This window comes from Suncus etruscus, chromosome 3 (assembly GCF_024139225.1).
Source record: "Suncus etruscus isolate mSunEtr1 chromosome 3, mSunEtr1.pri.cur, whole genome shotgun sequence".
Taxonomy (NCBI): domain Eukaryota; kingdom Metazoa; phylum Chordata; class Mammalia; order Eulipotyphla; family Soricidae; genus Suncus; species Suncus etruscus.
Window position 1 is genome coordinate 6242194 of NC_064850.1, and position 144179 is coordinate 6386372.

Below are 144179 nucleotides of genomic sequence, written 5' to 3' on the forward strand. Positions count from 1 at the left end.
TGTGTGAGATAGAGAGTGTATGGCAGAGAGAGATTGTGTGTGTGTGTGTGTGTGTGTGTGTGTGTGTGTGTGTGTGTGTGTCAGAGAGAGAGACAGAGAAGAAAAATATTTGCCCCAGTGGCAGGCAGGGAAGATTGCAAGGGGCAGGGAGGAAGGAATCTGGGGACATTGGTGTCAGGAAATGTGCCCTGGTGAAGGGTGTTGTGTATTGTATGGCTGAAACTCAATCATGAACAACTTTGTAACTGTGTGTCTCCTGGTGATTCAATTAAAGAATTTAAAAGTTAAAAATTAAAGATAAGGGCCGGGCGGTGGCGCTAAAGGTAAGGTGCCTGCCTTGCCTGCGCTAACCTTGGACGGACCGCGGTTCGATCCCCCGGTGTCCCATATGGTCCCCCAAGCCAGGAGCAAACTTCTGAGCACATAGCCAGGAGTAACCCCTGAGCGTTACCGGGTGTGGCCCAAAAACCAAAAAAAAAAAAAAAAATTAAAGATAAAACCAAAATCAGGCAAGTTCTAGAATTTTCTGCCTTAAAGTATCTAAGCAACAGTTTTCCTGGAACAGCTTAAATACTGGTCATATTTTCTTTTTCTCCATAAGAATAAAGTCTGTATTTCACAATAAATGAATTAGCATTCCACACACTAACAAACAAGATGTTTAAACTCATATTCATACTCATAAAAGGTTTCAGGATGACAAGTCAAGGAAAGTACATCTCATAAAGAACACAGAAGATAGTAAAGTATATGTAGATACTGAAAAACATGACGAAGTATTGTCGGTAAGTGTTTTGTGTGAAGAATTTTTACTGTTGTTGTTGCTAATTGGTTTTGTTTTGTTTTTCACTTACAATATTTCAGTACTTACCATTAAAATATACTTACCAAGTATGTCAGACATATGAGCAGAATGAAAGTCCTTTCCAAATTTAAGAACCTTTCTGAGGAATTTTGCCTCTGTAGAGACAGTTTGCAAATAGTCAAGTTGGAGACAAGATATCATGGTAAAGGTATGTTGGGATGCATAGGTCTCCTATGCAGACCTAACTACTGCTCTGATCAGCATTTACTTATGAGGCTGAAAGTGAGCTCTTCAGCCAACACAGTTGAATTTGGAACCCTCTGTCCTCTGAAGTAATGTGATTGAACATGCTAAGATCTTGGGATGGCATAAATGACTAATCCTTGCGGAGTCATGCTGAACTTGTTGGGCAGGTAACATTTATACTTTAATTAAAGTGCCCTTAGGGACGTTTGGAAGCAGTGACCCACCCTTTCTATTCTTTGCTTTGGTGTGTCAGTGACAAAGAACAGAGTTCTATACTGGGACTGATTTCTATGAGACTGTTTTGAATAGATTAGTATTCCAGTTAAAAGAGAACTCTAACCACTTAGAATCCATTTGACCCAGGAGATGACATTTTCCTAGTTTCTCTCTGTATGCAAAATGGCATACTGTGAGAGAATACAGGACAAAAACTTTTGTACATTTACTCCCTCACCCACCCCCCTAGGTGTGAGGAAGTAAGAAATTCTTGCCTTCAGTGAGTTTCTACAGATGCTCAAGTATAGTAAAATGTAAATAACTAAAAACATTTCACCCCTTGAACAGATGTTAGAGTTTTCCAAATAGTTTCATATGAAAATTTGTATTTGTATTTCACAGTTGCCCATGAAATGTCAGAATTGTTATGTTTATATGAGCCTATATATACACACATGTACATATAAATATAAACTTTGAATGGACTATAACATTTGCTATACAAGTGATTTTCATTGTCTCCTACAAGCATGTTTTATAATAGAAATCACTGTCTACCCCTATAAGTACACACCCCACCCTACCCCAGAATAGATGCCTTTCAAGAGAAAGGGATTGTTCACACCTTATTTTCTGAAACAGGAAGCAAGCGTTACAGTAAGGGGAAAGGGGAAGTTTACTTCTCCTTTCATTTTCTCTGAAGTTCTGATGCAAAGTAATGATGCAAAATATTTAAACCTCAATAAACATATAAAAAACAGATCTTTTGTTGAGGGGGTCATACTCAGCAGTGCTCAGGGGTTACCCCTGGCTCTCTGCTCAGAAATCGCTCCTGGCAGGCACGGGGGACCATATGGGATGCCGGGATTTGAACCACTGTCCTTCTGCATGCAAGGCAAACGCCTTTACCTCCATGCTATCTCTCCAGCCCCAAGAAAACAGAATTTAAAGTATCAGAGACAAGCATGTTTTTTATTTTTTAAAAAAACTTTTTTAATAAAATACACAAAATGTAAATTGATTAATTTAGTGAGATACAATAAAATTTCTTGGGTTTTTGTTTTTGCTTTTGTTTCGGGGTTTTTAAGAGTTCAATTTAAATGTACCGTGATGATCAAAATAAGTTTCCTGCGGTTTCATTTCACAGAATTATTTTTTTATTCATCTAATGATATGTTATCACTTGAATAGTACAAATTCTAAAATCCTTTTTTGGCAGTCAACACAAAATTTTTTGAATCATTTGATAATTATTGTATTCTTTTTCTTTATTTGTTCTAGTTTCATTTATTCTTGACATTTTCCTGACTCATGCTGCTGTTTGCTTCTGTCTTATCCATCCATAGTTCTATGCATTATCATTTCATTTTATACTCCCTCCATTAAGTTATATACCAACTTCAGTGATTTATAAATCCTTCTCTCCTTGGGGATTCTTTTAGACCCTATATTTCCTTCTTCTCATAGTCTGCTCTAAAATATCTTTGTACAAGCATATGAAGATTTACCTTCAGGGCTGAAGTGATAGTGTAGCAGGAAGGGTATTGCCTTACATGAAACCTAACTGTGTTTGTTCCCTAACACGAGTTCCCCCAACCCTGCCAAAATTGAGTCCTGAGTTCAGACACAGGAGTAAGGCTGGAATGTCACTGAATGTGGCCCAGAAAAAAAAAAAAAAAAAAAAAAAAACAACTTAGAATCACTTACTAAGCATTCACATGTGTAGGCAATTGTGAAAAACTAGAGCTGCTTCAAATGTCTTGTGATTAACGTATGAAAAATTTATAAAATGTGATAAATGATACACAACTATCAGTGCTTCAGTAATTTGTTAACATGGAAAATATTGACTTTTTTGTGCATGAAAAAGTGGTTTCCAGAAGATTTTGAATTGACACTTCTATTTTTTACTCTTGTTCTTAGCTTAACATCTCTATATGTATATTGAATTCACTACATTCCGCCAAGTTCCAAGTGCCGCCAAAAGACCCCTCTCTCTGTTCCTCCCACCCACCACCATCATGTTTACAGAGTCTAGTAGTAGTTTTGTTTTTACTGTTTCATATTCTACATATGAGTGAAACTGTATGGAAATTGTCTTCACTTCGTTACTTTTTTCACTTAGTATAGTCACCTCAAATTCCATCCATTTTGTACTAAAAGGCATCATTTCATCTTTTTTTTTTAAATTGTACAGTAATAATTCCATTCAGTGTATATATCACATATATAAAGGATGTAAATATTTCTTAATTCCGTTATCTGTTGTACAACAGATGGTGCAGGTTGATTTCAAATTTTTTTGAGAATTGAGAATATTTGAGAAATGTTCCTAGAGTAATTCTAGGAACATAGGAGCTTAAAATATTTTTTTAACATTGTGTTTTCATCCCTATATATCTGTTCATGTGGCATTCCCTTTGGGGGATGTATACTATTTTCCATAGAAGCCTCATTCTTTATTCATATCAACAGAAAAGAAGATTTAATTTTTCCATACCCCTACTGACATTTGTAGGTCAGTATGAGGTAATATCCCATTGTGAGATGTGAAGCCACTAGTATAACAACAGAATATTATAGACGGTGATTGTTGTTAGCAACATTTATTTCTCACAATACAGTTCTGAAAGACAGAAAAACTCACATCACAAGGCCCTTGTCTGGTGAAGTCTTCCTTCCTGGTTAATAGCAGATATCCTCTCACTGTGTGTTGTGTGTAAGAAAGGGAGAGGAACAATCTGGTATCTTATCTGTCATGGTGATAAACCCATTCATAATTACACGTCAAGATGTAGTCACTTTACAAATCCCTAACTCCAAATACCACCAGCACATTGGCATTTGGAAGTAGGACTTCACCATAAATTTGAGATACGTAAACATTCAGTCTATTGAAATTTATATTGCAACAAACAAAATAATTTATTTTAAATCATCAGATGTTATTTTCTTGACATAGAATTAAGAGTAATTTAATTTGTATATGTATTTTTTAGTTTTTAGTAATTTTTTGTAACAAAATAAAAAACACAAGTGTATCCCTATCCTCTCTGATGGTGATACGATGTACATCACCCATCCATCCCCTCTACTCAAGGTATGCTCATAAGGACTCTCAGCCCTTAGCTGCTCTCTGCATTGTCTTTTATTTTTTTAATGTAGGAAATAGAAGGAAATATTATTTTTCTTTTTTTTTGGGGAGGGGGGTCAGACTTGAGAGCGCTCAGGGGTTCCTCCTGGCTCTACACTCAGAAATCGCTCCTGGCAGGCTCAGGAGACCATATGGGATGCCAGGGTTTGAACCACCATCCTTCTACATGCAAGGCAAACGTCCTACTTCCATGCTATCTCTCCGGTCCCAGAAGGAAATATTCTTTTTTTTTTTTTTTTTTTGGTTTTTGGGCCACACCCGGCAGTGCTCAGGGGTTACTCCTGGCTGTCTGCTCAGAAATAGCTCCTGGCAGGCATGGGGAACCATATGGGACACCGGGATTCGAAACAACCACCTTTGGTCCTGGATCGGCTGCTTGCAAGGCAGAAGAACAACTGAAACTGTGACTGACCTCATTTTTTCCCTCCTACTCACAACTTCTGCAGCACCCAACTTATGCAAAGTCCCTGCAGTCCAACAAGACCTTTCCAACCGGCAACAGAAACAAAGTCTAAGATTCATGACTCTCAGGGACAGACCTTGACTCTCTTTTGGCCAAAGACAACACAGATAGACATGTAAGGCCTTGTTTGTAACATCTAATGTATTCAGCCACTGTTCAGAGTTGGTAACATGATTGAGGTCATTTGTAAGGAACTTGTTAGTAGGGAGGTTTAGAAAAATGTTTCTTTTTACCAATGTAAAAATGTATATCTTTAGTATATTTAAATATATTCAATATAGTAATTATTAAATCAAATAATATAATCTATTTAATTTTAATGATTTAATTAAATAATTAAATTAATGATAATAATTGAATATAATATATTTAAATATCTTTAGTATATTTAAATTTTTCTTTTTACCAATGTAAAAATGTATATCTTTCACGTATTTAACTTTATTTTAAATTTATTTTTGGTGATTTTCATCTGTTTCTTTTGTGTCTGTTTCCTTGTTTTGTTTAGGGGCCACACCAATGATGCTCAGGGATTATTCCTGGTTTTGCACTTAGAATTGTTTCTGGCTGTGCCCTGGAGGTCCATCTGGGATGCCTGGTGACCATGTAAGGCAATTGCCTTAGCCACTGTGCTGACACTCCAATCTGTAATTATATATACAGTTGTCTTCACAACTGCCATGTTTTCTAATTTTTTTAGTCACTTAGTGAATGACTGACTTAGCAACTGTTTTTCATTTCCTTCTATTACAATAATCCTGAGGGAAATAAAGTTGCATACACTAACAAGAATTTCCAGTGAACCAAATTTCTTATTATTAGTCACTCCCAGGTCAGCTGAGTTCAATTTTATTATAAAAGCATATCTCCAACAAATAATGTCACCTAAATTAATAGGCAGGACTCATACATTTATTGCTGCATTCAATAAACAAGCATTATTGAGTTTGTTTTCTAAACCTGGTATAGAGTTGGCCCTAGAAATAGGGACAGAGGTAAAATGGAAGTTAAAAATCTCAGGCTCTAACATGTAAAGACATAAATGCCCTCCAGGGAAGTAAGTACTGAGAGAGAAACTCCCATTCCCTGTGCATTGGTGCTTGTTTGACTGTAATGCTCTTTCACAAAATAAACTGCTTTTTGGAGATCTCCACTTGAATATTTCTCAGAAAAATATTTCTCAGAAAAGGAGAAATAACCTTGACAAGTAGAAGCACAGAAAGATTAATATTACACAGAAATGAGCTAAGGGTGAAGCAAGAGACCATGAGTGACCCTAAATATGGCAATAACACGAAGTACCCCTAGACTAAAGGGGGCAAATATTAGAGGAAAGGGTTAAAGAGAAAATCAAGACAGTCACAAGAAAACTGGGGCCACAGAACAGATGTAGCTACTGCTTGTTACTGTCTGAGGCAAAAGAGAAGAAAAACAGCATTCTGGTGTTTACCTCCTCTTGTTCTCTAATATCTTACCAGTATCTCCTATTACCCAGACCAAGACTGAAGCCAATATGGGAGCTTGAGAACTGTAACCAATAAATGGGCTCTTAGTGATATATCATAGAGTAATGGACAAGCAAGGAAAATGATCTCCTGGCAAACAGTAAAAGCTCACATTCACTCAAAATGTTTACAACTTAACTTCCTCTCCTTCAACCCCAGCCTCATAACCCCCTTCGTTCTTCTCCATTGTGTACCTTAATCACTGCTGCCGACAATTGTCCAAGAATCAAACATAAATATCACCCTTGATTTTTTTTTTCTCATCCTTATTCTGAAAATTGACCACCAAGTCAATTTAGTTCCTCAAAAACAGTCACAATCCTTTTCATTCCAGCTGCACATATTTCATTTGGGCACTTTGGTGGCTAATCTCAATAAGCACACAGCTTCCTAATTAATATTTTTCTATTTTTTTCTCTAATTGATATTTTGCTGCTAGACTTGCTTCTTTTCTCCTTCCAATTAAGTTTACCTAATAAATTCAATTTTACTTAAAATCCAAATAACTTCACCTTTTGCTTAGAACTTTTCTACTATGGAGTACCATTAAGATATACAAGTTACTCAAGCTCTTAAAAATCTTCCTTCTGTGGATTACCAGTAGGTATTGTTTTTTATCATCTTCTAGTCTGGCCCCCTCTTCAATCTTATTCATTTGTTAAATCATTTGCTCAGTAACTGTTCTTTGAATGTTAGATCTCCATCAAGTATAAGTGACCATGCTCTGGAGACACTAAACCAAACAAAACAGGTTCTCACTAAACAAGGTTTTTTGTCTTCTTCCTCTCCTCCAGAAACTCCCAATTCCTTTTCCCTAACTTATTCCTATTCTTTCAGTTTTTGGATCACACCCAGCAGTGATTAAGGGTTACTCCTGGCTCTGTGCTCAGAAATCACTCCTGGCAGGCTTGGAGATCATATGGTATGCCATTGTTCTTCTGCATGGAAGACAAATGCCCTACCTTCATGCTGTCTCTCTGGCCCCTTATTCCTATTCTTTATTCATCACCTAGATGAATCTTTCTTCAGTCAACTAGCCTGCATCCTCTAAGTCCAAACTTATGCTCCTTCTCAGTATCCCAAGATTGCCTTGTACAAATTTCTTTCTTTCATGAACTCATAAATAAAACATGGTCAGGATTGTCTCTTTACAAATCTAAATCTGGAACTGTTGTGTAGATTCTTTCAGAGCACGAGCTCTGTTGTATTCCCATAACCTAACATAGTGCCAAGTACATGATAGGCTTTTGAATTTTTATGACACAAAATTAGCTAATATACGTAAAGTATTATAGCAGGGTACTCCTATATCCTGAATCCATTATCATATAAAAATTTCTGATTTACTATAGGACTCAGAAATATTCTGAGCTACATATATAGAATAGGAGTTGGAATGGGAATGAGAATATAAAGTGAGAGAAAGTTAAGATAGATAGATGTTCACTGCACAATTCTTCCAAGTTTTCTCTAACTTGAATTTTTCATAATAAAAAGCTGAGAGGGAGAAAATAAAACAAGGTTGAAGTAAAGAATGGGGTAAAATAGAATATTCTAGAATATGTAAAATTCTGGGATTAATCACTAGCATTTCTTCCCTACAATTAAAAAATAGAACAGGAAACAAAACAAAGTAATGAAACAACTTAAGAGACAGATAAAAAAGCATCAAATGATAGTAATTTTAGAAATCAAGGGAAATGTATCAAGGAAGTGGTATTAAAGTGTCAAGTTTTGCAGATCAGTAAAATGAGATAAGAATCTCCTTTTAAGATCAAGAGATAGAATAGGGTATATGATAAATGCCTTGTATGTGGATAACCCTGGTGTAATCCCAGCCCCACATGGTCACCCAAAGATCATCAGGTTCAGTGCTGGACAATCCCAGGACCACCACGATGGAAGTGAGCAACATCCATGAAGCACAACATGGAACCTCCAGACCCATTTGGCCAACATAGCAACTTCACCCTGTGTTGCCAGAACACTCACTGCTTGGAAGCCCCCTTCTCCTTCCACTCGCCCAAAGAATTCTGAATCATCTATTGAACTAATCGATTTATGCAGTTTCCTATAGTGCATAGAAGAGAAAACAGAATCAAAAGTGACCCGGAAGTGAAAAGCAGAGAACATCTCTCTAGTTGTAAAGGAAAAACAATCCAAGCTAGAGGGGACTAGCTTAGTAATAATTCAAATATTTCAAACAATGCTTTTTAACAGAGGACAGCTGAGCCTGTTTTGAGTGAGAGAGAAAAAGAACGATGTGAGGTTGAAGACAGCAGGTGAGAGAGGAGACAAATATTTCTAGTTCCCTGAAGAAATCTGGCAGGTGATGAAATCCAAACACAAGAGCAAAGGTGAGTTACTGCTTGGCAGAAGGAGACAAATCTCTTCCTAGAGGCTGTGATAAGAATAGAAGTGGATACAGGAAAAAAAATGTCAAAAATGGAAGAACTAGAGTGAACAACTGTAAAATCACCTCCCATTTCTCTTTAGTACATTGGCACAGACGGTTGCGGTTAGAGATGGGAACAGACACACAAAAAAGCAAAGAAAATAGATATCCTCTTAGTAGCTTTTTCCTTATGAACTGGACCATTTCATTATATAGGATAATATGTAATTAATCCTATACTTAACTAACCTCCCCTCAATTTATCTGAATTTTTCTTAACGGTTTTCTGTGCTTGAGGATTTTTTTTTTTTACAAATATCCATTATAATTGTCTCTAATTGTGCAATATGCCTGAAGAAATGCTGGTTGATAAAAATAAACTCCCTGTGCTGATGCTTATCTATTAACCAAAGCAGAGGAGCTCTACGAGATGAGTGTCAGTTCCTATGGGTGATGTGTATGATGTATGTGAGGGGAAGGCTTCCAGAACATTTCAGCTACATGCTAGATAACTTGTCCCAGGACAGTGTTTTGGATGGTGTAGATGTTTTCTTAAGAGGGAGTCAAGAATTTCTTGAATTAACATGGTGACCACAAAAACATGCCATAAGGCTCTCCTGGGCTAAGAATGTCTCATAATGTTTGTGACTGTCAGTAATTTCTCAAACTGCAGAGAATTGACTTGAAGCCAGGGGGGGATTTGGGTCAATATTTAAAATAAATTTATATATATACATACTATGGTAATTATGAGGTTAAAAAGTTGAAAAGTTTATTTTGCAAGAATGAATAATTAACTTGTACATTTTAATGTTTGGGGTGGGTGGGGGGAATTGTGCCTCACCTTGTGGTTCTCAGGGCTTACTCCTGGCTTTATGCTCATGGATCTTATCTGGTGGGTCTTGAGGGACCATATTTGGTGCCAGAAATTGAAGTGAAGTTGTCTGCGTGCAAGACAAGATCCCTATCTATTTACTATCTCTCTGGCCCACATCTTACATATTTAAAATAGCAGATATTTTTATAATAATAATTTTTGACCAAAGTTGATTACATATCTTTCACAGTAATATTTTAGGTACATATTAACATTGAATCAGGGAAATTCCCATCACCAAAGTTGTCCTCCCACCACCCCTGTTCCCAGCTTGCATCCCATATCCCCCCTCCCTTATTCCCCAGGCTGCTAAGTGGTTCCCTCTGTGTCTAGCTTGTTGTAGGTTGGGTATCGATTCTGATGTTGTTGGCTTTGGATTTGGTGTTTAAGTCCAATCATTTTTGTTACTACTTAGTGCTCATACAACTATTTGGTCTTGGTACCCTCCATTATTTCCCCCTCAATTTGAGAGGCGGAACTAGATGGTTCAAGTTATGTGGTTCTGTTTGAAGAAAAGAAAAGGAATACAATGGGGTAAAAATCAAACAAGCTGAAAATGGGCAGAGTCCTTAGAGGCTCTCAACATCAGTTTGAGAGAAGAAAGGGAAAAGGGAAGAGAAACACCACACAATACAAGAAGAAAAATCAAACCAAAAATACAATGAGCACTATTATAATATATAATATAACAAGCACCATATAATAACCATGGTCCTGAAATAAAAACAAAACAGAGCGCAAAAAAAAAATGAGAACAACAAGAACAATAACAAAACCAAAAAAATAAGTAAATAAATAAAAAAAGATTATTTTGTGCTGCCTTTTTTTTTCCTGTGTAGGCACAATACTGGGGAAATTAGAAAGGAAATTCCCTTGGCCTAAAAGATACAGGGTTTCTCCTCCCTTGAAGTATACTGTCATGGGGATAACTACAGACTCCTTGCATGTTCATTTACTCTCCTCTATGTCCTTTTGTGGTGTATGGAAGACTTCTGCCCTGTCATGGGTGATAAAATCAGACCTCTGTATCTAAAGATCTTGGTATCTGCACAGGTCAAGGAACGGAGCTTATGATGAAGTCTTTCTTTATAGTTCTAGAAGTTTTGTTCCTTCCGTGTCGTTTTAATCCATCTTCTGTAGTTGGTGGTCTTGGTCATTGCGCTGGTCCTAGGATAAAGCCTGGGATAGAGTCTTCCGTTATGTTTCCAGAAGACCCGTTCAGTTGTGATTGTCTCAGTCAGACCTCTGGAATAGAGATCTTGGTTGTTGTACAGATTGTAGGCCAAAACCAAGGCTAGGCTTTTTTTATTGGTCTCAGGATACGTTCTGTCCAGTCATGGTTGTCACAGTCAGTCATCTGTAGATAGCGATCTTGAAAATAGCAGATATTTTTATATTTTTATTTATATTTAAATCTTAAGACAAAAGCATTATCCTAAAAATACCATAAATTGAGGAGATCTCTCTTCTTTTTGTTTTTGGGCCACAACTGGTGGCTCTCAGGGGTTACTCCTTACTTTGCACGCAAAGAATCGCTCCTTTGGGGGCTGAAGAAAGTACAGGAAATAGGGTTTTTGCCTTGCAGATGACCAACCTGGGTTCAATCCACAACCTCTCAGTCCCCTGAGCCTGCCAGGAGTGATTCCTGAATGCAGAGCCAGGAGAAAGCCCTAAACACAGCTGTGGATGAAAATAAATTAAAAAAATTTTTTTGCCATTTTTCTACAAATTTCCGCTTCTCTTTTGTGGGGGCACACCCTGCGGTGCTCAGGGTTTCTTCCTGACTCTCACTCAGAAATTGCCCCTAGCTTGGGGAATTATAAGGAACTCAGGGGATCGAACCTGCATCCGTCCTGGGTCAGCTGCGTGCAAGGCAAATGCCCTACCACTGTGCTACCACTCCAGCCCCAATACTTCTGCTTCTTCAAGAAACTACATCTTTAAAAAAATTTTTTTGGAAGTGGGAGCCAGGGCGGAGGCAGGAAAAAAAATTTTTTTTTGAGCCAGAGAGATAGTACAGGATTTAAGGTGCTTACTTTCTACACTGCTGCATCCCCAAAAGCACCCCCAGCAACAATACGATCTGTCAATCATCTCTAGGAGTGATCTCTGAGCACAGATAAAGAAAGCAAATGTGTCCCCCAAAATGAAAAATTAAAACATTAATGTATTTATCAACATTTGTTGTATCTGATAATCCACACTAATAAGCAAAGTTTTAGATTTTGACTACTTGCTCTTAGTTTATTGTCACCAAGTTTTTTATTGCTACAGGTTATTAGTCAGAAACATTATTTTTGTTTTTGTTTATTTTGCATAGGAGAGGATAATGTGGGGGGAAACCCTGGACCTCCAACATACAGGTCTCTACCAATCTTGTCAAAAGTTTTGGCTACAGTTGAGGATAGTAACTGTGACTGGGTTTTCTAAAACTATATTGTGAAACAAAATATTATATTTATGCTGAAGACTTTTTAGAGAAAACTCTAAGACCACGCATTCACAAAGAAGAGAGGACTACAAAACTGGGCAGAAGCAGTCCACAATGCATTTCACCTAGAATTTCAGCTAATCCGACAGTGAGCTCAAGCTCTGGAGCTGGGGTGGCCTTTCTTTTCTTTTCTTTTCTTTTTTTTTTTAATTTTTATTGTGATCAAAGTGCATTACAAAACTTTCACTACATCATTTATAGTACATAGTGACAATGAATGAGGGGCTTTCCCACCACCAGTGCTGTCCTCCCTCCGCCCCTGTTCCCAGTATGCATCCCATATCTCCCTCCTTTACCCCCCAGAATGCTAGTGCAACTGGTCTCCACTTTACAGCTTGTTGTAGATTGAGCATCCATTCCACCATCATTGGAGATAAAAAGAATAAGAAAAAAGGGAGAAAAAAATTTGGTGACAACTACCAAAAATGAAAGAAGAGAGAGAAAAAAAAAAGAAAAGAAAAATGGAAGAAAAAAAAATGGACCCAGCAAATAAAAATAAAAATAAATCTCTAAATAATAACCATAAGAGTGAAAAAGAAAGAAAAGTGGAAGAAAAAAAGAGGAGGAAAATTAAGTAAAAAACTAACAAATCAAAACAAAACAAGAAAAAGTATGGGAGCTGGAGTGGCAGGGTTTGGCGTTCCCCCCACTTTTTTTTTTTTTTTTTTTTTTTTTTGCATAGGCACAGTAAGCATTGGGGAAGAAAGGGAATTCCCGTGGCCTAAGAGATTCAGGGTTTCTCCATCCTTGAAGCATACCATCATGGGTTCAACCCCTGGCTCCATATATACTCGTTACCCCATCCCAAAGGCTTTTTTGTGATGCCAGGAAAGTTTCCTCTCGGTTGTATGTGAGAAAATCAAGCCACTGTAGCTAGCTATCTTGGTATTTGCGCGGGTTATAGGTCAGGGTCTAGGATAGAGTCTCTAGGTTCTAGAGAGGTTCCTATCCATCATTGTATGTTCAGTCTTCTGTAACACTTGCTCCCTATTTTCGTTCAGTCCCTAAACTGAAGCCTAGGATATTATGGATCCAAAGGTTCTGCTCAGTTTCTGTTGTCCAGGTTGGGCCACTGCAATAAGACATCTTGTTGTTGTTGTTTATGTGTCCTGGGCTACAGCCTAGGGTAGGGTTTTCCTTATTAGTACCAAGGGTAGGCTCTGTTCAGTCACGGTTGTCAAAGTCAGTTTTCTGTTGTTGGTGCTCTTATTTTCCACAGTTCAAAGGACGATATCTCTTCTGATTTCCATTTAATGTTAGGTGATGTGATAGGACAGCCTGGTCTTAGGTCAAGTTTTCCTTTTCTCATTGTCATATCAAAACTTCACAAGTTGGTGTCAGAGCAGTGTTATAAATCTCCCAATGGAGCTTAGTTCCTGGTGGTGTTGCCCGGAGCTGTATCATTTCTACGTCAGAATGGGTTTTTTTGTTTGTTTGTTTGTTTGTTTTGATTGTTTTGCTTACTTAGTCTGTTCTGTTGGATTTGGGGCCATACCAATTTGCCCTTACTACGGGTTCTATGTTCGAGGATCACTTCTGCCTCTACTCACAAGATCATATGTAGTACTAGGTATTGAACAAAGGCCAGCATTTAGCAAAGCAATGCAGTACCCTCTGTACTTTTATCTCTCTGTCCTTGTGGGTTGTTTTTGCTTTTGTACCCAGACATGAGCCAGACATGCAAAAGGCTTGCCACAGGAAACAAAACAACATATATAAAGTTAGTCTCAGTTGCGGTCAGCACTTGCTAAGAAATACCACCTCAAGTTGGTAGCTTGTAAAATAAAAATATAAATCCACAAGTTGGGTGAGACTGCCCCAGGCACCCAGGAGTTTCAAACTCAATTTACCTGGGGGCCGCTGGAGGCAAAGTTGGGGTGATCCTTGAGTGCAAAGTCAATAGTAAGCCTTGAACATTGGGGAGTGTGACCCAAACAACTAAAACAAAACAAAACAAAACAAAATAAAGATTCCTCTAGGGCAGGGCCACAAAATGTTGTACGGAGTTTGAGACCCTTGTAGCAGGGTAGCTGAGAAGAAATAATACCAAGCAATCAGAAAAGGAATTCATTGTCAGCTCTCTCTGCCATATGCTTTCTCTGCTGATCTCTCTCTCTCTGCTGATTTCTCTCTCTGCTGATCTCTCTCTGCCTCTCTCTCTCTCTCTCTCTCTCTCTCTCTCTCTCTCTCTCTCTCTCTCTCTCTCTCTTTCTCTCACTCTTTCTCCCTCCCAAAACCAGACTCCTTTCTTTATTCAAATAAACTCCCTAAACCCCAGAAGGTGGGCTTTTACGTGTCAAAAAGAGAGGCTACCAGGAAGAGGTGTGGGGGAACACTTTTATTTGGGGTTGATAACTGGGTATTATCTCGTAGTAGCTGATATTCCTAACAATACAAGTCAGATGTACCAACTCTGAAGAGAAGACCTTGAATGAAATGCCACAAAATCCACTGAACCTCACCTTTGTACATGCTATGCACTTAGGATATTTGGTTTGGATTTTGCTGTGGTTTTAGTTTGAGAGCCATACCCAGTGGTGCTCAGGGGTTGCTCCTAGCAGGGCTAGAGAAACATGTACCAGAGATCAGATCCTGAGTGTAGATTATGTGTTCTAATGCTTTATGCATCTCACTGATGGTTTACTGTTGTGTATGTAAACATTTCAATGGGATTATTATGTTACTGACCCTACCCTGATCGGTGATTGTGCCATACCCTAGGGTCTGACCTGGAATTCTGCTCCCACCCTAGGGTGGTACCTGATTCTGCTCCCACCTTTGGGTGGTACCTGATCCCAGCATTGGGTGGTACCTGATTCTGGGGGATAAAAGCAAGAGTCTGTGGAAGGCCAGGGGCTTTTTGGCTGGAACTGATGCTGAGGTTTTGGGCTTCAGTCTTGTCCTCTGAATAAAGCTGATATTTTGACAAGATATTTTGCTAGCCTTTTACCCGCCACTTAGCCTCAGAAGCATCGGCTGAACAGGGTGGCAGACGCGTGCTCTGAGCTGGAGGGGAAAGACCTCATCCTCCATCCCTCCATCAGTCAACTCCATCAAGGGCTGACTTGCAACAGTTCATTATTGACTAGTTTCTTACAAGTTTGCTCTAAGAATACCTTCTTTGGGGGGCCAGAACACTAGCACAGTGAGTAGGGTGTTTGCCTTTGCACTCAGTTGACCAGGTTTGATACCTGGCATCCCATGTGGTCCCCCGAACACATCCAGGAATGACCCCTGAACACAGAATAACCACTGAGCACTGCTAGGTGTGGCCCCCAAACAAACAAAAAATACCTTCTTCAGAGTTTGGTTGAGAAATTCCATGTTTTCTGCGCAATTTTAAAAAGTTTGTGGAATTGATCTTAGAGTGCTAACTAATCGTAATTATGCTCTTCCACCATCCACTCATTGAGCACTTCTACTAAGCTAGCAGTTTTCTATCTCTGGGGTTGTTGAACTCTAGTTACCGCTGAGCAGCCATATCAGATATTAGCTGCTAGTAGTGTCCTCTGGACAGTGAGCCATAGAAAATCAAGAGAAGCTCCAGTAGATTATTTGAGTATCAAACATATTCTTCCTGATCCTTCTCATAGCACCGTACCCTACTTCCTCCTGATGACTGGAGAAATTACCCTTCCAGGCCAAAGATTCCTTTTCTCGCCCACTAGTTCAGTGACCCAGTGAAAGTGTAATCATATGATGCAATGAGGCTCTGGTAACAGGTCCTTTCAGACCCACAGTGCCTCAAACAGAGAAGGAAAGTATCATTTCTCAATTAGGTCACTGGGGGTGACAATGTAAAAGACAAGTCCCATTCCATGCTAGATTTCAAAAATACTTGCATTTTACTTAGAAGAGATACCTAAGTACCACAAAATATTTTCTCTTATTGGATTTTTATTGCCTTCTGGGAAATGGTGCCAAACTTACAAAGTATAATTGCCAAGACAGAGTCTTAGATGCATCTTAAGAAAGTATTCTATTATCTTGAGCCCGGAGAGATAGCACAGCGGTGTTTGCCTTGCAAGCAGCCGATCCAGGACCAAAGGTGGTTGGTTTGAATCCCGGTGTCCCATATGATCCCCCGTGCCTGCCAGGAGCTATTTCTGAGCAGACAGCCAGGAGTAACCCCTGAGCAATGCTGGGTGTGGCCCAAACCCCCCCCCCAAAAAGGAAGTATTCTATTATCCTATCAACTCAATGGTTTCTGGAGGATACCAAAAATTAGGATCTATGGACCTCAGGGGCATCTGCTATTATTACATCTATTTGCTATGTAGTGAATACATTTGAAGAAATTTAGCTCATGATTAATGGTTCTTATCAAATATCTATTTGATGTCTCAGAATAAGTGAGTGTACCATAAATAACTGAGATGCTTTTTGAAGAATTAATAGTACTTTACAGCATAAGGTAGAGGTCTTTGTTGTGAATTTTTTTTCAGGACTTGCAATAAACAAAACTGATGCCTATTACAGTTGTTATTAGTATATCCATTTTGAAGAGGGGCAATATTTGTAATAGGAGACTAATTGATTCTTAGGTATAAATAACTCTTAGGCATTATAATGAGTTGCATTTGTTCAGTGCAGAACCCTACCTAACACAATTGTATTCCCTAGTATTTTATTTATCTTATCAAATTTTCTTGAGTATCACATGAACAGTATTGAAATTAATTTTATGAAAACACAAAAAGATGGTGTCTCCAGACCATGGTAATTATTGACAATTTTTAAAATATATTGGCACTATCTTAAAGTTATATATAGCAAGAGTCAACTGACTACGTATGCTTATTGGCTACAATGAGCTATCTTGAGGAGGTTTCCTTCTTTTGGGGGGGGGTTTGGGGCCACACCTGATGAAACTCAGGGGTTACCTCTGGCTATGCAATCAGACTCAGAAATTGCTTCTGGCTTGGGGGACTATATGGGACATTGGGGATCAAACCATGGTTTTGTCCTAGGTCAACCATGTACAAGGCAAACATCCTACCACTGCACCACCACTCTGGCCCCATTGTGGAGGTTTCATAATGATGAAATATGTGACATGAATTTTGAGAATTAAGTAAAAGTTACTTTTAATTTAATTCTATGAGGGTTCTTTAATGCATAGTTTTAAATTAAGATAACATTGTTTACATTAGTATTAATGTTTATATTTTAGGTATTTAATGTCCCCACATCATACTTTCCAACAAAGAGCCATTATCTCTCCACTATTTTCCCTAGATCCTTTCTTTTTCTTTTATACCATAATTCCTTCTTCCCACTTCTTGCTTGATAAACTTAGCTCTGTCAGTCTTTTTTTTTTTTTTTTTTTTTGGTTTTTGGGCCACACCCGTTTGACGCTCAGGGGTTACTCCTAGCTATGCGCTCAGAAATCGCCCCTGGCTTGGGGGGACCATATGGGACGCCGGGGGATCGAACCACGGTCCGTCCTACGCTAGCGCTTGCAAGGCAGACACCTTACCTCTAGCGCCACCTTCCCGGCCCGGCTCTGTCAGTCTTAGGTACTGTTTTTATTGGCCATGACCTATTCCCTTGTTTTGTTTCTTTAAAAACCACCTAGGAATCAGATAGTTCAGTATTTGTCTGACTTATTTTCATGCTTCACATGAAATCACTTAGTTCTATTATGTTGTAGCAAGATAAAGTATTTAGTCTTTTTTATAGCTGGGTAATATTCTATTGTGTATTCATACCAAAATTTCTTTACCTGTTGTTGGGAACCTGGATTGCTTCCAGATCTTGGTTATTATAAACAGTGCCACAATGAATATAGGTATACTTATGTTTTTCAAATTAGTGGTTTTATTTTCCAGTGATAGATGCCAAAGAACAGAGTTACTGAATCATGCGGTAATTCTATTTTAATTTTTTTGAAAAGTCTCTATACTTCTTTCCAAAGAGGCTGTATTAGATTACATCTTTACCAACTGTGAATTCGGCTTCCTATTTCACCTCATCCTCACAGAGAACTAGTTGCCTAAACCCATAATTAATCAAGTTATCAGATAAAAAAGATGTTGTTAGGCAGGGATATAGCTCAGTAGTAAGGCAAATATCTTGCAGATGTGAGATCCTGGATTCAATTTTCCCCATAGGGAAAAAATGTTGACATTATTTTACTGAGTATCAGCTTAAAGTTTTTGTTTTTCATTTTTTAAACTTTATTATTATTTACCAATGGGGCAGATGCAATTTATTTATACCAGCAGCCAAAGGGGCAAAGTTAGAAGGAATCTGTAGAGGATGGACTACTTATGCAAAATTAAATCTCAAAAACAAAGGAGAGTGGTGAGTTTTACTATATATTCCCCAATGATCCCAACATGCGATAATGCAATAATGCCAAGCAATGGCCCCTAGGCATATAGTGGTGGAAACTAATGTACAGAACAAGCTACAAAGCACTGAAATTATAAAGACCTCCCCTTACATACACACACACACACACACACACTCACACACACACACACACACACACACACACACACACTCAAATGCATAAAGGAATTACAGGGCTATCAATACTCTTAATAGAGGAGGGAAGGAATGCAATTCTGCTGTTGAGAGAAGAAAGGGAAAAGGGTAGCTCTGAACCACTGTTAATTATGTGGTAGGGAGCATTCTCTCCCCAAAGAGAAAGGAGCTAAGTTGTCCTGCTCAGGGCATCTGATAGACTTAGTCCTCTTCATACTCATCCAGGGGAAGAGAGTATAGTTCTATTAATGGGGATCAGGATAATAAAAGCACAAAAACAAAATACCAAGAGGAGAGGCAATGTCAATCAATCAGCCATTACACAAAATAACTTCCTCCATTAACTTAAAAGGCCAGAAAGGAAATAGTAATGTCACAATATGTACCTCTTCTGTGAAGAGCAGTGCATCCTTTGCTTATTTCCCAGACATGAAAGTAGGCCAGAAACTCACTTAGATCTTTCTTTTCCTATGTGAATGTGTGTCCAAAAAATGAAAGGCAGATACCCCAAATTTAAGTTTTTAACTAAGTTGACTTTCTAAAATGTTATTATAATCCTTGAATGTGCAATCAGGTCACAGCAGCCTTTATATGATATGATATCATATGATATATGATATGGTGTCTTTAACTCTCTAGGAACTGTAACTCACTTTTGACAATATAATCCAAATAGTTCAAATCCAAACAGCAAGGATTAGAGAAACTGGATCAAGACCAATCAATCCCTGTGTCATCCAGCCTTAAGTTATCTGTTTGGGTCATAAGTGGCAATATGTAAGTGGGAGGTGGGAAGATATATCACCTCATGATGTAATAGGACACAGAAGGAAGGCAAACAAGTCAGGAAGTCTAAGAGGAGAGATACTTCAATATTTTCCAATATGAAAAAATATCTTCCAATTCTATGAAAATAGAATTAGGGGGCCATAGTATCTTCTGAATCTCTCACCAAAAATCAAGAAAACAAAAACACTTCAAAGAAAGCAACAAAAACTAAAACTAAAAGGCAGCTTCAAAATCAGGAACATCAAGAGATGAATGGAAACTGGTCAACATGAAGGGTGACTGGTAGCACCTAGGGTCAAGAGCTATTAAATGTAGTGGGGTCACAGATATGGAGCCAACCAGAGATAGGAGGCTAGACCCCTAATGGGCCACAATGAGGTAAGGAGACATTTCAAATAAAGCAGCAACATTACCACTCAAGTTAGGCTCCCACCCAACTACACTACAATTTATTAACTTCTCAATCAAAAAAATAAGAGAATATCCCAATTTTAATATGAATCACACAATTTCACATCCTTCCTTTTCTCACTCAGTGAAACCAGGGATCATTAGCTCCTTTTGTCAATAAGGCCCTAAAAGGCCACTCGAAAAGGACAGGGGGCAGAGACTGTGATAGTAAAAATATTCATCATAGCAGAGTTCTGTAAGCCACCAACCCCCAAGATAAGGCATTCAATGAGACGACCCAACCCTATTTAGCTTGTCTAGCACTAACCATTTGTATTATTAACAGCAGCTGGGAGTTTCTAGGCTTAGCATTCAATTTGCTGATCCCAATAGCCATGATGCTCTTCAATCTCATCCCCTGGGTAAGAAGCAGGCAGTGACCTAACATGACAAGGAAGGGAAATGACTGTTCCACTAAACTAAACTGTACACAAAATTATAGATCCAGAGAGGAAATCTTGCAATTTGAGAGCTTGTGCTTACGTAGTTACCGGTTCCCCTACTACCTCCCCTAGATCATAGCTAACTCCTCAGCCTGTCTGGATAAACAAGTTGTTCATCTACGCCACAAAGTGGGGAACAAGAAAGAGGGCTCTATTCAGCAAAAGGCAAGCCCTTGTCCCCATGTCCCCTGAAGTCACTCCAAATGATCTCTCTTTGAGAAACGAGGGCCTGTTCATGTCTTTTTATTGGGAGTCAAGTCCACCAAGTTTCCCCTACCAGATTCAGTTGATCATTCTTCTTTTCTTTTTGACCCAAACTAGAATTATTATTAGCCAGTTCATACACCTAATCATTATTTGTCTTGGCTCAGCCCACGGAGAGGCTCAGTGTTCAGAGCAGTTCCACTGAGGTCCAGTGTTTAAGACCAGACCTTCAGAAATGTCCTAATGGTTAATCACAGAGGCAGAAAGATTAGGAACCCAAGGATCTGCATACAGCTGCTCACCTGTGCACATCACATATGTATAGAAACCACTGCACATGGCACAACATGCCCATGAGGGACAGCAGCCTTTCCTGCCCAGATTTTCCAAAACTGGACCCATGTAATACACTAATTAAATATATATATTTTACATATATATTTTTTCAGATTCCTAAACTTTTACATTGAGTTATTATAAAGGGTAGAATAATCAATGGAAATGGGGATTTTTGTCTGATTTTTGTTGCTGCTTTTTCTACATAGCTACCTAACCGCTTCAAACCACAGGACTAGCCTGTTACCTAACCCTAACCCTAACTTTTCTGGAGGCTCTCTCGAGATGCAGCTACTGGAATTCTGGAGGAGAACATTGCAGCAGTTGATCAAGCCTGTTTCCAGAACCTCCAGGCAGGGAGCAGACAGGAGGAAGCACACTCGTTCATCTGCTGAAGGCCCAAATCCTCGATACCCATCTAGGCGAACTCCAAGTAGAGTTGACTTGACTGCCCGGTGCTCCTCAAAGCAGAAGCCCAAGCAAGAATCCTACGACATCTACGTATAATGTCCTGCATGGTGGCTTCTAGCTTGCTAGTATCCAGGCTGGCCGAGGACATCTTCTCCATTGTAACTGGCAAAGGGTTGTGCCAAGGGCGCTCTCAGTACTCATAGCAGCACTGGCAGCAGCAAGTCGGACTTGGCTGGCAGTGCCCAGGCCTGGAGTCCTCTCAAGGCTGCATCTCCTGAGGGGAGTCTGAGGTGCCCAAAGCTGTAACAATAGCACCCGTCAGGTGCTGCTCCAGACCCCCAGGGCCTTCAGGTCTTTTGGTGACTCCCAGGATCGAAGCTCTGGGCTCGAGGTTGGCCTGCACTCACTGCCACACAGGGAGTAGTGTTTCACTCAGCAGCAGCAGCAAGAGCTTCTTCAGCTCCCCAGGGCCGGCTGGCCTCAGCTTTTAGTTTTATTGAAAGTTTTATGTAATGCGAAACAGTCCGTGAGCCTGATAGCAAACCTAATGTTTTGGATTGTGAGCGTTGATTCTTCGGCCACGCGAGAAAACAGCGAGGGTGGAGAGAGGGTGAAAGGGAAAGACAAGTGTGCTGACCCACTTCTGGTTCTGGAGCTGACTGGAGAGTCAGTCCAGTCCCTTTTTGAGCCCATCCTCACTGGAGGCACAGGTGGCCTAAATGTGCCAGTTTCTGCGGCACAGGGAATGCAGGACCAAATTGTATGTGATCTCAGCCACATTCATGAGGAGGGCCTGCTTGTTACCAAGCACAAGCAGGACTGCTGCATCCCTGAGCTGGTCTTCAGCCAAAATCCTCATGAGCTATTCACGGGCCTCATTCACACCCTCTCTGTCATTACTGTCAACACAAAGATCAGACCTTGTGTGTTTTGGAAGTAGTGACACCACAGAGGCTGGATCTGGTGCTGGCCACTCACATCCTACACAGTAAAGCTGAGATTCTTGTACTCCACTGTTTCCATGTTGAAACCTTTATAGTAGGAATGGTGGTCACAATATTACCCAGCTTTGTTTGTACAGTCTGGTAGGCTTCCAGGCCCATCATGAGAATGCACTTTTTTATTTCTTTGCCAAAAAAGGCCTCTGAAGAGGTTGGCAAAGGTACTTCCTACACTTGTAGACTTCTGGGAGCGACATTGGCCAGAAAAAAAACAAAGAACAACAACAACAACAACAAAAAAAAAAAACCCTGCCTCACCTAGAGCGACCTCCACACTGCTGTTGCTCAGAGCCAGGCATTGGTTTTGCGTCCACCTTGTATTAGTTTTTAAAGACATTTCCTTAATGTTTTTCTTTAAAGACTGAAGTAGATGACATTTCCACTACCAGCATTTTCACTGGAAGCCCCACCAAAGGAAGTGAGGTTTCCTTTTTTTCACCACATCCCTAACAGTAATGATTGTTTCACTTACATTTTTGTTATATATATAAACTGTTCTCACTGGTGTCTCTAGTTGTTATTTTTATTTGCATTTCCCTTATAAATGACAACGAACTCTTCTTTGTATGCCTTCAGACTGCCAATTGTTCTCTTTAGGAAGGACCTTGTCATCTGAGGTTTCCGGTCTTTTTTTTTTTTTTTTTGGTTTTTGGGTCACACCCGGCGGTGCTCAGGGGTTACTCCTGGCTGTCTGCTCAGAAATAGCTCCTGGCAGGCACGGGGGGGGGGGGGGCGGGGGGGGCGAGGGGGGAGGGGACGACCATATGGGACACCGGGATTCAAAACAACCACCTTTGGTCCTGGATCGGCTACTTGCAAGGCAAATGCCGCTGTGCTATCTCTCCGGGCCGGTTTCCGATCTTTTTTAAAATTTATTTTTAATTTATTTTTGGGCCACACCAGGTGATGCTCAGGGGTAACTTCTGGCTATGTGCTCAGAAATCGCTCCTGGCTTGGGGGACCATATGGGACGCTGGGGATCGAACCACAATCCATCCTGGGTCAGCACTATGCAAGGCAACTGCCCTACAGCTGCGCCATTCCTCTGGCCCCTCCAGTCTTTTTATTTATTTATTTTTAATTAAATCACTGTGAGATAGTTAAAAGTTGTTGATGAGTTTCAATCATACCAACACCCATCCCTTCATCAGTGCACATTTTCTACAATAGTCCAGTTTCTCTCCTCATTGGGCAGTTTGCCTTTATGCACCCATTTTTGGTGGGGTTACTGTTTTTTGTTGTTGTTGTTACTGAGGCTTATGAGTGCTTTATTTATCCTTGACATTAGTTATTTATATGTGTATTTCACTCTTTGTATAATCGTGATCTTCTTCTGGCTATATTGCCCTCCTACACACCCCGAACCCATGGCAGTCCTACAGTTTCTCCTTTAATTTCATGTCTCCCATTTATGAAATTTTCACCAGTGGCACCCTTGGAATATCCTGGGGACCCAGAGTTGAAAATTGCTACTTTACCTGACATAAAGATGTTCAACAAATCAAAGGCTGTCTTCCTTGTGTGCCTCACAATCCCAGTGTACAAAATGTAGAGAGTACTGTCAAAACTTAAAGGTATTGGTTGAAGTAATCATGTCTGCAATTTCTGATATACCCCAAAGCTTCGACACATAGTACATATTTCATATAATGACCCACTGTAGTAAGACATGGATGTGAAACTGGCTTATTTGGTATTGCATGTGATTTTTTTTTTTACTTACAGGAGAGCAGCTAACCTGTCTTTGCAAGTCCTGGTATAAAATGAATCAACTTCTTTGACTGCCTTTAGTTCTTCATAGGCAAGTTCTAACACTTAACCATAGGAACCTTTATAAGTTTCCCAATGTAAGAGCCAAACAGTGAGTGCTTCTGCATTGCCTACAGGAAAATCAAAGGGAGAACATTATCCACCCAAATTCTGGAAAATATGTATTATTAGCATCTGAGTGTATATGGAAAGAAAACCATAAGATAAATATTGAACAATAGGAGAAAAACTTTAAATATTCGCTTTAATTCTATCATACTTTTTCATGTGAAAGGTTATTTCTTAAAAATAAAATTCCTGCATTAAAGATCCAACATGTAGTGAAAATGAACAACTAGAGGAAATGTCTCTTTTTAATAGTCTCTACTTGGTTTATTGTTCTGGTAGAGATTTCTTCCTGATAGAATTTAAAGATGTTTTGGAAAGAATGACTATATCATATAAACAACCTTTAAATGTAACTACTTCTGCCCCAAGCCATTGCTTACTTGAATCTCCATAAGATACAGAGTCAAAAATTGTTGATGTTTCAGTTTCAGTCATACAATGTTCCAACAACCATCTCTTCACCAGCAATACATTTTCTGTCACCAATGTCCTCAGTTTCCAGCCCCCCCCCCTGCCATACCCACATACTGCTTCTGTAGCAGATACATTTTCACTCTCTTTTATTCCCCCCTTCATTCTCCCCTTTAGACACTGTGTCTTGCAATACTGTCACTGAAAGGGTATCATGAATGTCACTTCACCTCCTCTCACCATCCAGTTCTTGGCCAGAGTGATCACTTCCAATTATCATTGTCATAGTGAGTGGTCCCTTCTCTGCCCTAACTGCACTCCCCCTTGCCCACCCCTTTGTGACAGGCCTCCTGCTGTGACCAGTTCTCTGAGACCTCATTTATATTGTCTTTTGTTATTAATTTTTTGTACCATGCAAATGGGTGTGTTTCTTCCTCTACCTCTGACTCATTTCACTCAGCATGATACTTTCCATGCTTATAAGCAAATTTCATGACTATATTTTTACTTAATGATTGCAGAGTACTCCATTGTGTTGATGTGCTATAATTTTTTTTCCACTTATCTGTTCTCAGGTACTTGGGTTGTTTCCAAGTTATAGCTATTGATAATAGGGCTGTAAAGAACATCGGAGTACAGATGCCTTGTGTTTTTGGGTTCTTAGGATATATTCCCAGGAGCGGTATTTCTGGGTCATATGGGAGCTCAACTTCTAGTTTTTTTGAAGAATGTCCTTTTGTTTTCCAGAAAGGTTGGACTTGTCAACATTTCTACCAGCAATGAATGAGAGTGTCTTTGTCCCTGCATCCATGTCAGCAAATGGCTGTTCTTGTTCTTTTTGATACGTGCCAGCTAAGACTTAGGTTGAGATTCTCTTACTTACCTTTATTATCTGACTGCCTATATACTTTTATGACAATATTTTTTTCTTGAAGTTTTGAAACTACGTTGAATGGAGAGGTCAGTAAGTCTTAAAAGGTTTTAAAGGTCAGCAAGAGTTTATTGGTAAGCACTGTTTGGGCATTAGTAATTTTGGCAAAACTACAACAAACTGTGCATAGACTTGAAGATGTTTCTTTACCAGTAATATGTGATCTAATCTGGATTTTGTCAGAAATAATGAAAATGTAAAAACATTAATTCGTAATATAACATGAATTCCTAGACTTTATATTATAGATTTCTTAGATTCATCGTATACTTTTCAGTATTCACATTTATGAAAATCAGCTGAAACTAAGCTGACTTTTACTTGATTTTGAAAATGTTATTTACAATAATGTGGTTTTTAATTTCTCAAGCTTAAAAGAAATAATGTATGACATACAAAATTGAGTTAGAAATAGTAAGAACAAAGTGGGAAAAGCATTTTAATTGAGTAGAATGGTGAATACAGATAGAAAACAATGATCAGTATTTGCAATTAACTTAGCTTTCCCAGACCAGGAATCGAGCTGCTATGGAACTGGAGATATAATACAATAGGTAGGGTGCTTGCACTGCACATAGGTGACCAGGTTCAGTCCTGGCATCCACATATGGTTCCTGGAACCCACGAACTGTGGTCCCTGAGGGCAGAACCAGCCCTGAACACAAACAGGTAGGTGGCCCCAAAACAAACAAAAATGTTAGTTTTTGTAGCTGCTGCCTCTTTTCTAACTTGTTCACAGAAAAACTGATTTTATTTAAAATCAAGTTTAAAAGTTCTTGATTTTTAAAATCTCCATTTTAAAAAGATGTAACAAAAATTGTTGTAAATATTAATATTGTATATATTAAAAATCATCTCTAAGTATGCTATTAGGTGAAATAAATTGAGCTAATAGACAAGTACACATTTGTACAAAAAGGAAAGGACACAAAACAGATCTTTAGAAAATCTAATTGAATATATCTGGACAGATACACAAACAATTGGTAACAGCATTCCCTCAGAATAAAAAGGCAAGGGAGATCAGGAGAACTTTTCTGAATCTGTTCATTGGCTATGTTTAATATTTTCAAAGTACATAATTTACTGACAATCACACACAGGTAGTCATATTACTCAACTTTCCATTTTAGCAAAATTGACACACCTGGAAGCTTGTCCTCCCCTCCCCCATCTTTCCTAGCTTTGGGCATGAACTGACTAAAGTATGACAGTTTGAATAACACAAGGGAGTGGCATGGCCCATAATCCTGGGTTGCTGCTTCTGAGTCTATTGGCTTTGTATTTTTATCTCTTTGAGCATTGATTTACTGATTCATCATATGATCATCACCATTGCTGCCTCTTCGGGTTGCTATGGTGCTTCGATGAAAGAACATACCTAAAATATTTAGCACAGTGATTAAGAATGTGAAGGAAGAGGGAGCAAGTATTGTCTTCAGCTGACAAGAGTCTTCCTAATTCAGCAGCTCCAGATATAAAAGTGTTCCTGCTCACAAGTTCACATAGCATGAGGGCACACAATCTTCAGAGTAGACAAAAATTAGGTATTGAATTCCTAATAAAATATAGTATACATTAAATCACTAAATGAGACATTGCTCAACTCTTTGCTAATACATTGGAGTCATCTGGGTGAAAATGGGCAAGGCAAAGTCTTAATAAATATCTTTTTTCAGTTTATTAATGTATAACTGAGATACAGATGAAAAAAAGAGATCCTGCATGTGTCTAAATCATAAGACAATATTATCATTAACTTCCAAGGATATATCCAAAACGACCCAAAATATATACATTTTTTCACTTTGAGAAAATGTATAAAGCTGTGGTTTTTGAGAACTTCCCAACTAGTCTTTCCAAATTGGCTCAATGTTGGAAAAATACCTAAGGACTATAACTTTCCTTCATAGACTAAATATAGATAAGGGCTATTTAATCAAGTGTCAGTCTTACTGATGTTAGCTTTTCACTTCATTCAAGGGGATAAGAAACCAACTTTGAGTGAATGTCTTTTATTACCTTTTAATTGATAGATGGTATTCTTTAGTTTTAGGTGCAGATAAAAATTAAACAGTAAATGTAGAACTTTCCCATATACTCTCATCTGACCTTCCCAAACCTACTTTCCCTAATTATTGACTTATTGCATTGATTTGACATTTGTTCCAGTTGGTAATCCACTGTTATTCAATTAAGTCCAAAATTTACATTAGGAGTCATAGTTTGTGTAGTATATGGCACTTCCCAATGCTTAATGCCATCTATCTCCAATTAGGGAATCATAACATTGTTCATGGTCCTAAAAATCTCTAGTACTTCACCTCCCTGTTCTCCCCCCTTCTTCTACTCAATCCCTGCCACATACTGGTTTATATAATGTTTCGTTATCTTTCATTCTCAAAATGACATATAGTTAGAGTCATATAATTTGAAGTCTTTCCAGATTGGCTATATACATTTAAATCTCTTGGGGTTGGAGAAAGTGTACAATGGCTAAGACACTTTCCTTGCATATGTCTGACTGGGAATTGATTCCCCAATACTACATGTGGTACTCTAAGCTTCTCAAGGAGTGATACTTGAGCAGAGAGCCAAAACTAAGCCCTGAGCATCTCCAGGTATGGTCCTCCCAAAAAGCTTACTTTGTGTCCTTTCGTAACTTGATAACTCATTTCTCTTTACTGCTATATAGTATTCCATCAATGTGCTACAGTTTAACTATCCACTCATCTATTGGTCAATCTTTACTGCTTCGAATACGTATATATTATGAATAAAGTTGTAAATTTTTGTGTGAACATAAACGTTCAGTTCATCTTGGTAAATACCTGGAAACACAATTATAGTCTACGGTAAAAGTATATTTAGCTCCATAATAAATTAACTGTTTTTCAGAGTGCTTCTACCATTTTTTCATTCATGCCAACAATAAATGTCTTATTATTGTTAATCAGCATTTGGTGTTGTCAATGTTTTTTATATTATTTTATTTGTTTTTCACCCTCCCTTCCCTTCCTTGTTCATGTTGTGATGAAGACCAAGGACCACACAGTTGGTTGAGTTGCATATATTTGATGCTTCCTGGGGATTGTAGACATTTAGTTGTAATATTTTCACATACGCTTATCTGGGGTTACGGTCATTCAGCTAGAGTGCTCATGAACATTCTAGTTGTAATGCTCCCTAGAGGTCACAGTGGTACTCATTATATGTTAACCAGAATTTATACTCCTCAGCAGAGTGTTTGAGCATCTCCTAGTTGCAGTAGTTGGTGGGGGTTGTACTTTAATTGAAATACTTGCACATACATCGAACTGTGCACTAGAGATCACATATTCTGTTGCAATATTGGGGTCCCAAACAGCAGACGTACTGAGACTGTGAGAATGCATGTAGGCAGCACCACGGACTGAACTAATGTTCTCACATTTGCAAAGAAGTCTTTTAGTCACTGAGCTATCCCTGGCACTAGTGTTTTGAATTTTAGTCATTTTATGTATAAATTGTATTTATTGTATATTGTATTTATTTTTGTATTTTAAAATATTTGTTGCATTTATTACATATTGCATTTCAATTTTGATTAAATTTGCTATTTCCAAATGACACATATTGAATACCATTTTATAGTCTTAGTTGTCATCTGTATATACGTCTGTATACATATTTGAATATGTCATCTGTATATATCCTTTAGTGAGAACATATACATATGTATTTCTGTTCAAGTTTTTGTATACTTTTAAATTAGGCTTTCTATTTTTTAATTGTTAAGTTTTCAAGAGCTCTTAGTATATTTTAAATATAAGTCCTCCAGCAATGTGCTCGGCAAATGTGTTGTCCAAATGTGACTTGTCTTTTTATTTCCGTAGCTTTATATTTTGTAGAAGAAAATTTGTAGAACTTGATGGAATCTAATTTTAGCAAAACTTTCTTTCATGAAGACTCTTAGACTTCATCCTAGAATCTGTGCAAAAACTAAGATCTCTAATTATAGAGGACTGCCTTTGACAACCACAACGGAGCAGAACATTTTCTGGCACCATAAAGAAAGACCATGGGTTCGACAGTGAACATGTCCAGAGCCTGTAGTTAGTCTCATGACCGTCTGCTTTAAGGGTGGAGACACCCTGTATCTCTTAGGCCAAGGGAATTGCCTTTCTAATTTCTCTAGTACTTAGTATGTCTATGCAAACAAAACAAAACAAAACAAAAACACCAAAAATTCCCCCCAAAACAAAAAACAGCCAACACACACACACACACACACACACAAAACCCTTGCCACACCAGTCCTCCTTTTTTTTTTAATTTTAAATTTATAGTTATAGCTTCTAGACAGGGTATCCTGTCCACTTTTTTTTTTAAACAGAACCATAGGACATAAATAATCTTGTTTTGCCTCATATTTCTATGTCTTCCTACAAACTGAGAAAAAAAACGTGGATGGTACCAGGGGCAAAGCGGTCTCATGAGCATGGAATGGAAGTAAAAAATGATCAGACCTAAATACCCAACCCAATGTCAACAACAGTAGAATAAGAGACCCAAACTACAAGCTAGAGACAAAAGGGACCTGCTACACTAGCAGCCCAGAGACAAAAGGGACCTGCTACACTAGCAGCCCAGGGGGATAAGGGTAGAAGTATGGGATGCATCCTGGGAATAGTGGTGGAGGGAGGTCAACACTGGTGGCGGGAATGGCCCTAATTCACTGTCACTGTGTACCTTAAATATAACTGTGAAAAACTTGTAATTCACATGAGTCTCAATAAAAATTATAAAACTTTCTTTCATGGATCATGGTTTTGATGTCGTAGTTTAAAACTACAATACTTGACATAAATCTATTGTATTTATATATATATATATATGTATACATGAGTTAGAGAAAAGGGAAATTAAGGAGAAAATTCCTTTTATAAGTACATAGAAAAAAATTAAATACATAAGAGCAAACCAAACAAATAAGGTGAACAACCTATATGCTGAAAACTATTAGACATTGCTAAAAGTAATAAAACAGACAGAAATGGGGCCAGAGAGATAGTGTGGAGTAGGGTGTTTGCCTTGCATGCAGAAAGACAGTGGTTTGAATCCTGGCATCCCATATGGTCCCCCGAGCCTGCCAGGAGCAATTTCTAAGCAGAGAGCCAGGAGTAACCCCTGAGCGCTGCCGGGTGTGACCCAAAAAACAAACAAACAAACAAAAACAAAAACAAAGTCAGAAATATCTTACCAGATGCCAAGTATTGTTCTAAACATTTTACATGTATATCTTATAATTCTGTGGCATTGATATAATGAATAAGTTGGGACACAAAGAGATTAAGAGATAAGGCACATATCTTGCTAGCTTGAGACTCCATGTTGGAACTCAAGTGATATCTTTGGGGATTTAACCCAACAACCAGGGACATTTTTTTAAAAAATAAAGACACAGGACTGAATCAGACTAGAATCTGTATTTCTAAAAAACTATTATTAAAACAAAATGACATTTTATAAATGGAAGAAAATATGTCATAATTCAATTCGATAACCATGATAAAGATAACAAAACTCAATAATAATTAAATAGGTAATTGTGCAAAAAAGTGAGCCGACGAGCTCTAGAGAGCAGCTCAATGGACTTGAACATAAACTTTGCATGCTGGAGGTTTGGCACCAACTGTTCTGAGAACTGCCAGGAAGGAGACCACGAGCACTAAACCAGGAGCATGCCCTGAGCAATACTAAGTGGGGCCAATTTTTAAGTTAAGTGGACTGGAGGCAAGGGAATAAGCTCAGAGCACTGAAATGCATCCTTGACACAGTTGAGTCCCATTTCTTTTTTTTTTTTTTTTTTTTTTTTTGGTTTTTGGGTCACACCCAGCAGCGCTCAGGGTTTACTCCTGGCTTTACGCTCAGAAATCACTGGATTTGAACCACCATCCTTTTGCATGCAAGGCAAATGCCCCATCCCCAAGTTATCTCTCCAGCCCTGAGTCCCATCTTTGATCTTTGAAACCACGTGGTTCCTCAAGGGAATGTACCAAAAAAACCCCTTGGGTATCTGCCAAAAAAAAAAAAAAAACTAAATGAGCAGAGAGGCAAGTAGATTGTTTTAGGGGAGGAAACACAATGGCAAAGAGACTTGAAGACAATGCTCTTACAGGTCAAAGAGAATACAGTAGGTAAGGAATTTGCTTTGCCTGTGCCCTATTCAGGTTTGATCCCTGGCACAATAAATGATCCCCTGAATTTTTTTGTTTGTTTGTTTTTGGGCCACACCGGTGATGCTCAGGGGTTACTCCTGGCTATGCGCTCAGAAGTCGCTCCTGGCTTGAGGGACCATATGGGACACCGGAGGATAGAACCGCGGTCCGTCCAAGGCTAGCGCAGGCAAGGCAGGCACTTTACCTCTAGCGCCACTGCCCGGCCCCGATCCCCTGAATTTTGTCAGAAGTGATCCCACTACCAGGAGTAAACCCTTAACAATTCTGGGTTGGACCCCAAAGCAAAGTAAGTTGAAGAAAAGGAAAAAGAAAAAAAAATGCTTCTCTTATTACCAGGAAAAGGCAAAACAAAACTAGAATCATCTGTAACATCTCACACTTATGAAAATGGTCTCTGTGAAATAGACCATAAGGAGAAGTTGCTTGTAGAGTGCAGAGAAAAATCACACCCTTGTACACTGTTAGTGAATATGTAAACTGCCAAATATCTATAGAAAAATGTAGGTATTTCACAAAATAATAAAAACATATCTACTCTATGACCCCCAAAATCTAAAGAATACAAAGTCACTAATCCCAAAAGATAAGTGTACCCCCATACTCATTGTAGGGCTCTTTACAATAGCCAAAACATGGAAAAAGCCTAGGTATCCAATGATGCATGAGTGAATAAAGGAGGTCTGGTAGATTCAGACAAAAAAGGAATAGACCATCTATTAAAAAAAGACCAAATCTTTCATGTTCAGTTATGTGAATAGTATTACAGCAGGTCAAGTTAAGGAAAAAATAAGTCAAAAGAATGCCAAGAAATAGCAAGTCAAAACAAAAACAAAACCTTAGTTAGGGGTCTCAAACTCGCAGCTTGCGGGCCCTTTGCAGCCCTCCATACAACATTTTGTGGCCCTGCCCTAGAGGAATCTTTTTTGTTTTGTTTTGTTTTAGTTGTTTGGGTCACACCCCCCAATGTTCAAGGCTTACTACTGACTTTGCACTCAAGGATCACCCCGACTTTGCCTCCTGCGGCCCCCAGGTAAATTGAGTTTGAGACCCCTGCAGATCATGACCAAGAACTGAGGGTAAATTACCAGAGGGAGAATAAGAAAAGCACAGAGGACTTCAGTGGACAGTGGTGAAGGAATTAATAGTAATGCATTTATAGTGGGCATTTTGTGAGGTATGAAACCATACTCTTAAAATAGATACGAAAAACAAAACAAACCAAAATCAAACCAACCAAAAACAACCTCCTGCCTACTAGATGCCTTACCTTCTTAACTGTAAATGTTGAGCATCAGTTTTTCTTTGCTGGAAGAATGAGAAAGTGTATGTAAAACGTTTATTGTACACGATAGATAGAACAGCGGCGTTTGCCTTGCAAGCAGCCGATCCAGGACCAAAGGTGGTTGGTTCGAATCCCGGTGTCCCATAGGGTCCCCCGTGCCTGCCAGGAGCTATTTCTGAGCAGACAGCCAGGAGGAACCCCTGAGCAACACCGGGTGTGGCCCAAAAACCAAAAAAAAAAAAAAAAAAAGTTTATTGTACACTGGTTCTTTGAGATTGAGATAAAATGTAATTTAATGCTGAAAAAACAGTGCTTTATAAATTGTTTGTTCCTATCAGCGTTTAGTGCTGTAATAGGGCTGGAGAGATAGTACAGCAGATATGCAAAAGACCTGATTAGATCTCCAGCACCACATAAAGTCCATGAACACCACTGGGTGTGATGTGTAAAAGCACAGATCCCGGATTAAAGCTCTCACCAAGTGGGTGTGGCATAAAAGGAAAGAAAAATATAAGATGAAAAACAGGGTTTAGTGATGTTTTATACAATCTTTAACAAAGTAACATAGTTGAAATCCACTACAGATATCCACATTCATATACAATCCAAAGCTACGTTGCAACCAATGGAACTCAGGAATGTGAGAAACGAAAGAATCCAGTGTCCAGTGAGGGTATTTGTGCAATATTTATTTGTTGAGCTCAAAATAAAATGGGTTGAGACGGAAGCTGCCTGAAAATGCTTCTAAAAGCAAAATACGTCTTCCTCCGTAGCTTGGAAATTCCAGTTGACAGGCCGTCCTGAGCCCTCTTTAGTGACCCATGCTCAGGAATCCTGTCTGCTCCAGTCTCAGTGGGGGGCTCGGGGAGAATCCTCTTTAGGGCTTCTAGGTAAACTCAATTGGAGATAGTCTCAGACCTTGTCAGATCCCCAGTCCCCCCCCCCCTTACTTTTCCAAATTCCTATTAAGATTATCTTTGGCTTCACCCCTCCTCCCCCCAAGCAATAAGAAAGGAAAAGAAAAGTCTGCCTAAAGCCATTTTTCCTACACTTTCCCCAAAGATCAGGTTTTATGCTTTTATGTGTGATTCTTACCTTTTAAATGCTAAAGGAAAAACTTAAACTTAGGGGCCACAATGATTGAACAGCCGGTAGGCCTTTGCCCTACCAGTGTTTGGTCCCCATAGGACACCCCATAGGACCCTCCATAGGACACCACAGAATCCCCATAGGATGCCCTATAGCACACTCCATAGGATCCCCATAGGACACCCCACAGAACCCCCATAGAGCCCCCCATAGGATCCACAGAGCCCACCAGGAGTGCAGAGCCATGAGTAACCAGGACTGAACATCTCCAGTGTAGACTCCCAAACAAACCAAAACAACCTTTGAGATTTCAAAAGCTTTCCCTGCAACCTTTATTTCTTCCCTGGAGAAGTTTGCAGTCAAAGGAGTATTTTAATTAGTTTTAAATGTTATCAGCAAGAGAACCATGGGGTGGGGGAACAAACTATGGACAAGAAGCCTATAATTCAGTTCCATGTTGCAAAGAAGAATATAGTCGGTGCTGACTGACTAACCCTCCTTGGGCAGCCTGGCAAGAAAGGCCTCGTGCTGCTGACAAGCCCATGAAGCTCCACCAAGGACAATGGGTTGAAGGCTTGCTTTATCAGCTCAGTGAAAAATCTGCACCGAAAGCAAGAAATAAATAAGTGAGGCAAGCCTGAGGGCCTCCCCCCAAAAGGAAAGATCCTCTCAGCAATGCCTCCCAAAGCCACCATCCCATTGCCGGCCAGCCCTGCCTAGGAGGAGAAGGAGAAGGTGCAGCGGCTCCTCCTGCTCCTCCTCTTTCTCCTCCTCCTCCTTTTCCTTCTCTTCCTCTTCTTCCTCTTCCTCCTCCTCTTCCTCTTCCTCCTTCTCCTCCTCTTCCTTCTCCTTTTCCTCCTCCTTTCCTTCTCCTTTTCCTCCTCCTTTCCTTCTCCTTTTCCTCCTCCTTTCCTTCTCCTCTTCCTCCTCCTCTCCTTTCTCTTCTCCCTCCTCCTTTATCTCCTTCTCATCTTCCTCTTTCTCTTCTTCCTCCTCTCCCTCTTTCTTCTCCTCTTCTTCCTTCTCCTTTTCATTTTCCCCCTCCTCCTCCTTTTCCTTCTCCTCTCCCTCCTGTTCTTCTCCTCTTTTTCCTCCTCCTCCTCCTTTTCTTCTTCCTCCTCTCCTTCCTCTTCTCCCTTCTCCTTTATCTCCTCTCCTCCTCCTTTCTTCTTCCTCCTCCCCTCTGCTTCCTTCTCCTTTTCATTTTCCTCCTCTTCCTCCTTTTCCTTCTCCTCCTCTCCCTCCTCCTCCTCTTTTTCCTTCTCCTCTCCCTCCTGCTCTTCTTTTTCCTCCTCCTCCTTTTCGCCTTCCTCCTCCTCTCCCTCCTCTTCCTCTTCTCCCTCCTCCTTTATCTCCTTTCTCCCTCTTCTTTCTCTTCTTCCTCCTCCCCATCTTTCTTCTCCTCTTCTTCCTTCTCCTTTTCATTTTCCTCCTTTTCTTCTTGTCCTCTTCTTCCTCCTCCCCTCTGCTTCCTTCTCCTTTTCATTCTCCTCTTCCTCCTCTTCTTCCTTCTCCTTTTCATTTTCCTCCTCTTTTTCCTTCTCCTCCTCTCCTTCCTCCTCTTTTTCCTTTTCCTCCTCTCCCTCCTGCTCTTTTCCTTTTCCTCCTCTTTTTCCTCCTCCTCCTCCTCCTCCTCCTCCTCCTCCTCCGCCAGCCCCACCAGCAGCAGCTCCTCTCTCCGTCACCCCCAGCCTGGCCGGCGGCCACGTGAGGCGTCCGGCCAGCTGAGCCTCAGCTGAGCGCCGCCTGATTGGCCGAGGGCGCGGGGGCGGGGCGCGCAGGGGGCGGGGCCTAGCCCTCGGCGCGGCTCGCCATTGGCCGCGCGCGCACACGCCTCCCCCTCAGGTGAGCGAGCGACTCGCGCGCGGCCCCGCCGTCCGCTCCCTCCCTCCCTTTCTCCCTCCCTCCCTCCCGTCCGCCGGGGCCCCGCCCTCGCGCCCGCCCGCGCGTGCCCGGATGAGCCCGCGAGCGCGCCTGCGCGCTTCCGCCCCGCCGGCCCGACCCGACCCGCCGCGCCGTCCGGTGCCGCCCGTCAGTTCCTCTCAGAGCCGCCTGGGCCGCGGCCGCGCGAGCATCGGCCGCCATCCTCTCGCCCCGCGCCGCCTCGCCGGAGGGAAAGACGCCGGAGGAGGAGGAGGCGCCGCCGCACACGCGCGCGGAGCATCCCGCTCGCCATGGAGGGCGCGCCGGGCGCCCACGACAAGAAGAAGTAAAGAGCGTCGTCGGGGCCTGGGGGAGCGGCCGGGGCGTGCTTGCTCGGGGGTCGCCGGCCGGCGGCGCCTTTCTCCGCGGAGCCGCGGCTGCTCGCGGCGCCTCGCCGCCATCTTGGCGGGGGCCGAGGGAGCCGGACGCGGCCCGTCCTGCCTGCTGCCGCCTTCGGGGCTCCCCGCGCCGCCCCGCGCTCGCGAAGAAAGAAACACAGACAGAGAGAAAGCAAGCAAGCAAGCGAGAAAGCAAGCGCCGCCTCCTCTCGCGCCCCTTCCCGACACCCCAAAATCGCATCACCCCTCCGTGCTTTGGGGGGCCCCAGCGTCCGCCCGCCTCTGCGCCCCAGGCCTGCACGCAGCTCTTGGCTCCCTCCTGCAGCAGCAGCAGCATCATTCGCCCCCACAGCTCATCTGCTCCCTGGGGGGGTCCCCCATTTTTTCTTTGCAAACACCCAAGGGCCCCCCCCGGCGCCCCACGCCTGCGGGATTTCATGTGACGCTTTGCAAACCCTCCAGCCCAGCGCTCCGTGCCTCCTTGCATGCGCCCTTCTTTCTGCCTGCCCCAGCAGCCCAGGCGGGCCTCGAACCCTCCTCCTTTTCCTCCTTTTCCTCCTCCTGCTCTTCTTCTTCCACCTCCTCCCAAGGTTTCTCTGGGGCCTCAGCGCGCCTGCTGCCTTTTGTGCCACCCGCCTCCCCCCAGACCCCACATGCCAACTCTGCGCTGCTTTGGGGCTCTGGGGTGTGTGTCTGTGTTGGATCCAAAGCGGCCCCCCGGGGGGCAAAATCTGCCCCCGTGGCACAGTAGGCTTCGGGGTACTGTAGGGCCATTGAGGGGAACTGCAGGCTGTGTTGGGGGAAGAGGGTCCATCGCACGCCTGTCAGGAGGGCGATCTTGGTGTGTAAGTGTCTGCGTGCGATGGCAGTGTGTTGGTCCCGTTCTGGAGGTGTCAGGGATCCTTGTGGCCACAGCAGGGTGGATTTCGCCACCAGCCACGTTCTGTGAGGTGGAGATCCATCGGGGTGTAAGTAGTCGCACCATGGGGTTCCTGATGGCAAACTGTATTGAAAGGAAACCTTAGCTCTGCATGGAAGTTTGGGGAAAGACCTGAAGGTCGCAGTGCAGAAGGTACGCGCGATTGCTTGGGTGGCCATCCCCCCGCGATTTGGTTCCTTTGAGTCTTTGGATACTTGGAAGAAATTAGTTTGAAGAAAGGGAGGATTTAGCGTAGGAATCGTGGTGAAGGAGGCTACCTTTGCTGTTAAGTCTGTTCACACTACGGGGACTGATTGACTTCCCTAATAGTATCAGTGCAAGATGAATTTCGGTGAGTTCTTGTTACTCTGGAGCGCCTTTTGGGTTCCTGATCTATTCGTATAGAATACATACACACACTTATACACACACACATTAGAGAAAGCACTAACATTTGAAAAGAGTTGCCAAGGAAACAATTCCGGACTTCGTTACTGATTCCAGGAGTTTTCCAGGAATTAATGGCGATTAATATTTGTAGAAGTGACTACAGTGTTGTTAATGAAATATTGTAAATCTAAAGGTTACCCTCAATGTGGTGCCACTTTGAATAGTATGTGCTGAATCATACGTAAGACTACATAAAATGATTCAACAGCCACTTCCTCTTAGATGCAATAGTACGGTCATTTCTTGTTGCAATTTATCAGTTGAGAGTATCAAAACCAGCTTTACTGTAAATCAAATAATTAGCTGTTGTGCAATACTCCTGTTTTCCAGTTGTAAACTGGAGATTGGGTTTTCCTCGATCCCATCCATTTTCAAGAAATTTCGTTTGAAAAATTTGCAGCTCTGAATGCAAAGGGAATCATTTCTTAATATAGAAACTTAAAACTGAAAATTTAAGGTGGGCTCAACTTTTAAATATCACACATGCCTGCTTTCTAGGCTTAAGTTGATAATTTTCAAACATTCTGAAAAGATAATTGGGTGATTGTGAGGCAGGGCTTTTCTTTTCACAATTTTCTATTTTAAATGAGCTTCCAGAATCTAGGTAGAAAGATGCATTTGTGCTTTTCAAAGAAGGTCCAAGAGCCTATCAAAGGGAATGGTTGAGAGAAATCAGAATACAGAATGTTTACAATAGATGTAACATAGCATGTCATATTAGTTTCTCTGTGGTAGAAGGTAGACTTAGCCACTTTAATGTTGACTTTTTTAGGTCTCAAATGAATTTCAAGAGGTTCCTTGTTCTGCTTCAAGCCAGATTTTCCCCAAAATGTTACTGAATAATTTAACTAAGGAGTTTGAGAATAGGTATTTCTTAACCCTCCTCTTTAACTTTGGTTATTAGAAATCAATAAGCCCCTTCATTTATTATAAACTTTAATTAGTTTATTTTCATTTTTCTCTTGTTTGAAGAAAAGCATACCTAGCATAGACTCTAGAGCCAGAAACCTCTAAAGACTATCAATACTTTAGAGTGTTCGTCTTTTCCCTTATTTTATATATGTGTGGGAAGTTGGTGAGTGCTTCTAAATCTGTATGTCCCTCCTTTTGTGGTGATAACAGTGACCTTTTTTAGCGGTTGTCTGAAGATTAAATACAATGATCCCCAGTGAGTAACTTAATAGTCTTGAAAATAGACACGACTAAATTACAGTTTAAACCTATATATACAATATTTACGAAATTGTCTTTCCAGGTCATTCATTTTAGTTTCCCTTGCCGCCTTCTTAGGAGATTTTTCTCCTAAAAATAAAAAGACTAACATTGGTTTTAGACCTTTTTAAATGAATGTCTTGGTTATTTTGGCATTCGGCCTTCATTATTCTTGAACATCTACTCTAAACCCTCTTTGCAATTCCTTATTCCTTTTTTGTGTTCTCCCCAGTACAGTCTAGTTTTCCTTGTACCTTGCTCAAACAAGACTACTTTAAATGTACACGTATATAGTTACATAGTTAGTAGCTATGTAACTATAGTTATCTGGATATACTTAGAAGAAATTACTTTTAAGAAAGAGAATATGCCGGAGAGATAGCATGGAGGTTAGTCGTTTGCCTTTCATGCAGAAGGACGGTGGTTCAAATCCCGGCATCCCATATGGTCCCCTGTGCCTGCCAGGGGCAATTTCTGAGCATAGAGCCAGGAGTAACCGCTGAGCGCTGCCGGGTGTGACCCAAAAATGAAAAAAACAAAACAAAGAATATTTATCATAGAATTGTGGTGAAGTAGGCTACATCACAACGCAGCAGGATATTTTTTGGGAAGGCACTAATCTTAAGACTGAGAATAACTTAAAATATTTTTGTCGTAATAGTTTAAAGAAGACAATTTGTAATTATTTGCTAAATAAAGCGAGTTGGTGAAATGCTCTCTCATTAAGGCAGATGAACCCTTAGATAGAAATAATGTCCTTTACTTAGGAATTTCTCTGGAGCTAATACCACTGATTGATTCACAAAGCAAGGCTTCAAGCATTTATGATCATCATGGGCTGATGCATGTAAAATTTGTGTCCCTGACTCCACATTATTGAATTGTTATGAAGTTTTAAGCTGGTAGAGTCTGGCAGTTTATTTCATAAGGATCTACTGCACAGCTCTACTTTGCACTGTGGAAACCATCCATCCCGTCTTTCTACCTGCTGTTAACTTTATAACACTGAGGGTTACAAAAGGTTTGAGTTCAAGTTGAAGATTTTGTAGTGGTACTTTGTGTCCTGTGCTAACAATGGTGTGTAGGTGGCAGAGCACTGGCCTCTGGACAGGAGTGTTTTTTTTTTCCCCTCAGAAGGATCATAACAGTTTTTTCTCTGGTGGGAAAAGGAAGACATTAAGGATTTGTAGTAGATTATTCTGCTTGTAGCTCAAGCTTGCCTTGCAGATGGCCAACCTGCAGTCAATCCTTGTTCAGTCCCTGTTCAATCCCTGGTATCCCATGTGGCCTCGACCCTACGGCACGTGTGCGAGCAGTGGCACGCGAAGGCCTTGCAGCTGGCACGTGGGAAGGTCCGCAATTGATAAATATATAAATCTTACGGAGTTTTTAGATACTGAAATCTTGTTATTAAGGTTTAATTGACTTGGCACTTTGAGGAAATGCTTTGGTTTTGTGCGGCAGCTTGAGCACTCGGGTTCAAAAAGGTTAGCCATCTCTGTATATGGTCTCCTGCACCCAATCAGGAGTGATTCCTGAGCTCAGAGCCAGGTGTAATTCCTGAGCACTACCGGGTGTGCCCCCCCCAACTTAGATACTTAGAAGATTTTATTTTTTAATGTCTATTTTTATGGGTCCCATGCCCCTTCCGTGCTAGAGTGAGGGGCATTAGTTCCTATGGATGGGAGGGAGAACCCAAAGCCACAAATATAAAAGGCATGAGCTTTAACGTTTGAGCCACATTACTAGCCCCACATTCCGAGGCCTGCATATCTGTTTGTTTCTTAAATTTTAAGTTTTGATTTGGGTCATACCAGACACTGCTCAGGTGCCATTCCTGACAGTGTTGAGGGGTGCTTCTGGTTGTGCTCAGTGGATCTAACCAGGACAAAAACTATTATCTGAGAGTATTAATAAAGTCTTAACAAGAAGAAAATCTAAATAATGGGCTAGAGCAGTAGGGTAGTTGTCTTGCACACAGACGATATCGGTTTGATATCAGCCTCCCTTATGGTCACCATTCTGCCTGGAGTGATTCCTGTGTTGGGGTCAATTATTTTCTTGGTGGATTTTACCCAGTTCACGAGTGTGGTGTTTATCTTAAGGTGTTTTACCTTTTCTGCTAGAGAGTTAGAAAAATCATTCGAGGCAAGTACACCTATTTTTCTTGTTTGCCAATATTCTGGTAAAAGTATGGTGCACATTAAAATTTTTTTTCTTAAAAGCCAAGGTAATTGTGGTCCTTAGCTTTAGAACATTGACAAATATTTTTTGTGTGCTTTGAGTTATAATAAATAATATAGTAAGGTGCTTGCTTTTCAGGTAGCTGGTACCATGTAGTCCCCCTGAGCCCAGAGAGAGATGTAGCCCCTGAAATCAAGATAATGAATATTTTAATGCGTTTTCTACAAAAAATGATAAGCATTTATTATCAGAAACTGTCCACTTAGAAAAATATAATATATAAAACCTAAATTTGTAAAAAAAAAAAAAACAAAAAAAAAAAACAAAAAAGGTAATTACGTCATCACTTTATTCCTTAATAGTTTTTGAGGTTTTGGGTTTTTTTTTTTAATTGTGATTTAAAAATGTAACAATATGCTTGAAACTCAATCATGAATATAACTTTGTAATTCACTGGGTAAGTTTTTTTAAAAAAAAAAAACAAAATAAAATTTTCCATTTTGCCCTTTCTAAGTTAGTAGTACAATAGTGTTAGTAATAAAGTCACATTATGGTGTGGCCAAATTTCTGAGCTATTTTATCTTGCAAAATCAAAACTATCACCTTAGAACATTTCCCAGTTTCCCCCTTCTTAACAAATCCTGGCATTCTGTTTCTTTGAATTTGACTACTTTTAATACCTCATATCACCGGAATCATGGTTTTTGTCTTTCTCGGACTGATTTTTTTCTATTAGCATATTATGCTAAAGGTACATTTATATTGTAGCATTGTAACAGTTCCTTCGTAAAAGATTGAGTAATATTCCACTGTAGAAAATTTTATCTATACATCATTCAGAGAATGTGTGAGTTGCTTCCTTTGGTTATTGTGACTGGAATCTGCAAATACTTTCTCTTTAAGATCTTGCTTTCATTCTTTTGGTTATGTACACAAAAAATAAGATTGCTGGGTCATAAGATAACTAATTTTTAAAATACGGAAAATAACTTTTTTTTAGAAATCTCCCTGTTGTTTTTCATGAACTCTACTATTTTACAGGACCCAGGAAATTCCTCTTTACATTCTCCCTAACACTGTTAATGTTTTATGATAGTAGCCAGTCAAATGAAAGGGTTTAAGTGGTTGTGTTTTTATAAGCTTGTTTGTGAATAATTAACATAAAGTGAATGCCAAAGAAGAATAGTGGAGTCTATCAAAGTGAACTCAAGAACTTCCAAAATAGGGGCCCCAAGTGGTAGCACAGCAGTAGGTAGGGTGTTTGCCTTTTGCATGGCCAACCTAGGTGGACCTGGGTTCTGGGTTCGTTGCTCCGTGTTCCATATAGTACCCTGAGCCAGGAGTGATTTCTGAGTGCAGAGCCAGGAGTAACCCCTGAGTGCTGCTGGGTGTGCCCGCCTCCAAAAATCCTTACAAAATAAAATGTTTTCCTAATGAGTTCCAGTAGTTTTACAGAAAGCGGGTGGTTTTTAAATGACTTATGCACATGCTATTGTTGATAAAGTCCCATATTATCAGCAACCTTTTGTAAGATTTCTGACAGTAGTGGAAGTCACTTGTTTTGTTTATTTGTTTTGAAGCCAAACCTGGTAGTATTTAGGGCCTATTTCTGTCTGGCTCTGCATTCAGGGATCACTCCTGGTGGGGCTGGGAGGATCATTTGGGGTGCCAGGGATCTAACTCCGGTCCACCCAGTGTAAGGCAAGCATCAGATTGGCTATATTATCTGCCATGCTTTGTGAGCTACTTATTTTTTAAAAGAAAACTATACTTAAATCAAAAAATTTTGGCTATAAATTTGGTGTTAGAACATGTCCTATTTAGCTTTTTTTGAAAAACTTAATTTGGAGGCACACCCAAGCTGTGTTCAGCTTTACTCCTCGCTCTGCTCTCAGGGTCCACTTCTGGCGAGGCTGGGAGAATCATATGGGATGCTGAATCTCACCCGAGTCAGCCTCCTGCAAGATATATAACTTTTTTTTTTTAAGATACATAACTTTCTTAGTTCAGATGCTAAGCAAGTACCTTTTAAAAACTATCTTTAGCTCACTCTATCACAGAATTGAATTCATGCTTCAGTGGACAAAATTACTAATAGACTCCATTTGAAACTTGTGATACAAAAGAGAATACTAGCACACTGAGCTCCTACCAAGTATTTGAACAACAAGGAAACAGTGAAAAGAATTTTTGAACAAGCAAAGAGAAGGTAGAAAAATTTGAAAATATTTTTCAAAAGTTATTGTCCTGAGCTGGAGTGATAGTGCATTTGCCTTTCACCTGACTGGCCCAGGTTGGATTCCAAGCACCCCAGATGGCTCCCTGAGCCCTCCAGGAGTTATTCCTGAGCAGAGACATTTGTAACCTTAATATTGGTGTTGCCCCTAAACCCAAAAAAAAAAGTTACTGTCCCATTTTCCTCTTTTTATTTCTTTTTCTTCCTTCCTCTTGTGACCTACTTTTCTTTCATGTGTGTGTGTGTGTGTGTGTGTGTGTGTGTGTGTGTGTGTGTGTGTGTGTGAGAGAGAGAGAGAGAGAGAGAGAGAGAGAGAGAGAGAGAGAGAGAGAGAAATTTGTTACTTTAGAATTTAATCTTGCATTTTGTTTTGATATAAAAAAACAGACTCATATGGCCCCGTCGGGGGCTGACCAGGGGCTACTGCTTCTTTACAGTATATATTGCAACTAATTTAGAAACTGTTAATAAGTGTAGCTATGTAAGATGTGTTAAACCTTAAGAATAATTTAGTTACGTACAGTACTTTTACTAATAAGTACAAGTAACAGCTATTATATGTTTAGGTACTTACTGCTGATGATGAACAGTGATAGTAACAGCCTTAGTAATGGATGTAGCTTAGTGATAGAACACATGCTTTGCATATATGAAATAGTGATGGATTTGATCCCTAGCACCCATAAATTTAAATATAGTCTTAAGTGTTGTGGCCTTTTGTTCTGGGAGAGGAGTTTGGAGACACACCTGATTGTTCTTGGGGACATGTATGTGGTGCCAGGGATCGGATTAACTTGTTATTATAATTAAGACTGTATGAATGTCTCCTACGTTATTTCTTGACATATGTTGATTTATCACGACTCTTGCTCCCTCTTTTACTCCCTCCCTCACTTTTGAGCAATACCTGGCAGTATAGTACCCAGGGCTTACTCCTGGTTCTGCTCAAAATTCAGTCCTTTTAGGGCCCAAGGTTGCTGAGGACCAAATATGGGTCAGTCTTGTGCAAGGCAAGTGCCCTACTGTTGTATTATTGCTCTGGCTTTTATGATGAACATTTTCTACATTAAAATGTTTCGCTGTAATTTATTATACAAATGCCATTAGTTGTCACAGACTGATTAGTCCTGATACTAAGGAATCTTCTGGGGTCACTTGAAAGGTGGGTGCACAGAGTTGGCTGTGGGAGACAAAAGCCGAGCAGACAAGTTGGGTTCAAGCTTTGTTTCGTTTATTCAAAGCAAAAGGTAGAATACTTAAATTCAATTTCTTGACAAGTCATAATTTTCAGACAAAACTAATATGCCAAAAAAGTTACAGGGGCAAATTGTTCAAGGCACATTCTGATGCATGGCAGTTTTCCTTTTGAGCCTCTCCTTATCTGAGGTCCCTGAGCTACCAAGGTCAGTAAGTGTTGTTTTGGTCTTGTTCTAGTTTATGCATTCTGAACTGGGACTTGAAATATTAACCTTTGAAATGACCGCATGTAGGCCAACAGCAAAGTTAGATTTGAGAATGAGTAGTTATTCAGTAAGACTAAACAGAAAATACTTGAATCTATGCAAATGTTCCTAATAAGGTGTGTTTATAAATCTGAGTAATCTTTGAAAGGGGCTCTAAGAAAAGTGAGTAATAATTATTAAAGAATATTTGAATCTACACAAATATTAAATCTGAGTAATCTTTAGAATGTCAGCTGAAGGTATGTCTCAATATTTATGCTACACCCCCTTTTTTCCTGAATGCCTCATGGACAGACAACCAAGGTTTTTTAGAGCCCTAATGCCTGTGAGTACTAGTTATTCTCCAAGTTTCCTTTCTTACAGGTGCTACTTTTCATATGCCCTTCCTCTCTGCGAGTACCGACAATTTTGAAAAGTTCCTGCGATAGTAGACAGCTTTTGAGAAACCTTCTCTTGGGTAGTTAGGGCCTTTTCAAACTTGGTGCCTTCCGAGGTCTCAGGGTCTGTTGACATGGGGGATGATGTAGCAATTAGTAGTTTAGTGTAAAAATGATCAGCTAATAGGACCATTCTTGGTAAAACAAAGAAATTATTGTTTTTATTTTTTCTGTTTATTAGCAGCCTTGCATTTAACATGCTTAGAACAATATCTAGCAAATACATGTTATAACAGCGTTGTGGAGCCAGAGAGTACAGTAGGCCTTGCATGTGACAGACCTGTGTTCAATCTCCAACACTCCATTTGGTTTCCAATTCCCCCCTTAGGTTTGATCAAAAATATTACAAGATAGTTTTTGCTATTTTAGTTTAAAGTATACCCCATGGAGTCCCCAGTGCCCTAACTTGAGAGTAGCCAAAATTCCCAGAAGATTGTTTTTGTCATAAGTAAATTTTATGGCAAAATGATAACTATCAGCATTTGTTGCATTAGACACTTGTTCCTAAAATGTATTGCCTTAATGTAACAATCTTATTAAGTGCAAGAAACTTTAAATATTAAAAGTTTGGGACCGGAGAGATAGCATGGAGGTAAGGCATTTTGCCTTGCATACAGAAGGTCAGTGGTTCAAATCCTGGCATCTGATATGGTCCCCCGAGCCTGCCAGGAGTAATAATCCCTGAGTGCTGCTGAGTGTGACCCAAAAACAAACAACAAAAAATATTAAAAGTTCATATTAAGTACACAGTTTTAATTGACTACTAGTTGTTTCGGCTGATTTTTAATGTCATTTTACTGTTTTCCACAGATTGTAATCCGATAAAATCTCATAAACTACTAGAGAGGCCAGAGTGCTAGTACAGTGAGTAGGGCATTTGCCTCGTACATGGCTGACACAGATTCCATCCCTGTTGTCTTGTATGGCTCTCTTGCCAGCCGAGAGTGATCCTGAGTACAAAGCCAGGAATAAGTCAAGAATACCACCAGGTGGACCCCCCCCCCCCCAATATTACTACTAGATAGAACCAGGTATGTACTTCAGCTGTAGAGTGTGTTACAGTATGAGGCCCGGTATTTGATCCCTGACATTTAAAAATTAATAATAGAGGTTCATATGTCTGCATTTTGCAATTTATGCAGCATGTAAGAATTCTCTTTTAACAAATAAGTCTTGTGCTTGTCAGATAGCTCAAAGGCTGCTGTTCAAGGAGTCTTAGCACTGCATCTTGCCCTGAGCACTCTTAGGTATAGTTTCCAAAAAAAGATAGGTCGTTTCTCTAGAAATAGTATTGTTTATTATGATCTACTGATTTTTACTTTGTGATTCTTGATTAAATGATAAGCAATTTTAAGAATCTTCTCTAATAGTAAAGTCATAATTTGAAGCATAATATATTGATTGGGAGGTGCAGACCAACCGTATAGCAGGTAGGGCATTTGCCTCACACGAAGCGGATCCCAGTTCAATAACTAGTACTTCATTTGGTCCCCCTAGCCCACCAGGAATGATCCCTAGGTACAGAGCCAGGAAGGAGTAAGCTTTGAAGCACTTCTGTTGTGGCCCAGACTCCTTTCCAAATATATATATATAATCTTTAGCTAGAGATCAACTTCGTTGTTGACAATGAAAGCAAATTACAGTTAAAAGAGTTGATCCCATCTAGTAAAAAAAGCATAGCATTAGATACATACCTTAAAACCTGTTTCTAAATGCTCTAAACACCATACTACTTCATATTTTCAGATTCTGGATATTGGCATCTGAAGTTTAGGAGTAAGAGAGCATACCTTCAAGAACTGATTATGTGGTTTTGGCTTTGCTTTGATTGTGTTATCTATCTAAAGTCCACAAACCTTATTCTGTATACAATTTTGGAACATACCCACAGCTCTTTATATAAGGCCATATTATATTAGCACTGGAGATGTTGCATGTATCCCTGGATTCAGTCTTGGCACCAAAAAAAGAAATCAGCTAAATTTTGTATTGTTGTGCATATCTTCCTGTTTCTGGCAGTCATTTCAGTCCTTTGAGTTCTTTTCTTGTGTCCTCTTAAAATTTTCTCATGTTGCACATCACCTATATCTTCCTTAAATTATTGTCTTTTTCTGAGTTATTTTTGATAGGAAGAAAGTTATGACCTCAACTATGCTTTTACTGTAGATAATTAAATTATGTTACTTTCCTTCTAACTACCAACTACCATACTCAGTGACATTTACCTCCCCGCCCCTCCTTCTTTTTGGTTTTTGGGCCACACTTGGTGATGCTCCGGGTTACTCCTATCTATGCGCTCAGAAATTACTCCTGGCTTGTGGGGACCATATGGGACACCGGAGATCAAACCAGGTCCATCTTGGATCTGCCACATGCAAGGCAAATGACCTACCATGGTGCTATTGCTCTGGCCCCTACATTACTTTCTTGTTGATACTACTTTAGGCTTCAGGAATTCCAGAAAACAAACAAAAAAAAAAAACAAAAGAAAGGAATTTATTTTACTAAAATATAGGTCAGGAGCCAGAGCAATAATACAGTGGATAGAGCATTTGTCTTGCATGCAACCAATCTAGGTTTGATCCCAACCCCAGATATGGTCCCCTATGCCTGCCAGGCAGGAGTGATTGATTCCTGAGTACAGAGCCAGGAGTAGTAACTTCTGAGCATGGCCTGATGTGACTTTAAAATAAAAAAAAATATTGGGGCTGGAGAGATAGCACAGCGGCATTTGCCTTGCAAGGAGCCGACCCAGGACCTAAGGTGGTTGGTTTGAATCCCTGCATCCCATATGGTGGTGTCACCCCCCCCCCCCCATTGCCTGCCAGCAGCTATTTCTGACCAAAGAGCCAGGAGTAACCCCTGGGCACCGCCAGGTGTGGCCCCAAAACAAAAAACAAAACAAAACAAAAAGTTAGGCCAATTGAACAATTCATGGAGTTGGCAAAGCCTATGAATCCCACCCATAATATTATAATAAAAGAAAATGTTTAATGTTGGATACAGATATTTATTTTATAGCTATGCAGATTCTATTATACTAAAATTGTAAGGTTGGGATTTGATTCTACTTATTTTGTATTAACATCTGAGGTCTCTGTATTCAGAATTATCTGCTTTAACTAAATAATTCTTTTAATGTTTAATAAGATGCAAAGGTTTTGATGGAAAAAGTGAGCAGTACAAATGCAGAGAAACCTATACGTGCCTACTATTTTGATACCTAGTAATGTCCATTGTCAATCTTTGAGGACTGTTGTATTGTTTCTTTATATGTAGAAAGGTATGTTTTAGCAAATAATAGGATTGGAGAGTATGTATTGTGTTTAACTTTTTAACTTTTTATCTGTTTTTACTCTGCAAAATAGAATTCTTGGAATTCTGCAGGATTGTTCTGATTAAATAGGTAGTAGTATTATTTGCTAGCATAAGTATTTGGGGTTTTTTTTTTGGGGGGGGCACACCCGGTGACACTCAGGGTTACTCCTGGCTATCTGCTCAGAAATCACTCCTGCCAGGCACGAGGACCATATGGGATGCCAGAATTTGAACCACTTTTGGTCCAGGGTCAGCCCCTTGTAAGGCAAACCCCTGCCGCTGTGCTATCTCTCTGGCCCCAGTATTTGGATTTTAATTTCTGTGTGTGTGTGTGTGTGTGTGTGTGTGTGTGTGTGTTTGGATTTTAATTTCTGGGTGTATGTGTATTTTAATTTCTGGGGTGTGTGTGTAAGTTGTTTTACCACCCTTTATATCAAAATTTCTCAAAAACAAGATATTAAGCACATTTATTAAAATAGAAGATTATTTACTATTTTTAGAGATTGTAACACTCAGAAAAGGTCAGAACATGTCTAATAAAATTACATGGGATTGTTGTAAGGAAAACCAAAAATGTTGACCACCTATTGGGGATGTTATCCAGTGGTGGAGAACTTGCTATGCATGTGTGAGTTTGAGTATTTCTCTCTGGCATCCATCAGGAGAAAAAGTTTACCACAGTATGTAGTGAACTTTTAAGTGTTAATAGAATTTCATTAAATATTCTTTTCTATTTTTTTTTTTTTTTTTTTTTTTTTTTTTTTTTTTTTTTTTTGGTTTTTGGGCCACACCCTGTGACGCTCAGGGGTTACTCCTGGCTATGCGCTCAGAAGTTGCTCCTGGCTTCTTGGGGGACCATATGGGACGCCGGGGGATCGAACCGCGGTCCGTCCTAGGTTAGCGCAGGCAAGGCAGGCACCTTACCTCCAGCGCCACCGCCCGGCCCCTCTTTTCTATTTTTTTAAGGTTGAATGGTATTGCATTATCTAAATGTCCCATCATACCTCTATTTGAGACATTTAGGTTGAATTTGATGTTTTCTTTTATGGTATTATAATTAATATTCTCCTTGTTTATGGTCATGATTATTTTTTCTTCTCTTTTATCTTCCTCTTCCTCTTGTTCTTCATTTCTCCTCTTGACTTATTCTTTTCTTCCTCCTCCTCTTTCCTGCCTTTCCTCCCCTCCAAAGCAGTGCTTCGTGGGCTCAGAAGTTCTTGGCGTGTATTTTAGTGCCAGGGCTGAATAATTCTGTGCTTCTTGAATATAGCTCAAGTCCCATGGTATTGGGGATCACTGCCCAGGCTATCTCAGTTGTACTTGGGGAACATCAGGCCTACACCTTGTGATGCTTGTGGGACCAGGTCTTACAATAGGATGCATCAGAGAGAATAGGCTGCATGCAAGTCATGGGCTTTAACTCTTCTTATAATCTCACTCTCTTTAATAGTGAAATATTACAAGTAAAATTAGTAGACCAGAAAGTCTGAATATCTCAAGTTTAAGGGGATAAGAACCAGCAATTGGCTTTTACGATCTAATTTTGATTAAACAGCTTGATCTAGAGTTTTGTGTGATGTTGTGATATCGTTACTATATAATAATTCTTGACTTTCTCTTAAATTTTTTTTGGGGGGTCATATCTGGTGGCGCTCAGGGGTTACTCCTGGCTCTGCTCAGAATTGCTCTGGCAGGCTCTAGGGTCCATATGGGATGCTGGGAATAGAACCACCATTTGTCCTAAATATTATTTGATAAATTTATATTTGCTTGACGGTTTGCATCTTGATATTAACATTGTTTTTATGGTATAAAAGATAGTGTTAACATTTTCATGCCTGCATCTCCAAAGTTGGTGATTTAAAAAAAAATTGGAGGGCTAATAGCACAAGGGTAGGGCATTTTGCCTTGCACACGAACAAAATTAATTTTCTAGAAAGTTTCTGCTAAGCAGGGTTTTTTTGGTTTTGTGTGTGTGTGTGTGTGTGTATGTGTGTGTGTGTGTGTGTGTGTTTTGGCAGGAGAAAGGGATACATCTGGCAGTGTTTAGGGGACCATATGTGATACTAGGACTGAAGCTGGGTTAGCCTCATCAAAGGCAAGCTCCCATACCCACTGTAAAGACTGTAATGTCTTTACTATGTCTTTTAGGAAGATTAATGAACATTTTCTTTACTATAGATTAGGATTTTCATCTCACTGCCTTGAGAAAGAGTATGTTGAGAGCCAGAGAATACAGCAGATAAAGCACTTTTCTTACATGTAGCTGACATGGGTTTGACAATCCCCTGTTACTCATATATTCTCTTGAGTCATGCCACAAGTAAATCCTGAGCCCACTAGGTGTGTCTTAACTCCCTCTCAAAAAAAGAAAAAAAAAAGCATGTGGTTACGTGTGGCAGAGAAGTTGGGATCTAAATTGCTTATTTTGACTATAGCACAAATGTGTGAAGTTGAACAAATTGCTTTATCTTTCTGGGTTTCCTTGTGTGTAAGATAGGTTGATAAAGATAATTGCCTCTTAGGATTGTTGAGTAAATGAAATGTGAACCCCTGTGAATATTCAAAGTAGTCCTTGGTAAAAACCTAATAAGCTAAGAATTATTCTAATCACATTATTAAATACTGTCTGATGAAAATGGTTTAAAACCTTTTTCAAGAAAATAAGCTAAGGTTGCGTTCCTAAGCAATCAATGAACTCTACATAGTAGAATAACCTTTTCCTTTACATTGATTTTCCCTCACCTTATCAATACCCTTCCTTTGCTGATTAGATAAGGATATTAGGGGGGTGTGCATGTTATTCTGAGATAGTAATTTCCTATAATAATGATAGTAAAGAAAAATACCCTCAAAAGTATTTATTTTTATTATTAAACAGTAGAAAATAAATGCCTTCTTGAGGGGGCTGGTAGGATGCTTGCCTTGCACACGGCTCACCCGAGTTTGATTTCTGGCATGGTCTCCCAAGCACGACCAGGAATAATTCCTAAGCACTAAGTCAGGAATAAGCCTTGAATACCACTGAGTGTAGCCCCAAAACCAAAAGGGGGAAAAGAAGTAATTTCTACTTTCTGTGCTCTGAAGCGAATTGATGTCCTTTGACCTATTTGCAGTGGTAAGTTGCAAATGGGTTAAATGTAAAATTAATAGACAAGGCTTTCTTTATTCCAAAAGGGATATTTTCATGGATAATGTGAACAAATTGATTTGAAAATTTTAAACAATTTGAAATTTGTTCAACCAGAAACCACTAGTACTTTTGCATGAAAGTTTATTAGTGTTAAATTGTTAGTGGTTTGTTCAGTTAAATGTTCCAATTTTTATGTTAATTGCTACTGTTACTATTTTCATATTTTTAACATGTGGTTTCAAGTTTGGAATTTTTGCAGAATAGTGATTTGGGGACATCAGCTTTCACAGGAACATCTAGTTGTGTTTACTAATGTGGCCTTTCTGCTTTTAGATTTATTTAGGGCTCTGGATAGATAAACACAAATCATTCTCAAAAAGTCTATTTTTGGCAACTGTAAATACTTTCCTTTTTATTCTACTATTTCTCAGTGCATAGTGGCCTTTAGATGTGTTTTGAAGCAAGTTAATCTCTGAACATTTGAAATGCCTAAGTTAATGTGATGAACCATTTGAAATCATAACTTTAGGTGAAATAACATATACACCTAATAAAGTTTTAGTAAGGAATAATCGATGAAGTTTCTACAAATATTTTTGGTGACAAAAATGTCACCAAAGCCCTAAATAAAGGCACCCAAATAACTTTATTGTTAAATTAGAACTTATATGTTCATTTTTAGTTTGCTTATTTCAGTTAAGGTGTTTTTGGTTTTGTTTGGGGCATACCCTCTGATGGTCAGGTCCTGGCTTTCTATTCAAATAGGAATCACTTCTGATGGGCCTGCAGGGGTCTCAGACTGTTTGCGGCCCTCCGTACAACATTTTGTGGCCCTGCCCTAGAGGAATCTTTTTTGTTTTGTTTTGTTTTAGTTGTTTGGGTCACACCCCCCAATGTTCAAGGCTTACTACTGACTTTGCACTCAAGGATCACCCCGACTTTGCCTCCTGTGGCTTCCAAATAAATTGAGTTTGAGACCTTAGGCCCTAAGAGGGACCATTTGAGATGCTGAGGTTCAAGAACCCAGGTCACCCACGTGCACCCACATGCAAAGCAAGCCATTACTTGCTCTACTATCCCTAACCCCTTCAAATAAAGTATATTGGAGCCCAGAACCTAATCCAACCTCAGAACTCAATGTGGAAAATTGTGAACAGGATGGTTTTTCATCTCAAGGCACACACAGAAATACCAACATATCAATAATTATTCATTCAAACTAGAATGATTGAGGCATACTAGTAAATCCAGAGTGCACACCTCTTGGATGTAAGGGGAAAAATTGCCCTGATCAAGATTGTGTTTTATTCATTGCTATTATAGTGAACAGTGTTGAATAAAATTACATTATTTAAGGACTTGCTATTTGCCTTCTTTTCATAAATAAATGCACTAAGAAATGTAGAAGGCATTGTAACAGGATTTTAATGTAGAAGGCATTGTAACAGGATTTTGTATACATAAGGACCATTTAGTCAGGGGTCTCAAACTCTCGGCCCTCGAGCCATTTTTGGCCCTCTGTACAACATTTTGTGGCCCTGCCCTAGAGGAATCTTTTTTTGTTTTGTTTTGTTTTGTTTTAGTTGTTTGGGTTACACCTCCCAATGTTCAAGGCTTACTACTGACTCTGCACTCAAGGATCACCCCAACTTTGCCTCCTGTGGCCCCCAGGTAAATTGAGTTTGAGACCCCTGAATGATCTCTGATATGCTTTGTCCTTTATGATATTTCTAAAATAATGCAACTTTAAAATTTTTAGTGACCTCAATTTGTGTTTTGTTGTTTGGCCCATACGTACTCAGTTGTGCTCAGGGATCAATCCCGGTGATACTTGGGGGAGAACACTTGTGCTAGAGATCACATCAGGTTTTCCATGATTGTTTTGTGTTTTCCACAAAGCGGGCATCTTGCCACCTCTACTATCTTTACCGTCCATGACTGAATTTGGACCTACAAGCTAGTTCAAGGAAAGAGTCTGACAGTGAAGCTCTCTCTCCAGATAGTTTAGGATCAAGTTATAAATTCTAATCCAGTCTTTACAATTGTCTTGTAGATTTTCAGATTTGAAATAGGCATATTTTGGTGGGTTTTTTTTTTTTTTTTTTTTTTTCAGACCTGGCTGTGCTCAGGGTCTTGGCTCTGGTGTCAGTGATTGCACCTATGCTGGAAATGTACATGAAAGCAAGCACTTTTCTCAGAATCCCAAAACTTAACTTTAATTCAGTGACCCAGACTTGCTAATACCCATTTTGTATGTTTTGGCAAAATAGTATAATCATAGTGTTGAATAGTTGGAAATCTAGAGAAAAAAAATTTAAGTTTGGGTGTGGGCTCTGTCATGTTAATTGTATTATTTATTGTATAATTTGTAATTATATATAATTGTGTAATTTGTAATTATATTACAAATTATATATATTGTATATTCTTTGGAAGCTATCTAACCAGGTTTCTGGTTAAGTAACATATAATTATCATATTAACATGTATTTACATAATTATCATATGTCTGATGTCGTACCAACCCCCCCACCAGCCATCTACACAGTTTCATCTGTGGCTTCCTTGGAATATCTCGAGTATCCATCAGGACCATATGACACTCTTGCTTGAGAAATGCTGTCCTAAACCACTAGATTTAGCAGTTAGGTAGCATCTTATGTTATTAACAAAACATCATTCAATTTATACCTGATTAAAAAAACATAGAGGGAATTGGTCATTTAGAGAAAGAGTGACTATCTGCAAGAAAAAATCCTGTCAACTTTCTTCTAGTATATATTACCATATCATCTCAGTAGACTGTAAAAAACAGATGATACAGATAATTTTTCTTTTCTCTCTTTTTTTTTTTTTTTTTTTTTTTGGTTTTTGGGCCACACCCAGCATTGCTCTGGCTGTCTGCTCAGAAATAGCTCCTGGCAGGCACGGGGGACCCTATGGGACACTGGGATTCGAACCAAACACCTTTGGTCCTGGATCAGCTGCTTGCAAGGCAAATGCCGCTGTGCTATTCTCTCCGGGCCCAGATAATTTTTCTATTATGGGCCACTCCTGGTGGTGTTGGGTTTTTGCTCTCTTTGGGGCAGGGGCACAGAATTGATCCTGAGTAGTGTTCAATGAACCAACATGGTACTGGGGATCAAACCTCATTCCTGCATATGAGAATTTATTTCTGTGTAATCCTAGAGACTGGAAAGATAGTACAAGGGTCAAAGCTCTTGCTTTCCCTGGATTTCACCCCTTCTCCTGCCCCATTTGATCCAAGTATCATTCTTCAAAGTTCTTAAGTAGGATCAGAGTGATAATATAACAGGAGGCCATATGCCGTGTATACTGCTGACTGGAGTTCAACCTCAACGTCCTATATATGCTAAGCACTACTAGTAATTTTTTTGCAAAGCCAAGAGTAACCCGAGCATCCTCGGTGTGACCCCAAAACAAACAAGCCCAACGAAAAAGTTCTTAAGTCATATTATTTATTATATTAATATTATTAGATTAATATTATATCTTATTATTCCTTTCAAAATGGTGACTTATTTTCAAAATCTTTTGTTTTGAGCTCACACACTGCTCACAAAGATCATTTCTGGCCATACTAGGAACCATTTGAGGTGCTAGGGATTAACCTAGTTGTGCCTCATGGAAAACAAATGCTCTACCCACTGCATATCACTTTGGCCAGTGTTCAAATTCTTATTCACCAAGTCTAAATTAGTTTAAATGTTATTTTTCCCTATTAAATGTTTTGTTAAAGCTCAACTTCTTGGGGAGTTTGTCTTAACATTTAGTTATGAAAACCTAAACAATCTTGACCTTATTCTTGACAATACAAGTAATTCTAAAAGTAAAGAGATACTTAGGGCTCATGCTTGATTTGATCAGGTAGCCTTAAAAGTACATAACCTGTTATAAAAGCATTTGAAATTTTCACCAAATGTTGGCAGCTTAGATTTGACTAGATCAAGAGAGAAGGGATAGTTGACTGGCCAGTTGTAGCACTTGAAGTGGTATTCAGACTTATTTTGAGATTATTGATCAATTAAAAAATACTTTCAGTTGAAACAATTAATTCCCCCATGCTTCTCACTAGCCAATTCACGAGGGAAACTTTCTGCCACAATAAGGCCTACAGGACACACTAGATAATCCCCTCTATCTCAAAGAACTCATGCTGTGTGCATGCACATGAGAGAGATCTTTTTAAATATTGGTTATACATTTTATTTACATTTATTTATTTATTTACAAGCTCAAACGACACAGTTATAAGGCATATAAAAGTCAAATTTATGAACTGTTGATGTTGTACTTACATGGTAGCAACTGCTTATACTTTAAACAAATTGTACCCATATGGGGCCGGAATGATAGCACAGTGGTAGCACGTGGCTGACCCTGGATGGACCTGGGTTCGATTCCCAGTGTCCCGTATGGTCCTGAGCCTGCCAGGAGCAATTTCTAAGTAGAGAGCAAGGAGTAAACACTGAGCACAGTCGGATGTGGCCCCAAAACCAAAAAGGGAGGGGGGGGATTGTATACATAGTTGGCTCTTGGAAATTGCAACTTTAAATGAAACAGTTACAAAGAAATTATGTTATCAAATGTGGTTTTGTTCAACATTGGACTTAGATTTTGTAGTTTCTACATTACAATGAAAGTGTTAAATTCAGGACATGCTATATAGAGCATTGAGAAAATTCTTGTTCAAATACATAAATAGTTTCAAGTTCAGTAGTATTTAATAGCATTCTTTAAAGGTCACTTAAGTTAATATGGATATGAGTTAGTGAATTGAAATGTTTTGTTAATGTTCAGCTTTTAAAATAAATGTTCTTTTAAGTATAAAAGTTAAACAGGCTTACACATTTAAGTGCAGAAATGGTAACACTTGTCACTGTACAGGTATTTATATTCATGTAACAGAAGGATGCTTGAGAATCCATGAAAACGAGGCTTTTAGGTGTGCTTATCATTGGAAGAGAATCTTTGAGGTGAAGAATAGTTAATGGGATATAATAAGAATTTGGTGAAATAATAAAGGGCCAGTACGATAACTCAGAAGGTTGGAACACACTTCTCACATTTATGGGATCCAGAGTTGTCACCAAATTGTCCCTTGGGCAAGTGTGGCTCTGGTGGCTCCAATTCTGCCAGTGATCTGAGCAACACCATATCACCAGGCCTGAACACATAACCAGAGTAGCCTAGAGACTGAGCACTACTGTGAATGAGGGGGAACAGAAATACAGCTGAGTACTGACAGAAGTAGCATTTTTCATTAGGAAGGTCAAACGCTCAAGTTGCAAAAATCAGGCAAAAGTCATTTGCATTCAAATCCTTTTATTGCGTAGTGAATGACGTTCAGTAAAATAGGGATAGCACTTAACTTTTTTTATAGGTAATTGTGAGAGAAGTTAGAAGTATACAGTATTACTCACATAATGAGTTTCATAAACTACCTGTTTAAAAAAGCTGATATCAGAACCAGATTGAACCTTGGGTCAAGATAAATAAAGCTGCTTGTCAGTTAAGCAAAAGAGATCAACTCTTGATATGTGACACCTTTTGGACTAGGTGCTTTGGAATATTTTCTTAAGTGCTTATCATTGCTAAGGGCTCAGGGATGCACCTCAGTGGAACAAGTAGTACAGTGATACAGCATGCACAGGGCCCGGGTTTGATGCCCAGTACTGTCTTCTATGGAGTGTGACACCCAGCCCTGCAACAGCGACAAAAGATAATAATTATATCGACACCTCTGTTGATCTTCTTTTGGGGGGTTTGGGCCACACCTAGTAGTGCAACCGCTCCAGGAAGGCTTGGGGCATCAGATTGAGTTTGGGGATCGAACTTGGATCTGTCCCGGGTTGTCCACATGCAGGGCAAACTCCCTACCATTCTGCTATCACTCCGGCCCCCTTCTATCATGTTTCGCTATTATCTATGATTATCCAAAAGTGCATTACTATTCTGTGGGAATCGTTTAAGAATTTGTGCTTTCATTCAGAAACTACTGGTTTTGTTCGTTTGTTTGTTTGGGGGCCACCCCAGGAGTGCTCAGGGGTTACTCAGTAATTACTCTTGGTGGTACTTGAAGGGCCATATGGGATGCCAGGGATTAGTGTTGGCTGCATGCAAGACACATGCCCTACCCACTATACTCTTACTACAGCCCCTAAAACTTACTGTTTTGCTTCTCTTCATCCCAATAATCTATTACTTTTTGTTGTTTGTTTTGTTTTGGGTGCACACTGTTGGTGCTCAGGGCTTACTCCTGGTTTTGCACTCGGGACCACTCTTGGTCAAGTTTGGGAACTGTATGCGGTGTCAGGGATCAAACTCGAGTCAGCTGCAGGAAGCTCTTTATATGCTGGGTATTTTTTTTTTTTTTTTTTTTTGTGGGAGGGTGTTAGGTTTTTGGGTCACACCCGGTAGCAGTGCTCAATGGTTACGCCTGGCTCTGCCATATGGGGACCATATGGGACGCCAGGGATCCAGCCCAGCTCAATCTCAGGCCAGCCACGTGTAAGGCAAACATCCTACCGCTGTGCTGTCACTCCGGCCCCATGAGACTCATAATCTTGCTAACTTGTTCTTTCAAATTCTTGGTATCATACTAGATCTGTATTCTGTATCTCTTTATTTTGAGTACTTGTTATGACAGTAAATAGAAGTTGCTAAGGGAGTAAATAACCTGAAGACTTCAGCTTACTTTAGCTGCTAATATAGATTCCCAAAGGTGATTACTCATTTGGTAAATGCTGGGAAATTAGTGGAGTCAAAAGAAATTAATGTAAAAAAAGTTTTTAGCCATTACTGTTCTTTGTGCTTAATTTCTATTTGCTATATTGAGACTACTTTTGATTTTATTAGTTTTTTGAAGGGGAGACTATCTTTGAATTGAAAGTGCAGCTTTAGATATACAGATGGGATTTTTAAGATTCTGGCTAACAGAACTATCCAATGTAACATTAGGAAAGAAACATCTGATTCAGGTGTGTGTTAGTAACTTCTCTCTCTCTCTCTCTCTCTCTCTCTCTCTCTCTCTCTCTCTCTCTCTCTCTCGCTCTCCCCCTCCCTCCCTCCCTCCCTCTCTCCGCTCCTCTCTCTCTCTCTCTCTCTCTCTCTCTCTCTCTCTCTCTCTCTCTCTCTCTCTCTCTCTCTCTCAAGAGATAGTTCCTGTCTTCAATAATCCAAAGTGTGTGTTAGGTTCCTTCTGTGTGTGTGTGTGTGTGTGTAAGAGAAAGAAATAGTTCCTATCAATAATCCAAAAATATATACAGCTGCTCTTTATTAAAAATGTTTTGAAGCGGGAGGAAATGTATTGAGGTTTCAGTATGATTTAAGTACGACTTCTAATCTTTGTCAAGCAGAAAATGTAAATGAATCAACCAAAGACAGACTTTTTTTAGACAAATAACCTTTTCCCACCTTTCTTCTTTTCTGTTAAATAGGATAAGTTCTGAACGTCGAAAAGAAAAGTCTAGAGATGCTGCCAGATCTCGTCGAAGTAAAGAATCTGAAGTTTTTTACGAACTTGCTCATCAGTTGCCACTTCCCCATAACGTGAGCTCACACCTTGATAAAGCTTCTGTTATGAGGCTTACCATCAGCTATTTACGTGTGAGGAAACTTCTGGATGCTGGTGAGTGATTTAAGAAGGGTGCAACAGACCTGCAAATTAGAAATTAGAAGTAATTGAGTTATTTTTTCCAGAAGGTGGTCATACTTCTCATTCCTTTTTATTGCCTGCGTTTAATGTTTTAATCTGGATTTTTATTAGACTTTTCTCCTGCCCCACCTATCTAGGTGTAGCTACCTATCTGCCTCCTTTTTAATAGCATGACCTCTTTTTGTCTTTTTTGTGGTTTTCATTGCTCTTAACATTAAATCATCATGAAAGCAGCCGGCAGGTTTTATTTTTCTGGTCTTTACAATTCAGTATTAATAAAGCAAGGAAACAATAGAGAAAGATGCTGTATATATTAAATAAAATAAAATCATAGTATTACTATTTTGAGGGGAGTTGGGGCCATACCCAGCAGTGAGCAGGGCTATTCCTGGCTCAATGTTTACAGATCATTCCTGACAGGGATCCAGGGACCAGACGGGGTGTCAGGGATCAGTCCTAGGCCGATCACATGCCAAGCCATTACTCTGGCCCAGTTTGTTTTTTTTTTTTTGTTTTGTTTTGTTTTGTTTTTTAAACTATACCTAGCGATTCTCAGGAGTTACTCCTGGCTCTGCACTTTGGACTTATTCCTGGTGGGGCTCACAAATCAGACTCAGTCAGCTTGGTGCAAGGCAAATGTTCTACCCACTATACTATTTCTCCATACTCCGGTTCTATTGCTTTTTAAAGTATACATTTTTAACCGTTTTCTTTGTTAATTTTAGGTGATTTGGATATTGAAGATGAAATGAAGGCACAGATGAATTGTTTTTATTTGAAAGCTTTGGATGGTTTTGTAATGGTTCTCACAGATGATGGTGACATGATTTATATTTCTGATAATGTGAACAAGTACATGGGATTAACTCAGGTAAAATGCCTACCTAGTAAGATATTTTCTGTACATTTTTGTTTTTTGTTTTTTGTTTTTTTTATATAGATCTAATTCTTTTTAAATGTTCTTTCAGTTTGAACTAACTGGACACAGTGTATTTGACTTTACTCATCCATGTGACCATGAGGAAATGAGAGAAATGCTTACACACAGAAATGGTGAGAGGAAGTATTTTTGACTTAATGTGACAGTTGCTTTTACTGTATCTGATAGTGATACCAATCTTTTAAAATGTCTTACAACTTTAATGCAAGAGGGATTCACTGCTTATTTGCCATATCAGAGTAGTCATTACTTGAAAGTAGTGAGATTGTAAGGTATTAGTGGCTCTCCCCTCATTAACAACAATTAAAAAGGACCTGATAAGACTTCTGACTTTGAAATGACTGTTAAATATATTGAGTATATCTCAAGATTTGTTGAAAAGTACCTCTATGGTTATTTTAGAAAATATAAAGCATTTTTTCCTAATCTGTGTACTTTCTCACTGAGTGAAGGTTTTACTACATTGGAAATTGGTTATCATGCTCTATGGTTATGTTCAGTTAACTTGTTTGTTTGGGGCTACACTCGGCAATGCTTGGGTTATTCCTGGCTCTGCACTCGGGTTACTCCTGGTAGACTCGGGGACCATATGGGATGCCAGAGATCGAACCCGGATTGGCCTCATGCAAGGCAAAATGCCCTATCCGCTGTACTGTCACTCGCCTGTCATTTTAAAGAATATGTACATGTTTAGGAAGCTGGAGAGATACTGCAGTGAGCAGCATGCTTGCCTGGCATGTGGTGGGCCAGGATTGATCCTTAGCATCCCATGGTCCCCCTGATCTCTGGCAGGAATGATTCCTGAGCACTTGACAGGTGTGACCTAAACCTTTTCCCTTAAAATGTATACATTTCTACGTTCTCCACAACCCATGTTTATAGTACTTTTACAATAGTTTTGACTTTATTTTTCTTTTCCACATATATAGTTAACTCTGTTGAGAGATTACTCTCTGCCAATAGTCTTCTCTGATAGGTTTTGGAGATTTTTGTATGTGTGTTATGGCCAGGGATCAAAACTTGGGTCTCACAGATACAAATGTCCTGTCTGAACCATATCTCTGGCCCATGGTTCTTTGCTTTAGTAAAAATGTTTAACTCCTTTATTGCCCACTGTAACCCTATGAAGTTCTTTGAGACATAGCGTTCCAGAGTAATGTGCTAGTACAGTGTAGGTGAAACAGAGATAGACTTACTTCTTGGGAACTCATTTTATATTGGCTAACTCTCACCACATTTACTGCCATTTTCCCTTTTGTTAGTAGAATGTTTTGCTTTTTTTTGTTTTAGTGTTGTTTTTCTGAAGCAAGACAGTTTTTATTGAACGAAAGTTAGAAAGACTCAGGAGGGTGGTGAGAAGGAAGGAAATGCATGTTCAAGAGAGAAAAGAAGCATAAAAGAGCAAGTAAGCAAGCAAAGAAACTGAGCAAACAAGTGAGATATGTATGCAAGGGCGAACATGGGCTTCAAGAGCAAGCCTTTACTGTTTTTTTATTGTTGTTCTTATTGCTGATTCTTCTTACTGTTTTCATTGCTGTTCTTATTGTTGTCTTACTTTTGGTTCTCCCCCCATTTGCTATTGAGGGGAATATTTAGTGCAGAGGATTGAGCCCAGGTTTCTTATATGCAATGCTATTTTCAAGCCTTTGAGTAACTTCTCCTGTCCCAGCCTCTGCTTTTTAAATATTTAAGTAGTGTGTTATTCTTGAACATAGAGAACAAGTTCAGATTTATTAATATGTATAAAAGTGGCATAAGTACAATGACCCAGAATCTGTGTCTTCAATAAATTTTAATATGATTCCTTGTGTTGAGGCTTTCAAGTTTGATTACCTATTAAGTTCTTCCCTTGGGCTTAATTATAAATACATGGATATTAGAAAGTCATGATTCATAGTTAGATTTAGTAACGATGTTAAATATATTATTCTAAGTCAGATATTACCTACTTGATATAGTTCAAATGTTTTCTAACTACATGTTAAAGCAGATGAATGCATAATTTTTAAGCTGTGTTATTAAGTTTCTTTGTTTTCTTGGAGAAAAAGGTAGATTTTTGCTTTCAGAAAAGTGGAACTACTGTTGTATATCACACTGTAGGAATATAATATGAGCCGTTGTGTGTTTTACATATTACCTTGGTCTCATTTAAATTCTAAAAAGATTATTTAAAATTATCATTACCAACTAACTTTTGATGGACTGAAAATGTAGTACTTTGGGCGAGGGTTCTGAAGTGTTTTTAGGGTTGCCCTCAGGGTTCACTTCTGGCAGTGCCTGAGGGACCATATGTTCATTGCCAGAGATTAAAGTTGGGTTTAGGTTAAATTGATACCGTGTTATGTTTGTGTTTGGTTTGTTAGTTGGTTGTTTTGCTAAGTACCTGCAGCAATTCCTAGGGGATTCAGGGCCATTCCCAATGATTCTCATGCTGACATATTTATATTTTTGGTAATTTGACAAAGTCTAACACTTTGAATGTAAAGTGATTAACTATTTTCCCAGTCAGAGGCAGTCTGTTGCCCCAGAAAAATAATAATGATTTTTCTTTTGTAACTCAGGATCACTATAGAGTCATGATTCCTTTCTGACTGAGATGAATTAAAGCCTTTGAAAATATCTGTAGAGAGTATGATGTTTAATAACATCTAGAGACTAAGAATTGACCTGCTTACTGTAATTAATTTATATGTTTTATTCTGTTTTTAACGTTGTTCATACTTTTTTTAGGCCCGGTGAAAAAGGGTAAGGAGCAAAACACACAGAGAAGTTTTTTTCTGAGAATGAAGTGTACCCTAACTAGCCGAGGGAGGACTATGAACATAAAGTCGGCAACATGGAAGGTAACTAAGAATAATTTAATGATAGATCTAATATATTGATATTTTATGCATCCTGTCATTTATAATATTAAGCTAGTATTAGAATATTGAAAGAAAATTTACAATGGCTCCTTAAAGCTTTTGCACCTTTAGCATCCAAAACAGTATGCCAGTCTGAGGCAAGAACTTAAGTTGAGTTTTGACATTGTGGTCATCAAACTAGCTTTGTTAGCCGTCGTGTGTGTGTGTGTGTGTGTGTGTGTGTGTGTGTGTGTGTGTGTGTGTGTGTGTGTGTATGTATGTGTATGTTGTTAGGGAGAGGGAGGAGAGAAGCACAGTAGTTTATGTTGAACAAAAAAACTTGCTTAGAAAAATGTGAACAGAGAAAGAGGGGAACTGTTCAAGAGAACACAAGCAAGATAGTTCCAGGGTGGGGCTGGAGCAGTGGCACTGGGCGTAAGGCATCTATCTGTCTTGCCTGCGCTAAATTAGGATGGACCACAGTTCGATCCCCTGGCTTCCCACATGGTCCCCAAGCCAGGAGCGATTTCTGAGCGCATAGCCAGGAGTAACCTCTGAGTGTCACGTCACCCAGGTGTCGGCCAAAAACAAAACAAAAAAACAAATGTTCAAGGGAAAACACAGAAGAGCAAGCACAATATTTGAATCTTTTTAAAAATGATTATTTATTTTTGTTTTGGAGCCACAGTCGGCAGTGCTCAGGGGATACTTCTGACTCTGTGATCAGAAATTACTCCTGGCAGGTTCTGTTCATTATTAGTCAGTTTTTAAAATTCAGTATTGAAACACAGTCCTCTGAGTGAAATATAGCCTTCAACCAGTTACAATAACCAAGTAAATGAAAAATTAGCTTAGGTATGAAGGAAATTTTTTTAGGCACTGTCACATACAATATTGTTAAGTGTTTCAGGAATACTATTGTTTCTATTTTACACTTACTCCCAGAGAGAGTATTATATTAGCATCCTTCTACCACTGCCTTTAGGTCCCCTCTCACCACCGTCCCCACCCTCCCACTTGACAGACCCATTCATTAGCTAGATTTTCAGAGTTGGTTCTTTATATCATTGGTTATTTTGAGCCTCTATGTACTAATTTTTTTATACTCCCACAGATGAGAGATCATTTGGTGTTTGTCCCTCTCCCTTTGACTTATTTCACTTGATAACCATTCTTCAGTTCCATGCACTTTGCACTGAACTGCATGATTTCATCTTGTAGCAGAGTAATATTCTAGTGTGTATCTATACTACAATTCCTATCTACTCATCTTTTCTGGGTTCTTGGTTTGTTTCCAGAGCACTATAGTGAATTTAGGTGTACAAAATATCTTTTCCAAAGATGAATGTTTTCTGTTCTTGGGAAAGATGTGAAGAGGTGAAATCACTTGTTCTCAGAAAGGGATTAAAAATTGGTTTAAGGGCTGGGCGGTGGCGCTGGAGGTAAGGTGCCTGCCTTGCCTGCGCTAGCCTAGGACGGACCGCGGTTTGATCCCCTGGCGTCCCATATGGTCCCCCAAGAAGCCAGGAGCAACTTCTGAGCGCATAGCCAGGAGTAACCCCTGAGCCTCACAGGGTGTGGCCCAAAAACCAAAAACCAAAAAAAAAAAAAAAAAAATTTGGTTTAAGCTTCTCTAAGGAAAATCAATTCTGAGTTGTTTTTAGCAGTTTTCATATTGTTTCTATAGAAGCGGAATCAGAAATCATTGCCAAAGAATCTGTGGAGCCCTAAGGTGGTGTCACTGAGCGATTTTCAAAAATGCAGTCAAAGCATAATGATGACAAATTGTACCAGTGTTTACTTGTCATGTCAAGACTCAAGTTTATTTGTCTGTATACTTGATTTACCCCCAACATTATATATTAAAAATAGCTTTGTTTTCTTCATACACAGGTACTACATTGCACAGGCCATATTCATGTGTATGATACCAATAACAACCAGTCTCAGTGTGGGTATAAAAAACCACCCATGACGTGTTTGGTGCTGATTTGTGAACCTATTCCTCATCCATCAAATATTGAGATTCCTTTAGACAGCAAGACTTTTCTCAGTCGTCACAGCCTGGATATGAAATTTTCTTATTGTGATGAAAGGTAAATATTAAAAAGTTCATACTTTTCTATTAAAAGCTCAACTTAATATTTTAGTTAAGCATTTTCTTTACTGTTCATTTTAGTAAAGATTATGTACTTTCCTCTAATAAGTTAAATCAGATGTTATATTCTAAAATTTATTAATATTAGATGAAGTAAGTAGATGAAGCCAGCCACATTTATTGTACACATATATGCTGAAGACTTACTCAACAAGGTAGTATACAAAGGTAATTAAGAGGATATGGTAAAGTCTTGTGGATAGGTATGATATATTAGGCATTTTGGAGTTGGAGAGTTGTGACTACATCAAAGTCATAATATAATATATTACCAAAACAGAATATATATGTTGACATATTGTAACAAAACATAATATGTGTGTTAACATATAACCAAAACATAATACATATGTTACTATATTGTCTTAGAATGTTGGGGAGATAGTATAGCAGGTAGGGTGCCTGTAGCTGACTGGGCTTTGGTCTTTAGCACCTCCTGTTTCCCCTAGCCCACCTGCAGTAAATCCTGAACACTACCAGGCTTACTTCTTGGCCCCTTATAAAGCTATCATAGCTGCAACAATAATAGAAAAAGTTTTTAAAAGGTATGAAGCGTTTTAGACTCGAGTTGGCTTAATGGATTGAGCACATATAGTGCATGCAAAGAGGCCTAAAATTTATCCCTATAATCTTGGGGTTCCTGCACCTTCAGATATGGCCCCTCCCCAAAAGGCCACACATAAATATACACATATACAAAAGGCTAAGGGTGCCATTATTTTCTTTTTGGGCCCTACTACTTAAGGGAGAAAAAAGATAATATATCTTTCAAAGACATCAGTTGGAGAACCTTTGTTTGCTTTGATTATTAACTAGAAACACCTTTGGTCATCTCATCCATCTTCTCAGACATTTTCTGTGGGCATCTTCATCTTTGCTCACAATTCTTATTGCCATTTCTCAATTTATATTTCTTAACTATTTAATTGCCAGTTTAATATTTTATCTAGGTAGACTTCTATATTATAAAATATTTTGTTTTCTTTTTTCGGTGAGGGGGCCCACAACTGGCTTTGCTCAAGGCTGTCTCCTGGCTCTACACTTAGTGATCATTCCTGTTGTTGCTCAGGAGACCGTTTGGCATGCTGGGGATCAAATTCGGGTCTTGCTGCATGCAAGACAAGCACCCTACATCCTGTACTATCTATCACTCTGACCCCGATATTTCTGTTTCTGAACTGCACCACTAACTATTCCCAATCAATGCACTGTCTTTAAAACTGAAGAGACTTTCCCTCTTCCAGTTCTTGTCATGAGTAAAAATCCCCTATCGACACAGAATTCCAGTAATAATTCAGAAGGCCTCCTTCATTTATCTTATCTTCACTCAGCTAGTTTCTAAATCTTACAGAATTTCTGTCTACATAGGTTTCTTGAACTAATCCCTTCCCGTCCTTTCATTTCTGCCTTAAGTTCATCATCTTACTATTACATTTGGCTTAAAGTGTTGCCATCTTAAACTGTTCCTCTACCAACAGATAGCCCTGAACTTAGGAATTATTCCTGGCAGTATTAGGGGAATCATATGGGATGCTAAGTTTTGAATTCAGGTTGGCAATGTGCAAACACTCTTATATCTCTAGCTCCCTCTGCCAACAGATTTGTGCCAATTTTAATCTGTCACCTAGCTTTCTAGAAAGTGGGTTTTCTGATGTGAAAATAATATGCCACTCTTCATTTGGTTCCTCTCATCTTGACCCAGAAAAATAAGCAAACAACTTAAAGATGAGGCTATTAAAACAATGGGTATATTTGAATAATTGAGATGCCTATGTAGTAAAATTGGGACATTTTATACAGAAAAGCATGTATGTTTGTGATGTGGCCCCTATACAGTAAAACCCAAGAGCATACCTTTACTCGTACTATCCAGCCTTAGTTTAGGGGCAAATCCTTACAAATAACTCATGGCGGTGTAGTAGTATTAAGGATTAAACCTGGGCTTCCTGCACACAAGGCGTGCACACTAGTTCTTTCTGCTTTTCCTCTAGTTTAGGGAATTTTTTAGTCCCCTCAAGAAATTACACTGTTTCTTGTACATATCTCTCACTAGCACTTATGCTACAAATAGCATAAGTTTGTTGTTTGACCTACTTTTATTTGACCTATTTTATTTTCCCACAAGGCAGGCATAGTTAAAGATTCTATAGCCAGATTAGTAAAACCTGGTTTGCTGAGTATCTAAATAATCTTGACTTCAGGACTGGAGAGCTAGTAAAGGGTTAATGGCACTTGTCTAGCATGCTGTGGACCCCAGTTTGATCCTCTGTACCGCATATGGAAAACACAGCCAGGAGTAATGCTTGACCACAGACAGAACCAGAATTAAGCCCAGAGTGCTGCTGGATGTGGCCCAAACACTAAATAAACAAGTAAATAAATTTAATCCTGCTTTATATATGCTTAATTTTAATATAATATTATTGGGGCTAGAGAGATAGTATACTGAATAAGGTGCTCAAAAATCTTTGCCCCTAAGCCAAGAATATAAGGAAAGCCGATTTTAATAACTCACCCATAATATAGCAAATTCCATCAGTATATTTCCATCACTGTATTTCCATAGTGTGTAGTATTGACCATAAGATTATGGGGCCAGAGTGGTGCCGTAGCAGTAAGACATTGCCTTGCAGCGGCTGGCCTAGGATGGACCATTGTTCGATTCCCCCATGTCCCTGATAGTTCAAGCCAGGAGTGATTTCTTAGCATATAGCCAGGAGTAACCCTTGAGTGTCACTGGGTGTGGCCCAAAAACTAAAAACCAAAAAAAAAAAAAAAAAAAAAAAAAGATTAGCCAGGCACTGTTGAGTTTGTTCTTTAAAGGAAAAAAAAATTTCATTTTAACAGTAATTTCTTTTACAATGCTGCCCCCTAGTGTTAATGTATTTAGGAATATTCCTTTGTGTAGAAATCTGATCTTGATTTGTTTTGGGTAACGGAGATAAAAGGATGAGAGAATGAACCCAGAGGTCTTAAGAAATGTATGGTACTGCATTTAGTAACTACAAAATCACTGAAAATAAGATATAAATTTAGTCTAAGCAAAAAATAATGAATACTCTATATTTATTTTGGGACTTGGGGGCCACCTGTTGTGGCCCCAAAATAAATTCTCAGGACTTACTTCTGACTCTGCTCTTAAGAATCACTGTTGAAAGGGTATTATAGGGCATTGGGAATTGAACTATGTATAAATCAAGCACCATGTCTACTATACTGTCTCTCTTGTCCCTAATACTCTTTATTTTTAAAATGCCACTTTTTGGGCTGAAGGGAACACAAAGGTTGAGCCTCTTGCATTTGGCTGATCCCAGTTCAGTCACTTCTATTGCCTGGTTTGCCTGAGCACATCACAGGTATAACCTGAAATTTTCATAAAAAGTTAAATTTACTTTTCCATTATAATAATTAGTATTACCCAACCTTTTCTGACGGTGGCCCTTTTCTGACATTTATTTTCTGTGGCACCCCTGTTCTGCTGGTTAACCACCTATTCTCATAACTGTGGCCCCTTGGAACATCTTGGATGGCAAAGGAGGCCACATCACTTTTGGTTGAGAAACTGTTAGAGCCTAGCTGCTTTAAACTGTGTGTCATGACCTGAGTCCATATGGGCTATCATAAGTGAAGGAGTTGGGGAGTGTGCAAAAATTTTGTTTTAGATTTTTTTTAAATTTATTGTCAGTAAATATATGTCTTATAAGTCGTTTTATATGCTCTGGACCATAAAGCATTTAAGAAGCCCTGCTTTAGAGAAAGGAAGTTTGTCATAATTTTCTTCTTTTTTTTTTTTTTTTTTTTTTTTTTTTGGGTTTGGTTTGGATTTTGGGTCACACCTGGTGACATGACACTCGGGTTACTCCTAGCTGTGTGCTCAGAAATTGCTTGGGGGACCATATGGAATGCCAGGGGATCGAATGGTGGTCCGTCCTAGGCTAGTGCGGGCAAGTCAGATGCTTTACTGCTAGCACCAGCGCTCCAGCCCCTGTTGCAATTTTCTTGCCTTTTCTCCTTACCTTTCTTTTCTTTTTTTTTTTTTTCATAACAGAATTACTGAATTGATGGGATATGAGCCAGAAGAACTTTTGGGCAGGTCAATATATGAATATTATCATGCTTTGGACTCTGATCATTTAACCAAAACTCACCATGATAGTAAGTATAATCAAAGAACTCGTACACATTCTAATTATTTAACTTTTTCAAATGTCTTTATTACTTTGTCATACAGCTACCTTTTTGTTTACAATTAATCATCCTTGAGGCTGGGGGGATTTTAAAGGGTTAATTAAGGCATATATATGTGCTGTGTACATTTGACCTTGATTCAATTCCTGCCACCACACGGCCCACCAAGTGTGAGTCATACCCAGCAATCTCAGAGGTCATTTCTCTCAGGGCCCAGGGGACCATGTGGGGATCAAATGCAGGTCACCTTCATGCAAGGCAAGTGCCCCTACTGTCTTTTTAGCTCCAAAGACTATTGTTTTTGGTTTTAGGGACATACCTGGTGTTGCTCAGGAATTTGGGTTCTGGGCTCAGAAATCACTCCTGACAGTCTTGGGGGACCATATGATGGGATGTTGGGGATTGAACCCAGGTTGGCCCTAGCTGCTGTGCTATCATTCCAGCTCTCCCAGACTTTTTTTCTTTTAAATCATTGTGATTTACAAAATTCTTCATAGTTGGATTTCAGATGTACAGTGAATTACGGCTATTCCCACCACCAGTGTCGACCTTCTTCCACCAATGTTTCCAAGAATGCATACTATACCACCACTCTTTGCCCCTTGACCTGCTAGTATAACAGGCCTATTTTAAGTTTAGATTGTTATAGTTTTGGGTCTCTTTAATTCTATTGTTGACTTTGGCTTGGATATTTAGTTCTGCCCTTTTTTTTTTTTTTTAAATATCTACCATTGCAACTGAGACCACTTGGCTCCTTGCCCCCATCCTCCTTTTTTGTTTCTCAATTTTTTAGAAAATGCAGAAATAATGAGGTAAAATAAAGTAAGTAGTGTTCTAGGGTTCTATAAAAAGGCAGGAAACCCTATCTAAAAGATTAAAAAGGAAGGGCTAGTTTTTTTTTTGTTGCTTTTTTGGTTTTGTTTTGTTTTGCGTAGGTGCAGCAAAAGTTGGGAGAAATAAAAAGGAAAAGACATTGGCCTGAAAATGGGGTTTTCTTATCCATGAAGTATCCTGCCATGAGACCAACTATAGGCTCTGAGCATACTAAGTTGATTAACCTCAAAGTCTTTGTGATCTCAGGAAAAGTTTTCAATCATGGTTTTCACAATCAGACTTCTTTAACTAGAGATCTTGGATTTTCACAGATCCTATGTTGAAGTCAGGGTGACACGGAGCATCTTCTGGTTTCATCTCACCATTAGGTGGTGAGGCAGGGAAACCTACCCTGAAAGCAAGTTGCTGCTATTTCCAAGTTGTCATAGTAGCATATGAACCCACCCTGGAGGAAGTCAGTGCCAGGGCAGCATTAGGACCTTCCTCGAAAGAAGTTCAATTCTTGGTGCTGGTGTACTCCCCCAGACTTAATAGATCCTAATAGATCTATCTTATCTTAAAAGATCTCTGTAAGGGATCTTGACCATTAAATCTATATATTTTATTTACTAAAACCAATACCAGTTAAAATGAAATAATTTAATAATGTTTAAAACTGTCCTGACCTTTTAATACTCAGAATCATAGAATATTACAGCATCATTTCAGAAGTATTCAAAAGAGTGATTTATCAGGTAGAAGCACTCAAAACCAAATGTTCAGTTAATGCAAAGATACTCAATACCATGGAATGGTAATAAGTGTCCTTAATATAAGATTATGACTTTTAGTTTTATTCAAATAGGTAGTATTTAAAGACCCCATGGCAAATAAAACTGTGATTTCTCAGTTACCTGTATAATTTTTACAGGTTTCTTTATGTGAATAGAGATGCCTAAATGTCTTCTTTACAAGCCTCAGTCCTCATGTTGTGGCCTGATTGACTGCTCTGGGAAGGTCCCTTACCCCTCTGGCATCCCCCTGAGCAGAATTTGGCAGATAAAAAATAATATAAAAGTTGTCAAAACTTAGATATTTAAATATGTTAGCATAGCTGTTTGGACTATCTTTGGTTCTCTAGAAACAATAGCGAAAAATTTTTTTAAATGAGAGTAGGGACTGAAGTAATAGTATAGCAGGTACCAGGTAACCCAGTTTCTTTCCCCAGCATCCCATATAGTCCCCCAATACGCACCAGGGAGATTTCTGAGTGTAGAGCCAGGAATATGCCCAGAGCATCTCTGGACATGGTCTTAAAAAAAAAAAGTCAAAGAAAATTAAAGTAGTGATGTTTTCCTTGCTTTTGGGGGGTTGGGTTTGGGCCACATTTGGTGGTGCTCCAGGATTTCCTCCTGGCTCTACACTCAGAAACTTACTCCTGGCAGGCTCTGGGGACCATTTGGGATCCCAAGCTAACTTGGGTTAGCTGTATGCAAGGCAAATGGCCTCCCTGCTGTGCTGTGGCTCTGGCCAGTAGTGATGTTTTCTTAATATTTCTTTGGAATCAAGATTATTCATGGACTGTTTATTGTTCCTGATCCTTTGGAGATGTTTTAAAATATTTTATTCACTATTATACCTTAGTCCTAGCTTTTTTCTCATTTCAATTAAAGATTGGGGACTAGAGAGAGAAAACACCAGTTAAGGTGTGTGACTGACCCTGGTTCCTTTTTGGGCACTACATTTGGTCCTCTGAGCACAGAGCCAGAAATACCACCTTAGTCCTGCCGAATGTGGACCCCAAATCATAAAATAAAATTTAAAATAATGATAGATAAATAAGGACTTTATTAGGAGAATTAGAAGAATGCACTTCAGCTACTTTCATTAGAAAAGCATTCCATTCAAATTTGGTTATTTTCTCTGCATAATACTTTTTCCTTTCCTTTGTAGTGTTTACTAAAGGACAAGTCACCACAGGACAGTACAGGATGCTTGCGAAAAGAGGTGGTTACGTTTGGGTTGAAACTCAAGCAACTGTCATATATAACACCAAGAACTCTCAACCACAATGCATTGTATGTGTCAATTATGTTGTGAGGTAAGTTTGGAAAATCGTATTGAGGAAAACAAGTAGTAACTCATTTTAGATCCAGTTCTTCTATAGAAAGATGGATTTTATTTCCCTTTCACATTGCTAACTGGTTTTTTAGTATTCTCATTTGGGTTTCAGTTTCCTGTTGCATAGTCATAAAACTGTTACCTATCTACCAACCATCCTTTCACTCCAGGGGAAAACCTAAAACTAAAGCCTTGAAAAAATAACATCTGTTTATCCTAGTTTTTTGTTTTTTTTTTCTCGTTTGTTTGTTTTGTTTTTGGGTCATATCAGCGGCACTCGGGTTACTCCTGGCTCTGTGCCCAGAAATTGCTCTTGTCAGGCTCAGGAGACCATATGGGATGCCGAGGGTTGAACTGGGGTCTGTCCTGTGTTGTCTGCATGCAAAGCAAATGCCCTACTGCTGTGTTACCGCTCGGTCTCTGTTTATTCTAGTTATGAGCTATAATCATTTACTAACTACAGAATTGTGACATTTTTGTAGATCTCCAATACTGGCCTTAGAATAATTAGGGTTTTTCCCTAGCTCTGTCACAGAATAGCACCTAATCTTCAGGAAACCTTCTTTGAATTTCATCTGTGTATGAAAAATAATACTTGGCTTCAAATGATTATTATGAGAATGAAAATGAAACTATGGAAATTCTTACTGTAAAAAAGCTATATAGTGTGACATAGGCCTTGAATACTCATGAAAATTTATCTGTGGGAATTAAGATATCATATCTTTCATTTGCTGTATTTTAATAGACCGTGCCTCCTTCTAGTTTATCTTTCACCAGGATTAGTTATTTTGCATGGATAACTGATCATCTTATCTCTTTTATTTTTTGGGGCCATCCCCCCAAAAAGACTGCTCAAAGATCACTCCTAGTAGAGCTAAGGAGACAATATGGGATACTAGGGATTGAAACCTGGGTAAATAAAGGGCAAGCACCCTACCCACTGCATTATTGTTGCATCCACTCGCCTTTTTTTTTTTTTTTTTCCACACCTGGCAGTGCTCAGGGGTTACTCATCTGTGCTCAGAAATTATTCCTCGAAGTGCTCAGGGGACTGTATGGGTTGCTGGCAAAATGCCAGCTGCTGTGCTATCACTCCAGCTTCCCCCATCTTATTTTCTTAAGAATTGTTTTTAAATTCTCTTTATTGCCCAAGATAAACCTTCCTAAAAATAAAAAGATAAACCTACATCTAAGCATTTTTTGCCTTCATTTTTTGTTACTTTCTTTACTCCCATGTTCCTCTTATTTAAGTTCTGATTTAATATTTTTCTGATATATTTACAGTGATCACTTTTAGGATGATTTTGGTCATTTGCCTTTTTATTTTTTGCCACTATTTTTTTTCTTTTTTTCTTCTCTTTTTTAAATTTTTTTTATTTTATGAAGACAAAAGATGCAAAGAGAGGACAAGATGAAGTTACAGTGGGAAGACAATCACCCATAAACAGAATTCTCATTTTCAGCCAAAAAACATTAAAAAAAAATAAAACAAAACACATGCACAATTACTTTTTCCCGCAAGTCCCCAGATTGTAGTACATTTCTTAGCAGTACACAAAGCAATCTAAGCCACAAAATGTATGTCATTCCTTTAACATTAAAGGCTATAGCCTATTGTTGACACAGTAGATCGTAATACATTATTCCACTAAGGATGAGTCAAAGGAGCACAGCAAAGAAGGTGTTAAGAGTGGTAATTGTTTGCATAGGCCCAACAAAATATAGGGGACATGGAAAGGAAAAGCCTTGGCCTAAATACAAGGAGACCTTAACCCTGAAGTTTTCTGGCATAAGACCAACTCTTGGCTCCAGGCATACGAGGTTATCCAGCCCAAGTCATTGTCTGTAGTGCCAATACACTTTTTTTCCCTCACACAGTCACTGTTGTTGGTGTCAGGTTTCTATAGCTAAGGATCCTGGAATATGTCCATATCCTACATCAAAGTCAGGATGATGTGGAGCATCCTTTAGTTTCACCTCACAATTAGAGAGCTCGGTCCTGAAAGCAGGTTGTTGTTGTTAAGTCTTCTGGGTGTTAAGGGAAGTCTCTATTGGGTAGATCTATGCCAGAGTAGTGTAGGCTCTTCCCTAGTAGAGGATTGCTTTCAGGTGATGTTGTACACAACCGTGGTTGTTTTGTAGCTGGCATCCCTTGTTCAGGGTAAATGTACAATGTCTGTTCTTCTAAGGCCTGAGCCAGGTCATTATGACAATGTTCAGGGTGTAAGGTCCCACTGCATTACAAGATTTGTGTGTTCCCATCTCTATTAGATAAGAACATGTTTGTATATATTGTAATTTCCCATTTTAATGTGCCTATGCAAAGGAAGAACAATGCCACATGGCTTGATTGGTGCCTATGGGAAAGCTAGAACAAGTCCGACAATCCCTTGACTTGGTTCTAACATAAACTTTAAATGGAGGGATACTTCTACAGACTTCCTTATTAAACAGATAACAAAGAGAAGAACAGACAAAACAAATACATAGAGGGGAAATTTTGAAATACTGTACAGGTCAGATCACAGACCAAAGTTGTTCACAGAATTTAACATCCCACCCAACTATTTCAAAATTTCCCCTCTATGTATTTTTTGCCACTATTAATGAAATATTTTATATTTTAGTATTAGTGCCTAAGACAGTGACTTTACTGTAGTATAGTCATAGTGTGAGAATCACAAACCTGGAACAGCCTTCGTGTCCTTTCCCCCAGGCTGTGTGACAAACCCTGTTTGAGCTGATTGGCCTCTGTGTGAAGCAAATTTTAGCAGTTATCAGTGTTTTATTCTTTACACATCTACTTTGATATTGAGATAGAAACTTTTTAAGGGCAAGAGTGTGCATTTCAATTTTTATGTTCCTAGCTCTTTTCACATAGCATAAACATCTCATTTTTTTTTTAATTCTTGGACCCTACTGATTATGCTAAGTGCTTAACCTCCTGGCAGGTTTTGGGGACCATGGAGGATGCCAGGGATCAAACCTGGGGAGGGTGTGTTCAGGGCAAGTGCCTCACTGCTGTTTTATCTTTCCACTCTCTGACACGACATATTTGCCAAAGGAGCAGTAACTAAATGTCACTCATTTTGCTCAAACAGAAAGGTGGTACTATTTAATTCAAGTCTACTTTAGAGTTAAACTAGCCTATTGCTTTTGTAGCTGCTACAGAGAATACAAAAGAAAGCCCTCTTAAAATGGGTAATAGTCTTGCCATAGATACTAGTAGCAATAGTGCATTGTGAATCAGCACAAGCTTTGTGAAGATCCTTTACTGGCTCATCACTTTCTCCAAAGAAATCATTAAAAATTCTTAGTAAATTTAGTGAGATATTCGAATTATTTTATACTATCGATTTTAGTGGGGTTTTGGGTCATACCCAGCAGGAGATCCGTTTTGGGCTTTGTGTTCAGGGTTCACTCCGGCATTGCTTGTGACCATGCACTCCTGGGGATCAAATTTAGATCTCCTGCATACAAAGCTTATGCACAACCTGATGATTGATCTTTTTAACCTTAATAATCCTTTATTTCATATTGGTATTTCTAAACCTAGGGTAGGATCAAGTATGTGTGAGATTAGGTCAAAAAAAATCTTTAAATGTTTCTTTTTAAGAGACCAGGGTATTGAGGAGCCCTTTCTCACAATGTTTCAAGTGCTCATTAAGAACTATTTCTCTCTATTTTTTTTTTTGACAGTGGTATTATTCAGCACGACTTGATTTTCTCCCTTCAACAAACGGAATGTATCCTCAAACCAGTGGAATCTTCAGATATGAAAATAACCCAGCTATTTACCAAAGTTGAATCAGAAGACACGAGTTGCCTGTTTGACAAACTGAAGAAGGAGCCTGATGCTTTGACTTTACTGGCACCAGCTGCTGGAGATACGATCATATCTTTGGATTTTGGCAGCAATGGTAGATATTTAGTTACATTGTTCATTACATTAACTTTCTATTATGATGAGCCTGGTTCAGTTTTTAAAATTTTTTATTTAAACAGGGTCCGGAGCAATAGCACAGCAGCAGGGCATTTGCCTTGCATGCAGCTGACCCAGGATGGACCGATGTTCTATATCCCCCCCCCCCCAACTCACCCCACCTTCGTGTCCCATGTTGTCCCCCAAGCCAGGAGCAATTTCTGAGTGCATAGCCAGGAGTAACCACTGAGCGTCACCAGGTGTGGCCCAAAAACCAAAAAGATGAGTCTTGTAATACTACACTCACCACCAGAATCTGAGTGTCCTTTCACCATTGTCTGAAAGACTCCTTCCCTCTTATCCCCCACCTGCATTGTCTGTTTAAATTACACTGACTTTTTGATTAGTAATTATTTGGACATTGATGTCTTACATAAATTATTTTTAAGCATTTCTTGAAAATATTTACTTAAATAATATAATTCTCAACAACTAGGCAGCACTCAGTCAGGAGTTACTCCTGGCTCTACGCTCAGAAATTGCTCCTGCCAGGCTCAGGGGACTATATGGGATGCTGGGATTTGAACCACCATCCTGCATGCAAGGCAAATGCCCTACCTCCATGTTATCTCTCTGGCCCCAACATTCTGACTTTTAACATATTGTTGAAATTGTTTTGAAGTATTTATAGATAACTTTTGCCAGCCCTGTTTTTGTCTTCGTCTCATATTTTCTCCACAGTTTTGCAGTTAAATGAGGTACAGTTACATTAAAAGAGAAATAAGTAGTCATACATGATATTAAATATTGGAAATTAAAATTCTTAACTCAGCATCAGATAGTACAGGGGTAAGGTATACCTTGTATGCAGCTGACTGCAGTTTAATCCTTGGCTTGTATGTCCTGCTTTGAGCTCTACCAGGTGTGGCCTCCAAAACAAAAACAAGCAGGGGGTTTGAGCCATATAAAGGAGTAAGAGATATTAATAGATTGGAAAGATGAATGTGATTTAAGGTTATGCCATACTATCCATAAATTTCTGACTAAGGAAAAATTTTAGCATTTTTTAAGTAAGACCTTTTGTGAAAGGGTTCTTAAATCTTTGTATATGATAAAATACACATATTCTTTAAATTGTATTTTTCCCCTACAGATACAGAAACTGATGACCAACAACTTGAAGAAGCTCCATTATATAATGATGTGATGCTCCCTTCATCCAGTGAAAAATTACAGAGTATTAATTTGGCACTGTCTCCATCACCTGCTTCAGAAACTCCGAAGCCACTTCGAAGTAACGCTGACCCTGCACTCAACCAGGAAGTTGCATTAAAACTAGAACCAAACCCTGAATCATTAGAACTCTCTTTCACAATGCCCCAGATTCAAGATCAGCCTGCCAGTCCTTCTGATGGAAGCACTAGACAAAGTTCACCTGAGGTAGGTTTTACGATAAGAAAAGAATAATACTGCAATCTGGAAATAGAAGGGGTGGGTTGTATAGAGTGAGAGTGAGAGTGAGTGAGTGAGAGAGAGAGAGTGAGTGAGAGAGTGAGAGAGAGAGAGAGAGAGAGAGAGAGAGAGAGAGAGAGAGAGAGAGAGAGAGAGAGAGAAGAGGGGAGGGGAGAGGAGAGGAGAGGAGAGGGGGGTGGGGGAGTGTGTGTTTGGTTTAGTTTTGGTTTAGGCTTCTATTAAGCAGAGATCAAGATCACTTCTAGCTCTGTACTCTTGGAATCATTTCTAGTGGTGCTTGGGGGTGTCTTATGCAGCAATACTGTGCTATATCTCCAGTTCCACAAAACACTTTTTTTTTTAAATTTTGGCTTTTGAGCCATACCCAGTGATACTCAGGGGTTATTCTTGGCTATGTGCTCAGAAATCGCTCCTGGCTTTGGGGACCATGTGCGATATCGGGGGATTGAACGGTGGTCCTTCCTAGGTTAGTGCATGCAAGGCAAATGCCCTACCACTTGTGCCACTGCTCCAGCCCCAATAAAACACAATTTTTTTTGTTTGTTTTTGGGTCACACCCGGCAGTGCTCAGGGGTTACTCCTGGCTCTGTGCTCAGAAATTGCTCCTGGCAGGCTCGGGGGACTATGTGGGATGCTGGGATTTGAACCATCGACCTTCTGTATGGAAGGCAAACGCTTTACCTCCATTCTATCTCTCCGGCCCCAAAACACATTTTTTTTAAAGACTAGTATGGATCAAGATTAAAGACATCACATTGGTGTCCAATTTTTTCTTCCTCTCCTCCCTCTATCCTACCTCCTTCCCTCAGACCTTCACAAACCCAGGTATGCTCAGGGCTTATTCCTAGCTCTCTGTTCAGGTATCATTTCTAGTTGGCTCAGGGTGTAGGGTGTCAGATCCATGTCAGCTGTGTGCAAGGCAGTCCCCTACCTGCAGTATTACTCCTAGCCCCAAGTACCCATTTTCTAATTCTAAAATAATTTCAGAACTTCTTAGAATGTCTAAAACTTTGTTCAGAAGTAAGATAACTTAAACCTAAACATTCTTAAGTGATAAAGCACAAGTAGTCTTAGTAAAGGATAACTATTTTTTTTGCTGAGTATTTATTGGTTCAGAGTGGCAAGCTGAGAGTAGATTTGACATCTCATAGCTGTGGGGAATATATACTATACTATAGTCACTCAGTTTGCTACCACAAAGATATTAAAATGAGTGCAGTGGAAATTTTTACTCAGAATGCATGGCTAGGGCTGGAGTGATAGCACAGCGGGTAGGACATTTGCCTTGCATGCAGCCAACCTAGGTTCGATCCTATATGACTCCCAAACCCACCAGGAGTAACCCCTGAGCACCACCGGGGTGTGGCCTTCAAGCCAAAAACCAAAAGAAGAATGCATGGCTTTATATATAATAATTATATATTGCATATACTATATATACATACATATATATATATCATTTCTTATCAGACTTCCTAGAATTCCTAAATTAAAAATCCAAGCAAGTAGAAGTAAAATTTAAAAGTTTCTGACTTGAAATACAAATATTAGTCTTTAAAATTAGATGAGTGTGCCTTTTACTTTTACATAAGTTGTTATATCTAGTTAGAAATAGTTTTACTAGCAGAGCAGTACACAATTATAAGATTGAAAATGTCACTTTTATCCAGTTAAATAAAATGTGATGGCCTTTGTTTTGTATTCCCCATAGAACTTATTTGACAGTTCTGACTAGTGGAAAATATGGAAAACTCCTTTAGTTTCTTTAAAAGCAAACATTTTTATTAAAGTTCAAATTTTAATTCTTCTTACAGCCTAACAGCCCTAGTGAATATTGTTTTGATGTGGATAGTGATATGGTCAATGAATTCAAATTGGAATTGGTGGAGAAGCTTTTTGCTGAAGACACAGAAGCAAAGAATCCATTTTCCACTCAGGTATATAGATTTGTTGTATTCCATATTAAGTTGTATTACTTTTTAGCCTAGAATAACAGGGTTTTGTGACACTATAAAATCTCATTTATTTGTTGTTTTAAAGGATACTGACTTAGACTTGGAGATGCTGGCCCCCTATATCCCAATGGATGATGACTTCCAGTTACGTTCCTTCGACCAGCTGTCTCCATTGGAAAGCAGCACGACAAGTCCTCAGAGTGCAAGCACAATTTCAGTATTCCAGACAACTCAAATGCCAGAACCTGCTCTTACCACTCCCACTACTGATGAGTTAAAAGCAGTGACTAAAGATGGTATGGAAGACATTAAAGTACTGGTTGCATCTCCATCTCCTACCCATACACCTAAAGAAACTACTAGTGCCACAACCTCACCATATAGTAATACTCGAAGTCGAACAGCTTCACCAAACAGTGCAGGCAATGGAGTCATAGAACAGACAGAAAAATCTCATCCAAGAAGCCCTAATGTGTTATCTGTCACTTTGAGTCAAAGGTATTTACATGTAACATTAAAGTTATATAACTTTTCTTAATTACTGAGAAAATATGTGTGATGGTAAATAAGTTGATATTTATAAGGCACCTTTTAAGATTTTATGTATTCAGTCACATTACAATTGCCCTTAATTTTTATTATGCATTATAAGACATTTTATGGTTAAATAGGCATTTAGTTGCCTTTTTTTAAAAAATAAAACAGGAATGAATCTAGGCATGATTCACGACATTTCTTTAATGGTACTAGTTTGTTTAACCATCTGGTGACTAATTTTGTCTTGTTTTGGGCACACAGCCTATAGTGCTCAGGACTTAACTCTTGGCCCTGTGCTTAGTGCACCATATTTGGTGCTGGGGATCAAACCCAGATCGACCACAGCCTTATTGCTGTACTCCAGCTCTACCATCTAATTTTTTAGTTATTATTTTTCTGTGTTATTTATTTATAATGGCATTGAATATATTTCAAATTTGAGGTGATAATTATAAAATGTTTCAACTATTCAGTGTGGTAGGTACTGTATGCGAGAGATTATTCCATCTATCAAATGCCATTATTGATAGAAAAAAGTATTGCACAGCCAAGCTTGACCTTTTTTTCCTACTGCCTACTTCCTATCACTACTTCCTAAGAGTTCTGGGAGAGCTCTTTCTCTGGAGTTAAGAAAGGACCCTAGAGCTCTGGAGTCACAGAGTAGTACTTTATGTTTTATAAATTATCACGAACTGATTTTAGAGAAGTGATGCTGTCTTAGTTAAACACGTTACTCTTAGTATATAATTTAGTTCCTAGAATTACTTAATATATTATTATATTCCTCAATATTGTAAAAAGGCTAGTTGGGTATTTTTCTAAATAGCAGTAAGATGAAACATATCTTTATTAAGCCCTTTTCCCCCCCAAAATAGTGTTCCTGACGAAGAACTAAATCCAAAGATACTGGCTTTGCAAAATGCTCAGAGAAAACGAAAAATAGAACCCGACGGTTCACTTTTTCAAGCAGTAGGAATTGTAAGTCTGAAAGCATGTTTATTTTTTCTAATCTGCTGTTTTTTAAGTTTCATATATGTGTCTATATATTGTAAGTCTGAAAGTATGTTTATTTTTTCTAATCTGCTGTTCTTTAAGTTTCATATGTGTGTATATATATATGTTTCTTATAGTAAGATTAGTTTTTATATATTAAACACAAGGTTAATAAGTATCTTCTCTATATAAAAATTATTTTACTTTAGCTTTGTGGTTCTTGGGACATACTGGTAATCTCAGGGCACTTAAGACTTCTGCACTCAGGAATCACACTCCTGGCAATGCTCAGGCGATGAGATATACAAGATGCCAAGGATTGAACTCTGGTTAGCCATGTGAAAGGCAAGCAAGTGCTCTCTACCCACTGTGATATCTTCTGGTCCCTTTAGTTTTGTTTGGTTTACATCCATACCCCACAGTGCTCTGGGCTTATTTTTGGTTCTGAACTCAGGGAGCACTTTTGGCAAGACTTAGATTAACCATAAAATTTAAAAACCTTTTTTTAGGTATAGGTATATTTTCATAAAAAAATTTCCCCCAAGTAGACCACAGTATCACCACTAATCTCATTCTATGTTTTGGTGGCAATACAAATTGGTACTTGTATAATTCAGACTATTTTAGAATGATTGGCAAATGTGTATAAAGGCAAAAAACTAGAGGAATATATGACTTAGGAAATCTGTCTACATATTATCAAACTCAAGCTGATCTTTTCTTTTTTTGTTTTTGTTTTTGAGCCACACCCAGTGGTGTTCAGGGGTTACTCCTAATTCTGTAAGAAATTACTCTTGGTGGTCTTGGGGGTCACCATATAGGACACCAGGGATTGAACCTGGTATATTGCTCACTCCAGTCCCTTATGCTGTATTCAGGTTTTTTGTTTGTTTTGGGTTTGTTTTTTTTTTTTTGGGTTTTGGTTTTTGGGTCACACCTGGCATTGCTCAGGGGTTACTCCTGGCTGTCTGCTCAGAAATAGCTCCTGGCAGGCACGGGGGACCATATGGGACACCGGGATTCGAACCAACCACCTTTGGTCCTGGATCGGCCGTTTGCAAGGCAAACGCCGCAGTGCTATCTCTCCGGGCCCTGTGTTTGTTTTTTTTTTTTTTAAAGGGAAAGCAATTTAGTAATTCCCAGTGATTTTGTAAGGAACTCCTAATTATTGTATGGTCACCTCATATTTAATATTATATAAGATTTTTATTTTTTTGGTGCCTTTTGGTTCATACCCAGCGGTGCTCAGGGGGTTATTCCTGGCTCTCCACTCAGAAATCACTCCTGGCAGGCATGGGGGACCATCTGGGATGCTGGAATTTGAACCACTGCCTGTCCTTGGTCAGCTTTGTGCAAGGCAAATGCCCTACTGCTGTGCTAGCTCTCCAGGCCCAATTATATGAATATTTAAAAGCAAAAAATTTAATGGGGAAATGTATAGTGCAATGGAAATAGCTTGTTATTCAACACATAGAGTAGATCTCAATAACAAAAGACAGTGGGGGCTGGCAAGGTGGTGCTAGAGGTAAAGTGTCTGCCTTGACAGCGCTAGCCAAGGAAGGACCGAGGTTCAATCCCCCGGCTTCCCATATGGTCCCCCCAAGCCAGGGGCAATTTCTGAGCGCTTAGCCAGGAGTAACCCCTGAGCATCAAACAGGTGTGGCCTAAAAAAACAAAAAAAACAAAACAAAACAAAAAATCAAAGACAGTGTACTCAATCAGGGAGCTTAAAATATCAAATCAAAACCCAAAGACCCAACAGGAAATGTCAGTATTAGTTTTTTATGAAGTTCTACGTGCTCTCAGTGAAATAACTTTACTGTTTTTAGGGAACATTAATACAGCAACCAGATGACCGAACAGCTACTACATCACTTTCCTGGAAACGAGTAAAAGGATGCAAAACCAGTGAACAAAATGGAGTGGAGCAGAAGACAATTATTTTAATACCCTCTGGTTGGTTTATTATTTCTACCCTTGACCATCACCAAACCATAAAAATATATCAGACGTTTATATATCATACAAAAGTATTTTTTTGAGTGGGAGGCACACTCAGTGGTGCTAGTGCTTACTCTTACCTCTGCACTCAAGAACCTCTCCTGGGGACCAGTGCAGTAGTGCAGCAGGTGGTCATTTCCCTTGCAAACAGCCAACCTGGCTTCAATCCCTGGCATCCCATATGGTCCCACAAGCCTGCCAGAGTATAACCCTTGAGCACTGCCAGGTGTGGCTTAAAACCAAAAAAAGGGACCTTTCCTGGCAGTCTTGGGGGACCATATGGGGTCCTAAGGATAAAACCCGTGTCAGCCACATGCAAGGCCAATGACCTACCCTTTGAACTATCTCTGGCCAGCTGTTTATTTTATTGCTGTGCTGAGGAGATAGTTTATTTCAAGGTGGAATTTGGTGGGAATTGAACTGAAAGTTTGTACTTCAAGATGGAACTTAACATCTTTTAGCAGTTTGGGTCTATCATTATTGAAGAAGCTGAAGCTTATAATTTTATTTTCTCTTTATTGTAAAAAATACTTTGTTGAACTTAATTATTTAAATATCTATACCTTTCTCCCCATATATTTGTAATTTTTGTTTTATGTTTTTTTGGGGGGAGATGTCACACCTGGTGGCACTTGGACTACTGGCTCTGTGCTCAGAAATCGACTCAGGCAGGCTCAGAGAACCATATGGGATGCTGGGATTCGAACCACTGCCTGTCCTGGATTGACTGTGTGCAAGGCAAATGCCCTACTGCTGTGCTACGGTTCCATATTTGTAATTTTTACTCTAATTTTTTTTTTTTTGATTTGGTTTTTTGGGCCACACCTGGTGGTGCTCAGGGTTACTCCTGGCTATACACTCAGAAATCGCTCCTGGCTTAGGAAACCATATAGGACACTGGGGGATCGAACCATGGTCCGCTCCACGTTAGCATGTGCAAAGCATATGCCCAATCGCTTGTGCCACCGCTCCAGCCCCCCATATTTGTAATTTTTATTAAAAAAGATTTTATCCTATTTTTTCATAGTGGGTATTTAATAATATTAATAGACCTGGCAACTGGTTTGCGAATATAATTTATGTTAGTGACTATATTTATTTTTATAGATAAAGAGTGTGTAAAATGTCTCCAGCAGAAAGGAGACAGGGGTCCAAAGTTTTAGAAGCCCTGGACTAGATAAATACATACTTATCAGTTTTCTCTTTGCTTTTCAGATTTAGCATGTCGATTGCTGGGGCAGTCCATGGATGAGAGTGGATTACCACAGCTGACCAGTTACGATTGTGAAGTCAATGCACCTATTCAAGGCAGCAGGAACCTACTGCAGGGTGAAGAATTACTCAGAGCTTTGGATCAAGTTAACTGAGCTTTTTTTTTTTTTTTTTTTTTTTTCATAATCTCATTCCTTTTTTTGGACACTGGTGGCTCATTACCTAAAGCAGTCTATTTATATTTTCTATATCTAATTTTAGAAGCCTGGCTACAATACTGCATAAACTTGGTTCAGTTTTGATCCCTTTCTACTTAGTTTACATTAATGCTCTTTTTTTAGTCCGTTCTTTAATGCCAGATCACAGACAGCACATTTTCACTGTTCTTTAGTATTTAAACCATCGCATTGCAGTAGCATACATTTATAAGATGCACCTTTTTAATTTATTTATTTTGGGCTAGGGAATTTGTCCCTTATTGAATTATTTTTTAAAAGATGCCAATATAATTTTTAGTAAGGCAGTGACCTTTTATCATGATCAGCTCGAAAGGTTTATATTCAGTTTTTTCACATTTTACATAAATGATTTGCCTGCAGTACATGGTAGCCACTGTTGCACAATATATTTTCTTAAAAAAATACCAGCAGTTACTCATGCAATATATTCTGCATTTATAAAACTAGTTTTTAAGAAGATTTTTCCCCCCTTTGGCCTATGAAGTTGTTAGACCTGGAACATGACATTGTTAATCATGATCATGATGATTCTTAAAAAAATATACGGTTTATTATTTAAGTGGGTAAAGCCATTTACATGATATAAATAGATAGACATATATTTGGGAGGTATGTAGCATTTATTTGGATAAAGGTTCTCGATTCAGAGAAAAGATGTTTCTGTAGTTACACTGCCAGCTCAACGAATAAAAAAAACACCCTATCTGTAGTTGTGGACGTTTATGCTAATATTGTGTAATCGATATTAAACCTAATGTTCTACCCACCTTGTTGGTATAAATATATTTTGAGCAGATTGTGAACACGAAAAAAATCATGTTTTGTTAGCAAAATTACCTAGTATGTTAATTTGCTCAAAATTCGATGTTTGGTCTTATGCACTTTGTCGTTATTAACATCCTTCTGTTTTTTTCACATAGATTTCAATTGAGTAATTTTAGAAGCTTTATTTTAGAAATGTATAGCTGTCTCGGTAAACATCTTGTTCTTTGTGCATTGTACAAATATTTCATTCATTCCTTTTGCTCTTTGTGGTTGGATCTAATACTAGCTGTATTGTTTTGTTCCATCAATAAACATCTTAGTGGACCAGGTCCCCTTTTATCAGCTTACAATATTTGCTTCCGTACCTCCAGCTCATAAAATTGTTTACCAAAAGTTTTAAGTGTGCTATGGAAATTATATTGGTATTGATTATTTCTACATTTATATTATCGTCTCATCTTAATGTGTACTGTTTCCCTAATTGTAAATGTAATAACACCATGTCTCAATGTAAAAAGTATGCTTTTAGAAAAGAAACTTGTCATTTATAAACTTATGAATCTATTAAAGTGAAAAGAATTTATAAGTTTTAATATGAGTAAGATGAGTGAAGCAAATCCTGAACATTATTTTACAGTTACTTATGTAAAGATTTAAAATTCTGCTGAAGCTTTGTATTCCCTTTCACGGATGGAGAAAAGTGACCTCAAATGTTGGAAATAGAAACAATGAACTCTAAGGGTGACAAATGCAAACCAAACTTTGGTCTTTGAGTTTTCTGGGGTCAGAGCGATACTACAGCAAGTAAGGTGTTTGCTTTGCACACTGCCAACTTGGGTTTGATTTCCCCAGGCACCACATATGGTCGGTCCCCTGCATCCCACCAGGAGAGATCCCTGAGCACAGCCAGATGTGGTCCAAAATACCAAAAATAAATAAAAGAATAAAAGTTAAAAATAAACTGGAATCTTCTGACTCTAATATGAAACTAGAACAAACTTTGCTTTGTTTCTGTTTTAATGGTACTGTATGTTTTAACTTTTAATAATTTTCCTGTTTTTAATGAGTTATGTTTCTGATTATAAATAATAAATATCCTTATTTTTAAGAAATTAGCACATAAAACTCACTATGAATCGAGAACCTATATTCACTGTGAAGCTTCGAGGTAAGAGCAAATAATTTTTATGGACATAATATATAGGCAATACCAAAGTCTTGGGTACTGTACTTAGAGGTTATAGGAATAAAATAACCTGAACAGAACTAAATAATTTACAAATTAAAGTATCTCTTTAGAGTGAAGAGTGAAGTAAAATACTATAGTACATGAAAATTTGGTGACAAAATTCTACAAGGACCCAATTCAATTACAAATTGAATTGGATTACAAATATTCAGTGCACATATATGATCCTGAGTTCTTAAGCATTAAGTTATAAATAATATTAGAAGGTAGGTTTTTTTAGAATGAAGTTGTTTAATATTTCTAGGTGAAAATATCAAAAGCTATTTTGCTATTAAATTGGCTTTAGTTAAAACTAGATGTTTATGCATAGCTTTCAGGTAAAAGTAAAATCAGATTATGTAGTGACTGAAACTTAATTGAGCCAGTAATTTAGAAAACAAAGCTACTTCAGAGGATAGTAAGAACGTAAAGAAATCAAGTACCCACCTCTCAGTGATTCAGAAAGCAAACTCCTTAGAGTTTTGAAGTTGTTTGAAATAGCAGGTCCAGCCTTCCATTCTCAGAACTGGGCCCTCTCTCTGGCAATAACAAATTGCTTAATTATGTCTTTATCCAAGAAAAAACCCTCCCCTGTCAACTAGGCTTGTGTAATAAGTCTATTTTACATGTTACTCTCCCCGTATTGTATGTACGCTTTTAGTTTCCTCTGGTGCTGTTGAATACATGGGTATGTTTTTGACACCTGAAGAAAGTTTGATAAAGAAATGTAGTGTATTTTGTTCTAGTCTATTAATCTTGGAACCCACTAGTTATCCAGGTAGGCCATCTTCTCTTCACTGAGAGGTACAGTGAATCTTAGGCTTTGGATTTTAAATGAATCAATCAGTTAACTGCTGTATGCTAACCTTCATGCCAAATATTTTTGCGGCTTCATAATCTTCAAAAGGTCCCTTTGACTAAGTGTATCAATGAAAAATCTCGGAGAGGTTCAGAGCTCAAACTGGGTGACTCCATACCCGAGTGTGTGCCACCCTGATGTGTTTCTGGTTTACGAGGACGGGATGACCTTTTTAACCAGTAAGTAAATAGTGTAAGGTAATGTTGATGTAGGCAATGGAAGGTAAGGTCCCTTGAAGGAAATGAAATACATTTTGAAGGAAGTAAGCAAGAAACCCACAAATCAAATGGAAATGAATGACGCTGTAGAGCTACTTGGGGATTGTGGTTTGTACTAGTTAGAGGTTGGCTCTTTTTTTTTTGTTTGTTTGTTTTATGGGCATTAATTCACAGGCCTGTAAACCTGGTGTATGGACATTGCATATAAAACGTGTGTTAGGAAGAAACCTTACACCTCAGAACTGCGTGTCCTAATTAATGGCATGAGACCTCTTTTTCAAGTTTATCTCACCTCATCTACCATGCCAAACTTTAATCCCCCCCCCCCAACTGTTAAAGCCACTAAAAAGATAAAAAGCTACCAGTTGATGGAAACCTGTAAATTTCAGTTCTACTCTGGCAACGAACAAGTAGCAAATAATTGATATGTATTATAGGGCTTTATTAAATAAAACCTTTGGACATCTTGCTGGAACCAACCCTCTAAAAATCCTTGGTATTTTTTCATTCTGCACTAGCTACTGATATTCCATCCCTAAAAGTAGCACTGAACCTGCTGCCTTAGCTCATTTTACAGAGAATTTGTACCCGTCGAATCTGATAGGAAATAGTCTCTTTATGAGATAAAAACAACTCTGCCTTACCACAATACCACCTGCGGACGGATTTGTCTCCTGGAGGTCTGTCGTGTTCACACTTCCCTGGCCCTGGGTCACTCACTTTTCCTTCTTCCCCGCGGTGGAAAGGCTTTCTGCCCAGACACCGGATCTCCTGGCACCATTTCATCTCCATGTCCTTGCCTCGTCTTGGCTCGGGTCCGGGAAGGGATGCAGAGAAACGCAGGTGCCTGAGATCAGACCCCGGGCTTCCAGGGAACATACCACGAAGGCAGGTGCATGTGTCCATGCATGCAGGCCTGCGGGAGAGGCCCGGTCCAGTTTCTGCCTCGGTGCCGCTGGTGGCATTTAGGGATGCGGAACCCCAACTGCGGGGTAAGATCCCCAGCCCCTCCCTCGGCTCTGCCGGCCACGCCCTGGTACGTGCCTGGGCCCAACGCCGCAGCTTCGCATCCGAGCCCCTCGATGACTTGCTGGGTGCAGGAGCTGCCCGTCCTGCAGCCCGGCTGCTCCCGGTCCGGCTACGTGTGGGCGCGCATGTGCCGGGGACGGGACGGACACCCTGGCCTTCGACTGGGCGGGCCGGTGCCCTTTGTCCTTAGTGACTTGCGGGGTTCTGAAGCCACATCCCATGCTTTTCCTCTTTTTCTCTTTTCTTTTATTTCCCCTCTCCCCTTCATTAAGGTTGGTGGGGGAAGAGTGGAGGAGGTTGAAGGGGAAGAGTGGGTCCAGTGTTGCAGGCAACGGATCACTTACTCCTAAGTGTATATTCGGTATATATATTTTTAAAAATTCGTCATCCTGTTGGGGCTAGAGCTCATAGCACTAGGGAAGAAGATTGCCTTGCACTCAAACAACCCAAAGTCCCATGTGGTCCCCAGCATCTCCATGGGTCACCCCTAAGCATTATCGCCAGTGTCACTCCCCTTATCCCCCAAAATAAAGCCCCCAAGACTACGCTCCAGCCCCTCAGGTGCTTTTATTTTCGCCGATTTCTGAATTTGTTGTAAGCCACATTCTGAGTTTGGCCAGAGAAGAGCTAATAATGTGAATCTATTGGAGTTTATAGACAATGTAAAAAAAAAAAAAAAAAAAAAAAAGCTTTGGGTTCTTAAATGGAACGGTCTGTAATAGAATGATTGCACAGTTTACCATAAAGCTCAAAACCAGGTATTTAATAATAAACACAAAAAAATAAACATGCACCTGCATTTTCACAGTTGGTACATCATACATTTTTATTAGGTGGTTTCCTTTGGTAAGCTTCATTGTGAATGGTTTTTCAAATAGAGTTTGCTTTAAAGAGGCGCTCCGGTGGATTTATCAGTGAAACAATCATAACTGATGAAAATGTTACATAAAAAAAACAGTTAAAGATTCGAAATTGTCCAGAGGAATGCAGTAAATAATTCTGTATTCAAGGTAATATACTAATTTTTGTTAAGAACATCAAGAGTTGGTGGCACTTGAACTGCCTGCCAACCAAACCCTGCTCTGTACAATGAAAACTACTGGAGTGGGTATGGACAAGGAGAGGAGGCTGCACTTTTTCCAAGATCCCTAACTGGGAGGGACAAGCTGAAGGCATCTCTCTTAGTTTTCTTGCTGCAAACGCCAATTCCAGGTGAGTGCAGCCTGGAGATTGGAATTCTATTCTTTCGGATATTATTTTGGGGACAGATTTCCATAGATGCAGCAAACTAAGAGTGTTCAAATGTTAACACCCCAGCTCACAGGTCACTTGGGAGAATTGTATCAGGAGAAGAAGCCTGAAAACTGAAAGTACTGTTCCTTTTGAAGCAGAAGCCTCACACCCCAACCCCAAGGGATTGGGTTGATGAGGGTCTGGAAGCAACACAGACACAGGAAATAATCTACACACAGTTAGGGAGATAAAATAGGTTCAGGAACTTGCACCACAAGCTATCTGCCAGCAGGCAAAGATAACAGCAGGCAGACAACTCAGCTGTGGAAAAGAAATCAAAAGCAGCTTTTCCCTGAGACTGGAGGGCTTTAGTAGGAATGGAAAGACCACCAATCCAGAAGTACTTCTAGCAAGGAAGAATTATTCTGAATAGAATGAAACCTGGTTACTTAGCCTTTCCCATAAAGCAAAGCAGTTTACTGCCCTATTTATTTCCTAGCCACAAAGAAGTCTCAGAAAATTTTCCCAGGGAAAGAAAATGTCCACTTCAATAAAGAATTTTAAAGCTCTTCCCAAAGAAGCATACTTTTTTGGAAAAACTAATTTGATAAACTCAAGCATGAGCTGTTCTTGAAAACAATGACTATTTAGATGATAAAAAGGAGGCGGAAAATAGTTTCATGACTGTAAATATACCAGTTAACCAAGGAAAGAGACAATTTAGAAAAGATCTCTAAGATCAGAACTGACATCAAGACCATACTCAAAAAGATTACTTCTACAAAGGAGCTTAACTGTAATTGAATTAAGGCATGGAGAAATTCTTGCCCAATACAGCAGAACAATCAGCTGGCAATTAACTACTAGGTACTCTGGGGCTGCAGAGATTGTATAGCCTAAATAAAAGCCCCCTAAGGCCATTGTCATTCCAGTATCCACAGCCCTGTTTAAATATTTTTGTTTTATTTTATTGGTTTTTGGACAACCTACACTGCACAGGGGTTACTCCTGGATCTGTACTCAGGACTCACTCTTGGTGAAGACCATATGGAGTGCTGAAGATAGGACCCTGGCCAGCCACATGCTATACACATAGAGAAGTATCTAAGAAATAGCCAGATAGAAATCCTAGAGTTGAAAAGGGATTCTAGAGTTAAGAAGGAAAAGAACTGGAAAGAAACAGTCACTAGAGTTTAGCTGTTCCAACAATCACATTTAGCTATTGATAGTATAGAAATACATAGATACATACCCAACCTCTATCGATGGTTTCCAATAAAGGATATGAGATATTCACTAGAAAAATGCAGTTAGGAGAAATAAAATAAGAATTGGAGTGGAAAAAGCAAACTATCATTTTTCAAATCTGCTAATAATTTATAGTGAAACCTAAAATGATCTATAGAAAAACTATACAGTTAATAGTTTGACAAGGAAACAGCATATTAAAGCAACATATAAAATTCAATGACAAGTTGACAGGTTGGAATCAAGCAATTACAAGTTCAAGGAAGTGGGACCTGATAATACACTCACTTTGCACACTGCAGTAATCGCATATGGTCCTGAGCACCACCAGAAGTGATTTCTGAGTGCAGAGTCAGGATTAAAACCCCCCCCCCAGTATTACTGGGTGTGGCATCAAAAAAAAATAAAGGGGCTGGAGAGATACACAGCAGTAGGGCGTTTGCCTTGCACTCAGCTGACCCCAGGATGAACCTAGGCTCAATTCCCGGCATCCCAGCATCCCATATGGTCCCTCGATCCTGCCAGGAGTGATTTCTGAGCACAGAGCCAGGAGTAATCCGAGTGCCACCAGGTGTGGCCCCCAAACCAAAAAATAAAAAAGAATAAAACAATAACAAATTTGGGAATGTAAAATATGGAGACAGACAAAAATCATAAGAATAGGTATGTAGAATAAATCTAACAAAAGACATGTAAAAAGTTAACAAAAATAATGAAACTATTGAAAAACTCAAGATGAACAATGCTTATGCATAGGAGGATGTGATAATGATGTTATTTCTTTTAAGATCGACACAGTTGTAATACGATCAAAATCTAAATGATACTATTAGAGAAATCTGACAAATACAAATTTTCATTTTGTTTATTTTGGGACCACACTCAGGGGTCACTCCTAACAGGTCTCAGACCTGTTAGGATTTAAACCCGGGTTAGCCAAGTGTGAGGCAAGCACCTTAGCACTGAACTTTCTGGTTCCAGAAAAGTCAAATTTAAAGTTCATATGAAAAGAAGGAAATCCCAATAATACTCAAGATATTCCCAAATAATGAGATGCGCCAGTGAAATAGCTCAAAGACTGAAATGCATGCTTTGCATGCAGGATATTGGATTACAGTCCCAGCAACAAATTAACAGTTCCAAGTATCATTGGAAGTAGTTCCCAAATTAATTAATTAAAATGCTATGTTATATAAACTGCAAACACCATTTTAATCATCACAATGATCTCAATATTGACAATTAGGTGTAACTAAATCATTAGAACAGACTACACATTCGATAATATTATACACACAGCTACGCACACAAAATAAAAAGAAATAAAATAAGGTAATGGTAGGGGCCAGAGAGATAACACATGTGGGTCTTTTGCCTTGCACTCAGCTGACCTGGGATGGGCCTAGGTTTTGTCCCTGGCATCCCATATGGTCCCCAGCCTGTCAGGGTTGATTTCTGAGTGCAAAGCCAGAAGTAACTCTTGAGCACCGCTGGATGTGGCCCCAAAACTAACAATCAGGGGCCGGAGCAATAGTACAGCGGTAGGGCGTTTGCCTTGTACGAAGCCGAATTAGGACGGACCTCGGTTTGATCCCAGAGTCCCATATGGTCCTTCAAGCCAGATCTCTCTCTCTCTCTCGCTCTCTCTCTCTCTCTCTCTCCTCTCTCTCTCTCTTTCTCTCTCTCTCCTCTCTCTCTCCTCTCTTCTCTCTCTCTCTCTCTCTCTCTCTCTCTCTCTCTCTCTCTCTCTCTCTCTCTCTCTCTCTCTCTCTCTCTCTCCCTCCCTCCCCCCCACCACCCCCATGCACCAGCTTAGCAGTGCTGAGCATCAGTGTGTTGTAGCCAAAGCATCAAAACCTGGCATCTTGCTTGCCAAGCACATGATTCAGTCCTGTCCATATTACCTATTTTAGGCTATTTACCTTAAATAAGAAAAATAGCATGCCCTATCAAGAGAGAGGAGATAAAGGACCAACTACTCCGTAGCAGGCTGGCTTCCGGGGCGAGCTAAGAAGTGGAGTGCTTGCAGAAAGCACTAATAATCACTCAACATACAGAAATACTTAGGGACTGCCCTGGATTATAAAGTATGGGTAGCGGTGTATGGGCCATTGTATTTTATTTATTTATTCATTTATTTATGAGAGCTTCTCAAAGTTAGTTCAAGAAGGCTGCCATGCATACACATTAAGCCAGAGTTTTTCAATCCCTGTGCTGTGGCACACTAGAGTGCTGTGAGATATTGTCTGGTGTACCGTGTGTGTGTGGGGGGAATTCCAATTTCATTCGTCACATGTGGCTTTGGCTCACAAATAAATAGAACAATCATTAGATTCTTTCATAATTAAGTAATTATAAAATAATTTTATATAATTTCTTTGTGTTTGATTCCTTTTCAAGAGAATCACTTTCTATAGTCAATATAGGCACAGAGTTAAATATATTTTTTAACATTTTCTAAGGGTGGTGTGCCTCGTGATTTTTTTTTTAATGAAAAAAGTGTGACTTTGCACAAAAAAGATTGAAAAACACTGCAGTAAGCACTGTATTATGTAGGACGGAGACCATGAAAGAATGAAAAAAGGCCGAAAATGTCCCTATTTTAATATCTTTATGTAAACACCATGATCACAAAAGATAGTCAACTCAACTCTCCTTAAGTCTTCTTTCCACATGAGTGGGAGGCACATTATTTTTATTCCCTGGCTAATCCAGTTGCCTGATGTCATTCTGGGGTCACTTGGAGGACTGTGACAATGAAGCTCAGCCAAGAAATGAGTGAGGAAAACAAAAAAATCAGAGCGTTTGCCGCTCATGCAGAAGGCCGGGGGTTCGAATCCCAAGGCATCCCATAGGGTCCCCCCTTGGGCCTGCCAGGGGTTGATTTCTGGGCACAGAGCCAGGAGGAACCCCTGAGCGCTGCGGGGGTGTGACCCAAAACCCCAAAATAAATAAAACAAAAGCAGAACAAAGAAGAAAGAAAAAGAGGGACAACCCGCCCTCCCAAAAAAAAACCAGAAACGCGAAGACAAGTACAATGAACACGCAGGAAACATCCCAAGACCACTCGGGCGGAAGTGGAGTAACGGGACTTCCGGCGGAAGCGGGGCAAACGAGCATCCGGCGGAAGTCGGGGGAAACGGGAAACCGGCGGAAGTCGGGGCTCCTGGACATCCGGCGGAAGGCGGGACTAGCGAACGGAACCGGAAGCACGTGACTGTGGGAGCGTCACCTGACCGCGACGGGCCTGGTTTCCCCGGTGACAGCCCCACGCCTGCCTCGCGTCGCGTCGCGTCGTGTCTGGTTGTATGGCTTTGCGATGCCCTCCAGGGATGGGGACGCCTCCTCCCGGGCTGCAGGCCGACTGCGAGGCCCTGCTCAGCCGCTTCCGCGAGACCGACAGCGTCCGCTTCGAGGACTTCGCCGAGGCCTGGCGGGGCCTCAAGTTCGGCGCCGTCTTCTGGTGCGCATGCGCTGCCCGCTCCGGGCCCTTGTGCAAAGTGATGCTCTGTGTGTCTGTGTGCTTGTAAATGGCCCCAGGCCTCCCCCATCTCCCTCTGTGGGGCATGTGTGTCTGTGTCTTGTGTCTGTGTGTGTTTCTGTGTGGGTGTGTGTCTGTGTGTGCATGTAAATGGCCCCAGGCCCGGGCCCCCTCCTTCCTCCCCAGGCCTCCCCCATCTCCCTCTGTGGGGCATGTGTTTCTGTGTCTGTGTGTGTTTCTGTGTAGGTGTGTGTCTGTGTGTGCTCTGTGGGTGGTATTGAGTCCCCAGAGCCTTGCAGGACTCCCCTGGTGCTGCTCTCAGTCCCTCTCCATCCCTGCAGGATCCCCGAGACACTCCCCCGACCCCTCAGTGCTGATCCCTGAGTGCCTCCCAGAAAGAGGAAAGCCCCCCCCCCCCAAGCCAGCAGAAAATGCCATTTTTTTTTTATTCCCCAGTGCTCCTCTTTCTGTGGAATTTGGCCAAGGGTAGAAGAAACAGGGCTGGTTGGGAGCTTTTTCTTAGATCGTGCTTTCTGATTTTTTTTTTTGTTTGTTTGTTTGTTTTGGGACCCACCCCGGCGGCGCTCAGGGGTTTCTCCTGACTTTATGCTCAGAAATCGCTCTGGGGGTGCGATGCCGGGATTCGACTGCAGTCCTTCTGCATACAAGACACACGCCTTACCTCCATACTATTTCTCTGGCCCCAAATCAAGATTATTCTAATGTATCCGATATCTTAAATTATTAGCCATTAGTTGTCTGTAACTGTTTTCGCTTTTCTTTCCAATTTAGTAAAGCTGCATTTTAGAAAGGTAGTTTACAGAGACTGGCACACATCAAAAAGAACGAAAACAATCATTCCTGATGTGGACGCTAAGAGAAAGAGACTCTCATTCATTGCTGGTGGGAATGTAGGACTGCTCCGTCCTTTTTGGCCACCAATATGGACAGTCCTCTTAAAACTAGAAATTGTGCTTCCTTATGACCTGGGAATATATATCTTGGAACCCAAAAACAATGCCAAAAAGGTATCTGCACTCCTCTGTTAATTGCAGCACTTTTCACATTAGCCACAATCTGGAAACAATGCACAAGAAAAAATAAGTAGCTAAAGAAACTGTGATGTATCTACATAGCAATGAAATATATAGTTATTAGCAAAATACGAAGTCATGAAATCTTTATATATGGATGATATGGAGAGTATTATGTTGAGTGAAATGAGTCTGAGGGAGAAGGAACGGCACAGGATGATTGCACTCATTTGTGGGATATTAAAAAAAGATAGCATGGTAATAATTTCCAAGAACAATCGAGAAAAGGCTCAGGAGGATTGACTCATTGTAGATAGTTGTGGAGGACAGTGAGGGCAGAGAAGAGACCATAATGCCAGTAATACTAGGAAATAATCATTCTGGACAAGAACTGGGTGATAAAGGAAGTAAAGTGATATACATGATACTTCTTCAGTATCAGTCTTGCAAACCATAGTGTCTAAAAGGAAAAGAAATGGTAGAGAGCGAGAGAGAGAGAAGAAAAATGTCTGCTGTAGAGGAAATGGGGAGGGTGGGAGGGAAACCGGAGACATTGGTGGCCCGAAATGTGCACTGATGAAGGAATGGGTGTTGGACATTGTATGACTAAAACTCAATTATGAACAACTTTGTTAAGTATATGTATAAAAAAGGAAAGTGTTTAACTATTAGATATCTGTGCCTTAGTGGACAGCAGAGAACGAGGTCTTTGTTGAATCTTGAAAAGATCAGATGTGGAATGTACATCCATTTTTTTCTTCGTTTTTTTTTCAGCAACATTACATTACAGCATGAAAGTTTCAGTATGCATTATAAAAAATAAGTATATGTATATATAGCATTAAAAGTCTGAGTCAGGGGCCTGAGTGATAGCACATTGAGAAGTGTATTGCCTTGCATGTGGCCCACTCCAGTTTGGCCCTGGGTTTGATCCCCTGCATCCTATATGGTCCCCCCAGCCTGCCAGGAATGACTTCTAAGCACAGAGCCATAGGTAACCCCTGATGGCACAGGCTATGGCCCCCCCCAAAAAAAAAGTCTAATTCAATCCTTTATGTTGACCCTTACCTGATTTTCCTTCCTCTTCCTCCTTCCCAGGTGGTAATCTTTAATTTCATTTCTCGAAACTGCTACCCAAGCAATTGTATTTCACTTCCAGTTTCTCTTTATGTTGAGTCATAATCTGTTTCTTTTTGTTTTTTAGTGGTAAAATGAGAGATTTAGAAAAGAACACATTTACAAAAGAAGCATTGGCTTTGGCGTGGCGATATTTCTTACCTCCATATACCTTCCAGATCCGAGTTGGTGCTTTGTACTTATTATATGGATTATATAACACCCAGTTGTGTCAACCAAAACAAAAGGTAATCCTAAATGAATTGTTTTCCCTAGCAAAAAGGTGCAGCAGGTACAGCAATGTTAAACTGATTTAAATAGATTGGTCAGTGTTTGGAAGTTAGAATGCTTATGTGGGAAAATGGTTTACATTGGTGACACCTTTTTTGCTTTTCTTGTTTGCAGATTAGAGTTGCCCTGAAAGATTGGGATGAAGTTTTAAAATTTCAGCAAGAGTTGATAAACACGCAACATTTTGATGCTGCTTATATTTTTCGGAAGTTAAGGCTAGATAAAGCATTTCACTACACAGCGATGCCCAAATTGGTACGTTACATGATATGTTTTATTGTTCATTAAATGCCTCCTTTTCAAAAATGTAGGATTATTTTATAACTTTTAATAACACAGAAAGTCATTTTATTTTATTTTGTTTTCTTTTGTGCCACGGGTCAAACCTAGGGCCTAAACAGTATAAGGCAGTGCTGAGTTATATTCTTGGCCCCCCCAAAGGCCTATGTAAGTAGAAAATAGTTTTGACTGTTTTTCTTTGTAAACAGTTTTAGTCTTTGCTTGGTTTTTTTTTTTTTTTGTTTGTTTGTTTGTTTGTTTTGTTTGTGTGGCACTCTGTGCTTACTCCTGGCTTTGTGCTCAGAAATCTCTCCTTGCAGGCTTGGGGCACCATATGGGATGCCGGGGATCAAACCTGGGTCCGTTCCACATCGGCTGTGTGCAGTGCAAAGGCCCTATTGCAATGCTATAACTCTGGCCCCTTAGTCTTCTGTTTGCTGTCTATTAAGGAAACTGTCAGAAAATCAGTTTTAGCATCTGCACTTTGTCATTAGAGAGTCTGCTAATAGAGGACTAAGAAATGTCAGTGTTAATAGGTAAAATGTTGAAATTTGGATTGGTTTACTTTTTCAGTCTTGAGAGAGAATGGTGGGATGAAAAAACATGAGGTTCTAATTTGGGTTGTACAAAGAGACAACTCATGTAAATTCTCTGAATCACATCTGAATTTTGTTTTTGTTTTTGGGCCACACCTGGCTCTGCTCATAGCAACCTTTGGGTTACTCCTAGCTCTGTAGTCAGGGATCACTCCTTGAGGGGCTCAGGAGACCATAAGGATGCCAGTGGTCGAACCAGGTCACAAGGCAAGCACCCAATCTGCTATACTATTTCTCTGGCCCCTCACCTTAACTTTTAATATGTGACAATGGCACATTGTTATTGTAGTCATTGTAAAATGGATTATTTAATAAATACATACTTAGAACTGCTTTTATTTATTCAGGTTTATTGCTACCACCTTTGCTGCTATCTTAGATTTCCTTCTCAAAAATGTTTCCTAAAAGTTGCTTTCTGTTTTTTCTATTTCTGTCAATTGTTTTATAATTGTTTTATGCTGAGACATGGTCATATTACAAATATATTGTGGTAACCACACTAAAATCTTGGCCTTCTGAGGTTTATATTTAAAAGGCAATTAATAGAAGAAATGTAATTAATTAAGATAATGGTAAATTATAGTATCAAATAATTAAGGATGGGGCTGGATGGCGGTGGATGGCGATGGATTTCTCTCTGCCATCCCAGGCCACATGGCTCCGCAACCCCATCCAGCCCATCCAGCCGGCAGGTCCCAGGCCCAGGTGAAAGGCGAAATCACTCACTCACAGGCAGGCATCAGGAACCATCAGCTTTATTCATGCCCTATTCACCACATGTGTGTGGCCTATCTCATAACCTCTCAAGCATTCGGCCATTCTTAGCCCTGCATCTTATAATTCAGCCATCTTCCTTTGGCCTCCATCCTGGTCCAAGACCAAAAGAGAGGCAAAGCCCAAAAGCCAGGGAGCGCAGCAGGGCAAAGAGCCATAGCCGACCCCTAATCCTTTGGCTTCAGGGTTTATCTACCTATTCCAAGACCCCTCCCAGGAATGGGCCGGGTCTTGCAGGTAAGGTTACACCTAATACTCAGTTCCCAAGACAAATGGGTGGGTCTCAGGTAGCTACACATAATTCCAGGGTCTCAGATAGGTACACCTACAGTAAATGTCTCTAAAAATAACAAAATAAGACAGAGGCAGTTGGAAAAAGAGACAATGGAAGTTGGGATGTGATTCTACTTTAGCTAAGACTGTCAGATGAGGAAGTGAGCTTTGAAGGATTTACTTCTGCATTTAGCTGAGAAGATTTTACTATTTACAATTGTCCTAGCAGTGTTCCAAAGAAAGGAAAAAGTGAAAACAAAGGACCTAAGGCAAATCCTAAGCTTGGGTTTCTCATGAGACTTGACAAGAAACACATGTTTCTGGACTATAGAGAACAGGGAGAAATTGCCAGAAGCTCATGGGTCTTATGTCATAAAATACAGGATTAATTTATATGTTGGGTTTTCTACTCAAATGCCAGCCCTAACAATAATGGAATCTTGTTATCTACCAATTAGTATATATTCAATAAATGTAACTTTGAATAAAAAAAAAAGTTACTAATTTTGGGGGCTAAGAGATAGCACAGGTAGGGCATGTGCCTCGCATGCAGCTGATCAGGACGAACTGTGGTTTGAATCCCGGCATCCCATATGGTCCCCCATGCCTGCCAGGGATGATTTCTGAGTTCAGAGCCAGGGGTAACCCCTGAGTGCTGCCGGGTGTGGCCCCCAAAACAAAAACAAAAACCCCACAAAAGTTGCTAATTTTAAACTTTTATTATTACAGCTATCATATAGAATGAAACAGAAAGTACAACGATTAGAAGTTACAGAAGAATTTAAGGATCCAAATGATCGTGTAATGAAACTTATCACTGCTGATGCATTAGAGGTAAATTTGCTTGCATACTTGATATTTTAAAGTATATAATTTTTGGGTTTACATATAATTTTTTTCTTTTTTTTTTCTTTTTTTTTTTTGGTTTTTGGTTTTTGGGTCACACCCGGTAGTGCTCAGGGATTACTCCTGGCTCCATGCTCAGAAATTGCTCCTGGCAGGCACGGGGGACCATATGGGATGCCAGGATTTGAACCGATGACCTTCTGCATGAAAGGCAAACGCCTTACCTCCATGCTATCTCTCCGGCCCCGGTCTACATATATTAGGTTTTACTGTCCTCTACTGGATGCTGAAAACTTTTCTCATTTTAATTAGCCATAGATTGCTTTTACTTTCTGGTATCATAAATTGTGCATCCTAAATATATTGAGATCTAATGGGCTGTCTTGAAATGCACTGATTGACAGAAGGTTGTGTAATGTGGCTGTCGTGTGTTTAGATTCAAATACTGAAATCATCTTGTATTGATATAAAATAGCTCATAAAGTAAAACTTTAGAATTTAATTACATCAAGTTTCTTTGTTTAATGCATATAAAAACTCAAAAACTCCTACTAAGACCCACCAGCAGGTTGGAGCTATATAGCACAGAAGGTAAGGCATTTAAATGCCTTGTTTGCATGCTTGTTTTAGTTTTATTTTTAACATACAGTTGATTGGTTCCTTATCAGCATGGTCATTGTGGAAGGTGAAATTAGCTTGTTTTAGTTTTACCCTTGAATTTCTCCTTAGAAATTGAAATACAAGGACTAATTGTTTTTTAACCTATAGGAAATGCTGAATGTTCATGACCATTATCAGAATATGAAGAATGTTATTTCAGCTGACAAATCTGAGCCGGGCAGAGCCCTCAACTTGATAAAAGATGATTTTTTTGACAATATCAAAAATACCGTTTTGGATTATAAGCAGTGGCAAGCAGACAGAAAGGTAGGATATTTTCGGCTACTTGGTTGCTCACCTTTGTATTTGTGTTGCATATAAATAGTGACACATGAATGCAGTTTTGAGAAGCAGCTTTGTCCTCTGCAGCTAAAATTCAGAGGGCCTTTGATTTGCACTTTTGCTTGGGACGCTCAATAGCTATGTAATATTTAACCTCAAAAGTGGATTTTCTGGGGCTGGAGCTAGCATGGTGGTAGGGCGTTTGCCTTGCATGTGGCCGACCCGGGAGGGACCAGGTTTGATTCCTGGCATGCCATATGGTCCCCCAGCCTGCCAGGGGCAATTTCTGAGTGCAGAACTAGGAGGACCCCTGCATGCTGCTGGGTGTGGCACCAGAACCAACAAATCAAGCATGCAATATAAAGTTAAAAAAAAGTAGATTTTCTGTCATAAATAATTTCTTTATTTTATTTTGGGAGCACACCCAGTGATGCTCAGGCATCACCCCTAGTTCTGCTCTCAGGAATTACTCTGAGTGGGCTTGGGGGACCATGAGGGATACCAAGGTTTGAGTAGGTATAGCTGTGTGCAAGACAAACATCCTATCCTCTGTTCTGTCGTTCTGGTTCCTGTCACAAATAATTATATAGTCATTATATATAAACATCTACATTATAGGATAAATTAATATTAGGTAACATCGTTTGACTAATGTGGTGCTAATCTACCAGTTTTACTTGTCATTTAATTTAGTGCTTTTCATAACTTGCACACTGAGATCTTTGGCCAAATTCTTCACATGTATTTTGTTTACTTGTCATTGTTTTAAAATTCTCAATTGATTACTAACATTTAAATTTTGTTTGTTTGTTTGTTTTTGGGCTACACCCGGCAGTGCTCAGGGGTTACTCCTGGCTGTCTGCTCAGAAATAGCTCCTGGCAGGCTCGGGGGACCATATGGGACACCGGGATTCGAACCAACCACCTTAGGTTCTGGATCGGCTGCTTGCAAGGCAAACACCGCTGTGCTATCTGTCCGGGCCCAACATTTAAATATTTTTAAGCTTCATGTAAAATTCTACATATCCAGCTTCTCAAAAATCTGGGGTCTTGGGCTGGAATGATAGTATAGAGGGGAGGGTGCTTGCCTTGTGTGCATCTGACCCAGGTTTGATTCTCCACCATTGCATATGGTCCTCTGCACCCCGTCAGGAGTGATTCCTGATCTCAGCCAGGAGTAACCTCTGAGCAGTGCTGGGTATGGCCCTCAAACAAAACAAAACAAAAAATCTGGCGCATGGGCTGGAGAAGGCATTGGGGAAGATAGTATAGGATGAAGTGCATAGATTGCATGTGGCTGACTGCAGTTTGATTTCCATCATCCCTTGGTTCCCAAGACATACCCAGAGGCAGCCTGGATGCTCTGAAGCACCACCAGGGTGTTCTCGGCACTGCAGGCTCAGTGTATCATGGAGCTCAATACTCAAGCAGCAGTGCATCCTTGGCACTAGCCATTCACCCAGTTGGCCAAAAATGGACAGGATTGGCTTCTGGACCATTTAAGCACTGCTTGGGAGACCCAAGCTCCCAACCCCCAGTACATACCGGGGCTGGGGGGATTATAAAGTCTGGACTGGAGAGATGACTCAAAGGGAGTCCTGGCTCCACATGGCCCACTAGTCACCACCTTGTGGCCTTTTCCCCAAACTCAACATCAGATGCCTCTAACAACAGTCCCACTTTGCCATATAGTAGCAGACAGCTGAATCCGGTCTGGCAAGGGCACATGCTTTTCTGCTTAACACATCCTCTCAGCTTTGGTTCTCTGTTTACAAATCTCACCAACATAAATGCTGCTTTGTTTTCTAATCCAAATATTAATGCTAGTGCTGTCTATATTCCACATTAACCTTTTAGCTAGAGATACTTTCTTACACTACTAGCCTGAAGACTAGTTTTTAAATTTATCTTTGGAATTATTCCCACCTCTTGTTTTAGAAGACACTTCTAGGGGAAAAATGATGCAATTTAATTCCTTCTGATGTGTCTTAAAGTATGTCAAGGGGGGCAGAGAGATAGACTGCAGTGTATGAAGGCCCAAGTTTAATCTTGGTACCCTGGTCCTGAAACAGTTCTCAGAGTCAGCCCTGGCATAGAGAACCTGAGCAACAGAAATTGTGGCTTAAAAAGATTGATCTACTTTGTAATAACCTAAGCAACTTATTCACTTTTTTTGTTTGTTTTTGGACCACACCCAGTGACACTTGGGTTACTCCTGGTATGCACTCAGAAATCGCTTCAGGCTTGGGGGACCATATAGGACGCCGGGGGATTGAACCTTGGTCCGTCCTAAGCTAGTGCAGGCAAAGCAAATGTCTTACCGTTTGTGCCACTGCTCCGGCCCCGCAGATATATATATTTTTATTTTTTAGGGGGGTTCACACCTGGCAGCACTCAGGGGTTATATTCCTGGCTCTATGCTCAGAAATTGCTCCTGGCAGGCTCGGGGGTACGTATGTAATGCCAGGATTCGAACCATTGACCTGCATGAAAGGCAAACACCTTACCTCCATGCTATCTCTCTGGTCCCAAGTTGTCAAGTTCTTCGTCATTTGTCATTTGAATGGTTAAATGGCAAAGTCTTATGGTTCAGTGATCCAAGGAAAATCTTTATACAAAACTTTTCTAAGAATAATAGTACTTTGTAAGAGTAGAAAGATGATCACCAACATGACAATTGTATTGAAATTTCATTATTATCTAGTAAAGACAAAAAAGCCCACCCCCAGCATAACAACAAAAAAACATGCCAGTATTCTCACAAGTTCTTGATTTTTTTTTACCTTATATATTGTTTTTCATAAAGATTTGTTTCCACATTTTGGCTTTCCATTAATATAAAGGAGGTGTTTTAAAATGTAATTTTCTTTTTGTTAATTTGTTTTGTTTGTTTGTTTTGTTTTTGTGGGCCACACCCAGCGGCACTCAGAGGCACTCTTGGCTCTGCACTTAGAAATCGCTACTGGCAGGCTTGGGGGACCACATGGGATGCCGGAAATCGAACCTGGGTCCATCCTGGGTCGGCCACCTGCAAGGCAAACAAAACACCCTACCGTTCTGCTATCACTCCAGCATGTGTGTTATTTTACTTTATTTTTTGGCTTTTGGGTCACACCTGGCAGTGCTCAGGCGTCACTTTTGGCTCTATGCTTGGAAATTGCTCCTTGCAGGCTCAGAGACCATATGGGATGCCAGGATTCGAACCACCGTCCTTCTGCATGCAGGGCAAATTCCCTACCTTCATACTCTCTCCGGCTCTCATTGTGTATTATTTTTAATGACTAAAAGCAAATTCTCTGTTGTAAATTGATTTGTGATGAATTTTTAGTTTGAACTGTGAATGTATATTTGACTTTTCTTGTTCTTTCAGAATCCAACGTTAAAATTTAAAAAAGTTAATGATGACGAAGAAAAGAGGGAAGGAGACTCAGGTGAATCGGAGGTTAGACAAATTATTCTGTGATTGTTTAACTTTACTGAGTGATTGTTTTATCTCTTCAATCTATGTGTTTGATTTCGTATACTCAGCATTATGACCCTTGGACAGTCATAAGAATGATCAAAAAATTCTGAAACTTGAGTTCTTTGAAGCATTAGTCTGTTTTTTACTAGCTTCTTGTGAAAGCTATCAGGTGGGTGTCCATGGTGAATGGGGACCCGGCATTGACATCAGCAGAGAAAGGGAAAGTTGCTAGCAGTAGCAGGTGCCTTCAGTCCTTGTCAGAGTAGCATAAGGCTTTGGTAAACAGCTTTTCTCACTTCCTGTAGCCCATGCTTCTGCTTACTGCATCCTGCTTCTAGAACTTTCATCTGTTTGAATGAATGAATGAGATCAGTCATTTGGGAGCATAGACAGATAAGAACTGTACCAAGCCTTTCTATTACCCCAATTTAAATTTTGAAGGTTCAGGAGTTGCCTGATCCACACCCAGTGGTGCTCAGTGCTTACTCTTGGCTCCATGCTTAGAGCTCACTGCAGACCTTACTCAGGGCACTGTACATAGTGCTGAAGAGCAAACCAGGACTTCGGTGTTCAAGGCAAGAATCTTACCCCCTGTACTAACCTCTGGCCACTAACCTACTGATATTTTGAATGAGAATAATCAGTGGCTGCAGGGCTTGTTGTTACAAGGCTTCCTGCTATGAAAACATGGTCTGTGTATCTGGACTCAATAGGTGTCCAATAAATACTATTTTCTTTTATCTTACCTCTGTTTCAAGCCCTATTTCTGGTAACAAACACTTGAATATTCATAATTTTACTTAATATTTATGTCTGTTTTTTTTTTCTTCTAGAGATGTGAAAGGGCAGAAGTACTAGCGAAAATTAAATCGAAAGCTTTTTCAGTTGTTGCTCAGGTAAGTCATTTCGTTTATCTCAGGTAACTACTTTTCTGGTCCCCAGTTAGGTGTATAGGTCAGGCATTGCTTGGTGGGGGGCATCCAGGATCAACCTGGTGGTGATCAGGGATGCGTATGGTGCTAGGGATCAAATGCAGGGCCTCACACATCTAGGAATGTGCTCTACCACTTGAGCTGTTTCTCTGGCTTTGACCCCATTTCTATTTCGACTAGTAATTGAGGGCTCCAATTCGTGGTCTGCTGAGATTAACTGGCTTTATCCAAACTTTCAAGACAGTTATTTCTTCCATATTCATTCTCTTGGTCTCCTACGCACAACAAAGTTTTGTTATTTTGTTTGCACTGTATGAGTTTTTTGAAGTAGCTGTTTTGTGAGCTTTCACTTTTATTCCATTACTATAAAAGTTTTATCACATTGTCTAGAACACTGATAAACTAATGTGTGTGCTCAGTTCTATATGTTTTTCCTAGTTTTTTCATGAATCTAAGAATTTCTTTGTTCTGTGGGAAATTACTATTTCTGGTTGCAAAATAAAAACAGACAAAATTTTTCAAGTGACTCAGTACTACTGGGTAAGTGTTTCATGCATCTGGTACCACACTTGATTAAACATAGACTATCATTGGATAAAAGCATGAAGTTATTTTCCTAATTAGCTGTATTCATATTATATATTACTAATTGATATTTAGTTATATTTTAAGACATTATGAAATATTCTTAAAAATAAGTGAGCAACTAAATGACTCAGTAGATTGCTTTAAGAATGTCACTGGATGGGGCTAGAGCAGTGACACAGAGGTAGGGTGTTTGCCTTGCACGCGGCTGACCCAGGATGGACCTGGGTTTGATGGACCTGGGTTTGATCCCTGGCATCCCATATGGTTCCCAAGCCAGGAGTGATTTCTGAGTGCAGAGCCAGGAGTAACCCCTACACGTCACTGGGTATGGCCCAAAAACCAAAACCAAAAAAAGAAAAAAGAAGAAAGAATGTCACTATATAGTTGTAGGTTTCTTTGTTTTTCAGTTGAGCTACAATTAACATAGAATGCATGATTTATAGGGTTATACCTATACTGGATATGTGATACTACCTGAAAACTCCTGATATCTAGCATACCTGTTTTAGCAAATAATGGCTGATAGAGCTGACGATTTCTTGGTCAGTCCCTTCATGTCTCACCTTTTGGGTGGATTTCACTGTGTTCAAGTCCTGTTCATGACAGCTCTGGCCATGTCTGTTACCAGTTTTAAGTTCACTGAAAGAGAATTTTTTTTTCATAATACAATTCTAAAATTGAGTTAGCGATGTTGTAAATCCAGCACTTACCCCCAAACAAACCACAATGGCCTTGGGAATATGAAAGTCCCCAGTTGATCTGAGTGGGGCCATATGACCGTACCTGGAATATGGTATAAAGTAGTTTTGTCTGAAACATGTAGTGCTATACATAGGAAAATAAAATATTACTCAAAGGAAGAATAGGTGATTAGTAAAAATAGCACATGTCCTTTATATCTCCATATCAACTACTTAGTGATAGCTTAATTATAATCCAACAAAGTACATTAAAGTTTTTTAAAGTTTCATGCATTGTGACATTTTGTAAATTTTAGACCCACCAACTACATATTAACTTAATGACTAGAAGGTGATGTAACTACAAGATACTTTTCGTGTTTTAAAGATAAACAATAAGTATTAGGGGCTAGCTGTGGGCCCAGTTCCAATCCCTGGCATTTCATATAGTCCCCTAAATCCACCATGGATTATCCCTGGAGCACAGAGCCAGGAGTAACCACTGAGCTCCACTAAACATGACCCCCAGACCCAAAAAAGTGCTATGCAAACTAGTGTTGTGGAAGAGTAGGTTATAAGTATTTCTGTAATTAATATTTTTGTCATCTTGACTTTATTTTTTGTTTTTTTTTTTGTTTTTTTTTTGGGTCACACCTGGCGGCGCTCAGGGGTTACTCAGGGGACCGTATGGAATGCTGGGAACCGAACCAGGGTTCATCCAGGGTTGGCTGCATGCAAGGCAAACACCCTACTCCTATACTATTACTCCAGCTCCAATCTTGCCTGTTTTGCCCTTCACTAAATAATCTATGGCTTGAATCATTTTGCGATTCATGGGTTAACTGGATTTGTAACTCCCAAGGCCTCCAAGTCCAGAAGACATAGGCAAGTGAAACTCGACTCTTCGGACTCTGATTCTGCGTCTGGTCAAGGGCCAAAAGCAACTAGGAAAAAAAGAAACGAAGAAGCATCACCATCAGCAAAGAAGAAGGTGCCTTCCCCAGGTAACATTTGGCTTCATTTATTTATTTTTGGTTTGGGGGCCACACCTGGGTGTACTCAGGGCTTAACTCGTGGCAGGGTTGGGGGACCGGGGACCATATGGGGTGTTGGGGGATAGAATCCAGATCTCTTGATGCACAGTAATAGCCTTTTGCTGTATTATCACTTCAGCTGCCACTTCCACCCCCACCTTCCTGGGTAACATTTAAACATTCTCACTGAGGCACATTTTTTAATAGGAAGATCTTATTTACAGTCTTACCCGCATCATCATTCTTTATTGAAAAAGATTAGAAACTTATTTGATGGAGGACCTTATGATAGTTGATATTAAAAATAAACTAATCTACATCTTGAGTTCCTGCTGAAAGAAATCCAAGGAATCTGGTCCACCAGATAAAGACAGACGAAAATAAAACTCACAAGTTATTCACCAGATTTATGGACATCATAGATAATTAAATTTAGGACTTTATAAATAACTTATTCAGAAGTGTTGTAGCTGAATAAATTATTCATTTGAGAATTATTTAAAGCAGATTTTATTAACAGTTTCTGTGAATGAATCAGACCTATGTAGAATAATGGATTAGAACTATATTCCATAAACCATATATCTCTTTAGTTGCACTAATTAAGCCATGCCTGCGTTTCTTTTGAAATAGTGTATTTTGGCATTTGATTCTTAATGAAATAAATGTATTTCTATAGTTTAATATTTTAAAATTAGACAAAGAATATAAATTTATTTCAATGAAGTTGGGAATCTGATTAGCAAACTTGAAGAAAATTGAGTAATAGAAACAACAGACATAATTAATACCTAATATAAAACATTCCTAACTACAATGTAGCAGTATAAAAAATATTTTATCTTCTTTTTTGTTGTTGTTTTCTTTTTGGACCACACCCAGTGACGCTCAGGAGTAACTCCTGGCTATGTGCTCAGAAATCGCTCCTTGGACCAGAGTGGTGGCGCAAGCGGTAAGGCATCTGCTTTGCCTATGCTAGCCTAGGATGGACCTCAGTTTGATCCCCCAGCATTCCATATGGTCCCCCAAAGCCAGAAGCGATTTCTGAGCACATAGCCAGGAGTAACCCTTGAGCATCACCGGGTGTGGCCCAAAACCCAAAAACAGAAAGAAAGAAAGAAAAAAAATAGAAATTGCTCCTGGCTTGTGAGGACCATATGGGACTCCGGGGAATTGCACCGAGGTCTGTCCTAGGTTAGTACGTGTAAGGCACTGCTCTGCCCCCCCCCCCCCTTTTTTTTTTGTTTTGAGGTCATACCTGGGTGGTACTAAGGGTTTACTCTTGCCTCTAAGCTCAGGCAGTCTCAGGAGTTCTCCAGGCAATTTTAGAGCACCATATGGTCCCCTCCAAGCAGGAGCAATTTCTTTCTTCTTCTTTTTTTTTTGGTGTGACCCCAACACAAACAAAACAAAACAAAACAAAACAAAAAAACACTTCTTGTGACCCTAACCCATATGAGCCTACTTTTTGGTATTTACCCAAAATGTGAAACTGATAGTTAAACATAAATATGTGTATAAGAGTTTATAGCAATTTCACTCCTGGCACTGCACAGGCTTACACTCTGGTTCTGTACACCAAGCTAACAAAACAAAAACCTACAAAATAAATGACTATCTATAGCAAGTATTGGTGAGAAAAAAAAGATTAAAACCTTTATAAATTTCTATAGGGAGTCCAGAATAATCCAGAATAATGCAATCATTTTGTAAAACGAGTTGATGCTTTCTAATATAGTTAAAAACGGGCTGGAGCAATAGCAGCAGGCATGATGCTTACCTTTTACCTAGCTGACCTGGCAATCCCTAAATCATTAAAGATTCCCTTATGGTTCCCTGAACCCTTCACTGAGCACTTAAGTAAAGACTCCAAATGCTTCATAGTTTCTTTTTCTCAGAAGGTGATTTCCTGCCGGGAATGTAGCTAGTGGTAGAGCACAGGCCTCCTTGCATGAGTGCCCTGATTTTGATCCCCTGGAGCCCCTGAAAAAGGAGATTCTTGAAGTTCATTTACTTGAAATGGAGAAATGGCTGAGTGGCCAGGGCACTTGCCTTGGCAAGCCTGAAGTTTCAAGGTAGATCCTTGTGCCACCCACTTGCACAAATATGATCTGGCAACTCTCCTGTTTGGAACCATGAGCTACAAACACAAGATGCCAACTCTGGAGCTCCACAAGCAGGATTGTGAAAACCATGTGTATGCCATCTTTGGTTAGCACAGCAACTAAGGGGAAGAAAAGGGGAAAAATAATTTTTTAAGAAGTGGAAAGATTGGGGCTGGAGAGATGGTATATTTGCATTTGCCTTGTATGTGACTGTGCCAGGTTCAATACTCAGCATCCTCTGTAGTACCCACAAGCACACCAGGAATGATTCCTGAGTGCAGAGCCAGGAATAACCCTTGACTGGTGTGGTCCCCAAACAAACAAAAAGTGGAAAGAGACTGGAGAGATGATTCAGCAGATAGGACTCTTGCCCAATTTCAATCCCCTGCACCTCATATACTTTGCTGAGTGCAATGATCCAGGAGTAAGCCCTGAACACAGCCAGATGCATTTCAGAAACAAAAACAAGACAAAACCATACCAATCCTCACACACCCCCAAAAATGGAAGGATAATTTTGATATAGTTTTTTTCAGTAGGCCAGTGAATGGGGAAAAAGTACAAAACTTTTCACAGTTCTATGATAGTTTTAAAACATCTAATTTTAGGAGATATCTTTTAAATCATAAATAATGCCTGTTACCCAGTAGAAAAATGCTTCTGGAATCCAATCAGTGTTCTACAAAATTAGAATACCTTATATAATTTATTAGAAAAGAATAAAGGTACTATCCATTGATAGTGGAAAGGAGATAGAATCTGAATTTAAGTAGGAGTTTAAATTGACACCTTCTTTTCAGAAAGTTCAGAATTGTCTGTCAAAAAATTGAAATGTATGTGCCTGTTAATTTAGTAGTTCAATTTTTAGAATTTCATTATTGAAAAGTCACAAAAACATGGGCATTCATTACAGGATTATTTGAAATGACAAAAACTCGCATTGATGATTAATTCCTATGGAGGAAAATTTTGTAATTCTATAAAACAGGTTTGTTTTTTTCTTTTTACCTTATCCTGTGGTGCTCTGGCTGTTGCTATTTTGCTCAGGAGTGTCCTCTGGAGGCACAACGGATCGTACGTGGCACCACCAATTCAAATTAAGGTCATTGGAATGGAATGCAAGACAAGTGCATTCACTTCTATAGTATTCCTTTTGGTTCCCTTTGGCTCCCTTTGGCAGTGGTGATGGGTCTGGGTCAAACCCAGTTGTGCTCAGGGCTTAATTCTATTTGCATTCAGGAATCATTCCTGTGGGACTCAGGAGACAATATGGTGTACTAAAGATGGAAGCTGGACTAGTTTTATTCAAGGCAGTTTTACCTGCTGTACAATCTCTCTTCCATTTTTGTTAATAAAATATATGCAAATATGAATACAATAGATATTATAGACTAAATCTGGAAACAAATCTATTGTGGTTATTTCTCAGGGATGGAATCTCAAGAAACTTCCAGGTCCAAAAGTTCTTGTAATCTTTGGATTTTGCATGCTACATATTTGCTCTTCAGTAGTTAAGGAAAACCCAAAGATCACAAATAGTAAAGACATGGAGTTCTGTGGACTAAGACAGATAAAGGAGTTGGTATATGGGGAAAAAAATAGATAAATAGTTGGAAAGTATGAAGGGTTCACTGCCTAGAATGTAAAGTATGTGATGAAAGTTACTGTTAATAATATAAAAAAAATTGGGGCTGGAGAGATAGCCTGAAAGTAAGGCATTTGCCTTGCATGCAGAAGGTCGGTGGTTCAAAACCTGGCATCCCATATGGTCCCCTGAGCCTGCCAGGAGTGATTTCTGAGCATAGCGCCAGGAGTAACACCTGAGCACTGCCGGGTGTGACCTAAAAACAAACAAACAAAACATAAAGTTGAGGATATTATTTTATTATAAAATTTTTTTTTTTTTTTTTTTTTTTTTTTTGGTTTTTTGGGTCATACCCGGCCGTGCTCCTGGCTCTTCACTCAGAAATCGCTTGGGGGACCATATGGAATGCCAGGATTCGAACCAATGACCTTCTGCATGAAAGGCAAATGCCTTACCTCCATGCTATCTCTTCGGCCCCATTTTATACTAATTTTTTTGTTTGATTTTGGGTTTGGAGTCTCATCTGGCGACACTTGGGTTATTCCTGGCTCTGCGCTCAGAAATCACTCCTGGCAGACTTCGGGAACTATATGGGATGCTGAGGGTTGAACTTGAGTCAGCGGCATGCAGGGCAAATTCCCTACCTGCTGTGCTATTGTTCTAGCCCCTATTTAATACTGTTGAATTAGAACCTCAAGTTTAGGCTTAATATATAAGTTAGAGAGATTAGTTTCTGGGAGCCGGGAGTCTAGCAGGAGGAGGTTTGGCAGGCCCCCGCCATGCCGGGGGCCTGCTAGACCAGACCTAGTGGGGGTGCGGGACTTGGGTAACCCCAGCGCCCCTCTACCACCTTGCTCCAGATCTCCAGGGCTTCCCTGGGCCACATGCCTGGGCAAGCCGGTGAGTTGGGTCCCTTGGTGGAGCTTGAAGGTACCCTAGGCCTTCTCCCATTATCCATGCAGCTCCTTAGGGAGGGTCTGGGTGGGGCTCTGAACTTCTGAGGCCTAGAGCTGGTCTTATGCCAGGAAACTTCAGGGGTAGGATCTCTTTGTATTTAGGCCAAGGTTATTCCTTTCCATGCCTCTCATATTTTGGTGGGCCTATGCAAACAACAATTGCCACTCTAACACCGTTTTTACTGTGCTCCTTTGACTCTAATCCTTAAAACGCACCCACTTAAAATTTGAGGTTAACTTAAGCTAATATATGTACATGGAAATGTAAAAATACTATGCCTCTAATGTTTAAGGAGTTATGTAAGTTTGATGGCTTTAGATTGCCTTGTGTGCTGTTAAGAACTATTATAATGTGCTACAATCTGAGAACTTGAGGGACAAAGTAATTGCACATGGATTCTGTTTTATTTATCTTAACTTTCTTTGGCTGAAAGTTCAAAGTTAAGATATCAGCAAGGGGACTTCTTCTGATAATTATGTTATGGGTGATTGTCCTTCCACTGTAACTTTACCTTATCCTCTTTCTTTGCATCTTTTGTTCTCATAATTCAAAATAAAAAAATTATAAAAAAAAAAGTTAGAGAGATTACCTGAGACTTTTGAGCAAGAAGATGGCGTGACCAACTTTCTTTGTAGTCTGGTAGAAAGGGGGTAAAGGTCTGGTGGTCCCCAAGCATTGCAGTATAGTCAGATCAAGCCCTTATTGAAAAAGTTTATTTTGGCTGGTACTTTTTAAAAACATATTTTATTCTTACATGTTTTTAGCTTTGTACACTGTACATTTATCACTTTTGTAATTAGAAAAACACGGAAATGTATTTTCTTTAAAATAAATGCCCTTGTTTTTTAGACTAATGATTGTATCCTGAGCATAATTTTCTCCTTATGATTTAGGATTATTATCATGGGCATATTATTTTAGAGATTTTTTTTATATAACATAATGATTTTATCAAGAAATATTGCCAGTGTGTAGGGCATATTTTTCTACTGCTTCATGCTATAGTACTTCATCAATTTCTATTTTTAATTATTTAAAATATTGGGGGGCAGGGTAATAGTACAGCAAAAAGGATGTTTGTCTGGCACACAACTATTCTGGGTTTAATCTCAAGCATCCCATAAGAGCCCCATTTTTTTTTGGTTTTAGGGCCACACTGGGTGATGCTCAGGGGTTACTCCTGGCTGTGTGCTCAGAAATTGCTCCTGGTTTGGGGGACCATATGGGACGCCGGGAGATTGAACCAAGGTTCGTCCTAGGCTAGCTCAGGCGAGGTAGACGCCTTACCGCTTGAGATGCTGCTCCAACCCCTCTTGCCCCATTTTTTTTTTTTTTAAGAAATGAGGGAACTAACAAACCTTTGGCATCAGATTTAGTTTGGGTTGTTTTCTGTGTATAATAGCTGTAATTTTATAGGAAGTTTTATTATTTTTTTAATTATAAGAAAATATAAAATTGAAACAGGATAAATTGTTTAGTGGAAAAGGCACTTATTTGCATGTGGCTAACTCTGGTTATATTCCAAGTACCACATATAATCCCCTGAGACACCCAGGGAGTGATCCCTAAATTTGAGATAGAAGTAACTCAGAGCACTGTCAAAAATAAAACAAACAAAAATAAAGAGTTTCAGCAGTGTGTGTGTGTGTGTGTGTGTGTGTGTGTGTGTTGGAGTGGTCAATGTTCAGGTCTTATTCTTGACTCTGAGTTTCAGCAGTGTGTGTGTGTGTGTGTGTGTGTGTGTGTGTGTGTGTGTGTGTGTGTGTGTGTGTGTGTGTTGGAGTGGTCAATGTTCAGGTCTTATTCCTGACTCTGACTTGGAGTACCAGATGGGATACAGGGGATCAAATGGAGCTGGCTGTGTGTAAGGCAAGTACCCCTCCTTGCCATACTATCTCTAGTTCCCAATGAAGCTTTCTGCTCTGAACAAATGTATCTTAATGGAGCACAGGTTTGTTTTTGTTTTTATAGTTTGAATAGATTGTTCTAAAATGGATTGACCAAATTATAGCAGTAAGCTTCCATTATAAACGTAGTTCAATGGGCCAGAAGCCAGACAAATAGCACAGCAGTAGGGTGTTTGCCTTGCATATGGCCGACCTGGGAAGAACCTGGGTTTGATCCCCAACATCCCAAATGGTCCCCCTAGCCTGGCAGGAGTGATTTCTGAGTACAGAGCCAGGAGTAAACCCTGAGCACTGCCCAGTGTGACCCAAAGGCCAAGAAAGAAAGAAAGAAAGAAAGAAAGAGAGAGAGAGAGAGAGAGAGAGAGAGAGAGAGAGAGAGAGAGAGAGAGAGAGAAAGAAAGAAAATGTAGTTCAATGTTAATAGATGATGTAGTTCAATGTTAATAGATGATACCAACAATTTCCCTTTAGAGCATTATAATACAATTTTACCTTTACTTGCAAGTCCTAAGTGCTAATAACAATGATTTTTACATTATGTTCAAGATGGTACTCGTTCAAGTCTTATCTTAAGGTACATCTCTTTTCATACTGTCTTAAAAATGAATAAATAAAAAATTGTTATTGACCACAAAATTATTGTCAATTATAGGATTGATAGATTAGGATGTGTAGATGAGGAATTACTATTCTTTACAATCCTTTATTCATCACCATTCATAACTATTGTTTTATTAGTTATGTTTTTATTTTATTTTATTTTTTTTTTGGTTTTTGGGCCACACCCGTTTGACGCTCAGGGGTTACTCCTGGCTATGTGCTCAGAAATCGCCCCTGGCTTGGGGGGACCATATGGGACGCCGGGGGATCGAACCGCGGTCCGTTCCTTGGCTAGCGCTTGTAAGGCAGACACCTTACCTCTAGCGCCACCTTCCCGGCCCCTAGTTATGTTTTTAAAGTCATATTTACAATCTTAACAAAATCTTCCCAGTAGCATCAAAGGAAGGGTTTCTGATTTAAAAACTGAAATTTGAAGGCTGAGTAATGCTGAGTCTAGAGCTTATGCCTTGAATTTATGAGGCTCAGGGTTCCATCACTGGCACTGCAAGGAAAAAATAAAACAACAAAACAGCAGCATCTGACACTTTATTATTTTTTTGTTTGTTCTTGGACCACACCCAGTGTGACGCTCAGGGGTCACTCCTGGCTCTGTGCTCAGAAATCAGTCCTAGCTAGGGGGACCAAATTAGATGCTGGGGGATTGAACCTTGGTCAGTCCTAGGCTAGCGCTTGCAAGGCAGCCTCCTGACTGCTTGCCGACGCTCTGGGACCCATCTGGCACTTTAAAAAGAAACTTTTATCTAGTCATTTGATTGAGGAATCTGTTAAGTAAAGCCGATTCATTTTATGCACAGAATCTAATCATTTTACATCAAACAAATGAATAGCCAATTGGTATCCTACATCATTACAGTTCAGAAACTGCAAAAGGGCAAATTTCTACTAGCCTACATCCTGAGAACAGAAAGAAGACTACAACAAAAGTGGGGGGAAATTATTATTTTTGTTTGTTTTTGTTTTGTGTGTTTGGAGCGGGGAGACACCAACAACATTCAGGATAAAAAGCTTACCACTATTTTAGTTTGTTTTATTTTTGACAGTGCTTCAGGCTTACTCCTGCCTTTGAGCTAGGGATCACTCCCTGGGTGATTCAGGGGCCCTATGGTGTTGAGGATAGAACCAGAGCCAGTCAGCCACATGCAAGCCAAGTGCCTTTTCTACTAACCAGTTTCTCCTGTCCCAATTTCATCTTTTCTTATAATCGAGTAGATTCTTTATAAAAGATTAAAAACATTTTCTATAAAATCACACCTATTATACACAGAAAACAACTCAAACTAAATTTACTGCCAAAGGTAAGTTTGTTGGTTCCCTCATTTTTTATTAAGATGAGGCGAGAAAGCTAGTAGAGTGGATAAGCCTTTTTTTTTTTTTATCTTCCACATAGCTAACAACCTCAGGCCAGAAGCACCGAACCCACTGTACCCACTGCCACCCATTGTGGCCCCACTTAGATTCATTTATTTTCTTTCTTTCTTTCTTTCTTTCTTTCTTTCTTTCTTTCTTTCTTTCTTTCTTTCTTTCTTTCTTTCTTTCTTTCTTTCTTTCTTTCTTTCTTTCTTTCTTTCTTTCTTTCTTTCTTTCTTTCTTTCTTTCTTTCTTTCTTTCTTTCTTTCTTTCTTTCTTTTCTTTCTCTTTCTTCTTTCTTTCTTTCTTTCTTTCTTTCTTTCTTTCTTTCTTTCTTTCTTTCTTCTTTCTTCTCTCTTTCTTTCTTTCTTCTTCTCTTTCTTTCTTTCTTCTTCTTTCTTTCTTTCTTTCTTTTCTTTCTTTCTTTCTTTTTTCTTTCTTTCTTTCTTTCTTTCTTTCTTTCTTTCTTTCTTTCTTTCTTTCTTTCTTTCTTTCTTTCTTTCTTCTTTTTTAGTTAATATCTTTATTTAAACACTGTGATTACAAAAATGATTGTAGCTGGATTTCAGTCATGTAAAGAACACCCCCCCCCCCTTACCAGTGCAACATTCCCGTCACTAATGTCCCAAATCGCCCTCATTTTCATTTCATTTCTTGTCTCCTGCTTGACAGGTCCTTATTAGCATGTGTGCTCTAGGAAACACTACATTGTAAAGTAATGAATTCATGTTTATTTCTTTAATACTTACTGAGGTCCTACTATAGATCAGGTGCTTTCCTATGTCTTGGGCATATATAAAATAAACAAAATCTATTCTGGTGAACTTGCTTTCTAGTGGGAAGAAAAGCTAAATAGAAATAATATTACCATATTAGGTAGTATCAGTGTTATTTCAGAATAATAAAGGATCATATAGAATCAATAGTATGTGGGGCACATGGAAGTTATGTGCTAAATAATAACCTGCTATATTTGATGAGGATAGTTCTTCAAGTTACAGAAAGTTGATTTTGAGATCTCCAGTTTCTGCAAAATAGAAACTAATACTGGAGAAATAATGTGTCCTGTAGAGTATATATCACAATTAAAAAAGTGCCTGCATTTAAAAACAGTACTCTGGAGGTACTAGAGAGAGAGAGAACAGTGAGTAGGGCACTTGCCTTGCACACGACCAACCTGGGGTTCATCCTTGGCATCCTGTGTGGTTCACCAAATCCTGCCAGGAGTAAGCTCTGAGCATTGTCTCGTGTGGCCCCAAAGCAAAATAAAATAAAAATAGTGGCATGAGCTTTAATATCAGTTATTTAATATTTTTCCTGGTATTTGCAGATATGACCAGATTGAATGTGTTATCTGTTTGCTAATTTAGTTACATCCCTTTCCACTGTTTTTCACTTTAAAGAAAACATAGTTCTCTTAAAAGTATAGATACAAATGCATTTAATATTTTAAGATGTATTTTAAATGGATATTGTTTACTTACAATTTTAACTTTTTGTTTTGTTTTTGGGGCTACACCCCTTAGTGCTCAGGGGTTTATGCCTGGCTCTGCTGTCAGGTATCACTCCTGGGGGCTCTCAGAGGACCGTATGGGAAGCCTAGGATTGAACTTAGATTAGCTGTGTACAAATCATACACTTTACCTGCTGTACTCTTACTCCAGCCCCCTACAATTTTAGCTTTTATACTTTATGTTGTTAAATGACAAACATTTTCTCAAAGTTTAAATGTCCTGTTTGCATTGAAATCATTTTTGAACTGTTTGTAGGTGGCTTGCAGAATGTGCCTGAGGAAGACAAGTCTTCAAGTCTGAGTATGCCTATTATTACCGAAGAGGAAGAGGAGAGCAGAAGTTTCAGTGAAACACGTACAGGTAGAACTTGGCCAGACTTCTAACAGCAAGCTGGGTTCTAGGGCAGGGCTTCTTAAACTTTGTCTGCTCATGAATGACTCCTTTTGGACTGAGAAGCTTTTACACAACCCTTAGGATGGGGTACAGTAAATAATTGTACAAAAAAAAAACATTGTTAGTAATTATAAAAATATTTTAAAACAAATTTTTTGAAAGTTATGTGACCTCGTGTGTCATGACCCAAAGTTTATGATGATCAGTTTAATATTCTTGTAATGCTTTTAGTTTGTCACAGTAGAGAATTTTAGGATTATTGTAATGTTGGAGTTAATGATATTGTTGGGGCCAGGGTGTGACCCGGTGGTAGTGCATATTCCTAATATATGAGATCTTGGAGTCTGGGTTTGATCCCTGCTACCTTCCTGTCAAGCTCCCCTTCACATATGCACACACCTCTAAATCATAAAAAGTCAATGACTATGGAGAGGAGGGGTCTGTAAAGGTGAGGGATGAAATCTATGGAGACCCTGTTTGCAAAGGAGTATTCCTAACGAGGATGTCTTCTGTCTAGTCTGCTTTCTTTGCTTATCTTTGTTTGGGAGCCATACCCAGAGGTGCCTGATTTTTACTCCTGCCTCTGCACTCAGGAATTGTTACTTGAGGGACTCAGCGGACCTTATGGGATGCCAAGGAATAAACCTGGGCCAGTCACTTGCAAGAAAAATGCCCTACTTGCTGTGCTGTTTCTTCAACTCTAGAACATATTCTTTTTTGTCTGTTTGTTTGTTTTGTTTTGTTTTGTTTTGTTTTTGGTCACACCGGGCAGCACTTAGGGGTTTCTCCTGGCTCTATGCTCAGAAATCGCCCCCGGCAGGCACAGGGGGCTATATGGGATGCCAGGATTCGAACCACCGTCCTTCTGCATAAAAGGCAAATGCCTTATCTCCATGCTCTCTCTCCGGCCCCTAGAATGTATTCTTAACAAAGGCAGAATATCTGCTTTGCATGCATATGGTCATGACTTCGAGTCTCTGGTGCACACATGAATGAGTGCAATGCTGGCAGCTCTGTTGTCTGCAATACCACAGCACCCTATGTGATTTCATAGTAAAGAGGTATGACCTCCCACCAAGGACTGTAGCTAGTGGATATATGGGCCCACAGCCAGGTATGTCCCGTGGGGGGTATAGGTGTAGGCGCTGTAGCATCCCCTGGTGAGCACCACAACACTAAGAGTTTGTGCTTCAACTTAGAGTTAGATTTGTAGCAAAGCACATGTGCAAGCACCACAATTAAGAGGTGTCCAGAGGCATTGAACATCAGGGCCAAGTGTATAACCACCCCTACTAGTACACCAGTATGTAACTCTCTTGGAGAGCTGAAACTGAAATGTGGGAATATCACAGCTGAACTTTACTTGACAATTGTCTATTGAGCACCTGTGTTGTTTAAGCCATTGAGCTCAGTGCGGGGACACACTAGAAAAACTTCAGACCAATTTCTTTTGATTGTAGGATTTGAACGGTGACTTACCCATAGAGAGCATCCATAATGGTTGGATGATTCAAATCAGCCTATGCCCCTGAGGACTTAAGAATTTGGTGTAGCAAAAACAAACCAAATCAAAAAACCTCATAGATTATATAAAGAGAAGTTGCTTTGGAGTCAATAGAAAAAGAGTAAACAGTCAAATGGGAGCATCTCTTCCTTCAGAAATCAGAGGGCTTCTGTTGTATGCTTGTGCCAGCATCCACCAGTCCTTTATAATCTTGAAGTTAGTACTTTTCTTGACTGGCGGCTTTATTGTGAATAAACAGTATTTTTTAACTCTTCTATTATTATTTAACTTTTATTATTTGACTATTTTATTTTATTTTTTTATTTTTTATTTTTTTTTGGTTTTTGGGTCATACCCGGCAGCGCTCAGGGATTACTCCTGGCTCTATGCTCAGAAATCACTCCTGGCAGGCTCGGGGGACCATATGGGTGCCGGGATTCGAACCGATGACCTTCTGCATGAAAGGCAAACACCTTACCTCCATGCTATCTCTCCAGCCCCTGACTCTTATTGTGAGTATAAATGTAACTATACTTTTAAAAAGTTCTTTTGATTGGACCCCTCCCCCTCCTTTTGCTGTTGATGTTGTGTGACCAGGGGTCCTGCCCACACCGGGCTTGATGATTGCCCATTTGAGTTGTTTACAGGGGTCACACTTCTGGAGGCCAGACTTGCACACTGGACCAATGCAGTTCTGAGGAATTAGCATCCCTTTAGTTGTGCTGTTTGTACCCTTGTTCTTCAGGGCTTCAATTCTTAGTTTCTATCCTTTGTTGAGGCACACAGGTTATGTCTGTGGTGCTTGTTTATGGTTCACTCCTTTATGTGTTGCTTAATACATCTACCTGTGATGCAGCCAGAAATTGCTTGTGGTGATTGTGGTGGTGGTGGTGTCGGGATGGTGTGGGGGGTACAGGGTTGGGGAAATCACAGAAAAGAAAGCTGCCAGGCTCAAACAGCAAAGCCAAAAGGTTCCTGTGGGGCAGGATTGGGGGCTTGAAATCATGACCATATGATTGAAGGCAGATTTTTTTTTTTTTTTTTTTTGTGGTTTTTGGGTCACACCCGGCAGTGCTCAGGGGTTATTCCTGGCTCCATTCTCAGAAATTGTTCCTGGCAGGCACGGGGGACCATATGGGAGACCGGGATTTGAACTGATGACCTTCTGCATGAAAGGCAAATGCCTTACCTCCATGCTATTTCTCCAGTCCCGCAGATGTTTTTTTTTTACCTTTCACACACATACTTTTATGATTACTTGGAAAGTCTCATTCCAAATTGCTAATTGTTGTTTGTTTTGGGGCCACACCCAGTGACACTCAGGGCTTATTCCTGGCTCTGTACTCCAGAATCATTCCTGGCTGTCTGGGGAGGCTGTCCAGGGTGCCAGGGTTCCAACCCGAGTTGGCCACCTATAAGGCAAGCTCTCTGTCCACTGTCCTATCTTCCCTATCCTTCATGAAGGATTCATAGTGTGCTAAATTTATTAAATATCTGTATAAATTTAATATGTATTATTAAATAAGAATAATACCCTTTAGCGCTGACAGACTTCTTTATTTTGTCTTTAGAGTTCACTGCACTCAAGAGGAAAAGAAAATGCAGAACGTAGACCCTGCTGTAGTTCTGATATTTTGAATTCTCTGACAGAAGGAAAGATATCTGATTTTGCAAACTGAACAAGAAGACTGCCAGTATTAATAGTAATTCTTCTGGAAATCTATAGATTATTTTTTCTTTTTCTTTTTCTTTGTGTTTGAAGGTACAAAGTTTATTGGAAAGTGGAAGAGAAAAAGAAAGGAACTCAGGAAAGTAGAGAGGAAAGGAACTTAGTAGAGGACTAACTTTACTTATTCACAGTTTTTTTGTGAAATTGATATAGAGATAAAATTTGTATTTAGGATACTAGGGAAATAAGCTTAATATTTATAAACTATTACTACTTCCTTCAAGTTTTTGAGAACAGTTGATTAACATGCTGTAATGGTAATACTAACTATTCGGTTTAAAATCCTATTTCTTACCATTTTTGCCTGCATTTTGTATCTATGCCCTGGCAGTGCTCAGGGACTACTTCCAAATCCAGGATTAGTATTATGCAATGTTGAGGACCAGGCCCATATGTTTTTTTTTTTTTTTTTGGTTTTTGGGTCACACCCGGCAGTGCTCAGGGGTTCCTCCTGGCTCTATGCAGAAATCGCTCCTGGCAGGCTCGGGGGACCACATGGGATGCCGGGATTTGAACCACCATTCTTCTGTAAGCAAGGCAAATGCCCTACCTCCATGCTATCTCTCTTGCCCCAAGGACCAGGCCCATACCTTCTGCCACAAATCATGCCTTTTGTTGTTGAACTATGTCTCTGGCCTTTTTCTTATTTGTTTTCTTTTCTTTCTTGTTTTTTTGGTTACCTTGAGCGTTGCTTACGGGTTACTCCTGGCTCTGCATTTAGAAATCACTCCTGGCAGGTTCAGGGGACCATATGGGATGCCAGGGATCAAATCCAGGTTGGCTGCAGCAAGGCAAAATGACTTACCTGGTACACTTTAGCTCCAGCCCTTTTGTTAGTTTTTTCTGGTTTTTGGGTCTTCTCCCAATTGGGTCTTCTGGAAGCCCCCAAACAGTGCTAGGGAGACCATGTGACACTAGGAATCAAATCAGGCCTTGAGTGTTTTGGTTCTTTGATTTACCTCCCACCCATTTCTTTCTAATTAAAATTTTTTTGTTATTTTGGCACCCTGGTTTACAGAACTATTAGTAACAGGATTTCCAACTCCAAACCAACACTCATGTCCGCATCCCTCCAATAACCCAAGGTTCCCTCCCACTTTCCATAGCCATTTCTTGAATTATTAATACTTATAATATGTAACTGACTATTTTTATCTATGGCTAGAGAAAAGATTTGTTTATATGCTGATTATTTCATGTAATGTGTGGATGAATTTAATAAAGTTTTTGTCTTATTTGCTTTATTTCTTAATATGTGAAACCTTTTTAAGTTACTTGTCATTTGTTAATTTAAAAAGCCCACTTTCAACTATGAAATTAAATAATTTCTAGGACTTGGTTGTTTTTTTGTTGTTATTTTGTGTTTGTTTTGTTTTGGTGCCAGATCCCACTATGTTTAGGACTTACTCCTCACTCTTAACTCAGTGCTCAAAGACATTCCTTGTGGGCTTGAAAGGCAAATGCCCTATTTTCTCTTCAGCCCATAGAGGGCTTATTTTAAAGTCACCTTTGGGGGACTAGTATGACAGGCAGGGGGTGCTTCCTTGTACTGGCCTACTCAGGTTCAGTTTCCAGCTCCCAAATGATCCCCATGTCATTGTCAGGAGTGATTCCCTGAATGCAGAGTCTGGAGAAAGCCCTGTGACCACTAGGTGTGGCCCCAAACTGAAAGGTAAACTGGTTAAAGCTTAAACCAAGCAGCTAGAGAAAGTGTTACATAGATGCCTGGGTGAATGGCTGGCTTACTTCCCCTTCAAAGGCATTTCTGTGCTGTGCTTCTGTGGAAAGATTGCTGGCAACCTCAACCCCCATTCCTGTAGTACCAGCGTCTCCAGGTGGGCAGTAGAGCTGAAAGGTTTGAAATGGCTTCCATCCAGATTTTAACTGGGTAGGTGTGGGGATAGAATAGAGAGATAGCTCCGAGGGGTAGAGTGAAAGCCCAACACAATATAAGAATCACCAGGAAAGAAAAAAAAAGAAGCACCAGAGCCCCCAAAGAACAGGAAGGCAAATGTGATGAAAAAACAATAATTAATGACATGGATGAGAATTTCCCACCATTGAGGATTACAGGATTAATCCAAGAGGCCAGGAGGATCCCACCAAAAATAGACCCAACTAGGAAAACTATAAGACTCATTATATTCAAAAAGAAAAATCCAAAGCTAGAGATAGAAAATTGAAAACAATAAAATTAGAAAAAGAACCTACATACGAAAGAAAGCCCAGAAGATGTACAGCAAATCTATCAAATGAGACTGAGGAGAGAAAGGAGAGAATGCAAAAACTCATCAAAATGAATACCACCAAGAATACTCATTTAGATGATCAGATCTCAAGGAACCATGCAGTTTCATGGTCAGACAACAGCTTGGGCATTGGCTCTATGCACTCAGAAATTGCTCCCGGCTTGGGGGACCATATGGGACGCTGGGGGATCAAACCGCGGTCTGCATTAAGCTAGTGCATGCAAGGCAGACGCCTTACCGCTCTGCGCCACTGCTCCGGCCCCAAGACCTTAAATCTTTTAAAGGATAGGAGAAACCTCCCAATATGTGGCATTGAGTATGGAACTCACTAGCAGGGCATATACTTGACCTCGACTAGATTCAGAAAGGTTAAAAACAAATCAGTCATCACAAATTGACATTGATTTTCTGATAATTCTATTTGCCATTGCTTTTGTTGCCAAGTTTTGTTGGAGCAAATAATTTGTTATATTTCTACAAGGGGACAGGTTGGGGCGGGGGAGGGAACCTTGGGACATATGTTTAGGGAAGGGGACACTGGTGGGATTGGTGTTGGAGCACTGTATGCTTGAAACAACTCTGTTATGAACAACTTCGTAAATCACAGTCAATACATTCTTAAAATGTAGAATGTTAGAATTGGAGCAATAAATATTGCAGCAGGTGAGACACATGCCTTGCTGGGTGTACCCAAAAATAAAAAAGTAGAACCATAATAAATGGAGCTAGTATTGATGCTTATTATAGGAATATATTTTTTTAAAACTTTACTTATTAGCTTTTGGGCCATACCTGGTGGTGCTCAGGGGTTAGTCCTGGCTCTGCATTCAAAAATCGCCCATGGCAGGCTGGGGGCTCATATGGGATGCTGGGAATCGAACCTGGTCTGTCCTGGGTCAGCCGCATGCAAGGCAAATGCCCTACTGCTCTGCTATCTCTCCGGCCTCTGTAGAAATAATTTTTAAAATACTTTGAAAAGAAAGCATTGTACCTTAATTTATTCCAAAGAAAACAACCCTAGAAAAATGATATCTCTGAGAAATCATAGATTTGTTGTAAGCACATCCTAAGATTCTGTCTGGTTTTATAAATCCTCTATAAGGCCTTAAAGATTTCCTAACTGGAAATGGGTTTGTTCAAAGTAAAGAAATGAAGTCTCCTTCATTTAAAGTGCTTCAGTTAAAGTGCTTGTTTCTTGAAACACATTTGCAAGATGTTTGCAACTGACAAAGGAAAGATTAATTGACTTGTGGGCCAAAATTTTGTCTATGGGGATTTTCAAATCAGTGTTAGAACAGAAATATCCATTGAAAATGTAAATGGTTTGAATAAGTTTCTGGCCTAGAAGTTAGAAAGTGAAAAAAAAAAGTATATTTCTGTCACTCTTAATATCCTTGAAATATGTATTTCTTACATATAAATTATTTACTTAGCTATAAGCTCAAGATAGTACAGAGCTATTTTACTGACTTGTCAAAAATATAAAAAAATGTATATTGCTTTGAAAACGCAAAGATATGAATGTTAACTTCAAAAATAATTATTGCTGGGAAGTGGAAAATATAAGCTTTTAAAAAGTACTTGGATGCCAAGAAAGTAAAAGTGATTATTAGAGCTTATGTGATTTTTGAGTCAGTTCTTTTAAGTTATAATAATTAAAAGTTTTCTGTATTTGCACAGATCCTCAGGTCCATGAGAGGGAAGTTTCTCACAGGCTCCTATAACTTCAGAAGCACCTTTCTTCAAAGTGGAATTAGATCTGATATTCTCTTCCTCAGAATCTATTTTGGCTATGACACAGAGATTTTTATATACAGAGATAAAATGCCTAATTTCGGTATTAGGTATCTTTGAAAATGAACCTTCTAAGGGCTGGAAGTTACAGGCTCACCTCACGAAGCTCACCACAAACAGGGATGAATTTTGTTAGAGAAATAACTACATTTTGAACTATCCTAATAATGAGAATGTATGAAGGAAATAGAAAGCCCGTCTAGAGTACAGGCGGAGGTTGGGTGGGGAGCAGGGAGACTTGGGATATTGGATTGGTGATGGGAATGTTGCACTGGGGATGGGTGGTGTTCTTTACATGACTGAAACCCAAACAACACAATCATGTATGTAATCAAGGTGTTTAAATAAAAAATATATTAAAAAAAAACCCTGAATTTTAGCCTAATATGTGAATAATGGCTTTGTGTTAGAAAACATTATGGATAATGCTTAAGCATCCTCATAAATAAGTAAAATATTGTAATAAAAATCTATATAAAATTTGAAGAAGAAAAAAAAAAAGAAAATGAACCTTCTGGGCTGAAAATGACTTCTCTTTTGATACAAAGAGCCTTGGCAAAGAATCGTTATTCATGCCTTCTCAATCTACCTTGATTCTTGAATTAAGTTAGTTTGCAGAATGCTTTTAAAACGACACTGAGCGCACTCTGTGAGTGCTTAGCTATTCACATGCTCATTTAGCTTGAACTACGTAGTAATTTTCATTGTTTATTTTTAAATTTCCTGTATTCAATGTCTTAGCGTTAGGCCGCCTAACTTAGTTTTATATGTGGTACTTTTTATACTTGAATTATTTGACTTAATGTGCTGTTTTGTATGCCAGCATTTAAAACGTTCTTTTAATTAAATCATCATGAGATACAGCATTAAAAAATTAGTCATAGTTGAGTTTCCATCAATGTCCCAACACCCATTCCTCTACCAGTGTTCACTTCCTGCCCCCAATTTCCCCAGTTACTGTCCCATACTCCAATCCCTACACCCCCATTACTAGCCTCCTTCTATAACACTTTTCTTCTTTCTCTCTGTTTCTTGGTCTCGCTGTCTCTTACTATTGGTGTGTGTGGTGTGTATATATGTGTGTTTAAGTTTGGCCCACTTCTTCTTCTTCTTCTTTTTTTTTTTTTTTTTTTTTTTTTTTTTGGGTCACACCTGGCAGTGCTCAGGGGTTCCTCCTGGCTCTATGCTCAGAAATTGCTCCTGGCAGGCTTGGGGGACTTTATGGGCTGCCGGGATTCGAACACTGCCCTTCTGCATGCAAGGCAAATGCCTTACCTCAATGCTATCTCTCCAGCTTCCAGACCCACTTCTTTAGATGGCAAGGAACAAGGACATACTAATAGTATCTTAAATCTTGGCAGCACATTTTAAGCTTTAATACCATATAGAACCATATGTTTTATAAACAGTTCTCATGTTCTGTTGTTTTTGACCATTGTTATTCCCATGCTGTGTTTTCTTTATCTCTCACCATGAGAGAGATCAGACTGACTGTTTCAAAGTCGTTGGTCGTTTCTTATTGAGACTCGTCAACTGATAGAAATGATCCCCTTTACCTCCAGGGCTTTATTAACTGTAGGTCACATTTTTCTGTTTTTTTCTGTCTCATCACTTTTGATTTTGATGATACATTTAGACCCTGAGTTCTATTATCTCCCTTTGCAAAGAGTTGACTTAATTAGAAGGCAATTCATTTACTGGCAGAACACCTTGAACTTGTAGAAGGTTTTATTATTAAAGGCTTTGTAAGGGTTGATACATTTCACTTTTGCTTATAGTTTTAGAGTAAATGCCTTACTTTGGATAGTCAAATAGAATTATGGCCTGTAAGTACAGCCCTCCTGGAGTTTTAACAGAGCTTAAAGTGGTTGCCATCACTCTTTTTCTGGCAGAACTTGAATTTTGAAGTTGAAGATCTGCCTGGCACTTACTGAGATATCTGCTGGGCACTTATAGCTCTGTAGTTTACATACTCTGGACATTTGGCCCTTTCAGGAATTTCCATCATGATTTTTGAGGGTGACATCTGGCAGTGTACCAGGTTTACTCCTGGCTCTGTGCTCAAAGGCTGCTCCTGTGGTGCTCTTGGACCATATGAAGTGCTAGAAAGTGAATCAGAGCAAGTCATGTGTAAGGCAAGAACTTTTATCTTCTGTATCTCTCTGACCCTATCTTGATTTCTGACAGTCCAGATCTCTGACTCCTCATGTGAAGTAGTCCACGCTCTTTTCAGGGAAGTTGTCTAAACAAGAGTTGAATTCCTTGCAGTTTTTTTTTTTTTAATCAAAGAAAGAAATGAGGGGCTAGAATGATAGCACAGCGGTAGCGTATTTGCCTTGCACGTGGCTGACCTGGGATGAACTCATGTTTGATCCCCAGCATCCTATATGGCCCCAGAGCCTACCAGGAGTAAGTCCTGAGTGCCTCTGGGTGTGGCTCCTCCCCCCCCCAAAAAAAAAGAGAGAAAGAAGTAAGAAAGAGATTATAGCCTCATATTTGCAGTTACTGAACCTTCTTCACAAAATTTGTGTCCTGCATATCTTGCATGCAAGGTTTGGTATTCTTTGGATATTTATTAATTCATTTTGGTAATTCAAGTGGTATTTGATCATCTTTTAGTGCCCCTAATGGTGTGAGTGAAATTGGGACACTGGTTAAAAATAAAAATTTGGGGGCCAGAGTGATAGCAGTGGGTAGGGCATTTGCCTTGCACACGGCCAACCTGGGACTGACCCGGGTTCTATTCCTGGCATTTCATATGGTCCCCCAAGCATGCCAGGAGCAATTTCTGAGTGCAGAGCCAGGACTGCTGAGTGTGGTTCCCCCCCCCAAGAAAAAATCCCCCCAAACCCATAATTTGTCAAAGTGATTTATTTTGTTAAACACTAGCAAAGTATGTCTGTAATTTGCTTTGGGTTGCAGGTTATAAATCCTGATTGATCTAAAGCCTTCTTACAGATTGTGCTATTAGTAAAATGTTTTAATGTACATGTCTTTTCTTACAGCCAATTTAGCATGTCCTATTTATGATAATTAACAGCAAAGATTAAAGACTTCAAGGAATTACGTAACGGACTGATTTCAAAGACCTATCACCATAGTAATTAGTTGGTCTTTGTTAGCTTCAGTTCACTACTTCACTATTTTTGGAGAAGCCCACACCCACCAGATTTCTTGAACTGACATTTTTACAGTGTATATGATTTAAATGAAATTAATTTCGCTTAATATTACTAATGTTAACTCTTCTGCCTTTGTTAAATGTTTAAAATGGTTGATTACTGTTTCTTTTAGTATAATTGCTTCTTGCTAACTTTATATTTTTTTTATTATCCTTGGTTAATTGAAGATATTCATTCTCTTTATAAACTTCAACTAGTTTCCCATAAGGTTTTGAACTTCACTTAAAAATGCAGTAACTTGGGCTGGAGAGATAGCACAGTGGTAGGGCTTTTGCCTTGCATGCAGCTGACCCGGGAGGGATCTGATTTGATTCTCAGCACCCCATGAGGTCCCCCAGCCTGTCAGAGTAGATTTCCAAGTGCAGAGCCAGAAGTAACCCCTGAATGCCTTTGGGTGTGGCCCAGAAACCAATCAATCAATCAATAAAAAATGCAGTAATCTGTCTGTTATTTAGAGATCCTATGTCAAGGTAAATCATTGTGTGTTTTAAAGATAAATCACAGGGCATTGCAGTCAGAAATCCTTTTGTCCTCAGCATATTTATATGCCTTTTCTTTCTTAAAAAATATAGTTTTTGGCCATGCCAGGTTGTACTCAGGACTTACTCTTAGCTCCAAGCTCAGGGCACCCCTGGTAGGTTCGGGTTACCACATGCTGTTCCACGAACTTGGTCAACTCTGCAAGGCAAACACCTTACTTACTGTATTATCTCTCTGGCCCTTGTATGTGCCTTTTATGATTCCAATTTATGCTAAAGTGAAATATGTGCCTCTAGTAATCTGTGTGGTCTGGGTGGCCACATTGAGTGAAATAAATGTGGGCACCAAGCAGGTGTTCAGGCCCCAAGGGAAGCTAAGTCTGAACCAGGATGGCTACTTATGTTGAATTTGGCAATAATCCTGATTCTGTGTCCAGGGGTAACTTCTGGTGGTGGTGGTGGGGATGGACTATTAACCATAACCATGGTTGACCTTAAGAACAAGCACCTTAGCCCTCATACTATTTCTCCAGGCCCAAATTATTTCCTTTTATAAAATATAGGTAGTTGTATTGATACTTGATTAGATATTTAGGATATTCCCTTGTTTTTTTTTATCATGCCTCCATATTTCATTAAATATGACAAGGCTAGGGTTATAGTTTAGTGGTAAAGCACTTGTCTTTCATATATAAATTCCTTGGTTTAAGATATATGGAAAGTATCTAGGTAAATATGTACATTCTGTGTTTGCTAATGATCTTCAAAGGTGTCTCTGATCTTGTAAAAACACCTGTCATAAGTATGCGACTACAAGTTTGTTCTGTTGTGTCACCACAGATGTGGTGCTAGGTGCAGGGCTTGTGGCTCTGCACTTAGGGACTATCAACAGTGCAATAGTGTGTGATCTCTGGTACCCACCCAGGTGTATGTGAGTGCCACAACTAAAGCAAGTGACCCTTGGCATGCACTACAATTAAAAATTATAGCAAGCACCGAGGCCAGTTATCCAAATTCCCTGCAAGCACATTTGTGAGCTATATCACTAAATTCAAAACTAGGGGTGCATGAAGTGGAACAAGGAAAGCCTCATTAATAATTCGTGCTGGAAAAACTTGTTAGCCCCATACCAGAAGGAGAATCTGCCAGAAGAATACAAAATTCAAAATGGATTGAACTGAACCATAAAAATCCAGAAAATACATCAAGGAAAATATAGCAGAATGTTTTTCCATGTTACATTGACTCTACATTATATTGACTTTTGAGGCATTGACAGCGATTCGGTTCCATTGGTCAAGAAAACAGAAGCAAAAATAAATGAAACTATATCAAATTAAGAAGCTTCTAGTTCAGCCTTTATGGAAAGTGATATGGAGATTCCTCCAAAAACTGGAAATCGAGCTTCTATACTATCCAGCTATACCACTCCTAGGGATATACCCTAGGAACACAAAAATACAATACAGAAATCCCTTCCTTACACCTATACTCATTGCAGGACTATTTACCATAGCAAGACTCTGGAATTGTTGAAGGAACAGATGAATGGCTAAAGAAACAGAGGTACATATACACAATGGAATATTATGCAGCCATCAGGAGAGATGAAGTCATGAAATGTTCCCATATATGGATGTACATGGAATCTATTATGCTGAGTGAAATAAGTCAGAGAGAGAGACAGAGAGAGATAGATAGATATGCAGAATGGTCTCACTCATCTATGGGTTTTAAGAAAAATGAAAGACAAGACATTCTTGCAATAATTTTCAGAGACAAAAGAGAGGAGGGCTGGAAGTTACAGCCCACTTTATGAAGCTCACCACAAAGAGTGATGAGTTTCGTTAGAAAAATAACTACACTGAGAACTATCATAACAATGAGAATGTCTGAGGGAAGTAGAAAGCCTGTCTAGAGTACAGGCGGGGGTGGGGTGGGGAGGAGGGAGATTTGGAACATTGGTGGTGGGAATGTTGCACTGATGATGGGTGGTGTTCTTTACATGACTGAAACCCAACCACAATCATGTTTATAACAAAGGTGTTTAAATAAAATAGGATTAAAAGAAAAAAATGTTTAACATTTTTTGGGTCCCACCAGGCTGCACTCAGGGGTTATTCTTGACTCTGTGCTCAGAAATTGCTCCTGGCAGGCTCGGGGGACCGTATGGGATGCCAGGATTTGAACCACCATTCTTCTGCATTCAAGGCAAACGCCTTACCTCCATGCTATCTCTCCGGCCCCCAAACTGTTTAACATTTTAATAAAAAAAAAAAGCTTCTACAGGACAGGAAAGATTGTACAGGCAGAAAGGCTTTTTTCTCCCATTATGTGCAGGTTCCATCCCAGGTGCCTCTGAACATCACCAGGAGCGATTCTTGAGCACAGAGCTTAATGTTGGGCCCTTCTCCAAATGAAACGATCAATATTTTACAGAAGAGAAATGGTAAGAATAATGTTATGTAACTTACCCAAGATCATAAAGCCTGTGATTGGTAATCATTATTAAAGTCCACATGATCTGCTTCAGAGCCTACACTTTTTAACCACTATGTGAGCATGAATCCCAGAGTAGATTGTGCAAGCTTTAAAAATAATTGTTGAGGGGCCAGAGAGGTAGCACAGTGGAAGGGCATTTGCCTTGCATGTGGCCAACCTGGAACGGACTCAATTTGATTTCCGGCATCCCATATGGTCCCCTAGCCTGCCAGGGGTGATTTTTGAGTTCAGAGCCAGGAGTAACCCCTGAGCATTGCTGGGTGTGACCCAAAGAACCAATGAGACAAATCAATCAATAAATAAAGTTAAGATAATAAAAATAATTGTTGAAACCATGAGAGATGGGAAAGATACCAAAGGTAATATGTAGCCTGGAGCAATGAACCGGGACTGGAATGTCAAAAGCAAAAGTCAATGGAGAATGATAATAATATAAAGCTTAAGAGGATGTTTAGGACAATTAAATTTTATGGAAAGCAGATGAGAATAATTTCAAAGAGGGAGCAATTAGTTGTGCCATCTGATGTACTAATATGACACAATAAAAGGCTACAAATTACCCTTTGAGATTGCCTTTACTGAGCCTGCTATCTTCTCAATATTTACATCTTAGTCAAATCCTCAGTGAAGATGTTTGGAGGTGGTGGCTTTGGGATTAGCACATTAGTGCAATGGCTCCTAAGTGGGACCAGTGTCCTTGTTTGACTCTAAACAGCTCCTGTGCCCTTTCTTTTATGTGAATGCACAGCTGGAAGCCAGAAACAGATGCTCATCTACTAACTGAATCTTCTGTTGCATTTATCCTGGATTTCCCAGACCCCAGACTGTGAGCAATAAAAGTCACCCGGTTTATGGTACATTTTATTATTTATTGCAACCAAGACAGATTCAGAGTTGAAACTTAAATTGGACGTGATGTACTGTGCATGGCAAGTGTGGATTTTTTTTTTTTCAGAATTTTGTACAAGAAGGAAGAGCATGGAATTGTTCAATAAGAGGAAATTGTAAAATGAAGAGGTCAAGATGTTTAAAGGCTGAAAAAAGGCCGAGAATGTGGTAAGAAATCAAGTAGTAAAATAATCCATTTCATTTAACTTGAGCCAACCAACATTAATATTGTTGGTTGGTGTTTTAAAACTTATTTACAATTTTTGGAAGGGGCACACCAGAAGTGCTCAAGGTCACTCCTGGAGGGCTTATGGAGACCGTATGGGATGCTAGGGATCAAAATCAGGTCTACCATATGCATGATAAGCTCCTTACTCATTGTACTATATCTCTGGTCCCCAAAATTTATTTACATTTTCCTTCACAGTTATTCAGCTCTGTTTTCTTGATATAATGTCCAGAGATGAAGTGAAGTGAATATTCTATTTCTGACAGCCACAAGGCCCTCCTTGACCAAGAGTTATTTTTTAAATAACTTTGGTGAAGTCTATTCTTTTACATTAGGTAAAACAAATACTTGGATAAAGAAGTACATTATTGGAGAACCAAAGACAGCTCTGTCGTCCCAAAGTCTTGGAATATTTTTTGTAAAAGTGACCACAACCACTAGGCTGAGGATTGGCCAGTGCCACACTAGGATGATTTCAGACTACTTGAGGAGTCTCATGATTTATTTCTCAATCTTGGTGGTGCTCAGGGGCCAACAGGACTATATTCAGTGGCTCTTTTGTGGGGAATCAAACTCAAGGTCTCACACAAACATTAGATATGTTCTCTACCACTAGAGTAGAGCTTTGGTGTGGGGAAAGTTGGCCACACACAGCAGTGCTCAGGGGTTAATTCTGGCTCTCTGCTTATAAATCACTCCTGGCAGGCTCATTGGATTATATGGGATGCCAAGGATTGAACCTAGGTTAGCCATGTGCAAGGCAAATGCTCTACCTGCTGTGCTACCACTCTGGTCCCTCTCCTAAAACTTTTTATTATAATTGTAGAGAATTATGAGCAGTCTGTAGAATATGAAGAAGTAATGGATTGAAATGAATGAATGTCTTTAGATCTAAGTAAGAGATTTATTGTAAAAATTTAGTTAATACTGAATTCTTCCTAGGGGCTGAATTCTTTTTTTTTGGGGGGGCACACCCAGTGATACTCAGGGGTTACTCCTGGCTCTGCACTCAGAAGTCACTCCTGGCTTGGGGGACCATATGGGACGCCAGGGGATCGAACCTTGGTCAGTCCTAGGCTAGCGCTGGCAAGGCAGGCACCTTACCTCTAGCACCACCGCAATGGCCCCTAACCTATATATTCTTATATAATATATATTATATATACACACATTCTTCTTGATCAGATGAGATGGACTAAAAGAAGTAACTCAAATAATAAAATAATAATACTTTATTTAAGCACCATGGTTACAAATATGTTCGTAATTGGGCTTCAAACACAAAATGCACACCTCCCCCTCACCAGTGCAACTTTCCTGCCACCACTGTCCCCCCATTTCCTACCTCATCCCACCCCTTGGCTGTCTTCGAAACAGGCATTGTATTTCTCTCTCTATAGTTGTCATGGTAGCCGTTAGTGTAGTTATTTCTTTAACTGCACTTACCACTCCTTGCAATGAGCTTGTTATCATGGGCTGGTCCTTCCAGCCCTCATCTCTATTGTCTCTGGGTGCTATTATTATACTGCCTTTTATTTTTCTTAAATACCACAGAGGAGTGAGACTATTCTGTGCTTATATCTCTCCCTCTGATTCATTTCACTCAAACATAATAGACTCCAAATCAATCCATGTATATGCATTTTTTGCAACTAAATTTCTTCTAACAGCTGCATGGTATTCCATTTATGAAGATGTACCACAGTTTTTTTTAGCCACTCATCTGTCGTTGGGCACATGGGTTGTTTCCAGATTCTAGGTATTGGAAAAAGTACTGCGATAAGCATAAGGGTGCAGAGGGCAATTTTGCATTGTTTTTGTGTTCCTGGGGCATATCCCTAGGAGTGGTATAGCTGGATCATATGGGAGCTCAATTTTCAGTTTTTTAAGGAATTTTCATATTGTTTTCCATAAAAGCTGGACTAGACAGCATTCCTACCAGCAGTGAATGAGAGTTCATTTCTCCCCACATCCATGCCAGCAGTGGTTGTTTGTGATGTGCTGAGGCCCATCTTTAGTGAGATCCAACCTAGGTTTACCATCAGCAAACACAGGAAACAAGTGCTGGACTGCTGCCTTGACCTCTGCCTCTCCCACTTTTCTCACAGCATACTTGATGCCAGGGTAAGTCTGTGTGTACTACCTGAGGTTTACAGTATTATCTCTCTGTGTGCTCTATCTGAAGTTAAGGGGTAATATGTTTTTGAACTTTTAAAAGTGACTGTTAAGGGGCTGGAACAGAAGGTAAGACATTTATCTTGCATGCATCTGCCCTGGGTTTGATTTTCAGCTCTCCAGATGGTCCACCCAAGCACCATGAAGCGTTATCCCTGAGTATAGAGCTAGGAGTAAACCCTCAGTATCACTGAGTGTGGCCTCCAAACAAAATAGCAACAACAAAATGACTGTTAAAATACTTTACAAACAGGTGGTCTTGGGGATGGGGAAGGTCAGTAGCAAAAGTGCCTGCCTTGAAAGAGGTCAGGGATAAAATCCCTAGTGCCAAATGTTGTCCCCTGGCTCTGTTGTTTAGGTGAGTCAGGTCTCCAGCACACTCCAGCCAGCAGTATGGCCCAGGCCAGGACCTGTGTGAGCACAATGGCGACTCCTAGTGATCCCTGTCACAATCCACCCAAAAGTGTGTCAGCTTCTGGTTGAGCCTGGAGATCTAGTGGGGCTGCACCACAACCAGGCCAATATACACCCCCTAGTTATGGCAGCAATGAAAGAGAGGGGAAGAAGGCTCAGGTCCCTTTCCAGTCTTCAAAAGAATTGTTTGCACTTAATTATCATGTCAAAATTAATGCTGTGTTCAGAGAGTTTTAAATTGCAAAACTATCATTTTTTAATATATTTTTTTATTTAAACACCTTGACTACATACATAATTGTGTTGTTTGGGTTTCAGTCATGTAGAGAACACCACCCATCACCAGTGCAACATTCCCATCCCCAATGTCCCAAGTCTCCCTGCTCCCCACCCAACCCCCGCCTGTACTCTAGATAGGCTTTCTATTTCCTTCATACATTCTCATTATTAGGATAGTTCGAAATGTAGTTATTTCTCTAACTAAACTCATCACTCCTTGTGGTGAGGTTCATGAGGTGGGCTGTAACTTCCAGCCCTTCTTTCTTTTGTGTCTGAAAATTGTTATTGCAAGAATGTCTTTCATTTTTCCTAAAACCCATAGATGAGTGAGACCACTCTGCGTTTTTCTCTCTCTCTCTCTGACTTATTGCACTCAGCGTAATAGATTCCATGTATATCCATGTATAGGAAATTTCATGACTTCATCTCTCCTGACAGCTTCATAGTATTCCATTGTGTATATGTACCACAGTTTCTTTAGCCATTCGTCTGTTGAAGGGCATCTTGGTTGTTTCCAGAGTCTTGCTATGGTAAATAGTGCTGTAATGAATATAGATGTAAGGAAGGCATTTTTGTATTGTATTTTTGTGTTCCTAGGGTATATTCCTAAGAGTGGTATAGCTGGATCATATGGGAGCTCTATTTCCAGTTTTTGGAGGAATCTCCATATCGCTTTCCATAAAGGTTGAACTAGACGGCATTCCCACCAGCAGTGGATAAGAGTTCCTTTCTCTCCACATCCCCACCAACACTGCTTGTTCTCATTCTTTGTGATGTGTGCCAATCTCTGTGGTGTGAGGTGGTACCTCATAGTTGTTTTGATTTGCATCTCCCTGATGATTAGTGATGTGGAACATTTTTTCTAGTGTCTTTTGGCCATTTGTATTTCTTCTTTGTCAAAGTGTCTGTTCATTTCTTCCCCCCATTTTTTGATGGGATTAGATGATTTTTTTCTTGTAAAGTTCTTTCAGTGCCTTGTATATTTTGGAGATTAGCCCCTTATCTGATGGGTATTGGGTGAATAGTTTCTCCCACTCAGTGGGCGGCTCTTGTATCCTGGGCGCTATTTCCTTTGAGGAGCAGAAGCTTCTCAGCTTAATATATTACCATCTGTTAATCTCTGCTTTTACTTGTTTGGAGAGTGCAGTTTCCTCCTTGAAGATGCCTGTAGTCTCAATGTCCTGGAGTGCTTTGCCTACGTGATGTTCTATATATCTTATGGTTTGGGGTCTGATATCGAGGTCTTTAATCTATTTGGATTTTACCTTTGTACATGAGGTTAACTGGGGGGTCTAAGTTCAATTTTTTGCAAGTGGCTAGCCAGTTATACCAACACCACTTGTTGAAGAGGCTTTCTTTGCTCCATTTAGGGTTTCTTGCTCCTTTATCAAAAATTAGGTGATTGTATGTCTGTGGAACATTCTCAGAGTATTCAAGCCTATTCCACTGATCTGAGGTCTGTCTTTATTCCAATACCATGCTGGCAAAACTATCATTTTAACCTTCTTGTTGGCCTGGTTTTTAGGCTTTCTTTCTTTCCCAGAGGCTGTTGTCATCACTTCTAAGTTCTGTTTTGGGGGGCTTGGGAACTGGGCGTGGAGGTGAGGCATTGGGCTATTTCCAGAAGTGCTCAGGGCTTACACCCTTCTAAGCTCTTTGCTTAGAAGTATTTTTGGGTACCAGGGATTGAGCTAGGATCAGTCACATGTAAAGCAAGTGTCTTAATCCTTGTCCTATCTTTCCAGCCCTCTTTTTTAATTTTCTTTTTCTTTCTTCACATCAGCAGTTCTTATGTTATTCCTAGCTTTGCTCTCAGGAATCACTACTGATGAGCTCCAGGATATGGGATGCTAGGAATCAAACCAGGGTTGGCTGCATGCAAGGCAAGTGCCATATTCACTGTATTATCTCACAAGTCCCACTTTATCTAAATTCTTATCTTACAAATTTCAATATTTAGTTTGTATAGCTAGGGTGAAACCTGGGGTGCGGGAGAGGCACTGTGGTTTTCTCTTTGCAAGAGACATTGAGTCTCTTACAAGGTATCACAAGACACAACCTATACTGTCCTTCCCACTTCCCAGATCAGACCTCTCCCCACTCTCTAATTTTACTTCTGCCCATGTCTCTATGTGATTCGAAATAGGTAAATATGATATTATTTTAAACTTAATGCTAATTTTTAGAAACCTTTTATTTGCATATTCCTATGATCCATATCATATTTCAATGTCCTAAAGAAGAATTTGAGTTCAGAAGCTTGGAGAAAAGACTGAAGGAAAATCAAAGGGTAGTTTTTACACAATCAAAAACTTCTCTCTGATAACATAAAATGTACAATAGCTCATCGGTTATGTGCTCAAGTCATATTAAAATAATCTTTCTATTTTCACCACCTCTAACAAAGAAATAGCTATTACAACCAGAAATAGTCCCTGTGATGACGTCAATCCAGACAGCATGTGACAGCAGCCCCTCAATTTTCCCTGTACTCAATTCTTGTTTTCAGTCAGTGTTGTTAAAGTCAACAGACATGGTCAGAGGCCAAGGGTCAGAGTCCATAGGATCATTTTTATAGTGTGCGGAGGAGGCATTTGTCTTGTTTCATTCTGGAAGCAAACTTCAACATTGGACAGTGACAAGTGAGACTCAATGATGGCAAACGGGAGGCCAGAGAAGCCTGAAAATTTCGAAATACAGGGCTCTACAACATTTTTAAAGTAATTGCTCAGTCCTGTTTCTTTTCTTCCCTGCCCTCTTAATGTATTTCCAGTACTAAGAGCTGAGCCTTTCCAGACCACCAGAGCCTGTTCTTGTGTTTTTGGCCCTCAGGAGGACAATCCTAGAAGCTCCAAATTCTCCTAGTCATTTCTCCACTGTGGTTTCCTCTGCTACCCCCAGCCCTGTGATTGGTTACTGGCCTGCCCTCACATCCTTTCCTCCCAATGTCCTCTCATCTCCCTCACAGAAGCTGAAAACATTTTTTAGGGGAGAGAAAGAGAGAGAAAAAGAGAGAGAGAGCACTTCGTATGTAGAAGGCTTAGGTTTGAAACCTAGAACCACATGTTCCATTGAGTGCCAGGAGCAACCCTTAAGCACTGTTGGTTCGGCCCTCAAAAGTATCAAAACAAAGACTATTCCTACTGTTCTCAGTCCCCAAGCTCATAGCAATTTCTTTCTTTCTTGGTTACTGTACCTCTGATATGCAATATAGACAATAGCAGGACCATGTAATAGGTCCTCTCTCCACCCACCTTCCCTCTGCCAACTACAAAGTTGGAATCATCCATAACTCCCCCCCCCAGCTGACATTTGACACTGGAAATGAAGATTTATTATTTCTTTTGGGGGACTTACTCAGCCATGCTCAGGACTTAGTTCTGGCCCTGCACTCAGAGAACACTCTTAATGGGGTTCAGGGGACCATATGTGGTGCTGGGGATGGAGTCTAGGCCAGCCAAATGCAAAGCAAGTACCCCATGAAATTGCCTATGCTGGAGATGCCAATGACTTGTCCATTCAACTTAAATCCTCACCTTTCGCTTTCTTTTAGAGTCTTCTTCCTCAATGGCTCCTCCTGCATCCTGTACTAACTATAATCCTGCTCTTTGTACTTTTTATTTCTGTTGTAATATAATCTACCCTGGGGTTCTCTGTTTTTTTTTTTGAGGGGGGGCTACACTTGTTTGATGCTTAGGGGTTACTTGGGTAAGCACTCAGAAATTGTCCCTGGCTTGGGGGAACCATATGGGACGCCGGGAGATATTACTGCGGTCCTTCCTTGGCTAGCGCTTGCAAGGCAGACACCTTACCTAGCGCCACCTCGCTGGCCCCAGGGTTCTCTGTTTGTAACTAGACATTGTCACATACAATCTCAGATTGTGTGGAGAACCACACGTGTCAGAATCTTGAATTCCAAAAAGTGGGGTTCACATATAAGACATATAAATTTGTCAGAATGAATCTTTTTTTTTCTCAACAAAAATTTACTTCTCATAATCAGGCTGCAGCATGGTCAGTTCTGGAAGCTTCCTCCTAGTAGGTTCTCTGCAGCCGTTCCTGAGGACTTATGTTCCAGGACTAACAGATCATGTTTCTTGCTCCTTTCTATAAGAATTTTACTCCTTTCCTGGCAATCTACCCTCATGATCTAATGTACACAAATTCTTCCCAAAGGCTCTACCTTCAAATTTTACCACAATAAGATTGGGGTTTTATTAATAATTCAGAAAAGGGCATAGGGGCTCCCAGATATTCAGCCTTGGGACTCAGCACATGGGAGCTCATTGATATTGTGAGCAGTGAAGAGATACAAACCAAAATTTAGGAAACAAAAGGTGAACTAGACATGCTCTGTTGTCCCAATGAGAGAAATCCCTTTTCCATCTTATAGGGTTCAAGAGGAGATAGGAAAAAGCCAGTAGAGATTCTCCAATGAGTCTTTCCACGTAAACTTTCCTTTAGAAGAAGCCAGAGGAAAAGACATTCCCATTTAATCACGTTTATATTTATCCTTCATGTTTCTTCCCATAATATTTTGCACAGCTACCTATGTGTGCCCTGGCTGACTTACTGGGGAGCTTACTGAGAGGTTGGGTAGAGGAGAGTGGAAAGTAAGGCACTAGAAGGTCAGATTTTCACAAAGTCCTACAGTGAATTGGGAACAAAGCTGGAACTAGAGATCAAGGATCCAATCCCAGTTTTCTGGAATCTTCTCTACATCCTGCCTGATGACGCAATGGACTCTACCTAACTAGAGACCATGGGAGCACTCAGAATATTAACTCCGAAGATGTGAGCTACATTTGGATCAATGTCCCTTGCAGAGAACTAATGTCTTTGAGGGTACAGAAGAGGCAAGCCTGATTAAAGTAACTGGTGGGAAGGAGAACTGACCAATTAAATCACTTCCTTCTTTTTTTTTCTTTTGTTTTGTTTTAGGGCCCTCTCCAGCGGTGCTTGGGGCATACTCCTTGTTCTGTATTCAGGAATCACTCCTGAAAGGATTCAGGGGACTATATAGAGTTCCCAGAATCAGACCCAAGTCTGCTCTGTACAAGGCAGACACCAGACCTGCTGTACTATCTCTCTGGCCCAGGATTATGATACAGCCAGACTGGGATTATCTGAAACAAACATAATAACAATAAAATTATATTTGCTGAAACTTGCCAAAAACTAGAAGGGGAAGACAGACAACAGGACACCAGAGACACCAGTGTGACAAGCAAATGAGGCACAAGAATGTTACACAGGGAGGCGAATCATTCAGAATGAAGAGCATGGGGGTGGGGGTGGTTCATAGCATTTTCTGGTAACTGATGGTTTTCGTTTTGTCATTTACTCATTGTCATGTGAACACATGGGGAAGGGAAGGAATGGACTACAAGTGACATAAGGACAGGGGTAGAGGACCTTGGCACTTCGGTGTAGTGATGGACAAGCAGAAATATTGTACACGAAAAATATATCTAATTGCACTATTGTAATTATGGTAATTCAATAATAATACAATATTTTTTGAAAGAAAAAATGTCAAAAGGGTTTTGGGATAAATTACTATATATGTTAGCTAGTATACTGGAAATTAACAAAGTAGTAGCAAAGATTTAAATAAATAAAATTTTTCTCTCTAAAGGGTCTCATGGGGCTGGAGCAGTGGCACAGTGGTAGGGCATTTGCCTTGCACACAGCTGACCCAGGATGGACTTTGGTTTGATCCCTGGTGTCCCATATGGTCCCCCAAGGCAGGAGCGATTTCCGAGCACATAGCCAGGAGTAACCCCTGAGCGGGTGTGACCCAAAAACTAAAAAAAAAAAAAAAAAAAAAAGTCTTAGGTTCTACCAACTGAGCTAGATGCGATCTATTGAATCTTTTTATTTTTTTTTACAAAAACTAGAAATAATAGTTGATATTATCAAGGTTATGGTTTCCCAGTTGCAGAGATACTATCCCAATCCCTCTACCACTGTTGGGATCTTTCTTTGATCCTGCCATCTCTCTGCCTCCCAACCCACTGAGCATGTCTCAGGCTTACTTTTCAGGCCATTTTAAACATCACTTTTGCTGCTCAGCAGTGGACAGGTTTCCTCAACCACAGAGAAAGGGCCAGAAAGAGCGGTGAGTCAAATTTCTATGAGAGTATGAGAACATCAAGGGCATTTACTGGTGATGTGTCCCCAGCACTTCTTTTTCTTTCATTTTTTTATTTTTATGGATCTTGGGCCACACCGTGCAGTGCTCAGAGGTTTTTCCTGTCAAGAAATTACTCCTGACTGCTGGGGGACCATATGAGACTCCAGAGATCAAGCCCAGATTGGCTGCATACAAGGCAAACGCTCTACTGTTTGCTCTATTTCTTCATTCCCTTTTTCCCTGCAGACAGATCCTATCTCCTGTCAAAGGTGTTCCCACTTTTTTGCATGTTGCCTTGTGAGGTTGTGAGTTTGTGGGTCACAGCAATCTTTGGTTGAGCTAGTGAGGAAAGGGGCCCTGCTGTGCACAGAACGAGGGTGACTGGGAAGGGTCTGAATTTTTCTTGACACAGCTGAGAACAGCGCATATCATGGGACCAGCCACCTTTGGTTTTTTCTTGGAAGAGAAGTATCCTTACTATTCAGCTTTCCTTGTTCAGTTACTTGTAGTTGAAAGCAGATGATAGCCATGATTTCCACTCCACCTTTGATAGAAAAATCCTATGATAGTGGGGCTGAAGTGATGGTGCAGTGGTAGGGTATTTGCCTTGCAAGTGGGTGACCCAGGATGGACCTTGATTTGATCCCCTGGCGTCCCATATGGTCCCCTGAACCAGGAGCGATTTCTGAGCCCAGAGCCAGTAGTAACTCCTGAGCATCACTGGGTGTGACCCAAACAAACCAACAAAAGAACAAACCCTGTTAGAACTTAAAGAAACTGGTTCAAGTGCACCTTTGTCCCATGTTTGGTGTCTGGTTTTCGCAGTATACCATACTGAGTTTCCCTGCTTCTGTGACACTAATGAGTAGCAAGAAAGAAACAGATGTGTGACCTGTGACCCTATTTTATAGTTTTTTATATTGTCCCCAAATGACAACATTCAGTTCACAGCCACACTTCCTTCCCCTCAAGAACATTAGGAACGTCCAAAAGAAAAGAGGCCTGGGTGGGTGTGAGAGCACAGAGCAGCTGATGGTACATGGATAGATGGATAAGGAAAGTGTCATCCATTAAAGATCAAAGCCAGACATTGGTATCCTCCCAGTGAGGAGAGGGGGACTGATGCCTTGATAACAACATTCCGTTGACATCTCACCCTATAGTCCAAACCATGCAACTGCAAGACAAAGTGTTATGGGACAAAATAATTGTCCCTGTAATGGAGGGGTTTTCTCTGAAATATCTAAAGTCAAGCTTTCTAACAATAGATGGAATAGACATTTGGATCAGAAAGTTCTAACAAATGACTACCTTTGTCTTTTACGTGTGTGAATAGACAGAAATATCCTACCTTTTATCAATAACAACTACAAAAAATAAAGCCAATTTACCTCAGTTGTGTTCTCCCTGAGCCTCTCCATCACCTTTTCTTCTCTGAGCTGCCAACATTTTAGATTAAATTATCTCTAATTTGGGACCTTCACTTGGCTCTTTTGAATCTGTCTATTCCTTAACCTGCTTCCAGGCCAGTCAACCTGCTATTAAACAGGCCAATCATTCAGAAAACATTTATTGAACTGGTATCTTGAGTGATTATTTTTCTCTCTCTCCACTTTAGGACAGTTAAAGAGCCTTGCAAGTATTCTACTCTTTTTTTTTTGGGGGGGGGGTCACACCTGGCGGTACTCAGGGATTACTCCTGGCTGTCTGCTCAGAAATAGCTCCTGGCAGGCACGGGGGACCATATGGGACACCGGGATTCGAACCAAACACCTTTGGTCCTGGATCGGCTGCTTGCAAGGCAAACGCCGCTGTGCTATCTCTCCGGGCCCAGTATTCTACTCTTGATTTTCCAAATGATCCAGGAGCCAACTACCCTTTACCTTTTCTCTTAATCTATTTTAACCTCCAGTCCTTTGGAACTCAAAAGAGTTAAGAATTCTGGGGTTGAAGAAATAGTACAGCAGTATGTCATCTGCCTTACATGAGGTTGACCCAGGTTCAACCCCAATGTCTCATATGACCTCTGTACAACACCAGGAGTGATTCCTGTGGCCAAAATACCAAATAGTTTAGAATTCTAAGGTTACCTTTTGTTTGTTCTTCTCCATATAACCCATTAAAAAAGTGTCTGCTTTGGAGCCGACCATACAAAATTGATCTTGTTGAAGAAAAAAAGAAGAGAATAAGAGGAGGAGGAAGCAGTGGATGAGAGGAAAAAGAGGAGGAAGAAGAAGAAAAAGAAAGTAGGAGAAGGAGGTGGAGGTTCTGGGGGTTTCCTAGAAGTTAGTGGTTAACTAGAATTACCTGAGCTAAGCACAGTGACTGGAAAACAACCAACAGCCAGAAACCAGCTCCATGCTGTTCCAACCAGAATGCCAAGCTCTTCCTCATCTGTGCCAAGAACTCACCAGGAAAGCCCCTGATGCTGTTCCTTTGCTGCCTTGTGCTCTGCTCCAATGCAGTTCCTTGTGACACTGTCTTCCTCAAGTGTCTTTTCAA

General features: G+C 39.7%; 2 protein-coding genes and 1 pseudogene across 3 annotated transcripts; 2 read left to right on the plus strand and 1 right to left on the minus strand.

Annotated features, from left to right (window-relative positions):
• Positions 1 to 21391: 21391 nt before the first annotated feature.
• LOC126003936 (ADP-ribosylation factor 1-like) lies at positions 21392 to 28893 on the minus strand (annotated as a pseudogene).
• A 7371-nt stretch (positions 28894 to 36264) lies between these two features.
• On the plus strand, positions 36265 to 86505 carry HIF1A (hypoxia inducible factor 1 subunit alpha). Of its 2 annotated transcripts, none has more exons than XM_049770352.1 (15): positions 36265 to 36299; positions 59164 to 59354; positions 60107 to 60252; positions 60350 to 60434; positions 63052 to 63164; positions 65058 to 65260; positions 69371 to 69477; positions 72277 to 72424; positions 76147 to 76367; positions 77523 to 77809; positions 79657 to 79779; positions 79883 to 80295; positions 81210 to 81324; positions 83157 to 83283; positions 84544 to 86505. In XM_049770352.1, the coding sequence occupies exons 1-15, from the start codon at positions 36265 to 36267 to the stop codon at positions 84693 to 84695; spliced, it is 2466 nt and encodes an 821-aa protein (XP_049626309.1). In that variant the 3' UTR covers positions 84696 to 86505. The 2 variants fall into 2 exon arrangements, with proteins under 2 accessions (XP_049626309.1, XP_049626311.1); XM_049770354.1 differs by having other exon boundaries at positions 81210 to 81312.
• An 8107-nt stretch (positions 86506 to 94612) lies between these two features.
• On the plus strand, positions 94613 to 121634 carry SNAPC1 (small nuclear RNA activating complex polypeptide 1). Its single transcript, XM_049770447.1, has 10 exons — positions 94613 to 94822; positions 97079 to 97238; positions 97396 to 97536; positions 99933 to 100037; positions 100818 to 100976; positions 104362 to 104433; positions 105288 to 105350; positions 107517 to 107658; positions 117980 to 118078; positions 121193 to 121634. Exons 1-10 carry the CDS (start codon positions 94668 to 94670, stop codon positions 121231 to 121233), a joined length of 1137 nt encoding a protein of 378 aa, XP_049626404.1. The 5' UTR covers positions 94613 to 94667; the 3' UTR covers positions 121234 to 121634.
• The last annotated feature ends 22545 nt before the right edge of the window (positions 121635 to 144179 follow it).

Excerpts from the sequence above, each read along its gene's own strand:
- HIF1A (XM_049770352.1), top strand. The coding sequence starts at position 36,265 with ATGGAGGGCGCGCCGGGCGCCCACGACAAGAAGAA. Across the intron at positions 76,368-77,522 it reads TTTGGATTTTGGCAGCAATG|ATACAGAAACTGATGACCAA; the intron begins GTAGATATTTAG and ends TTTCCCCTACAG. Across the intron at positions 80,296-81,209 it reads TCTGTCACTTTGAGTCAAAG|TGTTCCTGACGAAGAACTAA; the intron begins GTATTTACATGT and ends CCCCCAAAATAG.
- SNAPC1 (XM_049770447.1), top strand. The coding sequence starts at position 94,668 with ATGGCTTTGCGATGCCCTCCAGGGATGGGGACGCCTCCTCCCGGGCTG. Across the intron at positions 94,823-97,078 it reads AAGTTCGGCGCCGTCTTCTG|TGGTAAAATGAGAGATTTAG; the intron begins GTGCGCATGCGC and ends TTTGTTTTTTAG. Across the intron at positions 100,977-104,361 it reads AGTGGCAAGCAGACAGAAAG|AATCCAACGTTAAAATTTAA; the intron begins GTAGGATATTTT and ends TTGTTCTTTCAG.